General features: G+C 31.8%; 4 protein-coding genes across 5 annotated transcripts; 3 read left to right on the top strand and 1 right to left on the bottom strand.

The window, feature by feature from the left end:
* The first annotated feature begins 2553 nt into the window (after positions 1-2553).
* LOC143068306 (acetylcholine receptor subunit beta-like) lies at positions 2554-26221 on the top strand. 2 transcript variants are annotated; one of them, XM_076242246.1, is made up of 7 exons: positions 2566-2670; positions 13813-13854; positions 17377-17555; positions 21603-21647; positions 23103-23227; positions 23935-24470; positions 25575-26221. In XM_076242246.1, exons 1-7 carry the CDS (start codon positions 2631-2633, stop codon positions 25985-25987), a joined length of 1380 nt encoding a protein of 459 aa, XP_076098361.1. In that variant the 5' UTR covers positions 2566-2630; the 3' UTR covers positions 25988-26221. The 2 variants fall into 2 exon arrangements, with proteins under 2 accessions (XP_076098363.1, XP_076098361.1); XM_076242248.1 differs by lacking the exon at positions 13813-13854 and having other exon boundaries at positions 2554-2670.
* A 22236-nt stretch (positions 26222-48457) lies between these two features.
* Positions 48458-65726, top strand: LOC143068307 (neuronal acetylcholine receptor subunit beta-3-like). The gene is made up of 6 exons (XM_076242249.1): positions 48458-48541; positions 60115-60302; positions 61156-61200; positions 61729-61853; positions 62569-63104; positions 64290-65726. The coding sequence occupies exons 1-6, from the start codon at positions 48478-48480 to the stop codon at positions 64700-64702; spliced, it is 1371 nt and encodes a 456-aa protein (XP_076098364.1). The 5' UTR covers positions 48458-48477; the 3' UTR covers positions 64703-65726.
* Positions 65727-83402: 17676 nt separating this feature from the next.
* Positions 83403-103727, bottom strand: LOC143066737 (neuronal acetylcholine receptor subunit alpha-5-like). Its single transcript, XM_076239547.1, has 6 exons — positions 103667-103727; positions 94689-94852; positions 90233-90277; positions 89698-89822; positions 85555-86090; positions 83403-84570 (listed from the first exon to the last, which is right to left on the bottom strand). The coding sequence occupies exons 1-6, from the start codon at positions 103725-103727 to the stop codon at positions 84167-84169; spliced, it is 1335 nt and encodes a 444-aa protein (XP_076095662.1). The 3' UTR covers positions 83403-84166.
* A 15580-nt stretch (positions 103728-119307) lies between these two features.
* Positions 119308-134688, top strand: LOC143068303 (acetylcholine receptor subunit beta-like). Its single transcript, XM_076242243.1, has 6 exons — positions 119308-119395; positions 119669-119814; positions 120335-120379; positions 128891-129015; positions 130960-131501; positions 134236-134688. Exons 1-6 carry the CDS (start codon positions 119335-119337, stop codon positions 134634-134636), a joined length of 1320 nt encoding a protein of 439 aa, XP_076098358.1. The 5' UTR covers positions 119308-119334; the 3' UTR covers positions 134637-134688.
* The last annotated feature ends 9491 nt before the right edge of the window (positions 134689-144179 follow it).

Genomic DNA, 144179 nt, shown 5'->3' with positions numbered 1-144179 from the left:
AAACCATCTTTGAATGCTAAATTAGCACTCAGCTGTCTAAAAATGAATTTTATTACACAATAACTTTCCTATTTGAAAAATCCACAGGGGCCAAAATGCGAAACTTAACTCCTAACTGTGTATTGCTACCTTTACATGGAGTTCCGTATTTTTACTTGGAGTTCCGTATTTTAATTGGAGTTCCGTATTTTTACTTGGAGTTCCGTATTTTACTTGGAGTTCCGTATTTTACTTGGAGTTCCGTATTTTTGTTATACTTTTTTATAACGGAAGATTAAAAAACTTTACATGTTTAATTTCGTTACATGTTTATGATTGTGTTTAGGATCATGTTTAGCTTAGAAATTATTCTTAAATATATTCAAAAAGTATTTATATTTAAGACATGTACGTGTACATTTAATGTGTTTACATAGAAATGTGTTTATAATATAATATCATTATTCAAAATACAAGTTTTCAGGCATGTTAAATAGATGATAGCTGTAAAATGAAATTTAGTTGATGGAAAATAAAAACGATTCCTAGTTAACAACTACATTTGTATTGTTCTTAACCTATCAATGCGAATCTTGACCTTTAATCTCTATGCATAATTCGATAAAACTGTCATAACAATACATCAAATATAGATTTCCCTTGTATAATAGCTCCAAAAAAAAATGCTAGTATAGATATTTTTGTCTCACCTCTACGAAGTGCTGATGTATCTACATATCTAAGCTAAAACTTTTTTAAACAACTTTTAATCAAAGAATTTATATATACAAAAGTAAATAGCATATTTTTATTAACTGATTTATTTTGTTTATTATTTTTAATTGGTCAGTAAATATTATTATGGACACGCTCTTAAACCTACAAGTTTTTTAGTCAGTATTTTAAGATGAATATTGATGAAACAGTTCAATGCGATTTTAAAGGTTATAAGACTAAGTCTAGTATGTTAACAACTTTGTAATATATTTTTAACAGTGTCTCATAAGTCAATTTGTTTGGCTGGGTGTTGATTATTTTAAATATTGCATAGGTTTAATTGTATATTGTTCAAGGTCAATCAATACATGACACTTTGATAAAATAATTTATTATTATTTAAATATCATTAAATCGTCATTATAATACAAACTGACATGTGGAGAATGTACCAATCAGAATATATATTTTGTTCTTAAGTTTGTCAATAGTCGCTTTCGCTAATTACATCACTACGTGTCAAATTATCTATATTATTTGTTGTGCAAGGTTTAACATGAAGACGGATAAATAATTTATGTATATGAAAAGATTACAGTTAAGCGTAAAATACATGTAACTGATTTAATCAAGATCGATAAGGAATCGAAATGATATTCAGACAAATAATAAAATATGTATTTTATACTCGTAATAACTGTTCATAATGTTATGTGTTGCTTGTATAATTGTTTAATGCTATTAAGATATATTGAAACATGTTATGTACAAAATATATATGTATTTTTTATTAAGGTGTGTTTTACGGTCTCTCATAACTTGATTTGTTAATATTATATTGTGTCTTATATCAAATGTTTTATTGAGGTGAGACTTTAATAAAGTATTCATTGTTGCTGTGGTTGTATAAAAATATATAAAATCAACAGTAATAACTTTTGAACTAACAAGTTTCGGGACATGATATCATCGAACCTGTCATACTTGTCGATGTTTTTTCTTTATTTGGTCTGATCGTGTCAATCTGTCGTAACTTTTCATTAGGAAAAAATAACGCGTTAGATAAGATTTTTCATAATTAAGCATATCGCTTTCCTTTAGAAAAACGTCGCACTCATACAAGAAGATACAACATGTTTAACTTATTTCCAGTGATTATGGTGTAGAATGCAATGAAATAGATTCAATAGCTATCACACAGTCGTTAGTACATCATTCTAAAAGTGTCAATGTGGAAACCTTAAAACCATAAATCTGCAAATAGGTTACATTAAAAGTAGATGTATATTTACTCGTATAAATACAACATGTTTGGGATAGCATGTTCAAAATACATGACAAGTTGTAAAGACATTTGTCCTGTTAAAAATGTCTATGTTTGAAAAATAGATAAACATGTGTTTTTACGATGATTTTTTCTTTTTTCCAACATTCGTCTGAGATTTCACCACACTGCATCTCGTTGACAAAAGAAAATATCGCTACTCCACAGAAGAAGTGGATTTCTCGATTCGCACTCTCCATAGACTAAATTAACAAATATAAAGGAAATAAAATTGGAATTAATTCAACTTCGTGTTTTATTTATCCAAAGCAATCTAAATCATGATAACAAGTGCAACAATTCTCTACTGATAAAATGATTACAAAGGGTCTTAATGGATTTCTGCACCGGTAGTCATAGTGGACACGTACTGTGCTAAAGAATCATCATTATTTTTTTGTAGTGAATAGGTGAAGTGTTATTAATTATATAATTTACCTTGAAGATTAATAAGAATGTAAACATTGAACTATATCGATAATTAAACACCATTAATATTAAAAAATATTATAATCACGTGATTTAAGCCATATTTTAAAGGACATCGTTTCACACCTGAAACTATTTCTTTCCGCGTGGTTTATAATTGATATGTGATAGATTGCACACAATGACATGGAAAACATTGATATTATTAATAACCTTAATTGGTAAGTCCTGATGCACTTCATTTAAACATTTTCATATGGAAAAAAAATAATAACAATTTTATTTTTTTTCTCCTCGAATGATTTTGTTGATGACTATTACTTACTTGTTTTGAGACCGCTTTATTTGTTTCCTTTATACTTTTTTGGCTGTCATGTTTCTCTTTATGTATTGGAAAAAGTTACAGCAAAAGACTACTAACTCTTGCACACCCTAAAAAAAACCAAAAAAAAAACGTTAGAATATTTCGCAGGTTTTCCTTTTCTTCAAATCTCGTTCATAAGTTTGGAGTGTTTGAAGTGTTACCTTATCGGCGTTTTATGTTGTTCTTCTGAGAACTGTTTGATTATTTAACATCAAAACTTTTGACTCTTACAATTTAATTTTTCTTGAAATATGATTTACTGTCTCTTGGTCATATCACTTTTGGTGGATGTATCATTACATGTAGTCTGCTAATGTTTTTTACACTTCCACAACTTATTATTTTGAATCAGAATACTGTAATTTGTCTGACAGATATTAAATAAAGGCCAATTGGTGGCAACAATGATTTATCATAAATCGTGTAGTTTTGTGTTGTTGTTTTTTTAATTTGAAACATTACAGCGACAACACTTAATTTATTTTAGGAAATGTTATGTATTTTTTTATTTAGGATTTCTATAGAATATTTTGTAATCTTGAGGTTACATGGTGACTAAACCCTGTATACGGATACAATAAGGGGAGACATTTGATTGGTTAACTTCCAGTGATGGTTATTTTCTTATATGCAATGAAATGTTACGTGATTTTTTTTTTGTATAGTGCTGGACAGGATAAAACTTTACTCATGCCAAGTATTTCTTTATTTGAAACAAAGATAAATTCTACACATTTTTTGAAAAGTGCAAATTTAACAAAGACTAATAGGGGAAAATCAATGGTGGTATTACACCTATATTAGAGTTTAAGTTTCTTAATTTCCTATTTGTAAATGTTTACCTATAATATATAGCGGCGTAACAGTAATATAGCACTTTGATAGGAGCGAAGTTTTTTTTGTTTCGTATCATTTGACCGTTGTCTAGTACTATGTTAGATTTTTCTCTTGCTAAATAACAAAACTTAAAAACTGCATGGTCTTTTGCTGTTTTTACTTATATGTTTTACCAAATTAATCCTACAATGAAATTTGAAAATAAAGACCGTCTTTTCCGAATTTTAGGGAGATCATAGATTTAAGTTTCCCGAGATAGATTTTTCTTATACTTTGCCATAATGAAGACTTTACTATGTTCTCTTCAAAAATATAATAAAAAAGATAGGTCACCGTGCTATTTTTCAAGCTATGAGTTGTTGAAAATTGCCTATATTTGCTTTGAATGATCAAGAAAAATCACATTTTTGTGCATAAAAAGAAATCTATGCGATAGAATTTTGAAATAAAGTGTGAGAAGATATGTTTTATAATACGTTTTAATTTTCTTGCTACAAATAAAAATAAAAAAAATTCCTATCATTCGAGTATAGTTATTTCTCCTTAAACAGCTTAGTTAAAAATATTGATTTTAAAACACAACTATTTTATATTCGTTTAAATATTTTGATTTCTGCAATAACTCAGCAAGTTTTCTTATTATAAATAATCAGTTTAACCAATAAAGTTGCACATCTGTCCACAAATTTGCAGATTTGGGTAAATAACTAGACCAAGTGTGTACTGTGATAACCTTAAGTTTACTCTGGAATCACAACCACAATACAACAATGTAAAAACCGTCGAGAAGCAAGTTATAAAATGGAATAATAATAAACAAGATAAATTTGTCAAATATGTTAAAGAAAAAAAGTCTGAAGGAATACGGGACATAGAAACTATACTTGATAAATTAATCGATCGAAATGATACTGTACAACAAAACGATATTGATACGGCAATGAATAAAATTTGTGAAATATTTAACAGCTCTTCCATCTCAGTGTTTGGAACAAAATGTAAAAACCAGAAATATGCAAAGCACAATGAAAAACCATGGTATAAAAGAGGATGCAAGAGCAAAAGAAATTTATTTCATCAGGCTAGACAAAGATACGGGAACCTAAAGAGTAAAGAAAATAAAAAAAGCTTTAAAAGAAGCAAGTAAATCTTATAAAAAAGAACTAAATCGGAGTTATAATGATTTCCAAATGAATACCGCAAAAGATATTAGAAAACTGGCTAAATCTGACCCAAAACGGCTATGGCAAAAATTAAATAGTATAAATACCAACAAATCAAATAAAACTGATGCTGTTAAAATTGAAGACTTATATGAACATTTTAAACGTCTAAGCCAAGATGAAGTCATTGAAGACAACTCAGACATAGATTTAACAAAGGTACCACCAGAGAACATCAACAGAATTTTAAATTCTCCAATCACAGAAGAAGAAATTTTGAATGTCGTAAAAAAACTTAAAAACAATAAGACTTCCGGATCACAGGTACTTGTTTCTGTCAATGTGGGGTTTACTATCCATACCAGTACAAAAAAACACAAGGTAGCTAACGGAAATTTTCAATGTGTTCGCTTCAACCAATATTTTTTTAATTTCCCTTGATTTTTTCACAAATAAAAGTACACCAGTCTGTCGGTAATTGATTTATCTTTACAATGAAACAACTTTCACGTACCTTGAGAATACCCCTCAAACAGAATAACACACTTCAGATGAGAATTATTGACCTTTTTCCAGACCATTGAATTTGTAAGGACTTAACTTCCGGTTAACTTATGAAGTTAATATAACTGTGTAATCCCATTGGTCACATTTTTCTGGTTACTGGTAACTAGTATAAATAAACAGGTAACCAGATGAATTAAACCAATGGGATTGCACAGTTATATTAACTTCCTAAGTTTACCGGAAGTTAAGTCCTTACAAATTCAATGGTCTGGAAAAAGGTCAATAATTCTCATCTGAAGTGTGTTATTCTGTTTGAGGGGTATTCTCAAGGTACGTGAAAGTTGTTTCATTGTAAAGATAAATCAATTTCCGACAGACTGGTGTACTTTTATTTGTGAAAAAATCAAGGGAAATTAAAAAAATATTGGTTGAAGCGAACACATTGAAAATTTCCGTTAGCTACCTTGTGTTTTTTTTGTACTGGTATGGATAGTAAACCCCACATTGACAGAAACAAGTGCCTGTGTTCCGGATATGATCGTATTGTGAATGAACATATTAAACATACGGTTAAGGAAATGTTGACCATCTATCACAAGTTATTCAATATTGTTTTAAATACTGGGAAGGTACCAGATTCATGGACAATGGGAATTATTCAACCTATCTTCAAGAATAAAGGCAATATATATGATCCAAGCTTGTACAGACCAATAACATTAGTGTCATGTCTTGGGAAAACTTTCACATCTATCTTAAATGAAAGACTTGGGGAACTGTCAACTGAGGTCAATCTGATTTCCGAGGCTCAAACAGGTTTCAGAAAAGGTTATAGTACATTGGATAACATATTTGTATTACATTCATTAATATCAATTTATCAAGCACTTGGAAAAAAAACTCTTTTGCACTTTTGTTGATTTTTCGAGAGCCTTTGATACAATCTCTCATACATCTTTGTGGATTAAATTACAAAAGACGAATATTTCTGGGAAAATTTTTAAGGTAATATATAGTATGTATAGTGATGTTAAATCTTGCGTAAGAAATGGGAACGAAGTGTCAGTCGTTTTTAACTGTAACATTGGAGTGAGACAGGGAGAAAACTTATCCCCCTTTTTATTTGCTGTTTATCTAAACGATCTGGAGTCTTTCTTTGCTGAGAATGATGTTCAGAACTTGCAAGTTATCGAAAATATTTGCCACAATCATTTGCATATATATATTAAACTTTTCGTTCTTTTGTACGCCGACGACACTATAATTATATCTGAAACGGCCGAATCAATGCAACACGCCTTAAATGTTTTTGAAAGATACTGTGTCCGATGGAAGTTGAACGTTTGATTTATCGAAGACAAAGGTTGTTGTGTTTTGCAAACGGAAATCAAGAACATTACCAAAATTTCAAATATTTAACCAGTCTATTGAAATTCAGGATTCATATCCATATCTAGGACTAACCTTTAATTATAATGGTTCATTTGCAACAGCAAAGAAACGTCTTAGCGAACAAGCGCAGAAAGCTCTTTTTAGTCTCTATACAAAGATACGTAACCTCTCAATACCTGTCGACTTACAATTACAACTGTTTGATGCACTTGTACTTCCAATTCTGACATATGGATGTGAAATATGGGGATTCGGAAACAATTACATGTTGGAAAAAATCCATCTACAGTTTTGCCGGAATGTGTTGAAAATTAGAACGTCGACACCAAATTTTATGACATATGGAGAACTTGGTCGTACACCAATAGATATCGTAATAAAATGTAGAATGGTGTGTTTTTGGAACAAACTTCTCATCAATGAAAATAAACTTAGCAGTATACTTTATCAAATTATGTTCAACTTAAAAGATGATCACACTTTCAAATGGATGGATTATATTAAATCGATCCTAGACAATGCCGGACTAAGCTATGTTTGGACTCAGCAATCACCATTAGATATAAATCAACTAAAAATCATACTGACAGAAAAACTAAAAGATTTATTCATTCAACAATGGCATAGTCAAATTGACAACTTATCCAGAGGAGAATTTTATGGACTTTTTAAAACAATCTTTGGCTTAGAAAACTATCTTTTAAAATTAACACCATTCGAATGTAAATATATTTCAAAATTAAGATGCTGCAATGTAAAAATTCCAGTAGAGCTGGGAAGATGGTATAACATTCCAAAAGAAGAGAGGACATGTAATTTGTGTTTAACTGCAATTGGCAATGAATACCATTATTTATTTGAATGCAACTCTACATTAGTAAAAAATATCAGAAATCAGCATATTCCAGAGTACTATGTGAAATATCCGTGTGAAGCAAAAATGAAAGGACTACTGTCATTGACTAATATTAACGTACTTAAAAATGTGTCTTTATTCATTTCAAAGTTAACTAAAATATTATAATATTAAAATACTATAATGTAAAGTAAAGTAATAGTCTATATATTACATTTCTTTTAAGTTGTTTTATTTATTTCTTTAATTGTATGTGATTGTATTTTGTATTTTTTGTAATTTACCTCTTGTTTCACATGTCAATGTGACGGAGTGTTTTTGAAATAAAAGTATATTGTATATTGTATTGTATTGATAGTACAATCCAAGATGGCGGTATCGCATAAATTTACCAGGCTCGAGGGAATAAAAATTTCAGAAAAAAATTAAACATTTATTTTCATTACAAATTTTATTTATTACCCTAAGTGGTTTTTACTTTACCATATGGTACAAAAATCATTCAAAAAAATCAATTTTTGTTGTCCCAAGATAACTTTTAAAATGTTTATATCATTGAGAAAGCTCCAAATTATCTCCCTTTGGTGCAAAAATGTCATTTTTTGGCATTAAAATTGAAATATATTTGTTAACTCAACGGTGACCTATATTTTTTATTATAATTTTGAATAAGCTGTACTAAACTACTGTAAAATTTGACAATTTCTGTAATTAAGTTCTTTTTTTATTTCAATGTTACATCTATTTTACCTGTTAGTTCAACAGAAAAAAGTGCCTGTACGCAAATGTATGCTTCTTTCGAAGTCAGATTGTGAGCATAAATAAACGGTGATCCCATGTTTTTATTTTATTTTTCTATTAAGTATAAGATAAAGTTCTTTTATAGAAAAATATAGCAAAATCCTATACTAGAAAAAAAAAATTATTTAGACCCTCGAGCCCCCTTAAACAAAGTTTGAAAACATTTGAACAAATCACAGCAACGTTTTGTATCTTTTCCGATTGATATTCTTAATAAATATATCGCCTATGGGCTTTCAAAGCATAGAAAAATACTATTGAAATGAAACATTTGTTTTGAAACGGATGGGAGATATCTGATTAGCACATAATTTAACATAAGTATCACAGAAGTAACGAAACGTACAAGTTCTTCATTCCGAAAGCCATTATACAATCTCTTACTTTGCAATGTATATGATTGTATACTTTTGTCACCAGTATGAGGCATTGAAGTAGAGATGAATACTCAGGAGAAACTATTGTAAATATTTTTTCATCTATAGATTTGTTTCTTTTGAAACTTACAATCTGTTACATTAAGCACTAAATTTTGTGAATAGTATAATTAAAATCTAGATGATCAAATTCTAGTAATAAAGTAAAACGTTAATTGATCAATTTAATGAAAACCGTTAGATAGCTAAAACTGTAATCAGATTTGTCCGTCCGTCTATTCATCACTTAACTTACCGTATCTGTGGCCAATCATCCTTTTAATCATAGTCAATCAAGCTTCATCTTTCATTTATTTCATTTTACTTTTTTCAATTTTTTTTTATTCAATTAAATATTTGTGCAAATATTTCGATACATAATGAATAAATAAGGGCGTTTAATGTGTTAGGGATTTATATATATATATATATATATTTTAACTTTACGGAAGATAACAAGAATTACGAAAATTATTAGACAACACAAAAAACTTCTCCAACTACCAATACCTTACTAGCTCTGACAAAAAATAAGTAAGACCGAGACAATCAGGACAACATATGGTTAGACATCCTTATAAAAATAAGTAATACCGAGACAATCAGGACAACATATGGTTAGACATCCTTATAAAAATAAGTAAGACCGAGACAATCAGGACAACATATGGTTAGACATCCTTATAAAAATAAGTAGAAGTGGTATGATTGCCAATGAGACAACTATCCACCAGAGTTCCTATGAAGTGAATGTAACTAACTATAGGCAACCGTGCGGCCTTCAGCAATACGAAAAACAGCTACCTGACGGCACAATTTATAACAAAACAATTTACGCAAATCAAGTATGACAAACTTGAACTAACGACAACCACGGAAAAGCTAGAAACTCTCTGAGGGTTATTCATGTTAATGAGTGCTCAACCCTCCAGATAACCTGGAACAGTGGTGTAACTAACTACCCAACATATAAAGAACAAAGTCAGTAGTAATTGAATAAACATAGAAACTCGATACGAGGTACAACTTTAACTTAAAAACATTAGACATAAGACACCAACATAAGAGTTCTCTTAGTTACTGAAAGCAAGTCCAAGGGAAATTACTACAATTAAATACGTCATTTTATCCCAGACTAATTAATCAGTACACATTGAACGGATTTAATGTTAAATGTATAAAATCTGTTTCTTCTGAACGTTTTCAAACTTGCTTTTGAAGAATATTTGGTACCAATGCACTTAACGTGCCAAGACAGTTATAACACAAAGTCCTAGACGTTTACTGATTGACTGTGATGTAAAATTGAGAAAGGAAATGGGGAATGTGTCAAAGCGACAACAACCCGACCACAGAGCAGACAGCAGCCGAAGGCCACCAATGGGTCTTCAATGTAGCGAGAAACTCCCGCACCCGTAGGTGTCCTTCAGCTGGCCCCTTAAAAAATATGTATACTAGTACAGTGATAATGTACGTCATACTAAACTCCGAATTATACACAAGAAACTAAATTAAAAATCAAACAAGACTAACAAAGGCCAGGGGCTCCTGACTTGGGACAGGCGCAAAATTGCGGCGGAGTTAAACATGTTTATGAGATCTCAACCCTCCCCCTATACCTCTAGCCAATGTAGAAAAGTAAACGCATAACCATACGCACATTAAAATTCAGTTCAAGAGAAGTCCGAGTCAGAAGATGTAACAAAAGAAAATAAATAAAATGACAATAATACATAAATAGCAACAGACTACTAGCAGTTAACTGACATGCTAGCTCCAGACCTCAATTAAACTGATTGAAAGATTATGTCTTCATCATATGAATATCAGGTACAATCCCTCCCGTTAGGGGATTAGTATCATACTATCATAAAATATATGAGAAGAACATAACCCGTGTCATGCCAACAACTGTTTTTCAAATAAATGTGTTAAGTTCCGATGCAAAGACCCTATAAGTGAATCAATATCTATAAAGCCAAAATATGCAATCTTTAATGACCTGACAACAGTATCGTAGCTATATCCCTTCTTAATAAGTCTGTTTAAAGGTTTTGTAAGCTTTTAAGGTGAATACTGACATGTTTGTGCTTTGTAAAGAATATTACCATTAAAGATTGCATGTGAAATACCTGAACGTATAAGATGTCTGCATGTTGAGTTATATTTACGAATTATTTTCTTATACCGATGATAAAATTTAGTAAATGTTTTGACTAGTTTGTGATATCGAAAACCCTGGTGTAATAATTTTTCAGTAATACATAAATTTCTCTCGCTAAAATCTAATACGCTTTTACATACACGAGCGAATCGTACAAGTTGAGATATATAAACACCATAAGATGGTGACAAGGGAACGTCACCATCTAAAAATGGATAATTAACGATAGGAAATGAAAAATCATCTCTTTTATCATAAATTTTTGTATTAAGCTTCTCGTTAATGATATAGATACCAAGATCGAGGAAAGGGCAGTGGTCATTGTTAGTATTTACTTTATTTAAAGTAAGTTCAACAGGATAAATTTCTTTAGTATACATACTGAAGTCGTCATTATCAAGAGCCACTATGTCATCCAAATATCTAAAAGTATTGTTAAATTTGTGTATCAAATGTTATTTCGGTGGGTCTTTGCTAATTTTAGTCATAAATTGTAACTCATAACAATTCATAAACAGGTCCGCAATAAGTGGTGCACAGTAAGTCCCCATTGGAATTCCAATAACTTGACGATATACGGAATCTCCAAAGCGAACAAATATGTTATCAAGTAAAAATTCAAGCGCATATATAGTATCAAAGCATGTCCAATTGATATAGTTCTTTTGTTTATTGCTACTAAAAAATGACATAAAAGAGTTTGAACCTGTGTACTTGCATTCTGACTTTTTAAATGTCCATTTAATTAGGGATGTGAATTTTTTCTTAATAAGAATATGAGGCAAAGTGGTATATAGGGTAGAAAAATCAAAACTTTGAACAGATTCAAAATCACCAATATATGCATGCAATTTATCAAGTACTTCCAACGAGTTTTTGACGGTCCAAAAGTTATTAATTCCACTATTTTCGAAGGCCTTATTTGAACAATTTATTATCAGGTTTTTTATTGTACCAAGTGTACTAGTAAGTAGAATAGACAGTTTAGTAGTGGAACAATGGCTTGAAGATGAAATAAATCTATATTTGTAAGGTTTTTTGTGAAGCTTCGGAAGCCAGTACATGGTTGGGACTTTCATTGTGTTTGGTTCTATTTTGTTCCTTCATTGTTGATACCATTTTCGAATCTCGGTACGAAAACAACCAGTGGGCCTCATATGTTTGCTTATTTTTTCTATTTTGGTGCATTGACTCGTGTATATTAACAACAAACTTCTTTATTTCAATATTCAATAAAAAAAAAATTGTACCACCGGAAATATTTTGTGGTGCCTCTTTTAAATTATTCGTTTCATGGTTATTACCTTGTGTTTTGTATCGCGCTGATTGAACATAATTGTTATCATTAATTTAATTTGAAATGTATTTTGAAGGCGTAAATGGTATATCGAAAGAAATAATTATGAATTTAAAGGTTTCTGTTCGATTAAGTTATTAATTTCAATTAAAATGTATGATCGATACAGTATTTGTTTTTGAGAAGCAGTAAATAACTTTCTTTTCAATCTAAATGCTTAACATCATAATTATTATTGATAGGGTATTGTTTTTCTATTAATATATTGTATTTGTTCAATACAATAGTAGTTTTAATAATTATTCTTCTACTCATAATGGGTCAATAGTCTAATATCATTTGAACCTATTATGTATTTTGATCAATTAGACACGCGACGATTTCTTTACATGGTGTTTACATGATACTATCGAGTCCTGGAAATGTTGGAAATATACCAACAATGTCTTACAGAGAAACATTACATAATATTTGCAATTCAACTATTCATATATATATAAATCAAATTGAATGTTTATGTTCCCAATATATTTTATTTGGAAAATTCAGTACCGTTTAAACCTATTCATTTCCTTTTAAGAGGAAGAAAAGAAAAATAGATTAATTAAGAACTCAAGATTAAATTTTTCGATATAACAAGACATTTTTAGCATATGAGGTTATGACAAGACATTTTTAGTATATGTGGTTTAACAAGACATTTTTAGTATATAAGGTTAAAACAGGACATTTTTAGCATACGTGGTGATTCTGCATTCCAGCCAATAAATTCTACCAATCAAATTGAGAATGGGAACGGAGAATATAAAAAAAAAACACTTGCTGTACATGTGTCATATTTTGTCTTGCCTTTTAAACCACAATGTTGTTCATGCAGATTTCTTTTGTACATATACTGAAATTATTTGCCGTATTGTGCATCTGGTTAAGTACACATTCAGCATGTTGTCTTGATAAGATATCACACACAGAAATTACAATGGCGGATCCAAGGGTTGACGATCAATGCATTTGAATTGGGACATATAGTTGGAACCCCCTTTGTCCTGGGTTGGGACCCCCTTTTTAAAATGGCTGGATCCGCCTCTGGAAAGACTGATCCTCGAATAAGAAACTAAAATTATGCGCTAATACTCGTACTGGCTAACACTGAGGAAAATAGTTAGCCATTCACTTAGTACCGTTAAATGTGTTATTTCAGAACAAATCGAATTTTATATTTCTCTCAGAAATTACAGACTGAGGGGGAAATACGATGTACTGCTTTGTAAAAATAAATAATATATACAACACTAGTACAATTACATATTCATTTCAAATTTGTAATTGCATAAAACACATACTTGGTTTTATTTTACAAAATGTATAGTCTCTTGTTTACAGCTTGTCACATTTGCTATGGTATGCTTGTAATTGTTTTTTCGTAGCTGTGTAGCAATTTAGTAATATTTAGTTATTACATGTCTTTTTTGTGTGAACTTTTTTTTCTTTTATTTATCATTGAATGTGTATGTTTTGATTGCTTTTAGAATAGTTTTAGTATCATTTATTTTTCCATGTCAATAGATATATATTTGGCTGCTACTGAAGACAAAGACAAAGGCAATTGTAAGTAATATGGCATAGAGCTGTTACGGATCTATAATTCTTTGCATATGTATTTCCTAAAACCTCTGTTTGGTCACAACTAATAATATGACAGAGCTTATCTACCAATAACATACTAATATTAACACAAATGATTACGATAGAATGTCTCTCAAATTCAAATGAATATATGAAGATATGAAATTGAATTTCCAGTTTTAAAAGATATTTAACCGTTTTGTCAGCTTAAGGTAGCACAATACAAAGATTTTATAACTCCAACTCCCAAGTTTTAAAATGCTGTAACTTTCTTAATTATGCTTGAAAATTTATAAAAGTGGTAGTTTTGGATAGCTAACAGATTTCTCTTTCAAATTAATGCAATGTTAGTATTATGCAACAGTTATGTAACCAATTATAATGTTAACTGTGTCTAAAATATTTTTCACCAAATTTCCACTTTCAAATGAAATTAGCTTCGGCATAGGTATCCCTAGAGGATTGATTTTATTACATGTTGTTCCTATGGCCATTATCTACAAAAGGGTGTCTCAGATTTCAGATAGAATGTATAGATCAAATTTTACACCTAATTAAACATCATCTTCTTTTATGTGGTTAGGACGTTTACACTAAATAGTGATTTATGAGAAAATGGAATACCATAGGGATAATTTGAGACACCCTTTTGAAGCCCATGATTTGTTGATTAAGATTCCGTTAAATTTTTCTGTATAGTTAAAGAGATGATAGAGCTAAATTCATTCAAGTAAACTGACCAAGATTTTGCCACTAATTACATAATAATTGATTACATAATGATTGCATAATAAAAATATTACATTCATTTAAAAGATTAATCTTTTATCGATCTACATATACCTCTTTTATTATTTTTTATGCATTCATAAGAAAGTTACAGCATTTAAAAGGTTAGTGGTTGGAAGTAAAAAAAATCTTTGTATTGTGCTACCTTAATACGGCTTCAGACGAAAAAGATCGAATGCGTCAACAAAACAATTTCATAACATCTACTCTGTCGCATACGTTAAAAAACATCTGTGACTAAAGCTATGGTAAATTATGGTGATTAAGATTATAGCACAATGTTGACTGCTGACATTTTACTTCGAGGTTTCGCTAGCTATAAAACGAGGTTTATTATACCATTTTCTACATAAGATAATGTCTGTACCAAGTCAGGACTGCCATTCGTTTGATTTATTGAAGCTTTTGATAAGGGACTCGTTTTGAATTGTCCTATCAGTTCGGTATTTTTGTTATTTAACTTTTCCTCTTGACTACACAAGGAATGCGTATAGGCGTTTGGTTTAGGGTCACTAACCTTTATCCAATATCTATATGAGCAATTCGAAACTGATTGAATGAAAATCCAGTTATTTACATCTCCCTGTTCGTTCATCAATTTTTTTTGTAATGCAAGTGCACGTTTTACACATGTTTTGACTGCCAATATTGCTTGACCCCTTCGTGATTTCTTCGAATTTTTGAAAACTCATGACCTCATTTTAGAAATCATTGTTTTGGTTGGGAAAAGGTCAAAACACTCATTCTGGTAAAAATAGAATTTGGACCATTTTCAAGTACTCACCATGTACCATTATGATTGATTCAAATTTTCATGGTAAATGATTAACTTCCTTTGGAAAATACTAAAGCTTTGAGCACTTGCTACATCATTTAATTGAGAACTGACCAAACTATAGCAGTAAAAGGAGGTTAAATGTATGAGTTTATTAGCGGGATATCTTATGGATTATTATTTAATGAGTTCTCATACGGAACTTGTTTTTAATTCTATGTATTTTTATGTATTTATTTGAATCTTTCATCAACAATTTCTTCGTCTGTTGAAACCTTTAAGATTTTTTCTCAGTATGGTTTTGTTTTTCACAAACAGACGTAACACCACTACTAACAGTGAATTGAAATAAGCCCCGCCTACTAATATAGTATGGAATATACACTGTCTCCACGCGGTTGCTTTTAACCAATCATATTCCTAGAAATGTATAGGAGGTAAGATAATGTTATATGTCAGATCTTTTATATTTTCGTTGTTTAGAGAATTGGTTGTGAATCTTTAATTTTTTTTGTTAAATTTATCAATATTTATAGACTTTGGACGATTTAGAGCTTGATTTATTGCAAAGACACCTTTCTATTGTTACAGACTATGTTTCCGTCTAGATTGTTTTTGTCGAAAATGATGCATTCTCATAACTCCTTGCTATCATATTTCTACTTCAAAGTATTGTATGGTGTAATCTGATTCAGGTATTTAAACCTACACATTATGATCTATAATGTTTTCCCTTTTACTGTCATATAAACATTGATAGGACGTACTGAATTATATATATATTCATAGTTAATGCATGCAAGTTTCTGAAATCTCGAATGAAATAATGAATATTAATTCTGGAGATAAAATGTAGCATCGTAATTTGGCCAATTTTGTCTAAATAATTATTCATATAGTGCTTATACTCCCGTTCAGCATTTTTTGAATTACCAAATATAACCCGATTTATTACATATGTTATTATTAAGAAACTAAGGTTTCAACTCCCTCAGGCAAAGTTGGCTTTAGATGAATTTGGCTATTTATTTTAGGTATTTTTGACATATATAGCTCTTTAACAGTTTCGATACTTATACATCTTCGGATTTCAAATGTTTGACTTTGAGCGTTCCTGATGAAGGTAAATCAAGAAAGCGCCTCGGACACAAGAAATTTTTAAACGTGTTGTTTTCAATTTTTTACTCAACCGTAAATCTACTGCCTTTTAAAATCGGGTATATAACTCAATAGATAAGAATTCCATTATTGGCATGACACATTTTATGTTTATTTATTACTAAACATCGTTTAAATGTGAGACAACTTTACGCTCTCCATCGGATAACATGTGGTTATACAAGGCCAACAAACTCAAATTTAGCCCAACAACGTATAGTAGGGTCTTCCCTAAGCGGGATTCGAACACCTGCATCTGAGACATCGTGGCACCTCTTTCCAGCGTCCTGGACCACTTTACCAACTAGAATGTATACACATATAGCTTTTGTATAGTCGAGTAATGCCTTTCCTCGTCGGCGTTATCCAGGGTTGTATCCACAGTACATGATGTATAGTGGCAAGTAGATGGTATGGCTTGCAGATTAGCTGGTTTTTGTTTGTCATAAAGGATGATAATTTTACAAATCATGCCGTCACATCAAATTTGAATTTCAATTATATGTCTAAAAATGTGTCAAGTCAGGAATATGACAGTTGTTTTCCATTTTTTCGGTGTGTTTTATCGTTTGATTTTGCCATTTAATTAGGGACTTTCCGTTTTGAATTTTCCTCGGAGTTAAGTATTTTTGTGATTTTACTTTTTATGATACATTGTTCAGTGTGAATTTTATTAAAAAAAATATGAATGTCTATATATATTAGACACACACTTAAAATTCGATGCAATCAATATCATAATAATCAAAACATCGACATTAGTCTTAAAGTGTTTCTTACAGCAACTAACGCAGCCAAAGGAGCCAAAGGCGTAAAACCAGGACCAACTAAACCGGTATACAGTACATCACTAGAAACATCACTTAGGCGTGAATTGTTCACGGAGTATGAAGTGTTACAGAGACCTCGCGAGAACGTCAAAATATCCATCAGTTTAACCATTCTAACTGTCAACGATCTGGTAAATATATACATAAACTGTCAATTAATACAAAGCACTAAAAGAAACTAATACAATTTATGTTCCAATAAAAGAGCTACACATTTGTGAAAGCCTAAACTGAAGCTTTGAACTTTACCGAAATTTTTAACAATACAATTGGTTATGTCAACAATTATTGCTTATACATGTATATATGTATTTAATTTATTTTGTTTACATTATTATAAAAGCTTACATTTTAGTAACATTACTTCAGAACTTACTTGACATCGTCATTATTTAAAAGGCTTACGAGTAATAATGTTTGACTATAAATGAAATACCGTTAACTGTTGAAACTACGGAAGCCGATAAGGGCCATTCAAAAAAAAATAAATTATGTCGTAATTACGTAAATATTTATTTATATTGTAAAGTTTAATTTTTGCATCGTCGCAAAATCTCTGGTACTTTCTTTGGTTACCTTCTGTAAGAAACTTATATATTTTTATAGATCCAATTGAAGTTAAACAAAGTTCCGATCGTGAAAGGGCTATATAGCCTGTCAAGGTCAATTAAAACTTCTATTTGTTTCAGTCCTACCAAGGCAAGCCAAGCTGTCAACCTCCCTGTAAATAAGCGCAAACTACATGGCTTCTTGTAATAAGGGTGAACTGAAGTATTGATTGTTCTATATCTACTTTCAAACGGTGGGCACGATGTTCCTACAAGCCCTAGGATTTAAAACAGAATCTTCAAAATTTCATCCGCAAAACAAAATAAAAATGTTAGAAAACACGAACCAATATTAAAACAAAATCAATATATGTTTTAAATTATGTTTTTAAAGCTCTTCATCATTTAGTAAGTAATACCTAGTTTATTTGAGGATTAAAATAACAAAGCTATGTGAAAAAAACGGATGTCCAACGTTACATTTATGAAAAACTGTTTTAACTCTTATGTAAAGTGATCCTATTTCTTATTCTCTGATCTTTTTGATTCTTGGCAGGAACAGCGACATGTGTCGGTTCTTTGTGGCGTTAAAGCCGTTATTTTGCCAAATTTCATTTGACTCGGTGGCTGCATATTAAGCTGGAATAAGAAAAATGTCCAACGACGTATTTCGTTAACTCAACGACTGAAAGTGAATTTTATAAGTAGATATAGCAGAAAATGAATAAAAAGAGTAAGACACTAATAATATCTAATAAAAGTACAAATATTTGCCTCATTGTTCGTGAGTTCAAATATTGCTGATTCAATAAAATCTTCTCTTCACAGTCGTTTTTCTAACGGTAGCCATTTTGTCCAAGTTGATATTTCATTTTCAAAGCAGTTAACGCGTATTTTTTTATAATTGATCAAAACAAAAGTTAGATACACGACGAGTAAAAAATGCCAAGATTCTTTTCTTATTAACTACATATTTGGGTCTTCAAGGAATAAAATGATTCCACACATTACAAAACGGTAGCCAATTTGTCCAAACGTCTGAAAACGTCTAAAATCCGAAAGACGCTAATTTCCGACGTTACATGTGCTAAAGTTTCAATTAAATGTTCATGATAGTATGAAATTCAAAACAGTGTAGCTGTGGCCATTGATTGACACATTAAAATCATTCATTGACTGGGACAATTTAGGTGAACGTTTGTATGTAACGACCAATGCTCACTATGTACTTTTTAAAGACACTTAAACTATGGGGTCACCAAAGGTTCTCAACACCTAAATAAAGTAATTCGAAAAATTAATCAGAAATAACACGATATTTTGATTTATATCAATTATATAAATCAAAACACAAAGGTTATTCCTGATTAATTTTTCGAATTATTTTATAATTAAAGGCGTTAAGAAACCTTTGTTGACCCCACAGTTTAAATGTCTATCGTAGGTACGTCATGAACAGTGGTTGTTACAGACAAACGTTCACGTAAATTGTCCCAGTCAATGGATGATTTTGATGGGTCAATCAATGGCCACAGCTACACTGTTTTGAATTTCATACTAATTAACAACAAATCGTGTTATGAAATTTGGAAAAAGAGGTTGATGATTGCTGCAGAAAAAAAAAGAATAGTGCATGTTGCTATAGACTCCGCCCGGGGACATAGGTTCGACACAGGTTAAATTTTGCAATTTTTATTAATCGTTTATAAATTTTAACGATTTATTTAATAGAATGGGGAAATGGGGAAAAAATCACATGATCTTCGTCCACTTTTTTGCAAAGACAAATTGGAGACACCAAGACAGTCCTCTAAATGTAAAATGCGAATTGAAATTTATGTTGCGGAAGTACTCTGAAATAGACAATTTAAAGTCGTCACTTCAGTAATGTGCAATCACCAATAATAAAAGACTTAATGCCAGTTCACGGAATGTTTTAATTCGCGATTTGTCCTGTTCATGTTATAACTGTCGTGATGAAAGTAATTCCTGTACTATCGAAGCCGGAACTTTTCGTCAATATAAACTTGTGCATGAAATGGAGGTAATTGAAAGACGAATCCCAAACAGCGACGAAAACTGTTTCATCGAATTAATAAAAACCCGGGATTATATTAGCCGTTTTCGCGGACGATCCAGGAGTAGATTACTATATTTTAAAATGTATATCAGAAATTAAACACTATAGATGACTTGCGGAAATAATTCTCAAGCCAAGGTTCAAGTAATTGAAGGGGTGTATTTCGACAACTTATGTACCAGGGAAAATACAATTCTATTCAAATTTAACTAAGGGTAAAAATGTTCGATTTACTTGCAGAGTGTCAGATATATTTGTATTGGGGTTGAGTTAAGATATAGAAATTTTACAATGACAGATGATATTCACCTTGAAAGTTAAACATCATATGATAAAAGTTTCGTACATCTAAAAAAAAATATCTTTTTTATGGAAAACTGTACCACATCTTCCTATATCTACTTCCGTCCCATCTTTCTTTCCCACATTACTTGCGACAGTAATGCATTTTTAGTTGAAATAACTTAAAGGGTAAACATTATTAAATAGATTTCCACAACTTGAGGTAATTTATGATAAAATGACATCACAAAACGAACAGAACCAGAATCAGAAATTTTAAAAATTTTGTAATATAATGAATAAATCAACCAACATATAAAAAAAAACGAATAAAACTTGCAAAAATTAATCAAAAACCCTCTTCGACGCCGCTTTTTATGTGTAACGTCGTGTTTTAGGAACATCGTGCCCATCGTTTGACAGTAAATACAGAGCAATCGATACGTCCATTCACCCTCATCACAACAAACCATTGAGTTGTGCGCTTCTTTATAGAGAGGTGGTAAGCTTTGCTTGCCTTGATAGGACTTCAAAACAGTCCTCATAGTCCCCGATCGGTTTCTTATTACTAACAATCAGGATCTATAAAATATATAAATTTCTCACAGAAGGTAACCAAAGAAGATGACCAAAGATTTTGCGACGATACAAATATTAAACTTTACAATATAAATAAATATCTTTAATCAATGAATTCAAATAGCAAAAGCTATGCAATTAACAGATACATGTATATACTTATTCAGCTTCATGTAAATTATTTAACAATGAAATACATTAAATATGAAATTTTGAGTTTTACCAAGGGAGCTAATAATTAATTAATAACACTGTCTGCCACACAGCATTTCGGGGGCTCTCCCTCTGGTATCTTTCGTCCCTCTTTTATAGCTGATTATGCAGGGGCTTTTCTAGTTATTGGGGGCATTATGATATGACCTATAGTTGTTAATTTCTGTATCATTTAGTGTCTTGGCAATTATAATACATATTCTTTAATATATATAGTGATGTCGTTATTACGACATAGCTATGTCGTTATTACGACATGTTATGTCGAAATTATGACATAGCGATGTCGTTGTAACGACATATTATGTCGAAATTACGACATAGCGATGTCATTATAACGACTTGTTATGTCGAAATTACGACATGCTATGTCGTAATTACGACATAAATTTTTTTTTGAATGGCCCTTACCGGCTTCCGTATGAAACCGATATGCAAGCTTCTGCAATAACCGATATTGTTTTCTATATTTTTAGAATATTAAAGACCAATCACTATCAATATCAGGATACCTAAATGTTGTAAGTATTTATCAGCGCCTTTCATTTGTTCAAATATTTAACATGATATAGCAGTAATTGATTTGAATATTAAAACTTGGATATTCAAGAATGCAGTTTTCGGTACTTTGATTGAAATAAAAAATAAAAATATATTTCAGTGAATTGTATTTAGATTTAACAAAATTTTAATGTTCATACAAGATAAATTGAACAATCTGAATCCGTATTTTTAATGTTTATTATGTCCAACACTAACGGAACGCGCAAAGTGTGTCAAACTTACCAAACCCATTAAGGATGTACTTATGTGATCTAAGGTAAAATTAAATAAATCAAGAATTCAAAATTGATACTTTAGGTTGGAAGAGTATTATTTAAGGATCAAAATAAGCCAAAAAAATTGATAGGTCATGGAGCTCCTTTTCGAGATATTTGATTTATAAAAAATGGCGGGAAAAGGAAGACTCTGACTTTTACCTTATAGTTGCACTGGTATTATTTGGGTGTCAAAACAAAAGAAAGAAAATCAAGAATCTACTTAAATTTTGCCAAATGACATTTTATGAGCTAATAAGTCTTATGTTAAAAATTAATAGGTTTTATGGGGCAAAATATTTTACCTTGTATCCTATGAAAAAACACCAAGGAGTTCGAACATTTGACACTTATTTCAAAACCTCACCTAAGTACATCCTTAACGATTCATATATATTTCCAATGAATAGTACAATTCCTCAAGTACGACTGATTAACATTCAGACATGATCAGTTTTATTACAATTTCAAGCGTTATAAAAAAGAAGAAGTGGTATGATTTCCAACGAGACAACTCTCCACAAGACACCAAATGACACAGAAATTTACAACTATAGGTCACCGTATGGCCTTCAATAATGAGCATAGGCCCATACCGCATAGTCAGCTATAAAATGTCCCGAAATGACAAATGTAAAACAATTCAGACGAGAAAACTAAAGGCCTTATTTATGTAAGAAAATGAACGAAAAACAACCATGCAACACATCAACACTGAATTACAGTCTCCTGATTTGGGACAGGCTTACACTTATATAATGTGGCGGGGTTAAACATGTTAGCGGGATCGCAACCCTCCCTCTTACCTGTGACAGTTGTGTAACAGTACAACATAAGAACGAACTATAAAAATCAGTTGAAAAAGGCTTAACTCATCAGAAGGATACGAATAGAAATACATCTAACAAAAACACAGAGTGGACGTGGCCGGGTACTTGTATATCCCAACAACAGAAAGACACTTTTAGAGTACTTTTCTGAGAGTACTCGCAGTTACTGACAGCTAGTTCAAAGCCACTAACAACTAATATAAAAAATTATGCATCTAAGACTATTTTCAAAATAAATACTCTATGTTATATTTCCTTTAACTTGTAGTTTACAATTTTCGTGTATTTGTGAAGAAGATATAATATTGTTTTTTTATGCGATTTTAAGGTTTGGTATGATTCCAGATTAGACTGGTCAAACAGTTCCGCTACCTCACAAGACTTTACCAATGTAAAGTTCCTCTTCAGTACAGAAGAATATGTTTGGAGACCCGCACTTATCATAGAAAACTCGTAAGTATAATTAAAACACGCTGGTGTATTTGATACTGCAAGATTGAGGGAAAAGTTAAGACTTCCCATTTCAAGTGTCAAAATATATGATACAAGTACAAAACAAAAGGCGATACTAGTATATACTTTATCAATTATCAAACGTGTAACTTGTAGAAGAAACCGTGAAAATAAAGCAAAACTCGCACTAAGGAATTGATTTTATTTACTATCTATTTTAGAAGGGGACAGGGTCAAGATCAGTAGAGATCACAAGTACCTTAATCAATCAATATGAAACGTCAACTGTGACTAGTATTGTATATGTCATGAAAAGATGAATATGATAAATGTTGTTTAAAAGTCTTTGAGACACATGATAACAAACAAACAAACAAAAATTTTCTTAGAAAATGATATTTCCGTAGTGTACAAAAAATTTCTAAATTGCCATGATTTAAAACAACCTTTGAAAAAAGCAAAAACGGAAGTGTATGAAAAATCAGCATCATGCACATAATACATGTTAAAATACCGCACCAGATTAAAAGCAATCTTTCAAATAAAAAACAAAAAAATATGTCAACAGAAATGAAAGTTATAGATATTAAAAATCATAAATTTGCCAATTTGAAAATCACCGACAGCTCATTTCTGTGGACAATAAAAGACAAATGAAAATCAAATCCTAATGAAATGTTACGAATATGTGTAAATTAAAATTTCAGAGTGAAGGACATAGGCATTATCAATGATAAATTTATTCCAATGCGAATTATGAGTGATGGGAACATAGTCTGGAACCCATCAGGCATATACGAAGTGAGCTGTGAATCTGATATCACGTACTACCCTCTGGACACACAACAATGTACAGTAAAGATAAGTTCCTGGTCTTATACCGCCGCGGAAGTTTCATTAGAATTTGGAAATGAATCTGTAGACCTCAGTTTCTATTCAGCAAATGGAGAATGGGATCTTGTTTACGCCTCAAGTAGCAAATCGGGTTCCAAATCAAGAGGAGGAATTTCGTTTTCAAGTCTAACTTATACAATCAAGCTCCAACGCCGTCCAATGTTCCACATCATTAACACCTTATTCCCTGTTGCTTTGATGGCAGTTTTGATTGCTATGGTGTTCAAGCTGCCAGTGGATTCAGGAGAGAAAATAGGTTTCTCATTGACCGTTCTATTAGCCTATGCTGTATATCTGACCATGATTTCGGACAATATTCCAAGTACCTCTGTCAATATATGCTACCTCTGTAAGTAAAACTTATGCGGTTTACATATTAAATTACATCATATTAATAAAGTATCCTTTGTAACTCTTTCTTTTCGTAACGAAAGACGAATATATGATAAGGTTTGTAGATAGTCCTCTAAATTTGCAAAAGAAATCAAACGAGCACTATTCATCTAGAATCATTAAGGAAAATGGTAAAACATTTTGTACAGTAAAATCTTTGAAGACAGCGAGAGATGATAAATCTTTCGAAAAGCATCTTTGATATTTTACAACAAAACGCTTTGTCAATCATTTGATAGTAAATCTACGAAATAATTTTACCGGCTACCAGTATTCAATGATAACAGTAATCTAAAAATGCTTGCCGGTCAACCTAACACTACATCACATGGTTCAGATGTGTTAAAAATACTATTATCTGAGTCAAACAATTTTAGCAGCGGTATACTACTGTTGCCTTTATTTAGCCTTACCCCAGTAGATCGTTGGTCTCCTTGAGTGTATTAAAAGACGGATCGGACTGATAATTTTTGCAATTTTAGAGTGTAAATAATGTCGCAATGACATCGCGAAATATAGTTACGCCAATAGAATACTAGAAATGTTATTTATCAAAATAAATGATTTTGTTTCAAACATTACTTGTGTGCCGGATACAATTTTGATCCCGATATTCATGATAGATAAACTCATCATAGATACTAGGATTGAAATTTTATTGAAAGCCACTGATCTTAAATTCAAGAAATAGAATCAGTAGAATGTTGTCGCCAGGTTGTTTTATCTTTTCATTTTATGACAGTACTGTAAACTGATAAATATTGTTCCCCGAATTTTGTTGATATTCAATATACATGAAACTACATACCATATAGGTTTATAATAATGTAATACAAATAGTGATGAAATATAGATATAAATTAATTTTACCATTGAAATTCTTAATGTAAAGAGACATTAAGTAAACACAAAAATAGATACATTTTTCTTTCATTTAGCCTATCAGAAAGTTCAACGTATCCATGTTAATATTCAATGCCATAACTTTTCGCATTTAAGACAACTTAACCTATGTAATATGATTTCATTTTGTAAAACTGGTTAATTATTTTGATTTCAGCTATATACCTTGTATTTATTCTAACTCTTGGAGCTACATCAGTTATCCTTACAATCATCGTTCTCAGTCTTCATTTCAAATCAAAGGAAGATGAAATACCACAATGGGTTAAAACCATTACAAACAAATGTCTTCTCAAAATTGCTGGCGTGCAAAGTTGTTGTAAATGTTGCGAGAATGAAAAAGAAACCGAAGTTGAAGTTCTGTCACAGACAGCCCTAGCAAATTTGAAAACAGAAAAGAAAAGTCACTCTCAATTTGTTGAAGCAGTCAGTTCGATGGACAACGAGTTGACCTGGGAAAAACTATCCAAAATAATGGACAAAGTGTTTTTTAACATTTACATTGTCATGATTGTCATAGTCACTGTGATGTTGTTCCTTGCAATATTTGTGAATTACTACACGTCTTAAATACCAGTTTTAATTATTTTATTATTGAAAAAGCCCGAAAGAACTGACGTAAATATGGATTAAATTGACATTGAACTTTAAAAATAATGATAAAAAGCTATATTACTACATTTCCTGAAACCTAATATCTGATTTCAAACTCTGTTTACTGATACAATGCCATTTAATTTGTTCTAAAAAAATCATTACGACAGATATACCAATTGATAGACAGACTAAATAGTCTGTACTGTTTGTGGTGTAACTTAATACTTCAGAATGAACATAGTTCTTGACCTGATATTAAAAATGTTTTTACAAGATTCTATATGTTTAAAGATGGGTTTCTTTTCAGGATTCTGTATGAAATTTTAATAGCTCGATAATGCAATTGCAAAATGTAAAGCGTACTTTCAACATTATATATAACCCCAACTAGCCAATTGAGATACGTCAGCTCCTAACATCCACTAGGACAATTATTGTTTTTTATTGATATGCTTTCTTTGTAGTTTGACATCTGAAGATTTCATAGCGAAATGTTTTTGAAACTTCAGAGTGTTAAGTTACTAGAACAAATTCATTTAATTCCACAATTTACTAAAAGGGGTGTACTCTTGTAAAATGAAAGGGTGTGTTTTGTAATTGAATGATTCAGGCTCCAAGAGCTGATTCAGGCTCCAAGATCTTATTTCTATATACAAAAAATATGTCCTCTAATTTCGTCATTTTCTCATTTATGTTTTTTATTTACACATACCGTTATGATTTATTAATGCCGTAAAAAACTACTTAACTGATTGTTGTTTATATTATAATAGTGTTTTGTAATTACAGAATGGACTGGCCTTCATTTTGAAGAGATACTACCTTGTTAAATCATTAATTTAATGAGGATATTTCCCTGTTTTTTGTTGAAGTTTCACTCTAAGATTATATTTGTATATTTCAAAGTTAACAATATGTTTGTATTTGAATTTACAGTGGTTTTTTAAAAAAAATTTGTTTTTGTTTTTCAATGCAAACGTATAGTTTTATTTAAAGTTAGAGACTAAAGTTTTCACTTGAATTTGGAGTAAAATATTGATATCCCATAAATACCTGTCAAACATTCTGCTTCTTAAGTACCGACTTCATTTCCCTTCCCGTCTAATTTATTGGCTTTTATTTTCCCTTCAGATTGTTCAATCGCAGCAGGCCTTTAGTTACTTCATGGACTGATTTTACCAAGTTTGCTTCATATCTTGATCTTTTTTTACTTCGAATCTATAACAAACGTGAGGATTTCAAATTTCAAATTGTCAACTTTCCATTTCTTATCTTATATGATTTTACATGGATATACGTCTTACTCAAAATCTGGTCCAACACAATTACGAGGAAGAATGACTGAAAAAAGACATAGGTTTTACTGTCACTATTACGAATCTGTTGACCGATAAGAAACTTGACCGATACAAATCTATATATTACTGGAAAACTATTAACTATTATGTCAGGGATTTTTTTTTCAACAAATTACTCATAACTAGGGATATCAAAAGTTCTTAAATGTAATACACGAATACTCGGTCATGATACTCGCGTGTACTCGAGTACTCGGATAAATGTTAAAGGTCTATTGAAAAGTTTAGATTTAAATGGGATGCTTTTTTTTTGTTATTACCTTTCATAAACATATTAACGAAAGACAAACGTATTATTTGAGAACTAAAACTGTATGACTACAAAAATAACGTGATCTTCTGTTATATGTATCGGTCCTCCTTTTTTTTGTGTTCATTAAACAATGAATTACAGACCGCCGTTTCTACAGATAACCTATCATAATTATAGCAATAATAATGTGGACGCGTTTATAAACCAAAATAAGAAACATGCCAACAAAAACGTAAATATTTGCATATAAAAGTCCAACAAAGTAGACAATCTTATCTGTTCGGTGGAGTTACATGTAGTTTTTATTTTACGACATGTCCATTTATTTGTCAACAACTGTGAGTTTCAAGCAATTACATTATTTTATATGTACATCTCATACTAATCACGTTTAATCATGCTTTTTATGCTTTTTTGTAAATGCTTGTTTGTTTTGAGGTTGTAAATAAAGGCAACAGTAGTATACCGCTGTTGAGATTGTAACACAGGGATGACTGCTGTTACTATTTTTGACTATTTTACCGATTATGTCTGTTTTGTTTACCCATCATTGTAAATAGAACGGAATTTGATGCAACTGTTATTCAAGTGAGAGGTTAAGCGCGATAAAACCAGGTCAGGAATATGACAGTTATTGTCCATTTGTTTGATGTGTTTCATCATTTGATTTTGCCATTTGATTAGGGACTTTTCGTTTTGAATTTTTCTCGGAGTTCAGTATTTTTGTGATTTTACTTTTTTTACACAGAAGTCTTGATTAACAAACAAAGGTAAGTTCATGGCTTTTGATGATTTATTAATCCATGAAAGTGTTGATCCGTGTACAAACACCGTTAACAATGATTCTAATCAGTTGCGTAGGGTTCACCGGAGTCTTCCTCCTATTCCCACTTTTAAAAATCACTATTCCTTCTATTCCCAGATGCATATATCAATAAATGTTTTGATAAATAATTTGTCATTATAACAATCAAGGTTTATTTGAAATTAAGTACAATTTTAGTCAAGGGTATTCCTTTGCCTTTTATATGTCTCCTCATTTTTAGTTCCGTTGAAATATTCAACTCGTTATACTATTTAAAATCCCTTAACAACATAATAAAACCAGCTTACATCCCGCTCGTCAGATAAACGATGGAATATGGAGCCATAGTATGGGAACCCTACAAGGTAACAAACATAAATAAGCTTGAAAGGATATAAAGTTAAGCGGCAAGATTTAACACCAGAGATTACAAGTCAAGAGAGGACGGACGCGTCTCCAAAATGCTTACCGAACTAGAACTACAAGATCTCAAGACAAGACGAACAAACCAGCAATTAATATGATGTGCAAAGTGGTTGAGGGGCTGGTTCCTGCTATTAAGCTAGTTTTGACATTCCACCAAACAAAACACCACAATATTCAAACTCATTCTTTGTGAAAGACCGTGATCTCGGGAAATCAGCTAGACGACACTGTAGTTCGCGCATCAAGCGCTAACGCCCAGTAAATAAATCGGCAGCGCTCTCTCAAACCGTTGAATAAATAAAGGCAACAGTAGTATATCGCTGTTCAAAACTCATAAATCCATGGACAAAAAAACAAAATAGGGGTAACAAACTAAAACTGAGGGAAACGCATTAAATATAAAAGGAAAACAACGACACAACATTAAAATGTAACACACACACACACACAAAACCGACTAGGCATTAGACAAGCCAGGACTGGTATCGACAACGTATTTATACAGATACAGAAATACGTTTATCCTGAGACTACTATTTGTTTTAGTAATAGTACCAGCAACGTCTGTTCCTTTCGAGGGGATGGTTTTATGTGCACTACTGTGCACTACGTCTAACAAAAAATAGAAATTACAAAAAAACAGTGTAATAATTTTTATTTTTTAAAACTAATGTACTTAGACGCATGGAAGTGTTATTTTGATAATATAAAACTTCCATGACCAGTGCAAGAAATATGTTTATCTTTTTTCAAAAATACAGGTAAATCTTAGGTGAATTTTTAATTAACCTTGATTGATATAATGAATTATTTATCAAAACATTTATTGTTATATGCATGTGGGAATAGAAGGAATAGTGATTTTTTTTTAAAATATGGGAATAGGTCGAAGACACCGATGAACGATACGGAACTGATTAGAATGATTTTTAACGTTGTTTGTAAACGGATCAACACTTTCATGGATTAATAAATCACCAAAAGCCGTGAATTCACCTTTGTGTGTTAATCAAGACTTCTGTGTCAACGTGATGGTATGAGATGTACATATACGTCTCGGTTAGTGTATAGATAGGTATATACTATGAAACGTAGAGCGAGGGGCTTTGCCCGAGCTCTTAGTTTCATAGTATATACCTTTCTATACGCTATCCAATTTAGCACATATTTACAACTTGAGTAATCCTGTAATAAGTCTATTGATATGTTTTGGCTGACTAGGTGTAGCTCATTTACGCAGTTTTGTAAATCCACTCACTATTTATATCATTGTAAAATATGTGATTTCGACATTGACTCCAGAATGACATGATTGTACTGCTGGTGTAAGTATATTTATTGATATAAAGCTGTGTTTTACTATACATGTACTTATTTACATGGTAAGATAAGTACAAAATAAACTGACACAAACTTGGCAATTTTTAAATTGCAGTGGAAGCTCTACATTATTGCAAACATTTAAAATTTTATATTAAATCTAGAACTATGATAAATTTGGAAACATATAGTTTGCAGTGGTATATCAAAAAAGGGGTGGAAAACGCCCTTTTTGGGACGATCGATGCTTTAGAAAGAGGACATACAGTTGGACCCCCTCCCCTTTATCTTGGGTTGGAACCCCTTTTAAAAATGGACGAATCTGTCCTTGGTATTTACCAATAGGTAGTCTAGTGGATAGTTTAGCTGCATGAAATATCTGTCACTGGACATTAAGCAGCCAATAATCAATCAATTCATGAAAAAAAAAATCAAATTGCTTTAAATGTTTACATCGGCTCCAATAAAATGTGATTTGCAAATGTTTGCAACTGGTTTTGAGCGATAACATTATGGTAAAGTGGTTTAATAAACTTCAATGGTATCAAATCAAGAGCCTGAACAGCCAAAGAAAAAAAAAAAAAAAAAAAAAAAACGGATAAGAAGTAAAAACAAAGACGAGCCAATTCCGGGTGCGTTTGATTTGTCCGCCATTTTAAATTCACAACAAACATTTCCATTGAGCAATAATATGAATGGTCAACTTTACATGAACAATAACACAAATTTCTACAACATGTCCATGCCTATGATGTCATCACCTTTTGTAACGTCGCCTACGCAGCAATTCCAAATGGGGACTCCGTATATGCCCTGGCTCACACCAACGCAAGCGAGCCCACCTCAATGACCAACCGAACTGTTATCGAAATTCGAAGCTATGTCAGTTAAAATGAACAGTATTGATGAAATAAAAAATGCAGTTAGCAGTGTTGAATTTAAATTGAGTTAAATGAAAGGTGATATGAATAAACTATCCAAATGTGTACTTGATGTAGAAACAAGCCAAAACTTCATATCCAAATCATTCGATGAAAAATTAAAATGCATGAAAAAACAAACTAAAACATACAATCTGATATTAAAAAACTTGCAACAAAGTGTGAAGCCTTGCGCAATGATATGTCATTTATAAAGCGTGACTCTAAAATTCAAATGTCAACCTTCAGATTTGCAAAGCAAATGAAAAGCTCAACAATTAAGTGTGAATCCATGCGCGATAATTTGCTTTTTCATTGAATAGAGGAAAGTGAAGGGAAAGATTGTGCGCTTTTTATTAAAAGTATGTGTGAAAACAACCTAGAAATTGAGGATGAATTAAACATAAAATCTGCCTTTCGTCTTGGTAAAAAACATGAGGTAGCAGAATCGAGTCAAAATAAGGCCCAGGAACGTATACGGCCTATTTTGAAGAAATTCAGTGATAGGCAGAAACGTGACAGTGTTCGTAAAAGGAGTTACAAGTTAAAGAGTTCGTCAATTTCAATTACAGATCAATAACCGAAATCTGTTGTGGAAAAGAGGAAATCATTAATTCCATATCTTAAAAAAGCTCGTGATGAAGATGTGAAAGCAGTGCTTATTAAGAATAAATTGTTTATTGAAGGTGTTTTATATTCAGGTGGTCCATTTGATGTTGCTATTGCAAATGCAGAAAAGGAAAAAAGGAAATTTAGTAATATAGAAAATGTTAAAAGTCAAAATCATGATAGTGCCGATGTCATGAATGAAAATGGTATGCAAGTATCATAGATATCCTCGGAAGTTTTAATTAAAAATTTAAAGTGTTTATCTTGGAATATAAATGGTGGTTTTGAAGAAAAAATTAAAGATGAGAAATTTAAGAATTTTATTTGTACTTATAATATTGTGTTTTTATCAGAGTGTTGGATCAATAATACATGTAATATTGAAATTTATGATTTTGTGTGTAAATCTATCCCTTTATCTAGAAAAAAAAGTATAAATAAGGGTGTGGTATGTTGTAATGATAAGAAAAATATTATCACTCTGTGTTAAAATAATTGACATTTCATATGAGACATTGATTTGGATAAGGATAGCTAAAGAACTGACTGGATGTGAAAGTGACTATTTAATTGCAAATCTGTATATACCACCACAGAACTCATCGTTTTATAGGATTCATAATCGTGATTTATTTTATGAGCTTGAGTCTCAAATGATACATTACTCAGCTGAATGTCCAAATATTTTTGTTCTTGGTGATTTAAATGCTAGAACAGCTAATATGAATGATTTTGTACAAAATGATAAACTGCATGATAGTGATTTAGATAGGGTTGGTGATCTGTTTACATATGTTGCTGATGAGGCTTTGTCTTGCCGTAGTAACCCTGATGCAGGAACCAACGACTATGGAACAAAACTACTTTACTTGTGTAAGAGCAGTGGACTTAAAAAATGGGCACCACCCTGAGGGACTTTCGAATGATTTTACATACAGTGGTCCAAGAGGTATGAGTGTGATCGACTACTTATTAGCCAAGCCAAACAACATTGAAAAAGTTTTAAAATTTATTACAAGTAATTTTACTGCATACAGTGACCATGCTCCCATACATGTTCAATTAAAAACTGACTTTTCTATACATTGCAATGATGTAAATTCAAATTTAATGGATGGTAAAGAATCAAATTTTTTTCAAATGGAATACAGATTTTAAAGACTTATGTTATAATGCCCTACTGGTTAATGCTGATGAATTAAAGTGGTATCCAACACTTTAACTAAAATTAATTTGGCTCGTTTAATTTTCTTAAAATTTTGACAAAGTATTTACTTTGACCCTTTGACAAAAATATAAAAAAAATCATTAAATTTGAACCAACTGTTTTATCAGAAAAATTACACTGGTTATATAGCAGTTTGACAAACACTTATTTTGATAATTGAGAAGCTTAATATCCCCTTAACAACACAACATAATCAAAATGTTTAGCTGATTTTACAGAGTTATCTCCCTGTAGTGTTAGGTACCACCTTAAGTTCAACGATCGCTACAAATGTAATAAGGACATAATGTCTCAGGATGGCATGGACTTGTGCATAGATAACTTCACTCAGTGCTTTACAAATGTGACAGCTCCTTTTTTTAAACAAATGCAAAAAGCAAAATCGAAATTAAAGCGAAATTCTCAAAATCAGAAGTGTAAAGAGCTATATGCCGATTACTGTAAAAAAAAAAAATACATACTTTTAACGGTAAAAAATCATTTAATAGTAATACAGATTTGAACAGTGCCAAAAAAGCTTACAAGAATTATGAAGGCAAGCTCAAACGTAGTTACAAACGACAGGAAGGCTATATGTTGTGTAAACTAAAGAAAGACAATCCAAGAAAATTTTATTCGTTATTTAGGAGAAAAAAATCAGAGGAAATGTGATTTAAACATTACCGCCTTTTTTGAATATTTTAAAGAACTTGTATCAAATGTGCCGAATAGCAATAAGAGGCCCGAAGTGATTAATAATGACTGTGACGTTACGCACGGTATTCGGTCTATTTTTCATTTGACCATTTATTGATGCATAAGTAGGACAAAAACAAATCAGTTCTACGTTTTATTAAATAATTACTTAGCTTGATTCATCATTTGAATCGAAATTAGATAAAACCTGATTTAAAAAAAAATAATTTTATGTATTATTACATAAATAAGCAAAAATTCCGTGTCCATAATGCCATTTTTGCCGTGTAATACGTAACAACAATTACTAACCATCCAAATTTAAACGAAGAAAAAATACTAACTACTGAATCGAATTCGATGAAATTTGTACAGGTGGGATATAATATGATCATATTCATGATGTGAAACGGTCACGATAAATATGATGTCAGTTCGCAATTTAGCGGTCATTTTCGAAAATCCATAGAGCTGTAAGATTTGAAAATTCAAGTATACAAAAATGAAAGCAACCACTTCGATATTATAATATTTTCACATAAATTATAGAAAAGGTTCTCCACCTCTACATGAAAATGTGATTTTATTGAATTTTACGAAATCATTTTTATTTCTAACATAACTTCTCTCATTTTATTTTTTTCAGTATTTTCCGTGTCTCCCTTAAATGTTACCATTAAAAAAATTACTGCTGGTGATATTATAAAGGCAATTTATGAACTTAAGGGACAAAAGCCATGGTCCAGACTGTTTGCTGAATGATTTTTTTTATTGAATACAAGGATTTTATTATACCACATTTATGTACTATTTTTAACGCCGTATTTGTTATCTATAATTCATGTGTTTCTTTGCCTAATACGTTCTCCTATTTATTTGTATTGTAGTCCTGTAATATCATGTTGTCATTTTAATGTTATATTTAACATTGTCATTAAAGTACGAGGTTTGGCATGCCACAAAACCAGGTTCAACCCACCATTTTTTTTCTCTTAAAATGTCCTGTACCAAGTCAGTAAAATGGCCATTGTTATATTATAGTTCGTTTCTGTGTGTGTAACATTTTTACGTTGTGTCGTTTGTTTTCTCTTATATTTTAGTGTGAATTCAAATTACTATATGAGACGTTTCACGGTACTTTTCTATCCCAAATTCATGTATTTAGTTTTGATGTTATATTTGTTATTCTCATCGGATTTTGTCTAATGCTTAGTCCGTTTCTGTGTGTGTTACATTTTAATGTTGTGTCGTTGTTCTCCTCTTATATTGAATGCGTTTCCCTGGTTTTGGTTTGTTACCCCGATTTTGTTTTTTGTCCATAGATTTACGAGTTTTGAACAGCGGTATACTACTGTTGCCTTTATTTGAATAGTGGATATTTCCCATCATCATGGTCAGATGCTATCCTGGTACCAATTTTCAAATCTAGTGATGCTAATGATGCAGCAAATTATCGTGGCATAAGCCTTGTCAGCAATCTAGATAAACTTTTCACCACAATACTCAATAAAAGATTATTAAATTGGGCAACTGTTAATGACATCTTATCTGATGCACAGTTTGGTTTTCGAAACGGTTATAGTACAGTTGATGCTGTTTTTTGTTTATACTCCGTTATTCAAAATACACTCTGTAAAAATAAAAGATTATAGTGTTGCTTTGTAGACTACTTAAAAGCTTTTAATTCAATTGATCGCTGAGGTTTATGGTACAAACTTGCCAAATTAGGTATCCGGGGGAAGACCTAACTGTTTTAAAATCTATGTATAATAATGTTAGAACCTGTATTAGATTCAATGGGCTAAACTCTGATTACTTTTGTAACAACCTTGGTTTAATGCAAGGGGAAGTTCTTTCTCCAATTTTATTTTCTTTTCATGTAGATGATTTTGAAAATGAATTTATTGCTAATGGAAATAGTGCCTTAGAGTTTCAAGATATAACATTATTTTTGTTAATGTATGCTCATTCAGCATTGCTGATGACATGATTTTGATGTCTGAAACAATAGAAGGTTTACAGGAAATGTTGAATACTTTGTCAATTTACACAGAAAAATTGGGATTGTCTGTTAATACAAAGAAAACAAAAATTGTTGTATTCAGGAAGAATGGAGTTGTACGGCCTAATGAGACATGGGTCTATAATGGTCAAACAATGGATATTGTGGAACAATTTTGTTATTTATAGGTGCATTAATACCCTATAATTGTAAATTTCTTACTACACAGAAACATTTAAAAAAATCCGATAAACATGTTGAATGTAAATGAAATGAAACTCTGAAGCCTTACATTACAGGACTATCGTTTATTAGTTCTTTATCCTAACTAAATGTTTTTTTGTGGTGTATATTACAAAAAAAGGGGGGCTTTTAAAAACACCAAAATACCTTAACAGTCCTACAATATCTGTTTACAGAATGAGAGAGATATCTCGTATTCTAAAACTAATTTTTCTCACATGTTTGTTAAATATGTTGAAAATACAGACACATGTTTAGTACGTATATCCATCCCCTCTTTTTCAATTCATTTGTTCAAGATACAGCTCTGAAGAATATGCAATAACCTACATGTTTCTAACATGTGAAGACCAATGAAAACATTTGATATGATTTGAAAACATGGCCAATTAAGTAGAAAATTTGGGTTTCGTAGACATAAATTATAATTCAACATTTTCGATTTATATTTTTCTATATTTCATATTTTAGTATATTTAATAACATGTTTATATTTTGTGATGCATCTGATGTATAAATCCAGTGGCAGATTTGGGAAAGAGCTCTTAGTTCCGATCCGTTTGTACGGGGAACATGTGGTTGCAACCTCCGCTTTATTTGCCTATTCGAATTTTATGTTTGCAGTGTCGAAAAGGAGATAGACATCAGTTTTATCAAGAAGTTATGTGAAAGTTGTGCTGTACATCTGGCAGTCAGGAATTATTCTGAAGTACACATGTCGACCAGGGGCATAGAACAGAGAGGAGAGGTTTTAAAGTACCAGATGCTTATCTGAGATTTCAATTTGAACTAAAGAAAGCAATATATAAAGATATGTAGGAGAAATAATCTATATGAATAAAGTTGTGCCACAAAAGGAACTTGTTTTTTTTTTATATACCGAATTTGTCAAACGTATTCATAACAGAAGAGATGTGAATGCATCCTTCATAGCCTTGTAATACTGATGGTAATAATTTATATATTTCTGAGATGATATAGCAGTGCCATTGGTTTCCTCTTTCTCTTTCTTCAAAGAACTTAATCATCTGAACCCTTCTTTTTTTTAAATTGGAGCCCTGTTCAAGAACAGTTAAAAGAGCATATGCTTAATTTTTGTTATCTTTTAGAATCATCATTTTTTTTTTAAATAAAACAGGTTGTACAGTCTACACAAATTATGCGAGTCAACCGTAAATGTTAACACTCAAAAAAGGTCTTTAAATTAGTATATTCATTTTTCAACTTACAAAATATATCAAAGGTTTAAGCATCCCAAACATTACCATGTGACTTGAATTTTTGTCGGAAAAATATGTTTGATTAAACAAAGGGAATCACTGGAGCGAACTCCCCTTAGCTCAGTCAGCCCCCCTTTTAATGTAAAATTTTGGATCCGCCAATGAAACAGTGCGATGGAAGTCTTCAAATGTATAAAATAATGAAAGTCTTTGTGCTGGTTATTTAATACGGGAACGAAAATTTAACTTCAAATTGTGAAAAAGAGTGAGGGTTAAGATTCATTCAAAAAAAAATATCGTCTGATCCAAAATTCATTCGAAAAAATATTGTTGTCAGGCAAAATTTAAAACCAGAAAAATTATTATGAATTCTGATCTTCTCAAACCTTATAGTGTTAAGTTTTGAAAGAAAAAAAAATTGATTGGTGGAGGCGGACATTAAATGGTCGCGCTCAGACAAGAAAACCATACCCCTTTAAAGTTAAATGATCAACTTACTTCCTTGTTGATGAATCGTTTTCTGGCTTGCTTTGGTAGAGTATTGTGGCATGTTTCACATTCGAGTAATATATATATATACGCATGTGTAGAATATGAAATATGAAGACACCTGTGTACTACTATAGTACTTGATTTGTAATAGTGAGCATGTATGAGAAAAATAGAGTGAGCCAATTGTAAGATGCTATAAGATAGACTAAATAGAATGTGTCCATAGTACACGGATGCTCCACTCGCACTATCATTTTACATGTTAAGTGAACCGTGAAATTGGGGTCAATACTTTAATTTGGCGTTAGAAAGATCATATCATAGGGAACATGTGTACTAAGTTTCAAGTTAATTGAACTTCAACTTCATCAAAAACTACCTTGACCAAAAACTTTAACCTGAAGCGGGACGAACTGACGCATAGACGGACGAACGAACGAACGAACGGACGCACAAACCAGAAAACATAATGCCTCTCTACTATCGTGGGGCAATAAAAATGTATCGAAAATATAGCACAAAAGAAATCATGAAATAACTCAGTGCAAACCCAATCTAAGATGCAAACACATCAAAAGAAAAACAAAATCACCACTATCTTCACATGACACAAAACAAAAACCAACTGCAATCAACAAATAAGACGCAAAGAGTCACAAGAAATTAAAAAAAATCCATTCGCGGGCAACTACCGACTTATTATCAGTCTATGGAAGAAGCGATTCGATATAAACTTTTCTTATATCAACGAGCGATATTGTCTCATGTCAACGAGTTGCATTGTGGGAAATTTCAAACGAATGTTAGCGTTTGTACGAAGAAAGACCGATTTCTCGGTATAAAGTAATGACTCTTTTCTTAAAACAGGGTGACATTTAACACGACATGCGTCTGGTGTATAATTTCCATGAATTATTTTATGTAATAACAAGCAAGGTGTATTTAAACGAGAAAATTGAATTGTTGAATAAATGAAACATAAATGCACGATTTGTCCTTTGTAGATATACACATTATATAAATATTATGTAGCAAATTCAGTGGAATTAAATTGAGATGAATTCAATTGTTTGCTAAGCCAAAATCACCTTTAAGTCAAAGATAATGCTATATTTTATTATATCAATGCGACATTTGCTTTATATCATAGCGATGATTTTTTAATAACAAAAATTTATGAATGCAATACTTTTCTAATATAACTGCTATAGTTTTCTAATAATAAAATGAATACGATGACACGTCCCAATGCATGTCAAGAAAACTGCAAACATAATTCACAAACTTAGATCATGGCCGGTGTAATGTTTTGGGATCAATATCACTAAAATTTCGTAACTGTAACAAAATTAACGCTTACATGAACTTATCATTTCGAAAATGTTGCTTGACCCTATTGATAGTTGAAAGTGTTAGCAACCTGCTCAGTCTATTGTTTTCATCACATGCATGGTTTAACCGACTAATTCTATTTGAAGTGATGATGCAATGGCGGAATTTAAATGCGGTTGCAAATAATTTACCGACCTATTAGATTCTAATTTACTGGTCACACTGCTATAGCCTATCCACCTTGGTAATATCGAAATAGACAAAAATATCATTACTTATAAGAAACATTCATTCAAACAATCCAATCCAATACAGCTCCAAATTACAATGAATATTCAAATGGTAAAATAAATAATCCAAACAAATTAAAATGTACAAATGCTGTTGTCCCGAACTTTGAAGATACCAAATGAGTAGCCTCAGACCCATAAATTGGACAACTTCAGATACAACGAAAATCAAAAATCTTGTCAAACAGAAGATGTATTTATTATTAACATAGAAAAAAATATTGAGAAGGAAAACAGTTCTTTTTGGATATCAAAGACTTTTCTTGTTGGTAAATCGATATCTAGATATGAACATAATCAGCTCGCCGCGTGGTCGCTCTTTTACATCGCGATGACCGTGAGGGCATTCCGATGTATTGTTGTCACAGAGATTTGACTAGAAACCGATCGTATAAATACGCGAACATTTCTAAGTGCAAAATTACAAGTCTTATCGCTTATTTTAAATTCATTTCTTCAATGAGTACTAAAAAAATGTTTAAAACACAAATAAATAAGATGTAAATGTCTTTTGATGTTAGAAATGTGTATATATCTTAATTTATATCGTTCAGTTGGAGGACTGGAAAGCAGTTATTTATAAGGGGAAATTTTAAAGATTTATAGATATAAGAAGATGGTGCATGAGTTCGAATGAGACAACTTTCCATCAAAGTAATAATTTGTTTAAAGTAAACCATTATAGATCAAAGTAGGGCCTTAAACACGGAGCATTGGCTCACAGCGAACACCACGCTATATAGGAACAAAAACATTACTAGTGTTAAACCATTCAAACAGGAAAAACAACGGTCTAATTTGTATAAAAAAGGAGATTCAAAAGTACAGGTCAGATTTTTTCAGATCAATCTGAACGAGGACAGTATGATTCATCTTTGTCACAAGCTAGTTTCATTGTTATCAATCAATAAAGTCTTCCAAATATATAATTTTTCGGTGCCTTCATTATAAAATTGGCTAAATGTTATATATGTGAACAATCATTTTGATACTTAGCTATTTCATTACGACATTGTTGATTAAATCCTTATTTGATTAGTTTTGCTTCTAAAACCAATTGAGAAATTTGTAAGATGTTTCCAAAAACAATTTGAATTTAAGCAATGGTCTTAAAACTGCTTATTTACATCTACAATACTACTAAGTAGTAAAATCACAAAAATACTGAACTCCGAGGAAAATTAAAAACAGAAAGTCCCTTATCAAATGGTAAAATCAAATGATAAAACACACCAAACGAATGGATAACAACTGTCATATTTCTGACTCGGTACTGGCATTTTTAAATTTTGAAAATGGTGGATTGAACCTGGTTTTATAGCACTTAACCTCTCACGTGTATGACAGTCTCATCAAATTCTGTCATATTTACAACGATTCGTGAACAAAACAGACATTAGACCGTTGGTTTTCCCGATTGAATGGTTTTACACTAGTAATTTTGGAGCCCTTTATAGCTTATTGTTCGGTGTGAGCCAAGGCTCCGTGTTGAAGGCCGTACGTTGACCTATAATGGTTTACTTTTTTTAAATTGTTATTTTAATGGAGAGTTGTCTCATTGGCACTCACACCAAATCTTCTTATATCTATAATAGGCAAAATTGTCAAAATATGGGTACAGCAGTCTAATATTAATACTAATAAGTACTAATATTGATATAACAAAAACACCGCTATGATATTTTAAAAGTATCGCATTGATATAACTAATAGCATTTGTTTATTTATGTATATAAGAAAAACACAGCATTTCAAATTTTACACGGACACAAACTTTAGCTTCTAACTAACTTCTGAATGGACAGGTAGGCTGTTGTATTACCTAAAGAATAATAATAAAAAAAAAAAAAACACACACAAAAAAAACAACCGAATAGTGTCCCTTTGTACGTATGGATGATTTTAGTGTTTCTTTGTGTATAGTATGTATTGCTTTATAGTTATAACCCTATTGACAACTTAATCTGTTTACTTATGGATGATTTTATTGCTTTTCCGTCTAGTATGTTTTGCTTCATAGTCAAAACCCTGTTGACAACTTAATCTGGTCTACTTATTACTAGTACCATTCATAAATTATCTTGTTAAAAGTCGAGCTACAAAATTCATTTAAATATTACCGTTGCAGTACATTTCTCTTTGTGGGGTCATAAATTCTTTTTATAGCCATACTTCTTTCCACATCTATTGCATTCGTATTTTTGGTCTTGATTTCGAGATGATGTATGGTTGTCGAGGTCGATATAATTCTCAAAACTTTCATCGCAATATCGACATAGTATCGTACATTTTCGAGTGTGGTCTGAAAATTTGTCCTTCCTTGTGAAACTTTATAACATTTCATACAGGTCAAAGTATTGGAACTATAAACAGAATCTCTGAGTCTTTGAAGGCCGTTGTTATTGGTACATGTTTTACCGCATGTAATGCATCGATGTTCAATGTTGATTTTATGAAAATTTCTACAAAATGCAGATTACGCTTATAAAGAATGAAATAATCTAATAGAGGTGGTTGACTATTAAATTGTGTTCCGATCGAAGGTTAACGCTTCAATGTTGATTAACTAAATTTATAATGATTTTGGAAGGTTCTTAAAGAAGAACTAATTTTGATCAGGCTTTGTCTTCGAATGATCGAGGCTTATAATGGTCTACCTTTGAATGACCAAACACATTTCTTTCTATAATTAGGACCACGGTGAGGATAAGTTATATCAGGGTAACTTGTAACTACATCTCCAGTGTAATCCTCAACAACCACCAACATGGTATACACAGGGGTGAATTTACCTTGGTGATCGACGTCAAACCCAATGACGATGTCAAAAAGTTTATACAACTTACGACGATTTCCTTGTTGTTTGGCGTCGTCTGGGTTTTGCATGTTATTTCAATAGATTTCCATACCCAAAAAGGTGTTCTGAAAAAATGGACACCCCTTTTGTATACAAAAATGTCAGTTCATAATGTGCTGGATGACTTTCTTGGATAGATCCATACTGTTGGCCTATATGCGGTGAAATGATATTAAATCATATTCTAAAGAGATAATGTTAAATCCAGGATAGAACAGAAAAAATAAAGATGACACTTTATAAAACGATAATACAAAACTGAATTTGTTTCAAACCAGGATGCTTACTACGCTTTCTTTCGCGCTGAGGAAAGCAATGTTTTTCATTGGTTGAAAAGCGACGCAATGTGTTGCATCGTCAATGTCATCATAATCTGATTAATCATGTTTGTACATGAATGCAGTTCACTATGTTATCCGATTATATATATGTTTGCCATATTAAGTTACTCGGCATCATATTGTCCGTGCCCTACCTTTTTACCTTTTTAAAAAATTAGGGTATTTGTTTAACTTTATTTTTTTCTTTCTGTAGAGCATTGAGTGGGAAACAGTAGATAACAAGTGGGATACTAGTGACGTAAGTCCAATAAGCTTACGCGAAGAATTGGAAAAGCTCAGAGACAGAATATACCACCTGAAGGCTATGCTGATAGCACATGTATGCGAATGCAAGTGTTAATTGCATTTGTGTGTAAATATAACGCGGGACATTTGGTATATGGTTTATCAAATATATATAAAACATGTGATTCTAGTGATATTGTTTTTATTATTGATCGATTGGATTGTAATTATTTTTTCATTGTTAAACCAGGGTAGATGTAACTGAAAAAATAATCTCTTACTGAACCGTCCTTATACAGGGATTATCAGAAAAGTGTTGTCATGTTATATTGTTAAAAGATTATGACAAGATACTTCAGTGATCGATATGACGTACACAAGTGGATTGTTTAAACAGATTACGGTCTGAAAATGACAACTTAAGACAATTCAAATGACTTACATTTAATATTTTCATGGTAAATTACACAGAATACAATCTTTATTAATTTACCGTTATAGATACACAATATATTGTAACAGTTATATTTAAAGTAAATATAATAACCACAGTTGAACAAAAAGTTACAATTATCTGTCTTTCGTTTGTTTCATTCACCACTTTGTGAAATTTTTTGGATTACACTCTGGACAGGTTAGAAGTCCCAACTGATTTATATGGTCCGATCCATAAGGACACGGTACGACAGAAGACAGTTCGGGTACAAAGTCACCCATCACACTGGCAGTGTCCTTCAATTTGTTGTATTCGGAAGGTCTCAAACAAATTCCTTTTTTGATTGGTATGACATCGGTTTGATTTGGGGTAACCAACATTGTCTAAGGTCTACGCATATTGAGTTGTCTTGAATACTGGCGTAGACGTTTTTTCCCAGGTGAGATTTATATTCCCTCTTTTACGTTAGGGCCTGATCAATAATTCGAGACTGTCGACCAACATTTTCCATCGAGTAAAGGGAGACTAATTCCTTTTGTCGTGGGAATATTTTTTTCCGGTTCTGGGATTCCCACTCTCTGATGTCGATTCGTATTTCATCTTTCCACTCTTTGGCTTGGACGAATCTGTTATTTTCAATTCGATATTGCAACCTACTGCCATGTCGACGTCTTTCGTTGTAAATGAAAAGTTTCAGGGTGTGCCTAGCTTTTTATATATGCAGAACGATGGGTTTTTTTCATTGGTCAAAATAAAACGCAATGAACTGCAAACGTTTGCATCATAATTCGATGAAGTAATCTACATGTCCTTAAAAGGATTTTTAATGCAAGGGGTTAACCATCTTATTAGGAGACATAATTCTGTTCTTTCATTGGTTGAAATATGACGCAATGAACTGCAAACGCTGGCATCGTAATCCGATTAAGTAATTAACATGTCCTTAAAAGTGATTTACGGTACCATGACCTTATATGGGAGTACATATACGTCTATTGTTGGAGTTTTGGTCTATTTTGAAGTTCGGGGAATTCCCTTTTGGCCGCCATCTTGGAACCTTAGTAAAAACAATTAGTTTTAATCACATAAAAGTCATGTGATGTTACATGTATATAGGACGGGTGTGTTCGATGCGTAAATTAATTAACAAAACCCCGTCATATAACATCCAACTTTGAAATTGCGTCCAAATGTCAATTTTAGGTGTGCCACTTTGGGAATGGTCTTAATCGATTGACAATTCCTTTCTCAATTTTTGTTATTTTCCCCAGATTTTTCTATGTCAGGCAAAAAAAAGTAGCAGTTTTTAAGGAGACCCCCTAAATGAACGTTTTGAAAACGATTGTTTGCAAGTTGCATGGTTAACAATTGTACAATATGATAATTAAACAACGTGAATGCAAATATTTATAATGACTTTACGGAAAATAACTTTTGTGACATCTTGACAACCTGTATACAAAATTTATTTCACTTTTCTACCTTATAAACACAAGAGGTTGAATTCTTTTGTGCTATTTAAACCGCATATCGGACTGTCAGGGGAAAAAATAATTGAAAATTAATTTAAATCATAATTGACTATATATATTTTTTTTATTTTAATAATAATTATGACTATCAATCATTGACTTTGAAATCGCAATGCACAATGCATTTAGATCAGTGTTTCCAGATTCTAGAATAGAATGCTGCCGTTTTCATTTAGGCCAAAGTTGGTGGCGCAAAATTCAGAAACTAGGGCTAAGTGTTGATTATAAAAACAAAGAATGCGAAGTTGGATTGTGGTTGACAAAATTCTTTGGTTTGGCATTTCTTGATTCCCTATTTCACCCATTTTTTGGGCATCACTACCATAATCAGAATCTAAGCATTTTACAAATGGCCCAGAATCATTTCATGCTCACTATAATGAGCCATTCTACTCCGCACATCAATGTATTTTTGTGTTTCGCGACACTATTTTGAAATAACAGACCACATACATTAAACTAAGAGGGCTTGATTTAGCAGCAGTAGTGCGCAGAAGTGAAAAAGAGAAAACAGATTATTTGATGGAGCTATTCAGAAAAAACTAGGATGGAGAAGTTAACAGACTGTCGTTTCTAAAAGCAATCGGCTTCAAGCTTTCGGCACGTACCAACATGTAAAATCATTTATTATTAGTACTTTTACCTTTTAGATCAGCTATGTTTTAACATTTTAACAATTTTATATTTATATATTTCTAGAATTTAGTGCTTGTGCATAATACAACGGATAAAAGTATTAGTATATGTACTTCACCTGAGTTTACCTGAGTTTACCTGTCAAAAAATGCACGCAATTGTAATCAAAAGCTGCGCGCAAACGTAATAATTTTTGCGCGCAAATGTAATGGCAATGCGCGCAAACGTAATGCACCGTCTTTATAAGCGTAAAATTGGTTTATTATGTACGTACATCACTAGTCAGTGCGAAATTCAAGTGATATTTAGTCTGTACCATCTAACCTGTCATGAATAATTGTCGATGTTTCTACTTTATTTGCACGAATCGTACCATATTATCGTATTTCTTCATAAGAAAAAAGTATCGCATATCTATTAGAAAAATATCTCATTGGAAATGTTTTTCATAATGCCCGCGTCACACTGTCCCGATTTTTATATACGATGGACACCCGAATGCGAAAATTGTAAGTTCGTACGAAGTTGGTCCCGATCTCGTTAAAATACCAAAAAGTGACCGAAGCAAGTACGATGAATAACGAAGTCTATACGATGGTGCCGAAATTATATACGATAGCAATAGATGGACATACGAAGGTTAACCGAAGACGGGTATTTAAGCTTCATATCTCAGTCGAAGCCTACACGATGGATCACGAAGACTACACGATGGATTACGAAGGCTACACGCTGGATTACGATGATGGCGCGATGGTCATACGATGTCTAAAAGATGTCGTGTACAGTTTATTATCCCCTCACCTACTACATGTAAGTTGCGTGTAGATAAAATTGTTATTGACACTCTAGAACCAAAATGCTAAAAACTTGGTAAGGTGTTACTCGTTAAGAATATCTTAAGCGCTATTGACTTTAAAGTTCAAAGGTTAAGGTCACAGTGGCAGTTGTAATACAAGGCAATATCACCCTAGTGGACACTCTAAAACCAATATGCTTCAAAAGGTTTTAACCACATTTGGTATATTGTTCCTCCTTGTAATGATCTGACATTTTTTACGTTCAAGGCCAAAGGTCAAGGTCATGCAGATAGACTTGTTTTTTCTCCTTGAAATAGCATAATACACAGGAAATTGGTTGCTCATTTTTTACCTGCTGGTTCTAAAGACAATATTAAAGGTATTTCCAGTTACTGAATGTTTTGGTTGATTTCTAAAAAAATAGTTTATGTATCAAATATGCATATTCAATTTATCATTTTCTGCATGTGTCATATACAAATATAGTGTCCATATTTGTCCCCAAAATGTTACATACGAGGGGATGCCACGCTCGGCATTGCTTTTTTTTAACTGTAAAATGTGTGCACTAGTCTGAATAATCACCCATATTTATGCCCATGTTTACTGATCTATCTTAAAGGTAAGGTAATGGGTTCGTTGATCCCTTTTATTCAAAAAGAACTCTTTCCAGGAGAATATCATAATAATATAGACAAAAGGAAGGATGTGGGGGAAAGCAACAAATGCGCAAAATATGACATATAGAAAACAAAATGGCTATGGAGAAAACATTGGTGTGACAACAACTCAGACGATACATAAAAAATCAGAATAATGAAGAAAAAGTTGGTTTCCCTATATACGTGTACCTACAGTGTTGGTATACGAGGCACGTTTATGATTTTCATTATGTTACTTGATATGCAAAATTGACAAAAAATAATATTTTACTTATAAAAGTAAATCCTTAGCCGGTTATAGCTGCTTTTCTTGTTCCATTTGAATTAATAGAAACAACGCTGTCGCCTTTCTTGTTCTCATAGAATCATATGATATGAGCTCCATGTTTTGTGAACGTCTTTCTTAACTGTCATATTAGACTGACCAGTGCATATCGCGCATGGCACTTTAAATGTATTTTAGTGCGACAATTAACTTACATTTAGCTGGATTTATTGCCGTCGTAGTTCCATCTTGTCGCCTTCGTACTTTTATTCGATGGCAACACGACGGGATTACGAGGTCTTCACGAAGTCGTGTTGCCATCGTAAGACCTTCGGGTAGCTTCGTGATTCATTCGTGTAGACATCGTAATGTCAAAACTGCCTGATGGAAACGATGGAAACACGAATGCAATACGATGTTCAAAGATGCATTCCCGGTGACATTACGATGGTGAGGATGGTGATACGAACTCAATACGAACCCTCAACATCGGACGCACCTTCGGGGATTTTTTAACATGTTAAAAAATTTAGAACCCTTCCCGAAGTTGTCCCCGAAGGCTAGAAAAAGTGGCCGATGGTTCTACGATGGTTAAAGATGGCACTACGAATAGCCCGATCTGGATACGATCTGTGCCGATTTTAACAATTTTCATAATCGTGTTGCCATCGGCGTAAAAATCGGGACAGTGTGACGCGGGCATAATAAAAGCATATTGCTATTCTATTAGAAAAACGTCGCACTCATATAAGAAGAAATAACATTTTTAACCTTTTTCAAGTGATTATGACGTAGAATGCAATGGAATACGTTGAATAGCTTTTCCACAGTCGTTGGTACATCATTGTCAACTTATTTGGAAACCTTAAAATTATAGATCTTGCAAATAGGTAAGATTAAATGCAGATGCATATTTACTCGTATAAATACAAAATAATTGGGGTAACATGTTCAAAATACATGGCAAGTTGTAAATATGTTTGTCCTGTTAAAAATGTCTATGTTATAAAAAGAATAAACCAGTTTTTTTACGATGAATTTTCTTTTATTCCTACAATATCAACATTCGTCTGAGATTTCCCAACAATGCATTTCATTTACAAAAGAAAATATCGCTACTCTACATAAGAAACGGATATCTCGATTCGCACATTCCATAGATTGAATTTACAAATATTAACTGCGCTTAAGGTTAATTCAATTCCGTGTTTTATTTATCTAAAGCGATATAATCATGATAACAAGTGCAACAATTCTCTAATGATAAAATACAATACAAAAAGTCTTAATGGATTTCTGCACCGGTAGTCATAGTGGACACTGTGTAAAGAATCATCGTCATTTTTGTAGTGACTAGGTGAAGTGTTATTAATTATAAAATTTACCTGAAAGATTAATAAAAATGTAAACATTGAAGTATATCGATAATTAAACACCATTAATAAAAAAAACTCTTTGTAATCACGTGATTTAAACCATATTTTAAAGGGTTCGTTTCACATCTGAAACTATTTCTTTCCGCGTGGTTTAAAATACATGATATGTGATAGATTGCACACAATGACATGGATAACATTGATATTATTAATAACTCTGATAGGTAAGTCTATATGCACTTCATTTACACATTTTCATATGGAAAGAAAATAAAAAAAAAAATAACAAGTTCACGAATTTTTACTTTTTTGAGACAGCTAATTTTTTTTCATTCAATTTATTTTTGACGGTCATGTTTCTGTTTATGTATAAAAAGACAGTTTTCGAGACATCCCACCACCGAAAAAAAAAACCCAGAATATTCCGCAGGCTTTCGTTTGTCTTCAGATCTCGATCATATCGGAATTTCTCATGTTAAAGTACTGAAGTGTTACCTTATCGGTGGTTTTTGTTGTTCTTTCGGAGAACCTTTTGATTATATAACATTCAACGTATAAACATCTATTGTTTTCCAATTTTTGACTCGTGGAATTTTCTTGAAAAAATAAGGAAAATTTAATATGATTTAATGCCTCTTGGACATGCCACTTTTTGGTAGATGTATCATTGGTCTGCTATTGTTTTTTTTTACACTTTCACCATTTATCTTTTTTAAGACAGAATAATGTGTGTAAATTGTCACAGATCAAACAAAGGCCAATGGTGGCAATTTCCCTTGAAACGGTTGATCTTAAATCGTGTATTTTTGTGTTTATATATTTTCTGCCTTTTTTTGCACGAATCTTTGACTTTTACTTGAGTTACTTTTGAATATAAATCCGAAACTGTGCAATGAACGCATAAAAATACGATCCATTATCATTGATCTTTTTTTTTTATTAAATGATAATAATGAGTGCAAGTAAAATAGTTTGGGCCAAAGACACTGAAATAGCAATATTAATCAATAATATTTTAAAATTAACAACAAATGAATTTCATCTGTGTTAGACTAATAGGGTGCTGCATACTGCCTGGGATCAATTCTTTGTAGGAAAAAAATCGAAAAACTCTACATAGTATTTATAAGACCAATTTTTGAATATGCAACTGATGTTTGGGATATATACAAAATCTGAAAATCTGTATGAGGAAGTTGGTTTAAAACTTTCGCTCTCCCTAACCTGGGACAGTAGTGTAACAGTACAACATAAGAACGAACTATAAAAATCAGTTGAAAAGGCTTAACCCATCAGTTGGATAAAAATACAAATACTACAAATACAAATGGATATGTATACAATTTGTTTTCTTCTTAACGTTTTTAATCTGGCTTTTAAAAAAATATAATAAAACGAAGAATCACTTTTGAAATCTTGCATTCATTTTTCACTATATATAGAATTTAAGTTTCTTAATTTCCCATTTGCGAATATTCGCCTATAGATAGCGGCATTGCAGTATTATAGTACTTCCATCATAGGAGCGAGACTATTTTTTGTTTTGGATCAATTGACCGTTATCTCGTACAATTTCCGATTTTTCACTTGTTAAATGATACAAGTTCAGAAACTGTTTGGTCTTTTGCTGTGTTAAATTGATAAATTCGTGACAAAATTAATCCTTTAATGAAATTTGAAAATTCAAACCTTTTTTCCGAATTTAAACAATGTGCGAAAACATTTGGACGAATCACAGCCACATTTTTTACCTCTTCCCATTAAGATTCTTAATAAATATATCGATAATGGGATTCCAAAACGTAATACATAACTTTTTTTTTTTTCAAGAACAACAAAATCTCACAAACAGGCTTTAAAAATTTGGTTGAAATGCTCTCTTCCAAAATGTCGTATATGAACTTTAACATTTTTGTAAATGGCTGAGAATTAAAAAAATGGACATTTCAATTCTGGATAACACATTAACTAAACAAATTTTAACAGAAATAAAGAAATGTACACGTTCTTTATTCCAAAAGCCATTATACAACACTTTTTTGCAATGTATATAATATATTTTTGTCAAAACTTCTAAATTGAATAACAATATTTGGTATTGAAATAGAGATGAATAACCAGGGGAAACTATTGTAGATATGTTCATCATCAGTAGATTTGTTTCTTTTGAAAGTCAATCCGTTACATCCAGCACTTTTGTGAATAGTTAAATTAAAAACTAGATGATCAAATTCTAATTACAAAATAAAACGTGAATTGATCAATTTAATGAAAACCGTTAGATAGCTAAAACTGTAATCAAATTTGTCCGTCCGTCTATTCATCACTTAACTTACCATATCTGTGGCCAATCATTCTATTTATCATGATCAGTCATGCTTCATCTTTCATTAATTCCTCTTTTTTTTCTTCTTTCAAAATTTACAGTGCAAACATGAATCTTCTCTATGTATACACATGGAAAAAAGTATTGCAACACCTTGATTTTTTAAAATTTGAAAAATCAGCCTCTTTTTTTGGATGAAATATAATAAAATATGTGTATAATATTATTGAAACATAGTTTATGATAACATTGGCATTGAAACGAACAAAAAATGTTTGAAAAAAAAATAATTTATATAACCACAATTTTAATACCAAAATGGTGTGTTTTTTGTACAAAAAAATGCATTTTACAACTTTTACTGTAGTCGAACTTTACAATGTCAGACATTTCAAAATTAATCCTTAGATGACTGTTCATATCATGGTTGATCGTTATACGCCAAAGAATTAGTACTTTGTGCGCAGCCTCCATTCAAACGGATAACCGCATCTAAACGTCTTCTGATTCCTGCCATAAATCGACTAATTTGTTGCTAAGGTAGCAGCAACCATTTCTGATGAAGGGCATTGTTTATTTCATGATGTGTTTGAACTGGGGTGTCCTTTCGCGCACTTTCCGCCCAATAGTGTCCCAAATATGTTCGATATGGTTGAAATCCGGACTACGATCGTGCCAAGGAAGATGAACCGAATTCCATTTGAACATTGAATCTTCCTCCACGACGCTAATTTCCAACTTTGGCGAGCTCTGCACTACATTGGATACGGAAAACTGTGTGTCTGTTCGTTAGCAAAGGTCTCCGAAATGGTCTTATCGCACGATCACCAGTAGCGATGAGTCGATCTCGAACAGTTCTTGTTAAAAAGCTCCTGTATGGACACCACTCTCTTTTTAGGATTGTCTTGTATGCAATGGGTTTCCTTCTGACCAACCTTCATTATGCTTGATTTTCCTTAGCAAATGGTATAGGGGGTCTTCATTATCTCGGAATGTCTTTAACAGCGTTTATTGCCTGATTTATTCTTAAAACGACTTATAGTGAAATGATGATGACCAACAATACGTGCAGTTTTTACATCGACATCCCTGCTTCCCTTATGCTGATAATCTGCCATCTGGCTGCAGTTAAGAGTTGTCAAGGACCCATTATAAGGTGTCAATCACATAACTTTAAAAATTTGGTTATTTAAAGGGTTGAAAACAAAGAGGATAAAAACAACTGTTTTGCTGTTTACGGGTACAGTAGCTGCATGTGCAGATAAAAAATTATCGAGTCGATATTTATTGATTAAACTCAGGTGATACTTAAATAATGTTAAACTAGTTCTATTTTACCAAATTATATCCCAAAAAAATGAAAAGTGTTTTTTTAATTTCAATTTCAATTTGGTGTTGCAATACTTTTTTCCATGTGTATATTTTACACTTTATCACAAACATTTATCAAAGGGTATTTTTTTATTCAAATAAATGATATTTTTCGAAAATGTAGGTACATGTAGGTAAATGTGCAAAGAATTCTATACAAATCGCTCTATTGGTGCCTAAAATATGCAAATTGAACTCAAATGTTGAAATTCTCTCTTTTTTGATAGTGATATGTGTCATGATCTGTATGGATAAGGGCGGTTACTGAATTATATTTTATTTTGTTTTAACTATACGGAAAGATAACAAGAATTACGAAAAGTATCGTAAGACAAAGACAACCAGGACAACATCTGGATCAGACATCTATACTGCTAAATCTAAAGCCCGTTTTTTTTTTGTTCACCTAATAAACGTATAACCGAAGAAAGCTACAAGTCAAACTTATATAAGGTTATATATACTTGATAGGGTATACTGAAAATTTTACCCTTTTACATCAATTACTGTTTCACAGTCGGAAACCCGGTTGAAATAGAACAAAAGAATCGAAGCTTTTTGTTAGAGAAGGCGATAAATGTGCACTGCAATGTTTACTATTATTATATAGTGACAAAGAAATTAAAAGTTAATAGAAACAAACAAAATTACAATTTTATTCTCAATTACGAAGTGTTTTATTTTAAAAACACCATTTGCATAAGTTTTCAATTTATCTAGTATATAGCTAAGCAGAACAATCAGATATCAAGTCGACGACATGGGTATCTTTCAAGTTGGATGTAGAAAATGCATATCCTCCGATTTCTTTAAAAAAAAATACTATGGACGGAAAACGTATCAATCTATTAGTTCAGTAATTTTCGTGTCTGCCCTTCCATTATGTGACTCAAGAAAAAATTCCAAAAAATGGGTAACAATAGTATCGAAAAGAGAAAATCGAGTGCACCTTTTTATGTTAGGGCGTGTTTGAGTTGAATGTTTTGTCTTGATATCGTACAAAGCAAGAATACTTCATACATCGTCTCGCTTCAGATTCTATCATTTTTATATATCAAAGCTACAGGTTGACTTTATAACATAAAAAAATCACAGTACTAAAAGATGAAATATATGGGTCAAGTGAAATACCTATCTAATGAATCACAAAAACAGAGTAGGTTTGTTCGAATAGCTATTTTTTTTACTGAAAGTACTTGACGACAGTCTTTCAAGTTAGATGATGAAAATGCATATCTTCGAAAAATTATAATTTTTGTGTGTGATAACTAGGGTTTATAGTCTTCAACCACTAAGCAAATCTAGTCTGCCCTTCCACGAAATATTTAATTAGATTTGTTTTTAAATTTTTATGAATTTTCGAAAATTCCAACTGACAACCGATCAGACAATAGTTTTAAGTTGAATCAATGCAGACAAGATCATTAACTGATGCTCATTAGCGAGTTGATACATTTGTCTTTTAAAATACAACTGACATATAAGGATCGTACTGGTGTAATGTGGATACATTTATCGGTTTCCAAGAGCAAAATTGGTAGCGCGTCATCCCTACAATGGCTTCCATTTCTACGATTGTGAAAATGAATTGGCGTAATGGGGAGATAATTTTGACGAAGTAGAATCCTGACTGTTTTATGAAAATTTGTCTTTGATTTAAAAGTTTACAAATATCTCGAAGCTCCATACTATAATTCAAGTAAAGCACGTATATAAGATGCATAAAATCCTAAATTATGCACCTGTATCAAATTTTTAAAGCCCATAGAAACAGATGTAAACAATTCACATATACAAATTTGGCTTTTTACCTTCTCTAACAAAGAGTTTCATTTCTTTTGTTTAATTTCAACTTGATATCCGCCTGTTAAAATTCATATTTAATTTAAAATGTACTTTGAAGACGGAAATGATGAATTGAAAGAAATGATTACGAGTATACAGGTTTGAAAAACTTATGGTTTGGTATAACAAGAAAACTTCTCTAGTGTTAAAGCTCTGGATCCGCGCCTGGTTTCTGTTCGATTAAGTTTGACAGGAACGGACATACGGTGCTTTATTAATTCCAATTAAAATATATTTTCAATACAGTATTTACTTTGGAGAAAAAAGTAAATAACTGTCTTTTCAATCGAAATGATAGACATCATAATTATTGATAGGCTTTTGTTTTACTATGAATATATTGTATTTACTCAATACAATAGTAAATATTTTCTATTAACTTTAAACATTATTCCTCTACTCATTATGAGTCAATAATCTAACATCATTTTAGCCAACAAATGTATTTAGCTCAATTAGACACTCGACGATTTATCTTTTCTGGTGTTTACATGATACTATTGAGTCACGGAAAAGTTGGAAGTACAACGACAATTTCGTACAGAGAAACATTACATTAAAAATATTTGCATTTCAACTATTAAAATCAATGTTTATTGGTCCCAATATCTTTTATTTGGAAATTTCAGTGTCATTTAAACCTGTTTATTTCCTTTAAAGATCTTTAAAGAAGAAGAAAAGAAAAAATATTTATTTAAGAACTCAAGATCAAATATTCGATATAATCAAGCAAGATATTTTTAGCATATGAGGTTACACTGTTTTCCACGCAATAACTCATACAATATACAGTTAATATTCTAACAAAGACACTGCATGTTCATGATACAATGCAAAAAAAATTAAATCATGCGCTTTTGTTTATGACGTTTGAAAAAAAAGAATCAAGTAACATTTTACCTTTTTTTAACCTACAATGAAATGAGTTTTTGGTGATTTGACCTAGAATATAGGTAGTTACAGGTTTGTCTTACAATTGAATATTAAAACATTTGACCATGTCTTATAATTGTTAATTGCCCCGTTTAGTTGTTGAACGCTGTGAACACGCTATCATACTTTGCGAACTTCCATGCAAGCTAATTTTACAATAGTGTTTTAGAAATCAGTAGGAATGAAACGAAATAGGCGGTATTGGTAAAAGAGACAACAACCGAACAAGAAAAAACACACAAAATACATCTAAAAGTTAGCATGCATTCTTTGACAACGGATAATTGTATATAGCATATGTGAACATAAGAATAAGAAGATGTGGTTTGAATGCGATTGTAATATCTGGACGTGGCAGGGTACTTATACATCCCCACAACAAAATTCATTACAGATCTTAGAGTACTCGCAGTTATTAACAACTACATGAAAGCCATTTAAAGCTAATAAAAATAAATCATGCATCTAAGATTGAAATATCAATCAGTACACATCCAACATCAAGTGGATTAAATGTAAAGAACATCTTCGTAAAAATTAGGTTGTACTATCCCGTTAAAAATAAGTTTTCTACAGGTACAAACAAACTTCCAAACAAAATCTTTATATCTACGGAAGAATTAAGTTAAGGTTTTAAGTAATTTGTGGTAACGAAATCCCTGACTTAATAATTGACTAGTAATACATAGATTACGTTTATTGAAATCCAAAACGTCACAACAGACACGGCATAGAGAACGAGTTGTGATATATAAACACCGTAAGATGGTGCCAAAGCGACATTACCGTCCAAAAAGGAAAATTAACAATAGGGCATGAAAAATCGTCCCTTTTGTCGTAAATTTTAGTGTAGAGTTTCCTGTAAAAAAACTGAAATATCTAAATCTATTAAAGTTTAATATCATATTAATATGAGCGGACATGTTTTATCTGAAACATAGTCAAATTCAACTCTTGAGCTGACAAACTTAGAGCACTTTAACTATCAACCAAATAATGATAGCGAACAAAGAAATTGTGAAGTGAATACACCAACCGTTCATCCTCATAAGATTGATTCAGTTAAACCGCAATTATGAGAAATTGCTGTATCATATATAATCAACTCAGATACGTAAACGCCATATGATGTGTCAGATGGTACTACCATAGAATGCGAAGTTGACAATGAGAAAACTAAAATCATATTGGAGTTCGGTATTTGTGTTATTTTATTTTTTGTTATATAAATAGTAATCATTGAAATATTGACTGTTTGTTGGAACAGCAATCTCAAAACTAATCAATTATGTTGTTGATTAAAACGTTCAGCATATATTCATATACCTAGGCTATTTTTTCATTACACCCACAAAAAGGAGCTATCTTCAATTCTTCTATATTATATCGATACGAAGGTACCATGTTTTTGATGATTTGAATGATGATAATATTTTGCTAATTTTCATAGAAGCAATGGAAATGCTGGGTTGTTTTTTAAAAGAAGTATAAAAAATATATTTACTGTTGGAACCATCAACATTAGAACGAGGATTTTCCATGCGTTTAGAGAGTCTTTCACCTTTCGTCCGATTTATTCGAACTTGCCGTGTTTTTGTAGTAGGAACTTATCCGTCTATTATGTTCATGACTCGGTATCATTAACCCCACAGGCTGCACATGTGCCATATGATGTCTTACATTCTATCATTAACCCCACAGGCTGTACATGTGCCATATGATGTCTTACATTCTAAAGTACTTTGTTATTAAAGCAAAATGCCTTTGAACGTATTTTGAAATTATTTGCTGTAATGTACATCTGGTGCAATAAACTTACTACTGTTTAAAGTGTTATTTCAAAACAAGTCGAATTTCAAATAACTCACAGAAACTTCAGACTAAGAGGGAAATATGATGTATTGCCTTGAAAAAATCCCATATTCATCACTAGTACAATTACAAATTCATGATAAACTTGTGATTGCATTTAAATCATACTAGGCTTTATTTTACAATATGTATTGTCTCTTCTTTACAGCTTGTAACCTTTGTTATGGTATGCTTGTAATGGGATTTTTGTTGCTGTGTAGCAATTTAGCAATATTTTATTCTTACACGTCTTTTTTCGTGTGAACTTATTTTTCTTTGATTCATTATTGAATATTTATGTTTTGAGTTTCTTTATAGAATAGTTTTAGTATCAATTATTTTTCCATGTCAATAGATAAATGTTTTGCTCTTACTGAAGACAGTGGCCATGGAATTTGTAAGTAGTATGCCATAGAGCTTTTACAGATCTATCAATCGTTGCAATATGTGTAACAAGAACTATCTTTAAAAAAGATATCCGACGTATTTAAATTTGAGTATATGTTTAAAACTATCATTTCGATAACCTTCAGAAGCACAATGACTTAATGATGCAGGACCTCTTTAATTAAATCTCCATCTGAATGTAACTACAAGAAGGCTATTGCAGTGCACTGAAAACCTGCATAGTTTGACATAATACACCTTATAGCTAATCCAGCTATGGCGGACAAATAGCGATAAGGTGTATTTGTCCTTGGTGGGAACGCCCGTTCACTACCTTCTTCTTGTGAACAACAATGCTCTAACTATCTAAAAATCAATGAATTACCAACAAAAGAACGTTACAAATTGTTTTGTGAAAATTCCGATTATATTTAAATAAGACTAGTGATTTACCATTTAAATAACGTTTTCTCTGTTTGTGTTCAGTATTCTCGGTCCTCGTATCTTTCTGTTTACATTCACCAAAACCCCGCGGAAATCTCACATGCGTAGGTGCGTTCTAAAAGTCATGTACGTTCGTACAACAAAGTTTACATGAAAAATTATATAATTGTCCCGAACAAACAGCTGTCATGGATGCAAAGAGCTATTGGAGAAACAATTATTTTAATAAAAATATTAATCTTTTAAGATCTAGTTCAAATATTTATAGTTTTTCACTTGCTTTCCATCACGATATAATTAACGAGACGTTTTTTCAAACACAACCAAATCACCCACCATGACAGCATTTTGTCCAATCACAGAAAGGATTTTCGAGCATGCGTATTCTGTTGCCATAGTTAAGCGTCCTTAAGTTCAAAGGGCACAAACTGAAACTATACCGACTACGTCGGAAAAAACATCTGTTTGATAACAGCTAATAATATGACATGGCGTATCTTCCTATAAGATTTTTATTTTAACATATATGATAACGATAGAATGTCTCTCAAATTCAAATAAATATATGAGAATATGATGATGAATTCACAGTTTTAAAGATATTCAACCATACGGCTTATAAAGAAAAAGATAAAATTCGTCTATGACTAGTACTATGGTAAATTATATAACACAATGTTGACTGCTTTTCCCCTATTTTTTTACATTTTTACCCATACGTCTGTTTGCTTTGGTCACACACGATTGTCAATATAATGGAATTTCATCGTCTGTCATACAAGTGAATGGTTTAGCTAGCAATAAAACCAGGTTTAATCCATCATTTTCTCAATAAGGAAATGTCTGTACCAAGTCAGGAATAAAACAGTTGTTCTCCATTTGTTTGATGTGTTTGAGCTTTTTATTTTGCCATTTGATAAGGAACTTTCCATTTTGAATTTTCCTTCGAGTTTGGTATTTTTGTTATTTTATTTTTCCCCTTGACTACTCAACGGAACACTATTGGCGTTTGGTTCAGTGTCACTGGCCTTTATCCAATAGCAATATGAGCAATTCGACACTGCTTGAATGAAGATCCAGTAATTCACCTCTCCCTTTTCCTTAAACACATTTTATTGTAATGCAAGTGTAGATTTTACCCTCAATTTGAATGTCATTTCAATACTGCCAATATTGGTTGATCCCTTCGTGATTTCTTAGAATTTTTGAAAACTCATGAACCTCATTTTAGAATTCATCACTGTTTTGGTTGGAAAAAGGTCTATAAACTCATTCTGGTAAAAATATAATTTGTACCATTTTCTCACCATGTACATTTCCGATTGACGCAAAATTTCATGGTAAATAAACATTGCTTAACTACCTTTGAAAATACTACAGATTTCAGCACTTGATATATCATCCAACTGAGCAAACTATCGCAGTAAAAGGAGGGTAAATGTATGAATTTATTCGTGGGATATCTTATGAATTCTTATTAACTAAGTTCTTATACGGAACTGGGGCCTTTTAATACGCTAAAATATGTCAATTATTTTGTGTTTTGTTATGCATTATACCGTGTTTGTTTTGCTCAAATGCTTTTGCTTTACTGGTTTCTAATTCTTTAGGTTATTTTTGTCGTTGCGATGTTGTCTCATTGACGCATGCTCATAACTTTTAGCTATTCATATTTCTGCTTCAAAGTATTATATCATGTGATCAGATTTAGATAAATTAACCTATGTTCCATACCGTAATCTATAATAATATTTTCCGTTTAACTATCATGTAAACTTCGGATGGACGTACTGAACTATAATTATATATTCATGGTGACGGCATGTAAGTCTTTGAATCTCGAATGAAATATGAAAATCTTATTCTTGAGATTAAAATATAGCATCGTTATTTGACAAATTTTGTCTTTATAATTATTCACATAGTGTTTCTGCTTCCGGTTTAGAATTTTGCTAATTACCAAATGTGACCTGATTTATTATATATATCACTCTAAATAATTACCAACCGTAAATCTACTGCCATTTGAATTCGGGGAAATAGCTCAATGAATTAGGATTCTATAATTGGTTTGATACATTTTATGATTATTGTTACCAAACATCGTCCCAATATATACATATCGTCTAAATGTGAGACATCTTTACGACAGACATTATCAATCTGATAATATGTTGTTCTACAGGGCTAACATCATAATATATATATATTTCGTCTCAAATTGAGCCCAACAATTTTAGACCTGCAAATTTGCGTTGGCAACACCGCCATCACTGTGTCCAGCGCCCTAGACCACTCTATCATAAGAATATTGTTTTCGATAGTCGAGTAATGCCTTTCCTCGTCGGTGTTATCCAGGATTGTGTGAAGTGGCAAGTAGATGGTATACCTTGCAGACCAACTTTTTTTTGTCCCAAAGGATGATACTTTTACTTACCATGCCGTCAAAGCAAAACTTTAATTTCAATTATATACGTCTAAAATATGTTTTTGGTACATTGTTCAATAATAATTTTATTCAATAATTAAAAAAAATAATAATATTAAATTATTTGAATATCAGACACACACTTAAAATCCGATGCAATTAATATCATAATGATCAAAACCTCGATATTATTTTCAAAATGTTTCTTACAGCATTTCCAGCAACTAGAGGAGACACAGGACCAGGACCAGGAGGACCAGGTCCAGATAAACCAGTGTACAGTACATCATTAGAAACATCACTAAGACGTGAATTGTTCACGGGCTATGAAGTGTTACAGAGACCTCGTGAGAACGTCAGAATATTTATCAGTCTAACCATTCTAACTGTCAACGATCTGGTAAATATATACATAAACTGTCAATTAATACAAAGCACTGAAAGAAACTAGTTAAAGTAAAACACTTAGTACTTATATTTTGTATATGTTAAAAAAAAAGAGCTACACATTTGTAAAAACCTAAAAATAAAGTTTTGAACTTTATCGAAACTTTTAACAATATATTACGTAATGTCAACATTTAATGCTTATATATAAGTATTAAATTTATTTTGTTATCATTATTTTGAAAGCTTGCATTTTATTAACATTATTTTAGAACTTACATTATGTTGCCTTAATTATCGATGATTACAAGTAGTAATGTTTGACCATAAATACAATACCGTTAAGGAGTAATACTAATATTGTTTTCCCCTATTAGTCTTTGTTAAATTTGCTCTTTTCAAAAATTTGTGCAGAATTTATCTTTGTATCAAATGAAGAAATACTTGGCATGAGTAAAGTTTTATCCTGTCCAGTACTACAGACAAAATTTTACATTACATTTCATTGAGTATAATATAATAACCATCACTGGAAGTTAACCAATCAAATTTCACACTTTTTTCCTGTGTACAAGCTTTAGTAACCATGTAACCTCAAGTTTCCAAAATATTCTATAGAAAAACCAAATATAAAAAGGATGGTGGTTTGAAACATCTAAGATTTATGTTTATGACTCAGGAATTTTTTCTGCAATGAAATGTAGGAGTAATTTCCTACAGCTGTCAAATTCAAGGGGAAACTTTTTTCGACCCTTTTTCGTATGTAACCGGATGTGACGTACTATGATTTGGGGTTATTACACATTCATTGTTGAATCCAAAGGGCAAGCTTTTGTAATAGCCGACATTTTTTTCTTTATTTTTAGAATATTAAAGACCAATCACTATCAATATCGGGATACCTAACTGTTGTAAGTATTGATAAGCGTTTCGTTTTTTCATTCCTAATATTCAACAGAGACATTTATACTTGTTTCCATTCTCAATTTAATAATTGATTATTTCGTGTAACGTTTTAATATTGATTTGACTATGAACATACTGTAATTCAAGAAGACAGTTTTCGGTACTTTGATTGAAATAAAAACGAAAAATATATTTCAGTGATTTGTATTCAGTTTTAACAAATGATTATATAAGATTAATGGAACAATTTCAATCCGTATGTTTAATGTTTCAGTATCATCTCCAACACTAACGGAACACACAAAGTGTGTCAAACTTACCAACCAATTTTACGATTTATATATTTCCAATGAATAGTACGATTTCTCAAACACGACTGTTTAACATTTAGACATAATCAGTTTTTCTTTTTTTACGATTTTAAACGGTGTCTTTTGAAAATAAATACTATATCTTATATTTCCTTTAACTTGTTATTGACAAATTTCGTATATTTGTCCAGTAGATAATGTTCTTTTGCATGCGATATTAAGGTTTGGCAGGATTCCAGATTAGACTGGTCAAACAGTTCCACTACCTCACAAGACTTTACCAATGTACAATTCCTCTTCAGTACAGAAGAATATGTTTGGAGACCCGCGCTTATCATAGAAAACTCGTTAGTATATTAAAACATTCTGATGAATTGATACTGCAAGATTAAGGGAAACGTTAAGACTTCCCATTTCATGTGTCAAAATATATGATACTAATTCTAATAAAATGACGATGCTTTTATATGACACAATCACAATGAAGCAAAACTCGTACTAAGGAATTGTGGGTGTTTTTTTTTTTTTTGGGGGGGGGGGGGATGAGGGCAGGGTCAAGATTAACAAAGATCACAAGTACCTTTAACAATCAATACGAAACGTTATGTAAAACGACGTCAACTGTTAATAGTATTGTATTTGTCATGAAAAGATGAATAGAATAAAACGTTGTTTAAACGGCTTTGAGACACACGAGTACAACATATAAGCCCAGGATTTTTTGAATTTGTTTTTAGGTAACAATATTTACATAGACTACAAAAAAGTCAATCAATTTCTAAATCGCCATGATTCTAAACAACTTGTGAAAAAAGCGAAGATGGAAGAGGATGAGCATCATGCACTGTTCTTATAAGAAATGTATAAATACTGCACCAGATTAAAAGCGATCTTTTATATAAAAAAATCAAATTTGGCAACAGAAATGATATTTATAGATATTGAAGATCATACAATTACCTATTTGAAAATCACTGACAGCTTATTTCTTTGAACAAAGAAAGCCAAATGAAAATGAAATCCCGATGTAATGTTACGAATATGTATAACTTTAAATTTCAGAGTGAAGGACATAGGCATTATCAATGATAAATTTATTCCAATGCGAATTGTGAGTAATGGAAATATAGTCTGGAATCCATCAGGCATATACGAAGTGAGCTGTGAATCTGACATCACGTACTACCCTCTGGACACACAACAATGTACAGTAAAGATAAGTTCCTGGGCTTATACTTCCGGAGAAGTTTCACTAGACTTTGGAAATGAATCTGTAGACCTCAATTTCTATTCGGCAAATGGTGAATGGGATCTAATTTCTGCATCAAGTAGCAAATCGGGTTCCAAATCAAGGGGAGGAATTTCGTTTTCAAGTCTCACTTATTCAATCAAGCTCCAGCGCCGTCCGATGTTCCACATCATTAACACCTTGTTCCCTGTTGCATTGATGGCAGTTTTGATTGCTATGGTGTTCAAGCTGCCGGTGGATTCAGGGGAGAAAATAGGTTTCTCATTGACCGTTCTATTAGCCTATGCTGTATATTTGACCATGATTTCGGACAATATTCCCAGTACCTCTGTCCATATATGTTACCTCTGTAAGTAAAACTTATGCGGTTAACATATTAAGTTATAACATATTTCTAAAGTATCCTTTGTTACTTTTTCTAGATTTTTTTCTCAACAAAAGAATTATATATGACAAGGGTTGTAAATGGTCCTCTTAATTTGCAAAAGAAAATCACACGTGTACTTTTCCATCTTAAATCACAAAGGAAATGAGACATCAAACAAACGGCATCAAAAAGACATTAAATATATATACTTGTGGCCTCAAGGGTTCTTTTAAAGTTAAAATGAAGGCATTGCAACCCTTTATTATCTTTCTTTTAGATCTATTTCCCAATAATTAAATTAGAGCAGGAACCCTGTTTTGAATTAATATTTTACAACAAAAAGCTTCGTCAATCATTTGATAGTAATTCTACTAAATAATTGTTGTACGAGCTACCAGCATCTAGCTCATAAAAAGGATAACAGTAATCAACAAAAATGCTTGGCAGAACAAGCTACCACTTCAACCACAAACAGTGGAATCCTCTAAAGAAATTACATAATTTTGGCGTTACCCCAGTAGATTGTTGCTCACGTTTGATTGTACCAAAAGACGGATCGAAATGATAATTTTGCAATTTTAGCGTGTTAATGATGTCACAGTGACATTGAAAAAATATATTTCTGCAATTAAAATGCCAGATATGTTATTTTTTTATCAAAATAATTGATTTTGTTTCAAACATTACTTGTCTGGCGTACACAATTATGATCCAGGTATCTATGATAGTTTATTGAAAGCCGCTGATTTCAAATTCTAGAAATAGAATAGGCACACTGTTGTGGTTAGCTTGTTTTATATATTTATTTTTTGACAGTATTGTTAAATAAATACGAAAGAAATTGATAAATAAAAAATAAAATAAAAATTCCTAAATTTTGTTGATAATCAATATGAATGCAACTTTTTACCATGTGTCCATATAGGTTTATAATATTTTTATACAATTAATGATGGAATATAGATATAGATTCATATTACCGTTGAAATTACAAATGAAAAGAGACATTGAGTAAAAACAAAAAAGATACCATTGTCTTTCATTTAACCTATTACAGAGTTTAACGTATTAATGATACTATATAGGCCATAACTAACGCATTGAAGACATTTAAACTTATATAATGTGATATCGTTTTGTAAAACTGGTTATTATTTTATATTTCAGCAATATACCTTGTATTTATTCTAACACTTGGAGCTACATCAGTTGTCCTTACAATCATTGTTCTCAGTCTACATTTCAAATCAAAGGAAGATGAAATACCACAATGGGTTAAAACCATGACAAAGAAATGTCTTCTCCAACTTGCTGGCATGCAAAGCTGTTGTAAATGTTGCGAGAATCAAAACAAAAACGAGGTTGAAGTTCTGACACGGACGGCCATAGCAAATATGAAAAAAGAAAAGAAAGGTCATCCTCAATTTGTTGAAGCAGTCAGTTCGATGGACAACGAGTTGACCTGGGAAAAACTATCCAAAATAATGGACAAAGTGTTTTTTAACATTTACATTGCCATGATTGTCATAGTCACTGTGATGTTGTTCCTTGCAATATTCGTCAATTACTATACGTCTTAAATGACAGTTTTGATTATATTATTGAAAAAGACTGAAGTAATTGACATAAAGAATGAATTAAATGAACATTGATCTGAAATTTTTGATAAAAAGCAAATATTTATATTTACTATCTTCACTGAAACCTAACATCTGATGTCAAACTCAATTTACAAAGAGGATGCCATTTAATTTGTTCTAATAAATCATTAGAATAGATATATACCAATAAATATTTTTTACTGTTTGTTGTGTAACTAAATGAACACAGTTTTTAACCTAATATTTTCAACGTTTTTACAATATTCAATATGTTTAAAGCTGCTTTTTTGTCAAGCAATCGCAACGAATGTATTTCAGTTAAATAGTATGTATGCATTTTTAACTGGTCGCATCCAGCTCAATAGTACAAGTGCAAAATGTAAAGCGTGCTTTTATCTTTTTCTGTAACTCTAATTAGCCCATTGGACTAAGTGAGCTATTATCTTCAACTGTCGTCCGTCAACCTTAAAAACAACTACCATGGCAATTATTGATTTTTATTCCCCTGTTGTTTTTTTTTTATATTTTGTCATCTAAAGACTACCTTGCGAAATGTTTTTGAAACTTCAGAGTGTTAACGAGAACAAATTCATCCCACGCTACATTTTTCAAAAGGTGTGTACTTGTAAAATGTAGGGATATGTTTGGCAGTTGAATAATTAAGGGTCCAAGAGTCTCTTGTTTCTATATACCAAAAATATTCTCGCTAATTACCTAATAGATGTATAATTTAGAATTTGCTTTTTTCGGAATGCAAAACATTTTTAGTATTATTTTCGAAAGCATACACCTGACGTTATGATTGGTGAATGCTGTAAAAAACTTATGAATATTCAACTGATGGCATGACTAATTGTTATATGTATTATAATGTTGTTTTGTAATTAGAGTATGAACTTGCCCTTATTCTGTAGAATTGCTTCCTTATTGAATCATTTATTTATGTTATTATGTTTGTATATTTCGAATTGAACAATATGTTTGCATTTGAATCTTAAAGGTATTTTTCTTGAAAGAGTTATTTTTTTTTGTTTTTCGATGCAGAGATATATTTTATTTAACGATAGGCAGGAGTCGTACAGTTACAACAGGTCTTTATGTACTAATTTTGCTTCATATCTTGATCTTTTCCTCGACTTCAAAATAGAATCTATGAAAAACGTGATGATTTCAGATTTTTCTAATTGTCAACTTCCTATTTCTCATCGTATAGCATTTACACATATCCGTACGTTCGTGCATGTTAAAATTATATGTAACTTTATTTCTGACTTCATTTTTATTTCCGTCTCATTTCTTGGCCTTTCTTTTTCTTTTAATTCGTTCAGTTGCAACAGGTCTTCATGTACTTCTTGAACTGATTTTACTAAATAAAGGCAACAGCAGTAGGCAACACAGTATACTGCTGTTCAAAATTCATAAATCGATTGCGAGAAAACAAATCCTGGTTACAAACTAAAACTGAGGGAAACTATAAGAGGGAAACAACGGAACAACAGAAACACTGAAGTGTAACAAAAACAAGCAACATACAAATAAACGAACTATTTGATAACAACTGTCATATTCTGGACTTGGTACAGAACATTTTAAGAAAAATGGTGGGTTAAACTGGTTTTGTGGCTAGCCAAACCTCCCACTTATATGGCAATGTTAAAGAATAGCGCTAAATATTTACCTTTGCTTCTTATCTTGATCTTTTCCTCGACTTCAAACTAGAACCTATGACAAACGTGATGATTTCAAATTTCTAATTGTCAACTTCCCATTTCTCATCGTATAGCATTTACATACATCCGTACTTTCGTGCATGTTAATATTATATGTGACTTTATTCCTGAATTCATTTCCCTTTCCGTCTCATTTCTTGGCCTTTCGTTTTCTTTTAATTTGTGCAGTTTCAACAGGTCTTTAGGTACTACTTGAACTGATTTTTCTAAGTTTGCCTCATGTTTTGATCTTTTCCTCACTCCAAACTAGAATCCCATTTCTCTTCGTATGGCATTTACATTTATCCGTACGTTCCTGCATGTTACTATTATATGAACTTCATTACCACAGGTATAATCCTTACACAAAAACTGAATTACGAGGAAAAACGACTGAAATAGAAACTACATGTACATAGGTTTTACTGTAAGCTGGTTCTCAGCTGACTACTGCACATAGACAGCCGATGAGATCCGATCTATTGTAGAATCTGATTAGTCATCCAATCAAATTACGTGTATTAAACCGCACTTCCCTTTGTAAACTTAAATTTACTGTCAAATCCAGAGTAACTGTTGATATATCTGAATAGCCACCAGTCGAAAGTTTTGATTTTTGTATGACGTCACTTTTGACATGACGTTGATGTACCAAAATCATTCATGAAATTTAGCGGAATTTCATTTGATTACAAATTGATACTTTTTTCAATGTCTATTTTCTGTTTGAAATGCATTGGTTTATATAAATTAGAATAGGAATATATTTTACGCATTAATTTTATGCTTCAAGCAAAAAGATGCTATGTAACAAAGTACCATAAAAATTCGTTAAAATCTCCAGGGCAAATTTTTGCCCTACAAGATTGGGCCGTACCGGTTGTTTGAGTGAAGCATAATACAAGCGGATTTCAGTTTAGTTTTACTGTCACTATTAAGAATTGGTTGACCAATACGAAGTGTCCTTGTCCCAACTCACTAGCGACATGTTTTCGTGATCTTAGATCTCTGGATACAAGTAAAGTCGTCTGAATTTGTTTCTGTGCTTTTCCTGATTCAATTCTTTATTTACACTCAGACACAAAATATGTGTTGCATGAGGACAAATTACAAATCAAATACAATAAATGACAGAATAGACAGGAAACTAAATGTACTTTCTAAAGATCACAGAACTTGTAAGATACTTGCATCTTACTGAATTAAGGTAGATATTTTCTTGATAAATATAGCTAAATTATGCAATAACTGACAAGGACACAATGACAGCACCTTTTGCATTTTCAGTTGAGATGGGTATGTTGTATACTATTTCGGTATATATTTCTTCCGAGGTTCAGTGATAGTCCTATTATTACATACATATAAATAATGATATTCATCACCAACACATTCATTACATAAGGTACATACGCGATCGGTTCTGGCGATATTGTACCATCTGCCAGTTTCCATAGGAATTTTAAGATTGCATGTTCTCAGTTTTGAAATCCAGATTATTTTATCCTTATCCTCTGGAAGACGTAGTAAATAGTTTTCAAGACCAAACTGAGTTTTAAATGAGATATGGCGGCGTGTGATATTTATATAGGACAGGCATGCCCTGGCGATGCATCCAATCTTGCTCCTTTGGTGTTTATGAGATTCCCTCAGTTTCTGCTGAGTGTTACCTTGATTTGTCTCTTCCTTATCGATTTGTGAGATTTGAACATCGTTTAACTACCGTTGTTTTAATTTACCCTAGTATCTGTAATTTGCATATGACCCAATATTAACTTAAATTTGATCTCCATATAAATTAATGCAAATCAAATTATATTCACTGTGGATTTTTTTTTTTTTATGGTTTAACTCAAGTCATAAAAGCCTACAGAAAATGTGAACGTCGTTGAACATTTGAAGTCGAAGTCGTTTTACCTTGTGCATGATTTTTTGAAAATAAGTACTGAGCATATAATAATGTACATAAACAGGTTTTTATGATGAAAATTTTCCAGGCTTGAATGCATATTATTGTTCTCAAGTGTCATTTTAAAAGGCATATTACTATTCATTACATCACAGTTTTGTTTTAAGATCATGTAGTTATTGTTTGATGAAAGCTAAATAGTACTCAGTGTTACTAATTTTATTCAACTTAAAGCCATATGAAACGAGTAACTACAATGTAGTGACAAATAATGGTAATCCAGTTCTTGAACCAATGCATGCATTTCCTTTCTCAATTTTATATATCATAAACTTAGTCTTCTGTGCACGATTTTATCATTTTTTACGCATCCATTTCGTATAATCGTCAAAAAATATTTTACTCGGTCAGTGTTGTGTGAAAATATGGCAGCTAATTTTAAGAAAATGATTGTGTTTTGAAGCCGAAGTTAACCGATTGTCACCTTTGTAAACAATCAACAAAGAAGCATGGATAATCAGTTTGGTTTTCCCCTTCGCACTTGGGTATTGCGATCACCGGATTTTTAAGAGAAAAGTTACGCTAAGGTAACTGCATACGGAAAACATGACGGCGAAATGTTGGCTGGAAACTAACAATTAATTATTTGGACAAATTATAGACTTTTCTTCATAAATAAGTATATGTACATAAGTTTTATAATAAAAACTAGCCATTTAGTTATAAAAACATAGGCATCATTTTTTTTAATTTGAAGTTTCATATGACTTTAACACTTGGAATTTCCATATGTTTTTTTTTAATTTGAGCGCCATTGATGACTCTTATGAAGGCGACACCCGCGTTGGACGTACTAAATTATAAATCAGGTATCTGACGAATTTGATCATTGAAAAAAAAATATTTATAGTGTTAAATAGAAAATATTTATACAGTCGTCGTGTTGTCACATATGTAAATGTATATAACAGAAACATATTGATGTGGCTGCACGGTAAGTACATGTATTAATCATTCTTAACGACTGACACAATAGCTGATTATGCAAGATTTTCCATCTACATGCAGTGGCAAGTCATGTCCTGCTTTATAAACCCGATTAAAGCTGACGAGGAAAAGCATCAAATGAAAGCTATAAAGCCTAGTTGGTCTAGTACTAGTGTTTAAGGAGATTAAACGTGCATGCGGAATGGCCACGATGTCACATACACAGGGGTTCAAAACCATTGCAGGAAGAACACAAAGTTGCTTACTCGAATTTGTATATCTGACATTATTGTGGTAGATTTACGAAGATTATGCAATTTTTGGATTTAGCTTTGCACCACTGTCGTTATCCGATGGAGAAAGTCAGAAGGTTAGAGGATTTCGGGTCATGAATTTACAAATCATATACCGTCTTATTCATTTCATCTCTTTTATCTCCCACATGCTGTTTGGTGACCATAGAAAGTGTCACCGTAGTGAAAGGTGTTTTTATTCAATGGAGTATCTTTTCTTGAAATAACTCCTCTTATGTGCAATTCTTGACTGATTTCTTTCGTTTTTTTTTATCTTTATCAAATTTGTTTTGCAGCTATTCTGAATTATTTTCCATTCATTTTCATACATCATCATTCGTCTCAAGTAATGACATAAAATATCTGGCAACACAGCAAAACAAATAAATCAAACTCGTAATCTAGAAATCACCATCAGATACTTTTGGGCCGTAAATGTAAAAGCAATCCTTTTGTACCAAGAAAGAAAAATAATAAAAGTAAAGTTATTATTTTTCCTTCTTGGTTGTATGTGCTTATGCATAGAAAAAAATAAGGTCGTCACTGTCTGCAATTAGATATAGGAAGATGTGGTGTGAGTGCCAATGAGACAACTCTCCATCCAAATAACTAAGTATGATAATTAAAAATACACAATAAGTTACCATTTAAGGAGGTAGACCTAGGTTAAGGGAAAAAACTCTTAAAATCATCAGTACGTTTGTGTCAACCATTTTCAAAAATATATTCTAAGCTTCTAGGTTACATAGATTATTTCCAATCTGTTTCAGGTAAATACTTAAAATTCATTGATAAAACTTGACTTTAACAAACACATAACTGATTTAAAGAGTTATCTCCCTGAACCAAGGTCTACCCCCTTAAGAGTTTGTTTTGGTCAGAATATATTGTGTTTAGTTTTTCAATGCCTATAATCTACAACCGTTGCAGAATAATTGGACAACAAAACTATGTTTAATATTGAAATTATGGCCAGGATGTTAAACCTTTTGAACATTTCTAAAGAAGAGAAATATATCAAACAGTTTTTACATTATATGAATGTCCTCAAATGTATATGACGGTTCTTTATATAACACTACTAAATAAAGCAGAGCCCAGCATTATGTTACCAGCTTTAGTTGGTAAGTAAAAGTATTTCAGTTTGGTTTTGAGAGATATATATGCATTGTAAAAAAAATTAAAAGCAACCTTTTTTCCGTCAAGGATAAAGAAATAAAGTTAATTATGTACATCTTTGGATCTATGCATAACAACTGTTCATTTACCAGTGTAACGTTCATTTCAGAATTTATTTTGCAAATTTAAATTGTAAATTTTCAAAAAATGGCAGTCGCCAAAAAACATACACATTTAAAGTAGAATAGTAATATGATGAAATTATCAAAAGGAAACATTTTATATTTGAAGACAAAGACATAAAGTTATGTATTGCCTATGGTAAAGATTAAATCATTTTTTTGAAAGGATACGAACACTATAATATTGTTGACTGTTATGGAATTTTTGTGTCATACATGACTACGGCATGTACCCGAAATTATGTCCTCTCTTGTTTGTTTGTGACATCACCGAGTGAAAATTAATATCATAATTATGTTTATTTATCAAGGCACTAAAAAGCACCAGTCGATCTGTAACTGCTTACCAAACCGGGTTTTTATAGAAAGTCTTGTTATCTGTGAAGAGTTTTGTGAACTAGTGTTTGTCTGTTTTTCGTTTGTTTTAATTACACAATGTGTTATTTTTATTTTTTTGGTGAATTTATGATTTGTAATAATCCCTCATGTAACTTCTTCCTTTTTTTATTGTAATTAAATGTAAATATCTGTGTTAGATCGTGACCTACCCTTTGTCCTGGTTACCTTTACTTCTAATTATATTATAAACTACATATATAGTAATTGGATAAATAGTACAATGAATCATAGTTAACACATTGACTGGGTAGGTTTATCTAACAACCTGACTAGAAACATATTTTCTAGTTATTCTGAAATGTCATGGTAAATCTCAGATGATGCAATTAATTTTTCAAACACTTATAGCAAAACAATCTATGATGATTTCTGCGAAAAATGCTCCAGCAGTTATCCTGTATATACCTTTTGATTTTAATATCATACAATGCACTGTATGGTAAATTTCACAAAATATAAACAGTTATCTTAGTGATAAAATATATGAAAGAATGTTTTGAACACCGTTCTAAATATTTTGAACAAACGCTTCCACAGTCTCCTTTTGAATTATGTTTTGTTTCATAAAAGTGTTGCTCAGTCTTGAGTTTTCTATGTTGTGTTAACTATTGTTTGTTTCTTTTTCTTTTTTAGCCATGGCGTTGTCAGTTTGTTAGCGACTTAGTAGTTTGAATGTTCCCTTGGTGTTTTTCGCCTCTCTTTTAGTAAGTATTTAGGAAAAATAATAACCACAATCTTATCATATTACTGACTGTAATTGAATATTCATGGCGTTGTCAGTTTATTTTCGACTTATGAGTATAAATGTCCCTTTGGTATCCTTCGCCTCGCTTTTTGTGTTAAGCATTGCTACAGCTTTTAACACAAATTGTGTCCTCTCTATTTGTTTGTGACATCAGCGAGTGCAAACTGCAAATTAGATTGACATGTTTACAAAAAAGCTAGTGGAGCTTTAACATCTTACCAAACCGGATGTTTATGGAAATTCCTGTTATCTGTGACTAGTGTTTGTCTGTTCTTCATGTTTTTGATTACACAAGGTGTTATTTGTCTTTTTGTGAATTTATGATTTGTAACTATCCCTCATGTAACTTATTCCTTTTAATTGTAATGAAATGTAAATATCTGTGTTAGATCGTTACCTATCCTTTCCCCTGGTTACCTTTACTTTTAATTATATTATAAATTACATTTATAGTGATGGGACATAAGTCTCTAAAATAAAAATTAAAAGGTTAATTGCTCCAGAGATTAAATTGAATTGTAAATTGGAAACATGTTATCATGAATCTTCCAATAATAGATATTAAAATATTGTTTTCTAATTGTTTTGTATCCTTTATATTTTGTTTATATTTTCTGGATTCTTGTTTCTGTTTATAAATACAAAATGTATAAAAATGATTAAAACATTTCATTTGGGAAAATATCTGGATGAACATGAGTATGGATTGTTTGTATTATTATCTGTTGTCTTGAATAATGGCATTATGGTAACAAATAAAATTAATGGTATCTATCAATGGTACCAATTTTTCTCCACCTGTTGCTCATTTTGACACAAAATGTCTCTTCAGTGATGAGCGAGGCCAAAATATTTAGAAATATAAAACTTATTTAAAAAATGAAGACATTATAAACCAAAAAGTACACTAAGTTTAGCTAAAGCTGGGCAAAGAAATCAGAGCTTTGCACGAGGAAGATATATTCCTTAATTTAAAATAATTTTCAAATTTTCGTAACAGTAAATTTTAATCAATCAATATCCGTATTTTCATCCCTGTACCGAAGTACTGGCTGCTGAAGACTAGCAATCCACAAGCAAAGAAATCTACCCAGTGTAAATAATAACTATAACGGTATCAAGTTTTCTGCACCAGAGGCTCATTTCGACAATAAATGGCTCTTCATTGATCTTCCAGGCCAAAATATTGATCAAAAACTTAACAACAAAAAAGATTATAAATAAAAAAAGGGCATCTATAATATTTTGTTTATATATTGTATTCAGATTTAGGATCCATAGAAAATAAACATTGATATGTTTAATATGTATAGTATAACTTGATAACTCATGCCATAATGTTTATCTATTTATTTTTTATTTATGTCTTATTAGGTGACCTTTTATCTGATTATGTTTTATCGATGGTTCATAGCAGATATTAAGTTGTTTGTAATATTTCTCGATTGTTCAAAGTAGTTATTTTAAAAGTTGTTTGTGACCTATGTCTTAATATAAATGTTTAACAACAATTATAATTCATAATACTTGTTACTGTTAAAGTTAAATTTTTCGGGCGAGGGTACCATTTGCTTATTTTGCGATCAAACTATGAGAAATATAACGAGCGCGAAAGTGTGCACAATTCAACAAAACAGAATAGAAGGGTGTACGAAATTTAATCGGAGAAAGAAATACTTACGCATTGAAATCGTAAATATGCCAACGTTAATATTGATTCTTCATGAAGAACAAGTAGTTTTAACATACAGAAACAATTCTTGAATTTTCAGAAAAATAAGTTGATGCTTATATATGTCGTGTACATTTTATCATTTTGTACAGGTTATTACTTGTACAAAAACTTTATACAAGTAATTACCTGTATGATGCCATCATACAGGTTATTACTTGTACAAATATAATTGTACAAGTAATTACCTGTACAACTTTTTTGAAGAAGCAAATTTTACATAAATAGCTTGATGCCACATAAATACGGCCTTCTAGTGCAAAGTGACATAGTCGTTAAAAGCAAAAATAAATTGTTACCCTTCAACCATTTATTTTCAAACATACATCATTACAAAAAGTAGCATACATAATATCATATATTGGAAACAAAATTCAAGCCTAATAGATTAAATAACCTATTTGTTTGCACAAGACAAGTAAAGGAAGCATGGCATCTCGAATTACACATTAAGTTCAATTATGGTCTAGCAACATTGAATTAATAAGCAATGATGCTGTCCATCAGATTCCGTTTGGTAAGCAACTTCAGCTGCTCTTTTTGACTGTAAAGGGCGCAATACACTGAATTTGGTTAAGTGTCCTTGTAGTGCATGATCCACTTATATTCAAATTTTCAAATTTCACTGTTCACACATCTGAATAAAAAGTCTGATAATTTCTCTGCTGATATTTGCAAATTGTTTTTTTAACTCCTTATATGTTTTGTGGATGCCTCCATGACCAACTCCAGAATGTGCAGTTTTAATCAACGGGTAAAGTTCATATACTGTACAAAAATATTTTTTTTAATTCCTGCTACACTCAAAACACCATACTGCATTAAGCAATATCTTTGAAGAACAGTCTTATTGGATATAAGTTTGCTTCCTTTACATTACCAATAGTATCTTTGTATCTTTCATGTGTAAATATTGAATAATTGGAAGATTTATTGTCATCACACAATTTAATTATTTTATCTTGAAATTTCTTTTCATACTGTTTCCCATCTCTACACTTTAGTTTCCACTAAACTGAACAGTTTTGCTCATATATTTGATAATAAAATGTTCTCACATATTGAGAGTTTATACCTTTAGGCTAAGTAATGAATTATTTGTTAAAATGGAAACGATTTGTTGTGAACTTCAAATAGGCCAAGGTAAAATAATGATTTGTACAAGTTATTATCTTTTTCACAATAAAAATTGTACTAGTAATTACTTGTACAATTGTATTTGTACAAGTAATAACTTGTATGATTGCATCATATAAGTATCATACTTAAATCCAATAAGTAAACTTGTATAAAATTTTTGTACAGGTAATAATAACCTGTACAAAATAATAACATGTACAGGACATATACATTTGACTCAACATTTATGTAAAAAACATTAACATTCTTTTTTATAGTTTTTCTAACAGTATTACACGCATCGGGAGGGTTGAAACCTCGTCCAGATAAACCAGTTTACAGAAACAAAGCTAAGGCATGAATTATTCATGGGTTATGAGGTGTTACAGAGACCTCGTGAGAACGTCAAAATATTTATCAGGCTAACCATTTTAACTGTCAACAACCTGGTAATTATATATGTATTTAAATAAAATTACATATTCTACAGCTATTTCCATGCCATTTAAAATTTCTTTGCCTCTTTATTCTTTGATTGTGTTTTCAGATTATTGTACCATATCTTTAAGATATTATGGAATATGTTACTGCTTCTGTCCAATATATTGAAGTAGAAATGTTTTTGATTATTTTCCTGAACAATACCCTATAATCAGATCAATAACAATATAATCACAATAGAAATTGGTCTGAATTTGATCAAAGCATACCTTTTCTTTTTAAATCAAGTTCTATTCAAAGTTTAGAATTGCAGAAACACTTTATGCTTATGTCCGCCTCAGTTACAATTTTTCACATGAAACATCAAAACTACACTAGTTTTTATTCAAAATGAAGAAGAAAGTGGACGTTTTAAAACTGTTGACCATGTATATAAATGAACAAGGTTATATAAGAGCCGATGTTATTTCTCGTTACTTTTGTTTTAGAATGTTAAAGACCAAGAACTATCAGTATCGGGATATATGTCTGTTGTAAAAGTAAGTTAAAAGATTTCCTTTTAAAATCTTATTTTCAAATATACATGTATTGGATATTTGATGAACTGTAATTGTTTTTTTTTTATTTTACGACAACGGCTTATTAGTGGAGGAACCCGAGGTGCCCGGAGAGAACAACCTACCAACGGTAGGAAAACTAACTAACCTAGTCAATTAAGATTGGAGTCAAGCGCACCTGCAACGTGTGGGGTTCAACAATACTACCTCAGTGTTGAAATACTAGTGATAAAGAAGATATACTACTTTGATATACTTTGATATATATTGCAGTCTTATGCCGTAAGGATTAAATAGTTCTTTATACATGTCACCTGATACGTATTTTAACTTAGTAGAAATATTCAATCAAAAGGAAAATCGAAAATATATTTGCCACTCGGAGGAACAGTACGTACTTTTTTTATTTTGCTACTTTTTTTTAATGAAAATATGAACAAAATAAGGCAAAAAAAGGGTTACCGATGTTCAAATCTCGTACATTGACTAGAACGTTATACGAGCTAGATACACTTTCTATTTTAGTTTTAGAAAGTTAGCTCAAATGACGACAAGACAATAATCAATCTGAGTTTGCCTAACAGTATTCGTAGACACCAACGTTTTATATGTTTATGAAAAATCAATAGCTTTTAGAAAAATTCTCAAAAAAAATATATTTCCATTTGCTTAAAGGGACATTAAAATGCATGAGTCGATATGAAGTGACATATGGAAACAGGTCTAGTGAATGTATTTGCACGGAATATTTTAGTCTATTAATCCGCTAAATATGAACTCTTTGTTGCCAAATTTAATTTTACATACATTGTTATCTTATTTAAATCCGATAGTCTTTGAATATATTATACATGATACATAAGGGTACTGTGTGTTCCTATTTTATATACAGCAAAGTGTATATAAATTATAAATTTATATTCCAAAATATTGATTTGAACTTTTATGTTTATATAAGTTGATCCTTTAAATTACATTACGTTTATCACCGTATGGAAGAGACACTGTATATTGGTACTAGCTGAAGCAGAGAAAGGTTGTAAAATGCAAGGTGTCGTACATATCAGTAATAATTTGCCGTACACTATCGAAACTTTGTGCGCATTGTGATTTACATAAATTTTAAAGACACTCTATGCAAATTTTAGTTCTGATTATTTATAGTGGGTCATAATTGAATAATGGGAAGAAATATCCAATTTTAAGAAGCATTAAACCGGATACTTTTCTTGATGTGAAGTAATCGATGCATTGTTTTTCCGGTATTAGATGGTTGGTTTTTTATCTCCAGATTTAATTAACGATGATGTCTAACATTCCTTAATTATTTGGAGAACAGGTCAATTCTCAACATATAATTATACAAATGTTATTGTTACCTGTGATAACAAACTTTTACTATCTCTCTCCACTTCAGCTAGTACCAATATCCGGTGCCACTCCCAAATGTTGTTAATCATGCAGAAGGTAAACCAATATCTACTCTTAAGGAAAGAATGACATATTACGGCTACAACAAATGAAACAAAAACATAAAGTATCAAGATAAACAAATAGCGGTTTATGTAAATGTACTTTTATTGCGTCATATGATTTTTCACAATTATGATAAAAACTTTCGACTTGAATAATTTTACTATATGATGTACTCACTGTTCCAAAATAATGGTCAGCTTAAACGTAGGCATTCAAATCAAAACAAAACTATATATGAATTGATGTTCCATTTCAGAGTTAAGGATATTGGAATTACTAATGCAAGTTGTAAGTGATGGAACTATAGCTTGGAATCAATCGGGCATATACGAAGTAAGCTGTGAAACTGACATTACGTACTATCCATTAGACCCTCAAAAATTGATGGTAGAATATGTTCCTGTGCATACACAGCATCAGAGGTTTCATTAGACTTTGCTCCTCATCCGGTAGACCTCAGTTTCTATTCAGCAAATGATGAATGGGATCTTGTTTTTGCACTAAGTAGCAGATCAAGGTCTAAATCAAGAAGAGGAATTTCGTTTTCAAGTTTGACTTATTCATTCAAGCACCAGCGCCGTCCGATGTTCCAACTCATTTACACATTGTTCCCTGATGCAATAATCGCAATTTTAATTGCTATGGTTTATAAGCTACCGGCTAAATCAGGAGAGAAAATATGTTTCTCATTGACGGTTCTATTAGCCTATGCTGTATATTTAACCATGATTTCGGACAATATTCCGATTACCTCTGTCAATATTTGCTACCTTTGTAAGTAAAATGTCCAACTTGAATTGAATTTTGAGAATTTAGTACCATATGGAAGATTTACATGTGTACCATTTCGTTCTAATGGAAAACATATTTGTATTTCAAATTCTTACCTTATAGAGGACCTATATTTATGTCATTTCGTACCATATTGAGATTTATATGTAGGCTCTTTCGTACCTTATAGAAGATGGAGTCGAAAAAAATAATTTAGGATTAACGTGCACACAAACAAAGCGTGACTTTTTTAAGTTTCCATTTACTACTGAATTAAACCAATAGTAAATCTTAAGACAATTTCCAGTGATGGAAGCATTTTACGGCTTATGTTATAATATATCCATATATATTTAAATTAAAATCATCTCAAAATATTTCAAAATATTTTACCTTGTTATCTCAAAATTATCAATAATATGTTTTACTTTATATGAGGCAAAACAAAGGATCTTTCTTTTTCCTTTTTTTATGAATTTTAAATCTGTGTTTTACAGAACTACCTCTAGTTCACTTGTTTTCTATTTGATAGAAATTTCTTTGATATGCTTTTAAAACCACGATTTCTAAACTTTTTGATTTGATAGGTTAACAAAATCATCCCACCTGTTCGCTAGTTGAACCTACGTAAAGTCTTGATACTGACTATACAGCACGTTGATTTCCAATGGAGTTTAATAAGTAACTACTTTTTTAACGATAATTATCAAGGTTACATCAAGGGGGCCCTTTAATGAAAATCAATAAGTAACAATATTTTCATTTGTAACTTTTTTTTGTATCTAAGTCACGTTTATATTTATTATTTCTATTTAGATAATCAAAATATCAAATCTATAGTTGTGTCATGGTAAAGAGAATTGTTTTGTCATCATGTAATTATTATTTCATGAAGAGTTTAAAAAGGTCTTTGCCTTAAAGAAAATGCGTTGAAAAGGAGAGATTTTATTTCCCCTTGTTTTCTTATGATTGATTAATCAATTATAGATTGCTGAACGTCCAGTAGCAATTATTTCAAGCCTGTTACGGACAAGAACAAATCAACAAGAACATTCAAAAGGTTGGTCCTGCAATAGGGGTCCAGGTTGTAGGTCGGTGAAATTTGGACTGGAAAGTCAGGATATATTGAAGAAGGACAAACAAAAATTTCATTGCTAGCTGAATCACGAAGTCATTATAAGTTAGGTAAACTACCCTCCTTTTAGAGTAGACTATACCGACAGATAACAAATCTATATGTCTGTAAGACTAGGCTACTTCGATAGCAGGATAGTATACCTTACATAATAATGACTTCGCGGTTCGGCTAGCAAGCAAGCTAACCAAAGATGTTACCTTTGCCTACACCCTGAATGCTATTGGCTGTAAGTATTTAGCATCATATTTCATTATTTCAGGATTATTAATTTCTATTATATACAAGATTATGGAAAGAGCTTCTATATGCATCCTTTTCTGGACAAAAGGTCAATAATATTACATTGTAAACCCATATAAAAAGGTTTTAGAGGTTATTAACTAGGGCAACATGAATAGAAGGCAGCATAATCGTACACCTGATGTATTTCATGTCTGTTTATTTAAAAAAAAAATAATAAATGGAAATATTACCACTCCACAACAGTTTTGAATAAAATAAGAAGATTTTAAAGAAAGTGTTAAAAATGAATACCTAATGAAATTCTTTAGATCTATCTAAAATAAATTTTATCCAGTTAATTAGCTAATTAGTATTAGGCTAATGTTATATGTTTTACACATACAATCATTATCTATCTAAAATAAATTTTATCCAGTTAATTAGCTAATTAGTATTAGGCTAATGTTATATGTTTTACACCTACAATCATTAGTAACCGTAAAGCAAGATTTTATCAAGTACTAGAATAGTAATAAAAGAGAATCTCAAGTTTTGATGCTTCTCATTAGGTAAGTTCTACGATGTTAGCTTATATTTCCAAGTCAACTAATCTATGAATTCTTTGATATATTTCATACAGTATTTCTAGATGTAGAAAGTGAATTGAAAATAAAACAATATAACTGAAATTGCTAATAATAAATTATATGCATGTATAATGGCCATTAGCTGCAACAATGTATAAGCAATATAAATATCAATTAACAAAATATTCCAACGAATAAATAAAGGAGATCTATTGAATGAGCTTTGGCTTGTTATGGCGATCAGTAGGTATTCTGTTTTTATAACATCTGTTTTTTTTTTTTTTTTTTTTTTTTTTCATATTTTCTGGGACTTCATTTTGTTGCAACCATTCAGGTTTGACATCTTTTTGGTACTTAATTTTTAGCAGAGTTTCTTGTTAACCCATGTAGAAGACAAACTCTTTGCAACACTGACAGATGGCCTGATTACACAGTTATCATCCTTTGGTATTTTCTGAGACTTCATTTTGGTATAACCATTTAGTTTTCCTCCCTCATTTGATGTGTAACATCATCTGCTTTAAATGTCAGATAATGGTACTATTGTTGTTTTTTTTTACCTTAGTCTCATATAACTTTTTGTATTTTGTTAAAAGTTGTCTTAACCACTTCAACTCTTGGTTAAATAACATCCTTGTTAGCAGTATCAAATTTGGATTATCGTACTACCTGGGAGATATATACTTCATATTAAGGCTCTGCCGGCTAGTTTGATTTTTAATGAAATAGAAATTTCCCAATCGGGAAGCTGAAACTATCTGTAATTATGGTTAAATTGAGTTGTAACTGGCAATAATGGCCAATTCCAACAGATAGGTCAATTATATGAGACAGACTACACTATAAATATGGTACCTTTTGTTTCAAGTCCGATATGATAGATTCGTTTAACATAGTAACTAAACTTAAGAATATTTAGTGAGAAGACATCATCTTTATATCGAAAGGGGATGGAAAAAGGTTAAAGATAGCGTCTTTTTATATGTACTTTGTTTCATATAGATAAAGGAACAAGTCGGCAAAAAGTAAAATAACAAAAATACTGAACTACGAGGAAAATTCTAAAAGGAAAGTTCATAAACAAATGGCAAAATCAAAAGATCAAACATATCAAACGAATGGATAACAAAAGTTATATTCCTGACCTTGTACAGGATTTTGTTATGTCGAAAATAAAAGATTGAACATAGTTTTAAAGCTAGCTAAATCTCTAACTTGTATGACAATCGCATCTTATTATATTATATTGACAACGACGTTCGAACATACATAATAGGTAAAAATGTATAAAAAAAACCAATAGGGTACAGCAGTCTATATTGTGTTATAATCTTAATCCCTGTAAAACAAGCAAATTTTCCAACAAAGATAAAGAAAAGACTTAAACACTGGTGACGTTATACAAAATCTGAGTAGCAGCTGATAGCTCTTGAATACTGAATGTGGTAGGACATTTGAAAGTTGGTACATTGCCACTTATATTTCACAGCTTGTTCGCTATGCCCGTGTCTGTTGTGACGTTTTCGGTTTTAACGAACACAATCTATGTATTAATGGTAAATTATTAAACCAGGGATATCGTTACCATAAATTACTTAAAACCTTTACTAAATTTTTCCATAGATATAAAGATTTGGTTTTGAAGTTTGGTTGTTTCTATAGAAAACTCGTTTCAAACGGGATAACACATCCTCATTTTAACCGAAATGTTGTTAACCGTGCCCGGAAATTTAGAAATGATCCTTGTAAACTTATCTCTCTTTTAAATAAACTTATTCTAAAAGGTTACCAATTCAACACTGTAATAAGATCATTGAATATTGTTTTTATTGGTATAAATGTCGTGTACATTTTATTATTTTGTACAGGTTATTACTTGTACAAAAACTTTGTAAGAGTAATTACTTGTATGATACCATCATACAAGTTATTACTTGTACAAATATAATTGTAGGAGTAATTACCTGTACAGTTTTTGTACAATGTAGGCATGTTATACACCATTGTAAAGATAAATCAATTTAGATTTACGATATAACAAGTTTTAGTGGGGTTTACAGCCTAGAAAGCGGCATATAACGGAATTTCGTCACCGCCTGACATTTTTCGAAAATGCAAGTTAAGTACCTTGTGTTATATTAAGGTATATAGGATTTTTTTTTCTGAGACAAGTGCCTGTGGTCAGTTGTTCTCATGTGTTCATGAAATCATTATACTCTTTATGTCAGCATTCTATATTTTTACGGACATGTGACTTTGAGGTGGATGTTGTCTATCATACATAAATTAAAGTTCTAGCCAAACAAAAAAATCCCTTCAATTAAAACCATGCATGATATGTGGAGCTTCAAAAAGTAAAAACAATGGCAGTGAGTTGGTAAGCCACTTCTATCTTTTACGGGCGCAGTCCACTGAATTTGGTACAGTGATCCTGATAGTACATGATTGATAATCAACATGGTCTACCTGACAGTAACATCTTTGACTTTGACTTGACATGCATTAAAGACTGTAGTAATGATAGCTGAGGAGCGACCTTTTCAAAATATTCACACATATAAGTGAAAATCCGGATAATGTCTCTGCTTATATTGCCAAATTGTGGTTTTTTTTAACTCCTTATAATTACTATTTGTATGCCTCCATGAACAATTTTAACTCCAGAGTGTGCTGTTCTAATCAGAGGTTAAAGTTGATCAACTTTACAATAATTATAATTGTGTCTCCTTTGCAAATGAGTTTATTAATTTAATTCCTGCTACATTCAAAACAGCATGCCATCTTAAGAATTATTTTTGAGGTGCTGTCTTTTTATCTTTCACAAGTGAATACTGAATTATTAGAAGATTTTATTTATTTTTTTTCCATTTTAATCGTTTAATACCCTACTAAACTGTACAAATTGGCTACCATATTTATTAAATAACAATTTCTAAAATGTTTCAAGTTTATACTGATGCACTTATAATAAATTTGTGTTTAAAGGAAATGTTTTGTTGTAGTCAGGAAATAGGCCAAGGTAGAATAATGATTTGTACAAGTTATTATCTTTTTCTCAATAAAAATTAGACAAGTAATTACTTGTACAATTGTATTTGTACAAGTAATAACTTGTATGATGGTATCATATAAGTAATTACTTGTACACAATGTTTGTACAAGTAATAACATGTACACGACACAAATATTGATTTTGTTATCAGTAAATTAAAAACAAACTAAATAATATTAGTATGTTATATACATATATACATTAATGCATACAATATGTCGATACCTGTAACTTGGCATTGCACAAGTTCATGTTTTCTCTGACTGTTTATGACATCTTTACACTAAATCAATTGGATGTTGAATGTGTACGGGTTGATAATTTAGTCTTAGATGCATGATTTTTAGTTGTAAGTGGCTTTGAACTAGCTGTCAGATAACTGCGAGTACTCTCAGATCTGTTCCTAGTGTCTTTTTGTTGTCGGGATGTACAAGTTCCCGGTCACGTCCATTTGTATTTTTGTCCATCTGATTTTTATAGTTTGTTTTTATGTTGTACTGTTATACCACTGTCCCAGGTTAGGGGGGAGGGTGTGGATCCCACAAACATGTTTAACCCCGCCACATCATTAATGTATTTGCCTGTCCCAAGTCAGGAGCCTGTAATTCAGTGGTTGTCTTTGTTTATGTGTTAAATATTTGTTTTTCGTTCATTTTTTTTTTATATAAATAAGGCCGTTAGTTTTCTCGTTTGAATTGTTTTACATTGTTGTATCGGGGCCTTTTATAGCTCACTATGCGGTATGGGCTTTGCTCATAGTTGAAGGCCGTACGGTGACCTATAGTTGTTAATGTCTGTGTCATTTTGGTCTCTTGTGGACAGTTGTCTCATTGGCAATCATACCACATCTTCTTTTTTATATACATCATAGATTTACAACATAACTTATTTAAAAATCCAAACAATCATTGTTTTTTTTAAAGCTAACAAAGACTGACACTATTCTGCGAATCATATTTACGAAAACTAATTGCACTGAACATGTTGAATGCTACCGTTTTCATATTATGAATTGTCTGCAGTAGTATACCCAAATATGATAATAAAGAATAAAGTGGACGTAGACATAATGATGAGGATCATATAAACATTGTAAAATACGTTGTCCATTATTTCTGCTAATTCCTTCCATGTAATATTTCGACATTCATAACTTTGATCCCTTGTATCATGAGAATTTGTTTTCTCTGTACCGGATACATCATTTGATTTTTGTATATATATATCCGATCCGTCTTTTCTACAGCAACTGTTTTTCAAACAAGCAAATTTTATTAAGTATTTCGTTGTAAACTTCTTTAACCAATCTGCCATAATGTCATCGTCTCTACGCATGTGCAGATTTATCACAAATGTTGTCAAACAGACAGCGATGGCAGCGAGAAACAAAATAAAAGCAAGGTATAACGCTGAAAATGGAATAAGAATTAATGAAAGACAAGTAAAATGTCTCAAAATGTTTTGTGTTTTTTAAGTACATTAATGCATAGATTTAAGGAGCACATTTCCAAGCCTACAAGGATGTAACATATACAAATGGAAAGTAGACCAAACGTAGGTTTGCGTTAAAGCAAGAAATATATAGATGTAATCCTTTTTTAAAGATACTATGTTTGTGCAAATTATACATCAGATACATTTGTTGGATTCAAATAAAATTAAATTTGGTATAATTATCGTACAAATAGCGTCTGACACCAACATCTTTCGATGTTTATGAAAAACCGTGTGAATTTAATCAGGATAGGGTCGGTGCCAAGAAACCCCGGGACGTGACTTGACATCTAGGAATACAAATTTTGATGAACAAATACACAAATGAAATAGACCTTAATAATCTTTTTTTTTTTTTTTTTTTTTTTTTTTTTATCTTTGTACAACATTCAAATAAAATAAAGTCAAGCGAATTGAAAAAGAATAGTATATCACAAGTTAAGTAAAACAAAATAAATAGTAACTCACAAGTAAAGTAATATATACAACATTAAATGAAATCAATTAACGGAAAAAAATCAAGATAAACAAGTGTTTGCTAACAAAATCTGCCGCCTTTCATGGAAAGCCGTTCGTATTGTAAAAAATAAGAGGTCGGTATCAAAACCTCTCGTTCTAATTCGATGATCGGGGTATCTGATATCTGATTTTGACAGAACTGACAAATAACTATAGTTCTGAAGAAATGTTGAATAAATGAGTATTCATCAAGTATAAAGTAACAGGAAATCTAATTCTTTGATTGTTAATTTAATAAAGCTACTTTGAATTTCATCATGTTTAGATCAAATTGAAAATAAAGTAAACATTTAATTGGTTTGAAACTATTGAAGGGAAATTATCCAATTCACATTTTTTCAGAATTAACATATTTGTTCAATAATAATGTATTTACTTACATAAAAAGCAGACAGTGACCGATGTACTAGGAATGTGATCCGAAATCAATGTCAGATAAACAGCATATGATAAGAGAACTGTTAACGAAAATCCAACCTTTTCACCGGAATCCACCGGCAGCTTGAAAACGAAAGCTATGAGAACGGCCATCAGAGTTACTGGAAACAAGGTGTTAACAACATGAAACATGCAACGTCGCTGAAGTTTAATCAAGAATGAAACAGAAGAGAAAGAATGATCATCTCGTGTTTGGGCTTCCGATTTAAAACTTTCTGCAGACAATAAATTCCATTCTCCATTTTTGGTGTAAAAGTTTTTATCCACAGACTTTCTTTTGAAATTCAGTTCTATTTCAGCTTGGGTATATACCCAAGCACTGACCTTCAAATAACATTCTTGTGTGTCCATAGGATAAAACGTCGTATCAGACTCGCAGCTGACTGTGTATACTCCAGCTGGGTTCCATATAACTCTACCATCTGATGCTATTCTCATAGGCACATACTTATCCCCGATAACAGATATCTTGTCAACCCTATATAAAAAGGTAGTACTAGTATATGTATAAGTATCCGTCCACGTCAACTCTGTTTTTCTTATATGTATTTATATTTGTATCAATCTGATGAGTAAAACCCCTTTCAACTGATTTTTATAGTTTTTTTTATATACTGTTACACCACTGTCCCATGTTAGATCAAGGGTTGACCACCGCTTAGAAACATGTTGAACCCTGCCACATTCTTAATGTGCCAGTCCAAAGTCAAGAGACTGTATTCAGTGGATGTCGTTGGTTCATGACTGTTATATTTGTTTTTCGGAAATCATTTTGTTATAAATAATTAAGGCCGTTAAATTTCTCAATTGAAAATTTTGATATTTTTGGATGTCGGCGCCTTTTATAGAAGACGGGCGGATGATACCAGAGGGACATTGAAACTCAAAGATAAAAAAAAAACTGACAACGCCATGACTAAAAAGAAAAAAGACAACCAGAAAAATAATAGCACAAAAGACACAACATAAAAAACTGACGACAAAGCTGCACATATCCCACCAAAACGGGAGGGGTGGTCTCTGGTGCTCCGGCATGGTTAGCAACTGCACCATTTGGTACTCTTAGTTTAATAGCTTCATTGTGAGCAGCAACCCTCTTTCAATGAGTCATGATAGGAAATACAAGGCCAGAATATCATATCAATTACGATATGTATGAATAAAAAAGTAGGATTTATCTCTCCCTAAGACAAGATACCTGTATCTACGTTGGCAATTCTTTTTTTTGATGATACAAGGCAATGCAAACTCTTACAATTTATCTTTAAGTTTTGAATGGGGAATATTTGTGTAATGTTTAGAAATGTCAAATGTTTTAATTCTATTGCAAGATGAAAGAGTATTATATTATATTGTATGTTCTCTAAAAGATCTTTGGAATTTTTAGTATCCACATCTGATTCACGTCTCCTCTAGAATAGACAGTTTCACAATAACTTTGAAGCCCGGCTTTGACTTTCGAACAATTATATCTGGCGTCACTGGTAAGTCTTGTGTGGACGAGGCGCGGGTTTGACGTATTGAATTTTAAACCTGATGCCTATTATTCATGTTTTTCTTTGCCTAATACGTTCTCCTATTTATTTGTATTGAAGTCCTGTATTTTAATGTTATATTTAACAATGCCATCAAAGTGCGAGGTTTGGCATGCCACAAAACCAGGTTCAACCCACTATTTTTTTTTCTTTAAAAATGTCCTGTACCCAGTCAGGAAAATGGCCATTGTTATATCATAGTTTGTTTCTGTGTGTGTAACATTTTTACGTTGTGTTTCCGTTGTGTCGTTTGTTTTCTCCTATATTTGAGTGTGAATTCACATTACTATAAGACGTGTCATGGTACTTTTCTATCCCAAATTCATGTATTTGGTTTTGATGTTATTTTGGTTATTCTCATCGCATTTTGTCTAATGCTTAGTCCGTTGCTATGTGTGTTACATTTGAATGTTGTGTCGTTGTTCTCCTCTTATATTTAATGTGTTTCCCTCAGTTTCAGTTTGTTTCCCCGATTTTGTTTTTTGTCTATAGATTTACGATTTTTGAACAGCGGTATACTACTGTTGCCTTTATTTGATTGCTGTTAATATTTTAGAAAGAGGTTTCGTGCAGCACTTGGAAGACCCAGTAATATAACATTGCTTGTAAGGATACTGTTTTATATTTGTCCAAAGAAATATAGAACCGACCCAAGATTATTCAGGAATTCCTCTTTGGTAAGTGTCGTGGGGATATATGTTGAGTTCCAAGTGAATAGTCAATAACTTATTCATTTATCAAGCAGTTAATGTAATGAGATTTACACACAAAAACGATGTTGTTTTGGGCTTTATCTGCGGAGACAATAACATATTTGTCATGGAGGTAGGACAAGTGTTTTGCAACATTTGGGTCTTTGAAGATTGACGTACCAGACCCATTAATTTCTTAATTCTGATTTGTTTCAACGACTTCATAGCCTTAATCCATTCAGAAAGAGTATATACGTCTTCTTTCTTGCGGTTAGCCCAATGCCTGGCTTAATTCTCGAATGAATCGATCGGTATTTTGAAGTTGTGTTGCCAATTGATAGATCTAGGCTCACTCACAATATTTCGGACGTTTGGATAACATATTTCGCAAGGAAGTGTTAATGACAATATTGAGGTCACCGATGATAACGTGGCTAGCAGGATTATATGTGAAATGGAAACTAGCCCAGGTGCAATCAGGAGGTTCGGACTCGAAGTCGTCAGTTTTGATATCTTGAATAACGTGTTTGTAATTGAAAATTTCAGTTGGAATTGGTTTGGTATAACATCATAAAATTAAGTGAAATCTTGTTATATACTAATTCCTCATTTTAAAGATATAGTACTAACTTGACTATGTAAATTAAAATCCATAGGATGCAAACTGGTTCATATTTTAAACAGGATAACTTTATGTATTTACGTGTTATAATTAAATATTGACTTGATTTGAATATTTTGGAGTTCTATTTGGTTTTGTCTTTTTGTTGTTGTGCTTCGTACCGATCATATAAGTAAAGTCTTATTCAACTGATTTATACTTTTTGTATGTACGTGTTAATGCTACTCTGCCGTCCTAGATTCAAGGGAAGGGGTTAACGCTCATAAATCTGTTTTCAAGGTGTTAATACAGTTACTACATTCTGTCATAGACATACATTAACAATTCCAAATACGCAGGTTCGCAACTTCAAATTGAAACTAATTAAAACATATGGAGCATCAAAAGCGCTTTTGTTCTCCGATGGTATCACCAGCCTAGCAATAAGCATATGTGTATAGTCTGTAAATTTACTGTTTATATAATTCCTCAAGATATCTTCAATCCCACATATCTAAAATAATTTTTCAGAATTTTACGCGTTTAATTCTTTGCAACTATTTTTTATACGAGCGCCACTAACGTGTCTTGTGTAGACAAAACAGGAGTTTTACCTTTCCCTACAATCATTGAATCCACGAGGAGGTTTATGATTTTGCAATGTATGTATTTGGTGCTAACATGGGATGGTCTTAGGTTCAAACAATGACCTTGGATAGTCCTTAGTCGCAAGTATGACTTGTGTTATTATGTATTGCACATACTATTTTAAGTACAAAACAACCAGTAAGAAACAACTGACTAACGACCATACGACATTAATTAAACTTAACAAGAGTTCATTTACGTGGGAAGTGTCATGATCACTCATTATAGTAAATAAGAAAATGTTAAGAGATAACCAAATCGAAAAATGTATTTTACCTTAGAGTTAAACGCAAACGATGGTGATCATTGCACTAATTCTTCATTAAGACACCGATTAGAATATCAGGATGTTTAGGTAACAAATCAAAAATCTTAAAAACATTTTATTTCCGTACTTTAGAAGAGATGTAAAATATAGCCATCAGAATTAATGTAATGCTTCTTAGGTTTTGTTGTTTGATCAAGCAAGGCGAGTTTTTATTAAGGTCTCTCTTTACGTTATATCAAGAAGTTGAGGTATGTTACCTCATTCCTTGTATATCGAAAAACTCAATTAAAAAGTACTAATATGCTTGCTACATATGATTGATTGCATATAAAATGACTTACGCATTCTCTATAATAATTGCTGGTCTCCAAATGTACTCCTCTGACGAAAAAAGAAAAATTATGTTTGTATAATCTTGTGATGTCTTGTTTGTGTCCTGCCATGATAATCTTGTATCCAGCCAATCCTAAATAAACAAAAAAAAGAGAATCTATATTGTGTAATTTTAAAAATTATCCAATTCGAAATAGGAAATAATTCTACAAAAATAAGATTCCGATAATAAAATGATAAAATTGTAATTCGTTCCTACATATAACACAGTTATGCCATTGCTTGAATTGTCAAGTAATTATTATTTAAGCCCCTCCTAATGTACATGTTTCCCTCGTTAACACAACAAAACCGCTCCAATAGATGCCTGTGTCATAGTTTGATTTATTTTACCATTTGAAAATTTTGACATTGTTAGGAAATCCATATTCAATCTATTCCTACCTTTAGTTGGCAATTTAGAGTTGGACAAAAAGGGTTTAACTTTGAAGATCGTATGTTAAACTCTAATATAGCCTTGTAGTTTTTGGTGTATAGACTTACCAAAGTCAAGTATCCAGATAATGACAAAGTCTGGTCTTTTATGTTCTGAAATTAAAACAAAAACAACATACATTCCTGTTGCGTAACGTTCAGTTAAATAACTTTCAAAATCGAAATTCTAAGGAATACATTTTTATGCATATAAAAATTAGAAGGCATTTTGATGTTTGTGAGAGTAAATGTTAATTATTCTGCTTATTATCTACAAAAATTTATTATAGCAAATTTGAAAACAATTGCACATACGATAGAAAATAAACATTTAGGTACAACCTTTTATTTTTATTTCTAATTTTTACCATCTCTCTGAAAGAAGCTATTTCTTTTTAGTACATGCTATCTTAATCAATCATTCAGAAAAAAAAATATTATTTTCTTTCATGCATCCAGTATCTGTTGGGCACTTTTAATTTTCACTTTCTAAATATCCTTTCAGCTGACCTTACAACAGTCAAAAATGCAATTGCGGTTCATAAATAATGGCTCTGTTTTGAAAGCGGCATACATCTCTTTGATTACGATTTTGAAAATCCATCAGTCATATTCCTTGTTTTAAGAATAGCACAGAATATTGCTTAAACTACAGTGTTAACGTTTTTTAGAATCTTGGGAACTAATTTCTTTTTACCCATCATTCCTTCACAGTCAGGATTCTACTTCGTCAAAATTATCTCCCCATTACGCCAGTTCATTTTCACAATCGTAAAAATGGAAGCCATTGTAGAGATGACGCGCTGCCAATTTTGCTCTTGGAAAATCGATAAATTTATCCACATAGCACCATTACGATCCTTAAATGTCAGTTGTATTTTAAAAGACAAATATATCTACTAGCTAATGAGCATCAGTTAATGATATTGTCTGCATTGGGTCAACTTAAAACTATTGTCTGATCGGTTGTCAGGTGGAATTTTCGAAAATTCATAAACATTTGAAAAAAATTCCAATAAATTATTTCATGGAAGGGCAGACTAGATTTTTTTAGTGGTTGAAGACTATAAACCCTAGTTATCACACTCAAAAAATTATTATTTTTCGAAGATATGCATTTTCATCATCCAACTTGAAAGACTGTCGTCAAGAACTTTTAGTAAAAAAATAGCTATTCGAACACACCTACTCTGTTTTTGTGATTCATTAGATAGGTGTTTCACTTGACAAAGAGCTTCGATTCTTTTGTTCTATTTCAACCGGGTTGACACCTGTTCAGTGAACAGTGATATAAATTCAGTATTCCTATCATGGTTTGTTGTCATTGTTTTTCTAATGCTAGTTTGTTTGAATAAAAGAAACTTAGATATCATATAAACCTAGTAAATATTGTAACTTTATATATTATAGTTATTGTAGCGATTATAATCTCCTCTGTGATGGGACTCGGAATTAAGGTTTTGTAATTATTTATGGTTCGATTAAAAACATCTTTGTTGTTTAATGAAATATGAATTAAATGAATTTTTCATGGTTATTTTTTTACTGGGATCTTTGTCATGTTAATAACAAATGACAATTTCTATTAATTCCTAAATTAGTTTGCCCTTCTTTTATCTTATCAAATAAAGCAAATAGTTGTAGACAAAAACTCTAAGAAACTTATTATTAAAATTAAAGAAGAAATTTTAGAAAAGCCAACCCAGTGGCACTTACTATCATCTCTCGGGATAAATGCTACATGATTCGGAGTAAGAAGTAAGAATGATTAATTTAATATTAATGTCGTTGTTCCCCTCTTATATCTTATGTGTTTCCCTTAGTTTTAAGGTTAATACCTAACACTACAGTGAGATAACTCTGTAAAATCAACTAAACGTTTTAATCACGTTGTATTGTTAAGGGAATATTAAGCTTCTCAATCATCAAAATAAGTGTTTGTCAAACTGCTCTATAACCAGTGTATTTTTTTTTTGATAAAATGGTTAATTCAAATTTTTGAAATTTTTATATTTTTGTCAAAGGGTCAAAGTAAATACTTTGTCAAAATTTTATGAAAATTAAACGAGCCAAATAAATTTTAGTGAAGGTGTCGGGTACCACCTCAAGTTTGTAACCCGGATTTGTCTTTTATTCAATCGATTTATGAATTTCGAATAGCGGTATACTAATGAAGCCTTTATTTATTATATCAGTTATTACGTAGGTGCGAATCAAATCGAAATTAAGTATGTTGAGTTTTAAGAGGAGTACATTAAAGTTTGCAGGAACATTATTGTATGGAGTAGATGTTTTATAATGAAATATAAAAAAGGTTGCTATCTATGATTATCTATAAAGTTGTTGGCATGATACCGGTAATGTTCTTCCCATACATTTTATTATAATATGATAATAAACCCCTAACGGGAGGGATTTTTCCTTATTTTTATATGATTAAGACATAATCTTTCAATCGTTTTGATTGAGGTCTGGAGATGGCATGTCAGTAACTGCTAGTAGTCCTTTGTTATTTTATGTATCATTGTCATTTTGTTTAGTTTATTTCTTTGCTTGTTCTGATATCGGGCTCGGGATTCTTTTAAACTAAGTTTTACTGTGCGTATTGCTGTTTGTTTCTTTATTCTACATTGGCTAGAGGTATAGGAGGATAGTTAAGATCTCATAAAACATGTTTAACCCTACCCAATGTGTTACTCTTGTATGTTTTTTTAATTTTAGTTCATTTATATGTTTTGAAGTTATGTATGACGTCCTTTTTCACTGAACTAGTACACATTTCATTTAGGGGCAAGTCTTCGAATGCGTGATTTTCTCGTTTGCGTTGAATACCGAGTTTTTGTCTTCGGCCGTATTTTGCTCTGTGGTCGGGTTGTTGTCTCTTTGAAATATTCCCATGTTCCATTCTCAGTTTTATAACTATTGTAGTCATAACTAATGTACAACTTCTTTTTTTTTTGCTTATAAGACTTATATTCAGTTTTCTGCTTATTATCATTTATGTTCGTATTGGAGTCAACATAAGGTATATCAACAAATAAGAACTTTTTGTGTGTATTTATTGTGATGAATCATATAATAACAAAATTTCATAGTATAAAAGGACATCATTTGAAATATATTCAACATTCAACAGGTGCTACACATTTTCTCTCTTAGATTTTTTTTCAAATTAAAACTTTGTCATTTCAAACTTTGTCTTTACAGATTTTCTCAATGTGACCTTTAAGTCAAAGATTTCAACTCTTTAATGTTGATGGTCCCTGTGATCTTTCTTCTAGTTTGTACATTTCTCCGTTGTTGAGATACGTAATCGTTTCATTAACAGTTTCTCAAATCTATCTCTTTGAGCAATAGCATATCTGATTTGTCTTTATAATGCCAAATAGACTATTATAATTATTCAGTTGTTTTTGCGTCTGTCATTTTATGATTTAGATTTATTCGTCGAAAACAAATGGAATGGGATGTTTATTTATTGCCAACAATTATGTCTGCCAGCACATTTCGTAATGTTGCAGTATGAAACAATAATAAAAGAGATTACGCTGGCCCGAATAGGAAATTTCAGTTCTATGAGGTTTTAAAACATTCCAAAAATGAATGCATGTAAAACAAAAATACCCAATTCCCAGGCAAATTCAAAAAGTGAAAAAGACAATGCTATTAATCAACGGATCAAGTGAAAAGCAACTGCAAACATTCTATGAACTTATACAGATTTCATCGGGGTACAATAGTAGATATTTTGAAAACTGTTGTAATTTTTTTTTATGAAAGATACCAGGCTTATAATTTATTGCACCAGTCACGCTTTTTGGACTACAAAATTAAAGATTCACCGCTCGAATCAAAAAATTTAAAAGTTGACGACCATTGAGAGCATAAAACTTCGAAAAGTTAGACAACAAATAGCCATGGTCATGAATTCCTGAGGTTGAAAATCCTAAGTATTTCGAACAAATCAAAGTTTTGTAAAAGTCCGGTTAACCGATTAGCGTTTTTGCTATTCGATATTCGGTCCTTCTGCATAACCGTTGACAACACTAATAATTATGACACTTAGGTCATGGCAATACAGTAGTGTTGACGACTTGATTGGTGATATCCTCGAGGACGTACCATCCACCATGAAATGTCATTAAAAGATAAAATAACAAAAATACCGAACTCCGAGGGAAATTCTAAACGGAAAATCCCTAAGCAAATTCAAAAACTGAAACACATCAAACGAATGGATAACCATATTCCTGACTTGGTACAGGTATTTTCTTATGTAGATTAAATCTGATTTTAAAGCTAGCTAAACTTCTATCTTGTATGACGGTAGCATAAAAAGTACATTATATTGAAAACGATGTGTGAGCAAAAAACAAATAATAATATGTAAAAACGACAAAAATAGGGGTACACCAGTCAACATTGTATCATTATCTTAATCACTACCAAATCAAACAAATATTTAACAAAAAAAAAAAAAAAAAAATGCATGTTATATAATATGAAATAATTTAAAATCGCATACCAAGTCGTTTACTGTTAAAAGACTAAACCTAACACCAACTTTGACTTGTTGGCTTGGTCTTTGTTGTACTGTATAGTTAGTAAACAACTCGGTCCTCAGGGTTTCTTCAAGTTCTATACTATAATTGTGAGGTAGAGAAATTGTACTATGTACAACACCTGCAACTAAAGAAAATAATGAAAATATCAATTTATGTACATAATATAGTATAACATCTGTTATCTGTGATTCATATTTTATACATAAATCTAAATTAAGAAAAAAGTGAGATGCAAAAGAAATACGACAATTTCAGACACACATCATGCTTTATTTGAAGTAGAAATTGAACTACATCGGCAGACAAATAATCTAAATTAAACTTTTATTTTTGCACCAAATGCCCTATATTTCGTAGTCAATGTATTTGCAAGTCCAAAACCTAAAACAAAGGTTGACTATCAAATCAAAAAAAAAATGGCAAAAAGTAAATCCTTATTATGCTTGAAGTTTTTTTGTTGTTTATCTCAGTACTCTTTTTTCCACAATTTTTTTCATTACCTGATTCAAATTTTATTTGAAAACAATCATGTTATTTTTAAATGTTATTCTATTATAATTCTTTTTTGTAGGAAAAATTATACTGCTGGCTGTAATGACTTTAGATCTGTTAAAAAAAGAGGGACGAAAGATACCAAAGGGACAGTCAAACTCATAAATCTAAAACAAACTGACAACGCCATGGCTAAAAATGAAAAAGACAAACAGAAAAACAATAGTACACACGACACAACATAGAAAACTAAAGAATAAACAACACGAACCCCACCAAAAACTAGGGGGGATCTCAGGTGCTCCGGAAGGGTAAGCAGATCCTGCTCCACATGTGTCACCCGTCGTGTTGCTTATGTGATTACAAATCCGGTAAATAGTCTAATTCGGTAAGTTACATTCATGAAAGGGAAGGGGATTGTAGTTACGACGTAAGGAACATATCCGATATCATTTCTGAAACAGTTATTCCATAACGGTCAACCAACTCGTGATGGCGACGGTAAAATTTACGAAGGGATGATTTCAACTTCACCATTTGGAACTCTTGGTTTAATAGCTTCCTTGTGAGCAGCAAACCTCTATCAAGGAAATCATGATAGGAAATGCAAGCACGGGAATATCGTATCAATTGGGAGATATATACCCCGTATGCAGGTTGCTGGAATGTTGCTACTTAGAAATGGAAAGTTCACAATTGGAAAGCTGAAATCATCTCTTTTGTCGTAAAGTTTTGTTTTCAACCGACCCTCATTGTCAATTTCTAGATGTAAGTCAAGATATGAAGCCGACTTAACTGTATCTGTAGTATCCTTTATCTCTAGTTCGATTGGATAGATGCGTTCCACATAGTCACCAAATTTTGAATTGTTTAGTGGAAGAACATCATCTATATAGCGGAAAGTAGAGTTAAAGGATATTGCTAACTTCTTATCTTTCTTCCTAAGAAGTTCCTGCATGAAGTCAGCCTCATAATAATAAAGAAACAAGTCGGCGAGTAGAGGGGCACAGTTTGTTCCCATTGGAATGCCGACAGTCTGTTGAAAAACACGTCCGAACGTAACAAATATGTTGTCAATCAAGAAATCAAACATCTTGAAAATATCAGTTTCAGGGAATTTTTTGTTTGAATCAGAGTGATTCTTTACAAAGTAGGATTTATCCCTCCCTAAGACAAGATACTTGTATCTACGTTGGCCATTCTTTTTTATAAAGCAAAGTAATACCAAGTCTTTCAATTTGTCTTTTAGTTTGGAATGTGGAATACTTGTGTACAGAGTAGAAAAGTCACATGTTTTAATACTGTTACAAGATGAAAGAGAGTTAGATTGTATGTACTCTAAAAGATCTTTTGAATTTTTAAGTATCCACATCTGATTCACGCCACCTCTAGAATAGGCAGTTTCACAATAACTTTGAAGCCCGTCTTTGATTGCTGATAAAATAGATGTTAATAATTTAGAAAGAGGTTTCGTGGAGCACTTGGAAGACACAGCAATATACCGTTGTTTGTAGGGACACTTATGTAGTTTAGGTATCCAATACAGTGATGGAAGATCCAGTTCTTCATCTTCGGTTGAAATTCCAAAAGAACATAGAACAGACCTATGATTATCCAGGATTTCCTCTTTGGTAAGTGTCGTGAGGGTATATGTTGAGTTTCCAAGTGAATTGTCAATACCTTATTCGTTTATCAAACAGTTGATGTAGTGACTTTTACACACAAAAACGATGTTATTTAGGGCTTTATCTGCGGGGACAACAACATATTTGTCATGGAGGTCGGATAGGTGTTTTGCAACATTTGGGTCTTTAAAGATTGACGTAGCATGGGCATTGATGGACCCATTCAGTTTCTTAATTCTGATTTGTATCAACGACCTCACTGCCTTAATCCATTCGGAAAGAGTGTCTTCGTCTTCCCTCTCGCGCTTAGCCTATTGCCTGGCATAATCCTCGACTGAATCCATCAAAATTTTAAAGTTGTATTTCCAATTGATGGATTTAGGCTCACGATATTTGGGACCTTTCGATAACTTTTCGTAGAGAAGTGTTATTAACAATGTTAAGGTCACCGGTAATAACGTGGCCAGCAGGATTATATGTGAATTTGGAACTAGAACAAGTGCAATCAGGAGGTTTAGACTTGAAGTCGTCAATATCGAGATCCTGCAAAACGCGTTTGTAATTGAAAATTGTAGTTGCAATAGGTTTGGTATAGGTATAAGAAATTATTGGTACAGACTGGTCTTTGAAATAAGGAGGTATTTTCGATTGCACTAATTTGTGATGAAGGATATTGCCTAGGTTGACGCCATCGAGACCTTTGTTGGCAAAGGAAAGATTAAGAAAAGATCTTTTCTCTTTTTCATTTTTTCCAATGCGAACTGGCTTGAAAAGTCTGTGACTTGCAATATCCGAAATTATAGCTTCAAGTTTGTATTGGTTTGAATGAGGGTTTGTAACAGTGGATTCCAAACATAAATTGAACAGAGAATGAAGTTTTGAAAGGGTTAATGAATAAAGTTTCGTGCGAATGTGATGAATACCTAACGGCTTTTGTATGAATGGCAGCAAGTCATTAATAGAGACATCATGCAGAGAAGGTGATGTATAATGACGATGACCATGACTGCGTCTACGTCGAGGAGTCGAGTTGAAAATATTCATCACATTCACTGAGTTACACGAAGGACTAGATAAATACCTATACCATCAATTTTGTCATTGCAGCCATAAGGTGTTGCAGTTCCCAATTGTCTAATCCAGGAGTCTTCTTTTTGTCTTTTTTTGTATAATGGTCAGAAAATTGAGACATTGTATTAATTCAAAAGTTGGCAATTGAATGATAACAGATGTTGAGCATACTGATTTGGATTATTGGTCTAGACCAAGCACGTCACTCACGTAAATAGTTAAACAGATTGAAATCCAAAATAAAACTTACACCTGAATAATAAGTACTTGTTCCTTTCTACAAAAAGCATATGTATAATATTCTGTCCCATATTTAATCGGAATTGTAGACATCTGTGGTGAATCAAACATTTAAAGGCGATATATTAAATACTGGTAGCTATACATGTCTTATTAGTTGAATGTTGTACCACTATGTCAACGTGTGATTTTCAAAGATATCTCTGAATGGTTCTCCAACTTTCATTGCTTACTTCTGTGGTCGATACAATTAGTTCATTCAGAATCTAATGCATTCTGGGTGCTTTTGTCAAAAACGTTCACCAATATGTGTGATTTGTTTAAAACGTTCTAAACAATGGAAATTCAACCAATGACGTTACTTTATTTTCATTTTTGTGTACACACAGTGAGATAACCCATAGTCTTTTAGATTCGAAAAAAGGCGAATTGGTCGCTGGAATAGATCATCTGCTTCACTATGGTTTTGAGTTTTTGATTTTACCATTTGAAAAGCAAATTTCCTATTTGAATTTTCATTGGAGTTTGGTATTTCTGTTATTTTACAGTTTTTAAATATCAATATGTATTACTAGGCAAAAAGGCATTATAACAAGTTGAAAGATATTTATATCACTTATTCGAGCAAACGTTTAAAAATATGAAAAATTTGTTATTACAATTTTAAAAGGAGTATGTTTTATCAATATTTTAAATAGCAAAACATTACAATTATTCTTTATTGCAAAATTAGACCCATAAGGGTCAAGCAATACAATCAAACAATTTTATACAATACAATGTAATACAATACAATATATAGAATACTATAACATATGAGTGTCAGTAAGATGCATAGGAAATCGCTATAATGAAGAAAAATCAATTTGGTTCCTTAGCATCACTAAATAGACATTTATTGTTGAATCCTGACCGTAAAGAGGACACAAACAACTGAATTTTGAGCAATTTGTTGATACCGCAATTCGTTTATGTTCCTCTAACACAATTGTATCATGAACGGCATCTAGCAAATGCGTATTCTCAAACTAGTGAAAGAAACGGTCTTAAGCAATTGTGATATGTGTTGAAAACACCAGTGTGACTAGAACACGACAGACATCAATCCAAATGCTGTGGATTTTGAGCCAAGGAGTAAATAATGATATTTACCATCTTAATAGAAAACAATCCAAGTTTACTTACCAAGAAGTATGAATGTTATGAAAGTGTGTATTTCCATTATCAATCGTATTCGGTATATGAGGTCAATTGGAAAAAAATAGTATTTTAGAATAAGCTATTGATTGTAAAATTGTTGTCATAAATTATATACGTTTCACTGATGTTTTTTTTTTGTGAAAAACATAGTCTTTCTAGTTCACTTGTTCGTTCTTTACCAGACACATTTCAATAAAAGTTTTGCGTTTAAATATGTAAAGGTTTGCCAGGAAAACACAAACTAATCCCCTGATACACATCTGTTCGTAATAAGTTAATGAATTATTGATTCAACGACTAATGTGACGGAAATTTCGATTAAGTTAGATTGGGTTTTGAATAAATAGTAAAGAACATACTATTTACTTTTATTGTAATTGACAAATAAAGGGCAAGTTACAAATTTCATCACTAGCACGATTTATAAATTATAAATGGCTAGTTACATCATCAATATGACTTTTTTTATTGATAAGATTATTGCTACATGTTGAAGTGTGCTTTTCGATAAACAATCGGCATTCTCAAATATTGTGCGTATGGAACTCATTGGGCGGGTTATTTCGAACAATTGATTAAATACGTCGCTTAAACCAAATATTTCAAGACTTTAAAAATCACAATTTTTGTCCTTACATTTTTTGACTTGTCATGACGAAAAATGATGGAAATATTGGATTTAAATTTATCACTAGATTTTTCAGATTCCTGCCTTTATTTCACTGACATTGAATAACGTATTAACACACGAAGCCCATACCCATCATACGTACGATTCAAATTATCTTTCGTGGTTTTGAATATGAAAACTATATTTCAATATACTGTGCAGATGAACGTCCTATTACTTTTTTCTGTCTTTTTTATTTTTATAGTTTCTTTTATTTAATTTTTTTTTTGCGGGAAAACATTCAGAAGGATATGTTGCTAACAATTTCAGAAATCTCGAAAGAAGAATTTGTCAGAATCTGTCTCTTTATAAAGGTTCAAAAGTCAAATAAAACTATCGCTTCCATTTAATTTATAGACAAAAGTATTTTTGATTTATTATAAAATGTATTGATAAAAAGGCTCTATTTAAGTTTTTTTTTAAATAAATTTGTATGATTAGGGATTTTTTGTATCAATTTCTTTAACGGGAATGCTATCGGAGTCCTAATACAAAAGATATGTCCAGGGAATTTTTGTGATATCCAATAAAGTGAATTAACTTTTATATTTAAATAATAAAGGGGGCTACCGAATTCATTTTAATGAATGAATCATTAACGGAAATGTGTAAAGTAAGGATCATTGAACAACATACTAAAATAAGATTTCGTTGTCAGATGCGGATCCAGGATGCATTCTTAAATATACAAGGTAAATACAAATGTCTTTTATAAGTAACAGACACAGTATAATTCGCAAAAAAAACTGATCCAAAAAGAGGTCATAACTGTACAACTGATATGATGATTGTGTTGTTTTTACAACGAACTTGTAACTTAAGTGGACAAAAATTTTGAACAGACACTAAGCATTCCTGCATTTTATGAAGTACGCTTCTTTATGAAGTATGTATCTTGTCATACCTTGAATGGCAAAATTATTTTATTTATTAATATTACTTTTACTGTTAACCCACTGTTTTTGTGATATACATTTGACGTGCCTCTGTACTTATGTATCCCGTCATACTTTGAACCGCACTATTATTTTATTTATTATTATTACTTTAACTGTTAAGCCAGTTTTTGTTATATCTATTTTGCGTGACTGTATTTATGCATCCCGTCATACTTTGAACGACAAAATTATTTCATGTCTACCTGTGCGAATTTCAAACGCGCAATTTTCACCAGTACTCAAAACCCTCCTTCCTTGATGGGTGCATTTTACATAGACAAATAAAATCGTATAATATAATCAAAATGAGGATGTTAATTTGATGTATGCCTTTTTGTGCTTCTTCGTTACATTTGTTGTTTTTATAGTGATTAAGATGATAACACAATGTTGACTGCTGTACCCCTATTTTTGACATTTTTACCTATTGTGTCTGTTTGTTTTGTTCACGCATCGGTTACAATATAATGGAATTTGATGCGACTGTCATACAAGTGAGAGGTTTAGCTAGCTATAAAACCACCGTTCAATCCACCATTTTCTACATTTGAAAATGCCTGTACCAAGTCAGGAATATGACAGTTATTGTCCATTAATTTTTGATGCGTTTTGTTATTTGATTTTGCCATGTGATTATGGACTTTCCGAATTGATTTTCCTCTGAGTTCAGTATTTTTGTGATTTTACTTTTTTCTATCTTGTTTAAAAAGGAAGACTTAATAATTCTCCCATTTATTAGCATCCACACATGTTGACGAAAGCTAAACGCATAAAGTTAATAGACATAATTGATCTAAAACCATCCAATCTGTACAAACACATTTAGAGGAGGTCATACACATATATCTTATTTGTTTTAATATCATGACCTATCTGAATTATAATACATATCTGCATAATGATAATTAAGCCTTTACCCAGAAGTTTCATTGAAATAGATTGATTAAATTCCACAACTCTGGATTTTTCAAAGACAGTATCTTTTTGCCATTGTGTTACCATCAAATGTATGATCATCTACACCTATTTTGCGATTCATATTTTTAGTTAACCGTCCACTCCATACTGTCATTTGCGTCTTTAGACAAGGTAAGCCTTTAAGTGCCAAGTTTCAAATCATTTGCCTCAATCACCAGAAATAAAATTCAAGTAACGCTCTGTCGATTGATTGACAGTTGGTTTCACAACGTCTAATGGCAAATATCTTATGCATAATAAATGAGCAGATAGCGTTACATTATATCTAAAAGAGTCATAGGGTTTAACGTTCCCACTCTGACCGGACGGGAATGCGTACATTCCGCACATTTAAACGGACTCTCCACTTTGGCATTGGTTTTACTGCCGATAGGAACAAGACCAATAGTGACCATATTTCTATACCCTTGGTCACCTTCGTTAGGTTACTTTCGAGACGAGCGTGCGACCAAAGCGACAATTATGAATCTATATACATGAACGTTTATTAATAAGAACATTTGGAACAAGAAAGTATGGCCTTAAGACATCGTTCCCCTTTATATGATGATATTTCCATGATCAGTGCACTACTTCATCTGGGTCAAATTCTAGTTGGTATATACTTTTAAAGGTTCTATATTTTTAACAGAACGGTGGAACGACATAATGCACAGATCATTGAATATAATATTCCAATACTATCATAAGTTAGTCATAAAACTAAAACGTTCATCTTACTAAACAAAAATTAAATTAAAGAGTCCGTACATGTCTGCTTTTCATACGTATTTGTATAATTAAACGCCAAATATTTAAAAAAAAAATAATAATTTAAGAACATCGACGTTAAATTCGCCTACGTTTGTATGGGTTCTTCCTAGAATCCATGGATCTTGATACATGGACAAGAATTACTGATTCAGTAAAGTGTAATCATATTTATTCCTGCGAATGTGTCCTAATGAATTCCATTTAGTAAAATTTACGAAACGATGCATCAGTGATCTGAAATTTAACCTTCGACAGAAGAATCTTGAAATAAATAATAGAAGAAATCGTGTACATCTTTTATATTCCGGCGTGCTTGAAATTATAAAATGTAAAAATGAGAATATGATCACGCTTCAGATATCATTATTTTTATTTGTTCAAACTCAATTTTGATGTATGAGGTTTAACAATTAATTATTTAAGGGATACATATATAGGTCCGGTGAAATGACGAAGTAATGCTCAGTTAATTTGATTACCGGTATCTGAATTAAGTATTCTCTGTGAGGTTGTTGTCAATGAAATCAGCAAAAATGAAATCAGCCCAAATTTGAAATAACAAAATATGTGAAAAATAAAAAAAAAATTAGTTTGTGCTAATTTTCAAATAACATCTATTTCAATAAAATTTGTGTATTTAACAAGCCAAACATTCTATGATCTCCTCCGTCGTCTTCAGGGGTCGAATTTAAGCTTATTTGTGAACTTGCCAGCCGGACCAGTGGACTGAAAAATCTACTTGTCCGACCTCAAATCTACTGGTCCTGATAAATTGATGCAATCATAGAACTGGCATATCAGGCTGAATATTCAAATGATCAAAACAAACTTTCAATTTACCCCCATTAAGGGGGCTAGTGTGATAAAACAATACAGTTCTCCCAACGAAGCTTTCATCCTAGATATGTATAGTATATTCTTAACAACATCTTTGTGGGCTAACTCTTAACGATGAACAAAAAAGTGTATACCTTGTACTGAAGATTGTAACTTCTTTACTTTAGCAATTACTCCATTATTTGTTTCCGTCATTTCATTCGCTTCATTATTCCCAAATCCTATACATTTAATTCTCATCTGAATATTCCTGCAGAAATCATAAAATCACTTATGACTTTCAATTCACCATCGGAATCTGCTCGACTTGGGTTACCCACTGCTAGAAAAGAACTTTTGATATGACTTTGTTATAAGTCCGAACATATATAATTTCTTCCTCAAGAATTCAACTATCAGTAGAACCATCACAAATAATTGAAATAAATTTATTTTCATTTATATAATTTACAACTTTTTGAGATTCCACTTTTTTGCAATGTAATTAACAAAAGTTACAACTTGCTTGTCATTTCGGTATATCTGTCTAATATCTACACCTTTCATATCGTCAAGTTCACACATCCAAAAAATTATCTGTGAATAAGCGTCTTCTTTTAGCAACAGCATATACATTTCTGAATATGTTCACCAACCTTTTGAAAATGTTTTGATTTAAAGTTTGGATGATTTCTTCTGCCTTTGATTCCTAGTGTGTTGTCCTCTTTATTCCTTATTCCTGTAGATTATTTTGTGCTGTTCTGATTGTTGAGCAAGTACATAATCTAACTTAAAGTTTGAAGATCCCGTTACAAAAATACATTTCTTATCTGAGTCTGTCACTGCAAGTTTTTCTACATGTTATACAATTTATAACATTGCGATCGACTATATAATTTAACCATTCGCGATTATTCCCCAGGATTTTTTATATCTACGTCTCCTTATGACAATTTCATAATCTTTATTCCGATTTTCCTTTTGATATTATACTTAGTACCCCCAGTATCGTGAAATTTATTTCGCAGGTATATTTTTTTGTAAACAAACCGAGACTTAATGTTGAAAGTTAAAAATACCAAGTACACAAGTAATGTTAAGATAAAATACAAAATAGTTCATAGTTTCATAGTTTATTAAAGAAAACTCAGCCGCAAAAGACTGTGTAACAGGAGCATATTATACACAATATAAATAACAACATAGTTTATAATACAAACAGTATACATTTTTAAATTATACATCTTCAGAAATAAGTCTGTGTTTATTACAGTTTTAAATTAGACAAGCATCTTTTCTACCTTTTGAATAAAAATTGATAGCTTAGACAGCACATTACTATTACAATATTTAAGCATGTCAAGTACATTTTTTTACATTTAGATATTTTGAATAATATGGAGGTATGAACTTCTCCCTTAAATCTTTAACTTCACAATTGGTACATTTACATATATAGTATTCCCAAGACCAGCTTTACAAAGTGGACAAATTCTCTCATTTCGTGGTACATTTCTCTATTTTTCTGTTTCGATGGGAAAACTTTGTATTACATACCCTTAATTTACATATACTTACTCTATGACCCCGCCTCAATTTTAACAGATATGGTTTTAAGCAAAACTCCTCTTTAAAGTGTAAGTAAAATCTTCCCTTGATGAGTTGTTTATATCAGAGAAACATTTTTTTAATAAACTGGTCCTGGAGACGCTGCCTTACATTAATTTTTATATAATTATAATCAACTTGGCGCGGAATATTATATAATTCACAAAAGCCACAATCATTTAACTCAGATTTTTCATAGTTAAACCATTTGAAATTATAACCTTCCTGTTCGTGCATGTACCAAAGTAACTTATACAGTTTACCCGATAGTTTTTTACTATTTGTTGCTAGCTTGTGCCAAACATATCATTTTTTACTTGATCTCCAAGTTCCCCATACACCATGGTGTAGATGATCGCACCCCAAACTGCGCTTACAAAACTGTAGATGTTATTTTTCAGTATTATTTGTATTTTAAAACCTCCATATTTCCGAGGAATAGGTCAAAATAGGAACCACCAATGCATCAAATAATCTTAACTGTAAATCAATCGGAGGGAGATAGTTTGTAAATAATTTTACATGTAAATCAATCGGAAGTGAGATAGTTTGTATCTTCTTGTAAAGAGCATAAAGTGCTTTTTTGAGATTGGTCTACCAATTTTTTTCGAACTTGAAAGAAATTCCGTTGTAATTAAACCGCAGACCAAGATAAACATATGAATCTTTAATTTCAATAGTTTCATTACATAGTTTAAAAGTAACATTCTTATTAAACTTTCTCTTTGAAAAAATTGCAATATTTGTTTTTTGATACATTAACAATGAGTTTCATTTATTGCTCAAAAACATCCATATACACATTAAGATTCTCTGTAAATTTTTCATTCATAAATTTTAGACCATCCACAGAGTTTTCATCCAGATATTCCTCCAAGTCATTCAGGTATAAGGCAAAAAGAAAGAGTGACATTTTTTTCTCCCTGTCTTACACCTACCTCACACGGAAAAAAATCTGTTTTTAGTTCTTCATTTTTAACACAAGACTAAATATCTGTATACATGCTCAATATAACTTTGAACATTTTCCCACCAATGTTATATTTTAATAGTTTTGCCATAGTCCCTGCCTCCAAACTGTGTCAAAAGCTTTTATAAAATCTACAAAAGCGCAAAATGATTTCTTTCCCAAACTCAAATATGATAAAATTAAAGCATGCATGATAAACATACTATTTTGGACAGAATACCCCTTACGATAACCACCCTGGGCATCAGTTATAATCCCGATCTCGTCTAACAGAGCATTAAGTCTTGAATTAAGTATAGAGGTGAACACTTTTCCTAAATTCGATGTAAGACAAATAGCTCGGTAATTATCTAAATTATGTTGATCCCCTTGTTTTTAAATAACGGTTTAATGATACCAATTAGCCATGAATTCGGAACGATTCCAGAATCAAACACTAAATTGAATAACTCAGGGTAAATAGGCAAAAATTGATTCACCGTGCTTTTTATATATTCGTTGACAATCTCATCTTCCCCTGGGGCTTTACAGATATCAATATCTGTTGTAAACAGATTTTGGTGATCGAAATATTACGTTCATAATAACCGGAACCCGCCCTGCAAATACATGGATATCGAGCAATTTAAAAAAAGATAGAATGAGTCAACTAAAAATCTATGTGAATGAAAGGAAAACGAAATTAAAAAGGAAAGACAAAGTGGTTTTGTTTATTATACATTTTTGTATATGGAGCCATGTGAAAAAAGTAAAATCACAAAAATACTGAACTCAGAAAAACTTGGAAAGTCCATAATCACATGGCAAAATCAGACGACAAAATACATCAAAAACAAATGGACAAGAATTGTTATATTCCTGACTTGGTACAGACATTTTCAAATGTAGAAAATGGTGGATTAAAACTGGTTTTAAAGCGCTAAACCTCTCACTTTGATGATTCCGTTATATTTAAAACGCTTGAGTCTAAAATAGACATGGTATTAGTTAATAGTAACGTTGGAGTCAGTACGACTGGATTCAGGTGGACACATTAGTTTGTTTTTTTTTTTTCAATTTTCTAATAATAATATCCTAATTTGTTCACAGATATCGTTTCGTCTAATGATCTTTATGTATTCTTAAGAAAATATATCAAATCTATTTCGAAAGGTTTTTGTTAATGTAAGCCAGATAGTGTGATTAAAAGTAATAATTGCAAAGCAATTATCTGTCAAAACCATGATAAACTATAAAACCAAATTGCGCAAACCATTTCATTACATTTAAATTTTTGTGTACGTTGAAATGTTTTATATTGAGGTGAGAATTGAATCGACCACACAAGATGAAATTACATCCACATTATAGAAAAAACATTAAATAGAAAGTAAACACATTCTGCTTCATGCTGTCATTTGAAAGTGTAGTTTACAGAGTAACGATACCAGAACAATCAAATGTTCTCTACCAAAACATTTTTTTAATCTTAGAGGCATTAATATTTCATTTTTCATATAAAGTTGACGATTTTGTTTCTGGTTTTACAGACAAAGAAACAGTTCTACAGTCGTTGCTTATTACACTTTATTAACATTAGAATCAGTTAAATCTTGATACATATATATTTGGACCATCTATAATCAAACAAAGAAAAACTTAGTGATGGTATGATATCATTATAATACTAAAACCACAAGTTAGCATTTGCTATCTGAAAAGGGAAAGACCTTGTACGTTAAAAGTTATAATTGTAATGTGTACATAGATGTTTGTCTTATCAAGGAATTGTCCTAATAAGTAATAATTACAATTCCTTGATTCTATAGTGTTTATATGTTTTATACGATAACAAAAAGACAAAAATCCGTTTATTGATATTTATTGACAGATATACGCTATAAAGGTGTTATTTAAATATATTTCTATATCAGCACTCGTGGTCTAGTTGTAGCATGCATAGGCTACAGACTAAACTGACGAAAAAACGCGCGAGTTCGAACCTTTCGTTTGTCACTCGGTTTTGAGAGGATGAAATATCGCAAGTTAAAAGTTAAAAGTTATGTTATAAGTTATCTTAAGTTAACGTAGAGATCAGTGGATTCTTGAAAAATAATCCACTGTTAGAACAATAGACTGACGTCAGAGAAATGGGTTAATGAGTAACGATACCAGAACAATCAAAATGAAAGTAGTTTGTCCTTAACTTCTAAAGAGAGTACTTTAATCAACAAATATAATACTGCTTTTATCATAAGCTTTGTCACAGATGATAAATATCTTTTAAGTCTACAATATTGAAAGTATCTTGACATCAAAGGGGCAAACAATAGTTATGATTGGAAGTTATAAAAAAGCACAGACTACACACGGGGCAAAATAAAAACATCGACCAGAAGACTAAAAATTGAGAAAGAAAATCATCCTAAAACCTGGTTCCAAAAGTATATGCAGTTCATGCACCACAAGTGGCACCCGTGGCGTTGCTTATATAAGTATCTTGACCTATAATGGTTTACTTTTATAAATTGTTATTTGGATGGAGAATTGTCTCATTGACACTCCTACCACATTTTTCTATACTTACTTAAATTGTCGCACTTCAAAGAAATAGGGGTGTTGCTTTTTTTTTAGATCATCATCGTGTGTGCTATATTATTGTTTATACTACAAGTAGTTGAGTTTATTTCCTAAATATAGTAACATAGCTATATTTTGTATAATGTCAATTCCATCATAGAAGACTTTCTCCACCATCAGGGGTCCATTAAGGGATACAAAAGAGTTTGACAATTGTGTTACGATTTAAAAAGCTATCAATGTATTTATTTAAGTTGCGGTATAAAAACAATATTAGGTCAATGTCATAAAAATATAAACTTTTTTTTACTCGGCGCAAAACTGGGGAAGGGTTCGGTAGAACCTTGCCTTACCCCAGTTTCTTAGCCTCATATAAACTGGGTCACCTGTAACTTATCTCTTGAATAAGGACTACAAGGGATATAAGAGCTTGCTTACTACAGGCACTTCAAAATCATTATTTTAAATAATTCTACAAAGACGGGAAACAAATCACATATTACTTTGAATATTGTAGATTTTCCAGGGAGTCTTCAGCTATTTCTTTGTACAGCAGAAAAATTAGTAGTTATCTTCACTTCACACATATATATATATATCTGGACAAACAAATAAAAAAGCTATAGATATTGAATACAATTCATATCTATTCTACTGTCAGTCCCCCTACCTACCATGAACTAAAGCGTCTCCTAAGATTCAGTAGGTAAATTGTGTGAAAATCAAGACTTGCATCAAAAATATCCCAAAATGAGAGACAATTGCGTTTTTTTTTTCCTTAGAGCTTTCAGCTCTTTGATTATTCCCAGCCCTTGCTAAACAAAGCAGGCAAATTGCTTACAACAACGACAAGACATCTGCTCTCGATTACCCTTTTTAGTATCATTTAATTATAGATTTTACCACTTCCCAATGTTTTCTTTTACTGTAGGGGTCCCAGCCCATATAGAGCTATATTAAACTATCCTTATCCCTAAACTTTACCCTAATCCATAACTAAAACCAACACTATCTCAACCGGAAAATCTCAACCTAACCAAGAACATCTCCTCACCTAACCATAACTGCAAATTAACCCCAACCTTTAAGTATAGGTACCCCTATACTTAAAGGTTGGGGTCGACGTAGACGCAGTCATGGTCATCGTCATTATACATCACCTTCTCTGCATGATGTATCTATTAATGACTTGCTGCCATTTATACAAAACCCGTTAGGTATTCATCACATTCGCATGAAACTTTATTCATTACCCCTTTCAAAACTTCATTCTCTGTTCAATTTATGTTTGGAATCCACTGTTATAAACCCTCATTCAAACCAATGCAAACTTGAAGCTATACTTTTGGATATTGGAAGTCACAGATATTTCAAGCCAGTCTGCATTGGAAAAGAGAAAAGATCTTTCCTTAATCTTTCCTTTGCCAACAAAGGTCTCGATTGCGTCAACTTAGGCAATATCCTTCATCATAAATTAGTTCAATCGAAAATACCTCCTTATTTCAAAGACCAGTCTGTACCAATCATTTCTTATACCTATATCAAACCTATTGCAACTAAAATTTTCAATTACAAACACGTTTTGAAGGATCTTGATATTGACGACTTCAAGTCTAAACCTCCTGATTGCACTTGTGCTAGTTCTCAATTCACATATAATCCTGCTGTCCACGTTATTACCGGTGACCTCAACATTGTTTAAATAACACTTCTCTACGAAATGTGTTGTCAGAAGGTCCGAAATATCGTGAGCCTAAATCCATCAATTGGAAATACAACTATAGAATTTTGATAGATTCAGTTAAGGATTATGTCAGGCAATGGGCTAAGCGCGAGAAGGAAGACGTAGACACTCTTTCCGAATGGATCAAGGTAGTGAGGTCGTTGATACAAATCAGAATTAAGACACTGAATAGGTCTATCAATGCCCATGCTACGTCAATCTTTAAAGACCCAAATGTTGCAAAACATCTATCCTACCTCCATGACAAATATGTTGTTGTCCCCGCAGATAAAGCCCCAAACAACATCGTTTTTGTGTGTAAAACTCATTACATTAACTGCTTGATAAACGAATTAGGTATTGACAATTCACTTGGAAACTTAACATATACCCTCACGACACTTACCAAAGAGGAAATCCTGGATAAGCATAGGTCTGATCTGTGTTCCTTTGGAATTTCAACCAAAGATGAAGAACTGGATCTTCCATCACTGTATTGGATACCTAAACTACATAAGTGTCCTTACACACAACGGTATATTGCTGGGTCTTCCAAGTGCTCCACGAAACCTCTTTCTAAATTATTAACATGTATTTTATCAGCAATCAAAGACGGGCTTCAAAGTTATTGTGAATCTGCCTATTCTAGAGGTGGCGTGAGTCAGATGTGGATACTTAAAAATTCCAATGATCTTTTAGAGTACATACAATCTAACTCTCTTTCATCTTGTAACTGTATTAAAACATTTGAATTTCCTACTCTTTACAAAAGTATTCCACATTCCAAACTAAAAGACAAATTAAAAGAGTTGGTATTGCTTTGCTTCATAAAAAAGAATGGCAAACGTAGATACAAGTATCTTGTCTTAGGGAGGGATAAATCCTACTTTATCAAGGATCACTCTGATTCAAACAAAAAATTCTCTGAAACTGATATTATCAAGATGCTTGATTTCTAGATTGACAACATATTTGTTACGTTCGGAGGAAGTGTTTTCCATCAGACTGTCGGCATTCCAATGGGAACAAACTGTGCCCATCTACTTGTCGACTTGTTTCTTTACTATTATGAGGCTGACTTCATGCAGGAACTTCTTAGGAAGAAAGATAAGAAGTTAGCAATATCCTATATCTCTACTTTCCGCTATATAGATGATGTTCTTTCACTAACTAATTCCAAATTTGGTGACTATTTGGAACGCATTTATCCCATCGAGCTAGAGATAAAGGATACTACAGATACAGTTAAGTCAGCCTCATAACTTGACTTACATCTAGAAATTTACAACGAAAGTCGGTTGAAAACAAAACTTTACGACAAAAGAGATGATTTCAGCTTTCCATTTCTAAGTAGCTACATTCCAGCAGCACCTGCATACGGGGTATATATATCTCCCAATTGATACGATATTTCCGTGCTTGCATTTCCTATCATGATTTTCTTGATAGAGGGTTGCTGCTCACAAGGAAGCTATTAAACCAAGAGTTCCAAATGGTGAAGTTGAAATCATCCCTTCGTAAATTTTACGGACGCCATCACGAGTTGGTTGACCGTTATGGAATAACCGTTTCACAAATGATATCGGATATATTCCTTACGTCGTAACTACAATCCCCTTCCGTTTCATGAATGTAACCTACCGAATTAGACTATTTACCGGATTTGTTATCACATAAGCAACACGACGGGTGCCACATGTGGAGCAGGATCTGCTTACCCTTCCGGAGCACCTGAGATAACCCCTGGTTTTGTGGTGGGGTTCATGTTGTCTATTCTTTAGTTTTCTATGTTGTGTCATGTGTGCTGTTGTTTGTTTGTCTTTTTCATTGTTAGACATGGCGTTGTCAGTTTGTTTTAGATTTATGATTTTGACTGTCCCTTTGGTATCTTTCGTCCCTCTTTTAAAGAAGACCAACTTTACAGAGAAGTGCAAGATAATAACATGGATCGTCGTCAGAACTCATAAGACGGACAGCTAAGTTTTTAAACGTTATAAACAATGAATAAAACATCGAATATAATTGATACCGGGAATTAATTCACTTATCTTTAGTTAAATCAGTAGGATTCAAGGTCGACGAACACAATGCAGTCTTTTCTTTTTTATTTTCCTAATTGAACGTTAATTGGAGTCAGATTCAGGTTAATGTTTGGGTGCATTGACTTTTTCAATTGTCTAACCACTATTGATAAACTTAAAGAGGATTGATGAAATAATTACAAAATGACATAGCACTACATCAATAAGCAGTAATTGTTTATCTTAGACTATTTGTACAATTCAATTTATATTGGTAATTCAAAAATCCATTATCTGAGTGCATTAATAATGACTTTTTGTAATTAACTTTATTCGATGGAATATTTTGAATTTTTTATCGAGCTATTAAACTGATTTAAAACATTTATTATTATTGAAATAAGAATGTGTGGTATGATTGCCAATCAGATAACTTTCCACCAGAGATCCAATGACGTAAATGTTTCTTTTTTTTTTTTTTTTTTTTTTTTTTTTTTTATTGTTAGTTTGACATTTGTTAGTGGATACATCAAATACCGGTACTTCATCCCGGCTTCGTTAACTGTTAGTAGCATATAATCAATTTGGTTAGTCTTTGTTAGTTTATTCAACTGTAATATATACATTTATAAATCATTGTTAATTTTAATATATCCAACTAAAACATTATCAATATAGAATGATCAATAAATCTGAATAGATAAAAAATAAAAGAATAAATGTAAATAAAAAATCACAGAAATTTGGAATTTTGGAAAAAGCAAAAAAGCAAAAATATATATATATATATATATTTTACTTACAGCATTCATAATATAGCTTGCAGGATTTATTTATTTAAATATTTGCAACTTAGAGGAACATACACAAAACATCAAGCATATATATAAACCAACATATATAACAGTATCAAATCATAACATAGGTGGTGATGTGGATAAGGAAAGAAATGTACATAAAATAATTCCGGTACATAATGTACTATTTTTTATTTTTTTTTTGTTTGATAATCAACCTAGTCTTCTAAAATTGGAATCCAGGGGTCCCAGCAGATATTGGCCATATGAAAAGGCTTTCTTTTAAAAAATAAATTCTTTTCTAGTGCCAGAGATTCTTTGAGGTAGTTTTTAAGTCCTGTAAAATTTACCTTATTTTCACAAAGTTTTGTTCTGTAAATATAGAATTTTGTCAGAAGTATTATTAAGTTTTTTATCATTTTATTTCCGTTGTTACCTAAATTTCCAAATAAAATAATATCTATATTAAATGGAATCAATATTTGTGTTTGGTTATAAATCCAATCACCAAAATCAATCAATAAATCTGAAATTTTATGACATGTCCAAAATATGTGCTCAATATCTTCAATAGCTTCATTACAGAAAGTACATTTATCTGATTGTTTTATCTTAATTTTAAATAAAAATTCATTTGTGCCTATGATTCTGTGAACTTTTCTGTACTGGTACCAATGAAGTTTAGAGCTTTTTGTGGTGTAGAACGACATATTATGCACTTTTTTCCAATCACATGTTTTGTTTAATCTTTTAGGCCACTTTTTATCTTCACAACAAGGCCTTGTACTACTTTTTTTTCTGAGAAAACATTATACATATCTTTTGACCCTTTATTTGACCAAAAAAATGTTCTAATATTATTTGGTAGAATTGGTCCATGAACTTTATAAAGATTTTCTATAGAGATATAATGTTTAAGAGAATTTTGATATGATTTTATTGCTGATATAACTCCATTATAAACTAGAAAGTTAGATTTAATTTCATAAATATTTTTACATTGCTCAAACGACATAAATTTACCCTCATTATCTACCAGATCATTAATCAACAAAATACCGTTATCAGCCCAGTCTTTATAGAACACAGATCTGCTACCTATTTTAATATTTCCATTATTCCAAAGTGAATCTGTCAAAAATTCTTCTTCATTTTTTGTTTTAAGTTTACTTTGCATTTCTGTTCATGCTTTAAAAACCTCTTTCCAAAAGGGGTTTTTACACTTGTTGGGTGGGCCTAGAAATACTAGATTTTTCCAATATCAATATTTTCTGTGCCTTCTATAAGCTTTTTGAGTTTTGTATTGGTTTTTTAGCAACCGTCAGACCCACGTTAATTTTAACCCTTTTATATATTCTTCAATATCTAACATTTTCATCCCCCCAAATTTATGTTCCAGACATAATATTTCTCTTTTAATCCTGTGAGGTTTTGTTTTCCCAAATAAATGAATATATTGTACGAATAAGTCGTTTAAGAGTACAATTGCATGGTGTTGGTAATGTTAAAAACAGATGATTTAATTTTGAAATAATTGGCGTCTTGATAATTGTTATCTTTCCCACTGGAGTAAGTGTTTGTCTAGACCAAATATTCATTATATTTTTAATTTCTTTTATTTTAGGATAATAGTTCAAAGCTTCCATTTCTTGCAAATTGACAGAAAAGTTTATTCCTAATAGTGTTAATCTACTGGAACCCCATTCCAATCCCCAATTTACACATATGGTACCTTGACTATATTTTTTCTTTCCTATCCACACCACCTTTGTCTTGTCTAAGTTCATACGGAGACCAGACATTTCAGCATATTTATGTAATAAGCGGAGAGATGCGTCAAGGGACTATGGTTTACCGTCAAGAATAATTGACGTGTCATCAGCTTATTGAGAGATCAAATATTCAGTATCATCTATTTTAATTCCCTTTATTTCTTTATTTTTTCTAATTAAAATTCCAAGTATTTCTGCACATAAAAGAAATATATAAGGTGATAAAGGATCCCCTTGTCGACAACCTCTTTGAATTTCAAAGAATTCAGATAAAAAACAATTTTGAGAAACTGCAGAACTTATATTTTTGTAAAAGGTTCTTACCCATTGTTTTATAGAGGGGCCGAAATTGAAAAAGTCTAAAACGTCTTCAATGAAATTCCATGATACAGAATCAAAAGCTTTTTCAAAGTCTATGAGAAGGAGCAGTCCTGGTAAATCATTTAGTTCTGTATGAAATAATATATCGTAAATAAGACGAGTATTCTCCCCTATAAATCTACCCGGAATAAAACCGGTCTGATCACTGTTAATAATTTGAGGTAAAACTAATTTTATACGCTCAGCTATGCAGCTAATTCATACGTGGTATTTAGTAAACTTATAGGTCGCCAATTTTTCATGAACTGTCTAGGTTTATTTCCCTTTGGTATACAGGTTATAACACCTTGTCTTTGAGTAATTGATAATTCCCCCTTTTCGTAACCATTAATTATAGACCGAAATACAAATTTTCCTACATCTATCCAAAAAAAACTTGAAAAATTCATTTGTGAAACCATCTGACCCAGGGCTTTTTTCATTTTTCATTTTTCGCAAAGCTGTTGTTAATTCACCACAAGTAATTTCACCCTCCAAAGATTCTCTAATAGTATTATTTAGTTTTTTAATATCAGTATAAGGGATTTCATTATTTAGGTTAACATTATTCAAACTTTCTGTTTTAGTATATAGCCTTTTGTAATAATTGTTTGCTTCTTTTAATATTTTATCTTGCTCACTGATAGTGTCCTCTTTTTCATTGACTAATTTTGGAATAGTTTTATCTATAAAATGTTTAGTTTCTAAATTTAGAAAAAAATTTGAAGGTTTTTCTCCTTCTTCTATCCATTGCATTTTAGATCTGATGTAGGACCCCCTCATCTTTTCTTGTCTTAATACTTTTAGATCAGTTTTCTTTTTTTCAGTTTCAATAAATATTTCTTCTGACAATGTTTGTTCTTCTAGTTTTTTAATATCTTCTAATAGTATTCTTTCTTTTTTATCTTTTTGTCTCTTCCTAAAAGAAGCATATGAAATTGATTTTTCTCTAATTTCTGTTAATATAGTTTCTAGAAAGAGTTGATCGTTTATAGTAAATTGAATTTCTAAGTCATTTATCTTTTCTAATGTTTCTCTGTTGTATACTAGTGATGCACATTGTTCTTTTACTTTATTTATAGTCTCTTTAACAGCAACTGAATATTCAATGTCATGTAAAAGTGAATTGTTAAATTTCCATAAACCTTTACCAATTATAAAGTTATTCATCTTTAAATGTAACATTATTGGAGAGTGATCGGATCTGTAACTGTTAAGAATGTGTATATCTTGTACATGTTGATTAAGGCCTTGCGATATCAAAAAAGAAATCCAGTCTTGCTTGTTTAATGGGATTATTTTTTCTCCATGTAAATTTTTTTTAGTTCAGTGACGTAAATGTTATCAATTATTGGTAATCTTATGGCTTTCAACAATGAGCATAATCGTGAACAAGTAAATTTTTCTCAAAATGGTCTGAATCTATATTACTTTCGCCAAAAGTTTCATATTTGCAAATGTTTTTGTTAGTTTTAGTAAACACTAATATCAACAGCACTATTGTTGTCAGGAAAGGGCTATACATTTATGTTCTAAACTAATTGGGAGTAGATGCAATTGTATCAGGCTGTTTTTCTACTATTAGATCGGGCTGTTGTCTCTTTGACACATTACCCATTTTCATTCTCAACTTTATTTTGAGATAGATCAATATTATTTCCTTTATAATAATAAAATGTTGCATGGTTGCTTTCAACTAGAGGTCATATGACGAAGATTATTAAAATTATGTCTATTTTTCTCTATTATATTTCTCTTTTTATCTCTGTGACATTATTGTTTGTATCTATTTTACATTTACGAATCCTTCTAAAAATCATAATATATGTATCTAAAACAAAAACAAAAAATAACATTTACATTTGAGTCTACGCATTGGCAATCATTTTGTATAAATAACAGTACCTTATGTCAATAAATCATAATACCAGAATCAGAATTGTGTACGCCAGACGCGCGTTTCATCAGCGTCATTATAACCATATATCATTGATAATTCATGTTAACACAGAGCAGCACAGTAGAAATGTTATTATCTCATTGTAACAACACATGATAGAGAAAATGGTAATCAATTAAATGTCATTTTTTTTTTCAAGAGTAATTATACTATGATTAATATTAGAACAAAAAGACATCAAAAGATTTTTTGAATTGCAAAATTCTGACACTACTGGTACAGTTGTTATCTTAGTGAAACTTGATAATATTTTTTATATCATTAAAAACGAAAAGAAATATAATGCAATTCATTAACAAAGGGTTGTTCAGAAGAGGATTTCTCATCATAAAGGTTAGGGCACTTTTTCTTTTGCATATACACTCTCCAAGTGATGACTTCGATAATACATGAGGGAGCAATCATTTAACTTTAAGAAGGGGATAGGGGTATGGGTGGGTTATTCTCTGAGTCAAAAATATTGTTTCGCGCAAAGGCAAACACGTTTATTTAGTTTTTCGACATGTATCAATCAAATTAATTTTTTTTTCAAAATTTAACACTATAAGGTATGATAAGAATCTACATTCAGAATATATTTTTGTCTTCTGCTTGAACAGAATATTTGTTTTCATCAAATTGGTCGTTTCCTAAATAACGATTGATTTTATAACTACCATTCATTCATAGCTCCATAGGGGAACCAGATGAGCCGAAGAGATGTGTCAGGTTAAGAGTCTAGTCTTGTGTGGGTTGGAAACAACAATTATTTTATTTGCAGCGATCGATATAACTTTAAACTATATATTCACTTGCTATAAGATTATTGTTTTTTTACCATATCATTGAGCCATCGCCTCTATTGGTCCTTTGACGTGTGGACGGCTAAAAAAGAAAAAAGACAAACAAACAAGTATTCAAGGCACAACATAGAAAACTAAAGACTTGAACAACACAAACCCCACTAAAAACTGATCTCATGTGCTCTGGAAAGGTCAGTAAATCCAGATGTGGCACGTCGCGTTGCTCATGCTAGTACAAACCCCGTTACAAGTCTAATTCGGTAGGTCACATTCGAGAAAAAGGGACAAGATTGTAATTATGACATTAGGAACATATATGCTATCATCTGTGAAACGGATATTCCATAACGATCACTATGATCCAACTCGTGATGGCGTCCGTATTAACGCAGGAATAATTTCAACTTTACCATTTGGAACTCTTTGTTTAACAGCTTCCTTAATATTGAGCATCAACTCTCTATCAAGAACATCATAATAAGATACACATGCTCGGGAATATCGTATGAATTGTGGAGATATATACTCCGTATGCAGGCATCGCTGGAATGTTGCTAAATAGACGAACCTAGAATCGCATTGTTTGCACATGAAGCTGAAATACTGAGAGGAAAAGTAAACATTCAAGGACGTTTTGAATAATATTTTACCGGTTTAAATAGATAAAACAATAATTCATGTATCTGTTTCACTTACACGGTCAAAATCGACAAAAAGTGTCATAATAGAGTCTACATTATAATTAGAAGCGTGTTAAGAAACTTCACATTTTCCCCTTACTTACAAACAATTTATTATCACTAAATGTTGCTTTTGCGGACATTGTTGCCTCTACTCCTTTTTCATATTTATAGGATTGAGTGATAAATTCATATTTTCAAAGTTTGAGTAATATCTTAGAGAAAATTATCATCATTTTCGTTCATTGTTGAGGGATTCTTATTGTATCTGGGATAACTTATAGACTGTCGCCATTTATTCATATCGTACATTATAATTAATACTAAATGCATATTGTGTTCATCTATCTATCAAACATACACATGAGATTTAAATACTATTTAACAATAGTCTCCGATACTGTATTATTTATATTCAATGACATATACTGGCAGTAGTTATATTGACGTATAATGAACCATGCCGTTTAATTATTCATTTGATCAGATGACCATTAGTGGTCATCTATTTCAATAAGAATTGCAATCCCCCTAAGACATGTGAATATATTGGTCATTAAAGTGTTGATTATAATTATACGTTGTTATAAGATGGTCTTCAAATGTTTCCGTAACATCATAATGATACTCCTATTATTACTAACCAAATTTGGTAAGTGTCGGTCTGATTTTATTATCTTTTTATAGTATTCATGAATATTTTTTTTCACTTATTTTAGTACGATTACTTATTGTTAGATATTCATGCTCCTAATTTGACTTAAATATTAATACATGTACTTTCAAATTTGTGTTTGTTAAATATTGTAACTCATTTGGATTTTTTTTTAAGCTTTTAAGTATCAACTAAATTTTTGCAATTTAAATTTTCTAACATTCTCTATTTTTTCTACAAACAAATAAATAGTCTTTTTCTTATCTACAGGACTAATTCCAGCGTCAGATGATTACAGTACGAGTCTTGAAACAAGTTTAAGAGATGAAATATTTGACGATTATGTGGTTCAGCAGAGACCAAACGAAACAATTTTTATTATGATCACTTTAAACCTTCTAACAGTAAACAATCTGGTAAGGTAGCTCTCAGGTTCAATTTTTGCTTAATTTGTTTTGTCATTTGGGTAATTAGAAGTTCAAGGCAATTCTCACTTGATGGTCTTTGATAAATTTTAACATGCCTTTAGGATATTGAGATTAACACATGGTATTTACAACTGTCTGTTGGTGAAGACCATATTTACTATATAACCCCTAGAATGATTTTGTGTTATTTTGTAGGTTTTTTTTTTGTGTACTTGAGTTGCTATCCTATTGGCGTAAACCCACATTTCCCTTAAATCATAACATGGACTACATTTGATGTTACAAAAATGGTAATAAAAAAACTGTTATCAAATGACGAGTTGAAATAACAAAAAAAAAGTTAATAGTGAACAATCATATAAAATTTTATGGGATTATGCACACGCACATATCTGCCCATAATTGTTTTTATTGGAGTAACAAGATTGAGAACATAAAAGTTTCATAGTTAATCCAAAATATAGTGACAATATAAAAATATATAGAAAGATGTAGTTTTGTCTTTTAGGATATAAAAAAGCAGGAACTTACAGTTTCGGGACATTTATCTATGGTAAGTATACTAATTTGATAAGTATTCTCCTTTACTTTTACACACACTCTTTTCCCCTTTATCCCACTACGAACACTTCTTGGTAGCCTGCACTAAAATAAATTGGTTAGTGCCTCCCAAAAAAGAAATGCAACATGTGAAAAAATATCATGATTTTTCAACATAGAATCATTTGTTTAGCAGCGTGGACAACCGCAATACTTATGTTGGTAATAATACTGAGTGTAGCGGATCACATCATTCAGGCATCAAATTATATATAAGGCGATAACTCGAGTATGCGGTCTATAAGTATCTTTTATTTCTTCAAAATTACATTTAATTTTGGCTTCTTATACTTTATATCATATCAACCGATTCTCTACAATAGAATACAAATACACATAAACATACATCGTAAGTAAAAATATAACTTAAAACACTAAAATCATAATACTAAACAAACAATAAGAAACACTTTCTTTCACGCTTAATGAATAACTTGTTAAATTAAAGGTTAATTGAATAAATATTACTTTATAAATACTTTTACAATTCTTCATATTTCTTTCTTAAATAAATATTGTTCTTAAAAATGTACATAAATTATCTCTTACCGATTATGATCTCTCTATAAAAATAACGATGTGTCTCCGAATATCAAATAATTTGTAATGAATAAAAACTAGACAACGTAACTAACGTACGTAAAAGGCTAAACGTCATAAAACTTTAAAAACGGGAAATATAACAATTCATAAGAGCGCAACGTTACATGTATGCGCAAATACCCAAAAATCGTATCTACAAGTATTACAAATAAAATAAATAACTTCAGTAATAATAAATGAAGTAACCCAACAATTTGGAATTACATTTCAAATCTAACACTCCCCACCATGACATTTCTTAAAATTGTCATCACACAAAAAACTAATAAAATATCAATTAATTATTGTAAATTCTATTGAGAACATTCAAGTATGCATAATTTAGTTACTGGTCTTAAAAATTTTGACTCTTTTGTTTTGATCACACAACTACGTATAAGACTATCGCGGCTCCTAATGACCTCAATTACTCGGCCCAATGGCCACTGTCCTCTCGACGTATGGTCATCTGCAACGATTACAATGTCGTCAATCTTTACATCTCGTTGTTCTCTTTGCCATTTATTTCTCTGTTGTAAAGTTGGCAAATATTCACGTAACCAACGTCTCCAGAATACATTGGCTAAGTATTGTATCTGCTTCCACCACCTTTTAGCATACACATCTTTCTCGTCAAACACCCCTTGCGGTATTGAAGTGTTGTTTTTCATTAGTAATAACATATTCGGTGTGAGAACTGGCAAATCTCGAGAATCATTACTGACTGCTGTTATCGGTCTATCATTGACGATTCTTTCGGCTTCAGCCATAAAGGTTAGTAACTGTTCATCGGTAAGCAGTTGTTCATTTGCAAGAGCTCTGAGAATTTTGCGTGTCGTACGAATCATTCTTTCCCATACACCACCACGATGACTAGCGTTTGGCGGATTGAAAGTCCAATTAATATCCTTGTGTGACATGTAACTGGATATTTTTGTTTTGTTCCATTGATCAATATATTTCCGAAGTTCCGATTCTCCACTGACAAGATTTGTCCCGTTATCACTATACACCTTTTCAGGTATGCCTCGCCTGCTCGTAAAACGTTGGAAAGCAGAAATAAAGGAATCTGTAGTCAAACTATGAGCTACTTCTATGTGAACAGCTCTTGTTGTCAGACATGTAAAAAGGCAACCGTATCTTTTAACGACTGAACGTCCAACTTTAACATTTAATGGACCAAAGTAGTCTATTCCAACAAAGGTAAATGGTGGTTTATCAGGAGTTTTCTGATCGTCTATAACAGAAGCCATCTTCTGAAAACAAAGCGGTGCTTGATATCGTCTACATCTTACACACCTGTTCAAAACTGTTCGGACAGTACTAGGTCCTTTTAAAATCCAATACTTTTCCCGTAATGATGCTAGCACTTGTGCCATTCCTGTATGACCATTTTGTTCATGAAACGACCTGATTATCAAAGTGGTCACGTGATGAGAATTTGGTATAATGACCGGACATTTGGTTAGTGACAAGTTAAGACGTCCCTTGACGCGCAATAACCCATCATGCATAACAGGATTTAAAGATGCTAAACGACTATCTTTCTTAACAGGATTTTGCTTTTCAATCATTTTGATTTCATTTAAGAATGATTCTTGTTGTACATGTATCAATATATACCTTGTTGCTTCCTGTAATTCATCAGCATTTAAGCTGTCTGTCTTTATTTCGTCGTCTCGTTTTAAGAAACGACGTATACAATATTTCTTGAAACGGATTAGCCATGCTACAGTCCGTTGTAATACTTGCCAGTTTGAAAAGTATGTAATTATATCGCGTATCGAATCAGTTGTAGTTGAGTTAATCATAACGACCCTTTTGATCTCAATGTCTTGCTCGTCTACCGTTGATACAGCTTTTGGTTTCGGCCATTCATACGAGTCTTTCAACAAGAATTCTGGTCCATGGAGCCAAAATTTGATCTGTTTATTTTCTGTTGCAAGAATGCCTCTAGATGCTATGTCGGCAGGATTTGATCTTGTATCTACATATCGCCACTGACCTGGTGATGTCAACTCGTGAATGCTGCTTAATCTGTTTGCAACAAATGTTTTAAAACGACGAGATTCATTCTTAATGTATCCAAGTACTATCATAGAGTCGGTCCAAAATACTACGCTGTCAATCTTAATCTCTAATTCGTCTCTAATTAGTTCGTAAAGTTTGCAAGCAACAACGGCACCTGATAACTCTAGTCTGGGAATCGTTGTCTGTTTTAATGGCGCTAAACGAGATTTTCCCAGAATAAGTGAACAGTTCACTTTTCCATTAGTGTCTACTAGACGTAAGTAAGCGCATGCTCCATAACCAATTTCAGAACCATCGCTAAATATATGAAGTTGAGCATCAGATATTTCTTTCATGTCTTTTGTCTTGAAGCATCTAGGTATTGATATATTTTCAATTTCTGGCAGTGTCGATTTCCATTTTATCCATTCTTCTTCTTTTTCTTTTGGTATAGGATCGTCCCATCCAAGCTTAATTGGCTGTTTACTTAGATCTTGTAATATAATCTTCCCTTTTAAAATGATTGGCGCTATGAGTCCCAGTGGATCAAATATCGAACTTACCGTAGAAGTTATTCCGCGTCTTGTCAGCGGCTTCTCCTCGAGTTTGACTTTATATTTGATGGCATCATCATTTACGTCCCATATTACGCCTAGTGCGCGATCGGTCGGCAAAGCTGTGTTTGACTTCAAAATTTCAACTGAAGGTGCTCGTTCCGAATTCGGTATTTCGTTTATAACGACTTTACTGTTACTTAACCACTTCGTTAATCGGAATCCACCACGTTTCATAATTTCTCGTAAATCCGTTGCAAGCTGAACGGCCCTTTCTTCCGTGTCCACTGACTTCAAGAGGTCGTCTACATAAAAGTTTCTCTCTACGGTTGATGCTATCTCTGTTTCAAATAACTCACCGTTGTCAATAGCTGTCTTTTTCAATGCGTATGCAGCACAACTGGGCGATGATGTTGCACCAAACAGATGAACCTGCATCTGGTAACATTTTGGCTGTACTTTTAAGTTTCCATTAGGCCACCATAAAAATCGTAAAGCATCACAGTCATCGTCTTTCACGCGGACTTGATGAAACATAGCCTCTATATCAGCAGCTAATGCAATGTGGTCTTGTCTAAATCTCATTAGAACTCCTACCAAGCTGTTCATAAAGTCTGGACCTTGTAATAATCGGCTATTTAGCGAAACATCTTTAAATTTGGCTGCACAGTCGAAGACTACTCTCACCTTTCCGGGTTTATGTTCATTTGTGACAGGGTGGTGTGGAAGGTACCATATGTGACTTGACTCATTACTTACATCAGTAACTTCCTTTGCATATCCTTTTTGTATATAATCACTTACCGTTGCTGTGTACATCTCATGCAGCTTCGGATCATGTGACAATTTGCGGTGTAATTGATTTAATCGAGCATGTGCTAAAGGCAAATTATTCGGCAATTTTACATTTTCATCCCGCCACGGTAATCCGAGTTTATAGTGTCCATCTTCATAGGCTATTGTTGACTCCATTGTTTTCAAGGCGCGTTTATCCTCCAGAGACATGCATACTTTCTCCGTGCTAGGCTGATCGAGAAAATCAGTGGTCCAAAGTCGCTCTAACTGCTGCTGCAAAAGTACATTATCTGCATGCTCAAAATTGATGTTAACTACATCACTGGTGCTTGTGTTGTTGATTGGTCCTCTAACGATCCATCCTAAGCGTGTTCGTACGGCATATGGCTCATGACTACTTCCTGAACGCACTTCTATGGGAATATGTGCTTCTGGTGTATCGGTGCCTATTAGAAGCAGAACTTTATTGCTGCTTATTTCTGGTATATAAATATCTGACAAGTGTTTAATACTCTTAATATCTTTATTATTTGCGGCTGAGTGTGTCGATATCGGTAGATTTTTAACTGACCATACCTTACTAAGTGTTATCGGACAGTTGCTGTCAACTGATTGTACATGTAAGTCAACCTCTTGACCTTCATGTCGGACTCGCTGTGCTGTTGCTGTTGTCATTTTAAATGTAACCGGTCTACTTTCGGTTTCTAGCATTTTTATCAAACGCTCGTCACATAACGTTTTATCCGCTCCATCATCAATCAAGGCATAAGTTTGACAAGTTTTTCCATTTGACCCTTTAACCTCGACGGGTATAATTCCTAGACAATTCTTAATAACTGTCCCGGCGGATGAACAATGGATGCCTACCTTTGTAGCCGTGTGATCAGTGTTGTTATTTTTACCCCAACTATGCATTAAAATGTGATGTTTAGAGCTACAATTTTCTACAGTACACATTTTAGCTTTTCTACAGTCCCTTGAAAAATGTTTACCCTTTAAACAATTAAAACATAGCTTAGCAGTTCTTACAAAATTGACTCTATCGATTAAACTCATAGACTTGAATTTTACACACAATTCTAAATTATTACATGTACCATTACAACAAATACATTTATGATCTTGTGTCGTAGCCTTGCTGTCATACATATTATTAGAAGCAAATGTAGATACCTTTTCTCTTGTATTCATATCAGTACGTTTGTCTATATCTTTTCTATATGTATTTGAGTTTTCTCTTACGAGATCTAGACCAAACATTGACGAAGCTAGACGAGACTTTTTATCAATAAAATTTGCTAAATCAGAAAATCTAGGTTCTCTACCATTTTCAGTTATGGAATGAGCAATATCAACCCATTTTACCCTTAAATGCATAGGTAAGCGCTTTACAATCTTTCTAAGATTATCAGTATTATCTATATCAGAAACATATCCTAATTGTGATAAAGTGATCTCACACTTTTGCATTTCAAGAGCTAATTTTGAAAGTGACTCAAAATCTGACGCCTTTATCGGGGCACCATATACAAGATTTTCTATATAAGACCTAACTATCATGTGTGACCTGCCATAACGTGAGTGTAAAATAGACCTAGCACGTTCATAACCCTTTTTCTCTAACAATACACAATCTTCAATCGAAGATTTAGCCTCACCTTTACAATACTGTATTAAATAACTTAACTTTAACTGATCATCTGTAACTCTACATTCAACATTCGTTTCAAAGTTCTTTATAAATTTGCAGTAATCTGTGGGTTTTCCATCAAAAGTCAAAAGTTCAGGTTTAGGTAGATTGAATCCTTCTTGTAGTGTTGATGCTAATCTTTGGAATGCAGTATCGATGCTGCTGCTTGACTGTAAACTTCCGGGAGTGGTGCACTCTATCCTTGAAACGGCATTTTCTGTACTCTTTGTTATAACATGTTCCTTATTATTAATTGTCTTATTTTCTGTGTTAAATGGCACGTTTATGTTTTGCTGGTTCTTAAATGTTACCTCAGTATCTTCTTCTTCTTCTTCTTGCCACACAGATTCTTCTAACTTTGCTTCTTCTAGCTGACTTTTTCTTTCTAACATCTGTTCTTTCATTTCTATTTCTCGACGAGCGCGTTCTAGCTCTTGCTTTTCTTCCATTTTCTTCACTTGAACCTCGGCCTTTAAGCGGTTGGCCCTCGCTAGCTTCAGCCTATACTGTGTTGACGATGAAGTCCGAGACACCGACGTGACACGGCTATTCTTGTCTTCTTCATCTTTTGTAATTTCTGGTTCGCGCATCCACTCATTGAATCTTTCACGAAATTCTGTAAAGTTTTTCTGTGAACTATCAAAGTTCGTTTCTAGTGTTTCAAAAATATCCGAGTTTGTACACAAATCCAAACATTCCAGATGTGCAGTTTTAAATTGTTCATATCGGTCGCACAATTTTGTGAATAATGTTTTTACAGTTTTCATATTATCCCGTGAAATCATCTTTGTTTCTAATTCATTGTATAACTTAGTTAGCTGAGACAAATTAACTGTTCTTCTCTTCCGAGATTCTTCATACGCTTCTTCGCTATCCATCTTATTGGAGGAATCGAGAATTGTAGCGGATCACATCATTCAGGCATCAAATTATATATAAGGCGATAACTCGAGTATGCGGTCTATAAGTATCTTTTATTTCTTCAAAATTACATTTAATTTTGGCTTCTTATACTTTATATCATATCAACCGATTCTCTACAATAGAATACAAATACACATAAACATACATCGTAAGTAAAAATATAACTTAAAACACTAAAATCATAATACTAAACAAACAATAAGAAACACTTTCTTTCACGCTTAATGAATAACTTGTTAAATTAAAGGTTAATTGAATAAATATTACTTTATAAATACTTTTACAATTCTTCATATTTCTTTCTTAAATAAATATTGTTCTTAAAAATGTACATAAATTATCTCTTACCGATTATGATCTCTCTATAAAAATAACGATGTGTCTCCGAATATCAAATAATTTGTAATGAATAAAAACTAGACAACGTAACTAACGTACGTAAAAGGCTAAACGTCATAAAACTTTAAAAACGGGAAATATAACAATTCATAAGAGCGCAACGTTACATGTATGCGCAAATACCCAAAAATCGTATCTACAAGTATTACAAATAAAATAAATAACTTCAGTAATAATAAATGAAGTAACCCAACAATTTGGAATTACATTTCAAATCTAACACTGAGAGTGCATTTCTTTCTAACACAAACGATACAAACGGCTAAGCGCGCACATGTTTTGATCATTTGTTTCTAATATACGTTTGAAAAGTTTACATAAACTTTAACAAACTATCCACTCGCTAAAAATGCGTCTACAGTTTGTCGTTCGTCGTTTGTTATTACAAACGCTACATTTGTTTCAACTTCGAATTTGAATCTGTTATCTGCACGTGTTTTATTCCGCTTAAAAAACATTGGAACATTCTGCAAAAAGACATACAATGCAGTGAAATCTTCAACCAAGTGCCTATCATAGCATATGAACGTAACAAAAATATAAAAAAAAATACCTTGCTAAATCAAGGCAATAGTTCGGAGACTTTTGAAAGGAACCCCGCGAAAATTGTCGACCTCAAGAACGCACTTCCTTGTGGATCTTATTCCGGCGCCCGTAGACACATGTACGGTCATATCTTATCTGCAACACGTCTCTTGAATGTTTCTAGTCTTGGCATATCGAAGCAGGTTCGAGAAACAATTTAACGACTGATTTAGGTGTCTTTTTTGTTCGCTTAAAGATAAGACATGATTCGCACGTGTAACTGCCCTATTTATTCCATTAAGCCTTCCAGCCTTTTAGCCTTACGCATGTTGACTCGCATAAAAAGTCAAGTGTGACCAAAAGCCACTTTTATTGGGTTTAAATCAAAATATACGTCTTTTAAATATTAACATGGTCCTGTTTTCACGTCTCAATCAATCAACGTATTAGAAAACTCATATTTTGAAGAAAAAAATATGTTTGTTGCGTTTCTTTTTTGGGAGAGTATGTTGTTTGATGTTAAAGATATAGAGCCCTTACCAAACATACTACTTCGACGTTGTGTGTTGTTCTAGTATTAAACAGGATATATATTTCTATCACATTAGAATGTTATTGTCTTGACTATGCATACCTAAAAGTCAATCTAATTTAGGAAAAACTTAATCAACACAATGTTTTAAACACAATAGTTTTTAAAGTTTTCTTTTTATTATGAAACGTTTTTTTTTAAGATTTTCTCGTCAAATTTTCGTCGTCTGTAACCTTGCTGTGGTATTTCGACAAGACCAAAGCGAGAAACCAAACTTATCAATACAAATGTTAATGCCCAACAGTTAACAACCACCTACCCATATTAAGATATTCATGTTTGAACCAAATGGATAAAGGGCTTTAAAATTTTAAATCCTTATATCAAATATGATTCGCACAACTTTTCCGTATTAATTTTATATCTAACAACTTACATTTATTTTAATTTAAGACATGGGATGACAATCGGCTAAATTGGACTGATCCATTGAAATTTTCTGCAAATTTTACAAGTATACAGTACTTGTTCAGTTCTGAGACTTATGTTTGGAAACCTACACTCGTCATCAAAAACTCGTAAGTATGAGTCACGTAATAAAGTGGAGTTCAGAGCCAAAATAACCAAAAACGTGTATTTGTGTTTCTTGTCCTAACAATTGACGGAACAAATCAAAGACCATGGCGTTTTTAAATTTATATCGGTAAAAAATTGCAGTCTGAAAATCTAAATATCACCAAAAAGAAAACAATAGGTTACATTCGTGCCATTTTAGTTATAACACCTAAAAGAAAACAATAATTTAAATTCGTGCCATTATCTTGTCGTTAACAATTGTTATGTTTGCAGTAAAAATACTTGAATGGAAATTAACCGAAACGCTTTTATGAAAAAATACACAGCTCCTAATTTAATACCTTTCCGCATTTTTTGTCTACCAGCTCATGTTTGATGCACAATGTTGGAAGATCTCTGTAGTGAATTTCTCTTTTGAACATCTGTCCAATACTTTTCTGCAACATATAATAAATAAAAAAAATTAATGATTAGCTCTCCTGTACTATAATACAATTCAGTGTTATTGAAATAGATATCATATATACCTTGGTCATCATGACGTTCGACATCACATTTGTTTAGGTTCGTGCAACCATTTTTCTACCACCAAAGATGTTCTACATAATTTGAAATATATAAATATACTTTTCGGCTTTGAGAAGCTGTTGGACTGGAATTATAAGATTTGTTTTTTTTAAACCTAAAATTGAACCTGAAGTAGACAATGCATGATCTACAGAAAAAAGTGGTCAGGTGTCAAGTTTAATCAAGAATGGTAGCACAAAAATAATGGTTATTCTAAGAATCCCTGTTTAAAAATGAACACCAAAATATTCTCAGCTATTTGATTCAATTGTGCTTAAAAGGACATCATAAACTAATTTGAATACGTCGTCGACAAACATTTGATATCATCAACACCATGTTTCCGGAATCACTGGTGACCATCCTTATTTCGATTGTATCTAAACTAACTTTCGGTAAATTGTGATGGAAATGGTGGGTGTTCGTTGACTGTTATTGTAGCATACTAATAAGTGGATTATACTTAAGCATGAGATGGAATTTAGTGCTTTATATATGGTAGTAGATACGTATGGGGATGTAACCAGAAATTGCAAATGAATGTATCAATATTTGTATGGATGGAAAAATATGCAAAAATTAAAAATGTTTGGTGCACTCTTTTTATTCGAATTATACAATAAGCTTTCCTTGCCAGAACTTGATATAAAGGATTCAAAAGATACATACAAACCTTTACAACAAAAGAGATGATTTCAGTTTCCTTATTGTGAACTTTCCATTTCTTAGTAGCAATATTGCAGCAGCGCCTGCATATGGAGTATGTATCTCCCAGTTGATACAACATTCCAGGACTTGTATTTCCTATCATGATTTCCTTGATAGAGGGTTTCTGCTCATAGGGAAGCTATTAATCCAAGAATTCCAATTGGTGAAGTTGAAATCATTCTTTGGTAAAATTTACGGACGCCATCACAAAATGATTGACCGTTTTGAAATATCTGTTCAACAAATGACGTTCCAATTGCCACGTCCTACCGAATAAGAGTTATAATCTGGTTTGTACTTGCATGAGTAACACGATGGGTGCCATATATGGAGCAGGATCTGCTTACCCTTCCGCAGCCCCTGAGATTACCCCATTTTTTTGATGGAGTTTTGTGTTGCTCAATCTTAGTTGTTCTATGTTGTGTTTTGTGTACTGTTGTTTGCCTTTTTGGGGGGGGGGGGGGGGGGGTCATGGCGTTGTCAGTTTATTTCCGACTTCTGAGTTTGAATGTTCCTTTAGAATCTTTCGCGTCTCTGGCTGTTATTCTATTTCTCTCTATCATTTAGCCACAATTACTATTTACTTTTTGAAGATTATATCTTCATATTATAAATGCATAAGTATCCTTTAACTGTTACAGAAATAGTCAAACGGAAAATTTTATTTTCAGGATACGGGACATCGGTGTCATAACTGATCATTCCATTCCAATGCGAATTTCGCAAACCGGAAGGATATTTTGGAACCCTCCAGGTATCTATAAAGTGTCTTGTAAATCCGACATCACATATTATCCTTTTGATACTCAGGACTGTATAATCAAACTCATTTCATGGGCTTATACAACCGGAGAAGTAATTCTAAGAATCAATCAAAATAAAGCTGTTGACATTAGTGATTACACTGAAAACGGTGAGTGGGAGCTGATTTCGACATCAGCAAGTACAGATGGTGAACAAGTCACAGATGGAATAACGGGTTTTTCAAGCCTATTTTTTTCGATAAAGCTACGTCGTCGACCAATATTTCATATCATCAACAGCATTTTACCGATGTCACTTATGGCAGTCCTTATTGCAGTTGTATTCAAACTCCCAGTAGATTCTGGTGAAAAGACTGGCTTTTCATTGACTGTTCTATTAGCATATGGAGTATACCTTACTATGATATCTGACGAAATCCCTAGTACCTCTGTATCAACTTCTTACCTGTGTAAGTAGATTTGTCATTTGTTTAAACATGAAATACTTTTGACTTTTATATTAATATGATGCAGGCGTAACCAGTGAAAGAGGATGAAGTACGTATATATTATAAATAAGAATCTTATTTTTGCAAAACGTGAACTACAGCTAAATGTATTAAAGGACTTTCAAGACAGCCTTCTAAAGACACGAATATTTCCCCAACCCAAAACGTTTGTCAATTATTTTATTCCTTATAACAAAAATACGTGCATACAATTTCTATTTATATCATTATTGTTCAAAATAAATATTGCATTAGTAGTTGTTTAGGTCGAGCTTCAAGTGGTGAAAGTTGGTTTTAACTTCAGGGAACTTTATTTGGATATATATAAAAATGAGGAGATTTGGTATGGTTGCCAATATGAGACAACTATCCGACAGATTTAAAATGAAGTGGTAGTAAGTAGTTACTAGTATAGGCCGAAATACAGCTCTCAACAATGAGAGAAAAAAAAACTTACCGTATAGGCGGCTATAAAAGACCCCGACATTGAGTGAAACAATTCAAAGGAGAAACCAAAAGAAAAACAAAATATAACCTGAACGAACGACAACCACTGTACTACATACTCATGACTTGACACAGGGACATTAACAATGTGGCGGTGTTATAATAATCATTTTTGCGTACCCTTAGCCATCCCCTAACCTGTGATAGCGGTTTTACAGCACATCATAAGAACACACAGTAAATATCAATTGCATTTTGCTTAACTCAAGTTATTAGTACGAGGCACAAAAGCGACTAACCTAAAAACAATACAAACAAAGCACTGAAAAAAAAAGTTGTTGCTCAAAGCCAAGTTGAACAGGCACTATTTTAATTTAAAATTATACAGAATTTATTTTTATTGTTGGTGATCGGAAACAATTTATTTGCGGGAAATCATTTGAATCTACTTCCTATATTTTACGCAGTCTTGTGAGAAACGATGCCAGTAGGCAGAAACAATGCAAGAAAAATATCTGCGTAAATGCGGGAAACAGAAAAATAACTATGCATGTTGTAAACCACAAAATTGTGGATACCATTACTTTTTTTTAAAATGTCAGTTTTAAAACAGTTTTATACATATTTTACTGGAAATCAAAAACATTTTCAATGATTGATAGCTCTCAGGAGAAATACTGTTGACCAATGCAATTACGAAAATATGGTCTTCATAACGTATGGGTTCATAAGTGTTTCTTGTTTCTTGTTTTTTTATATAGATTAAACCGTTGGTTTTCCCGTTTGAATGGTTTTACACTAGTTATTTTTGAGGCCCTTTTATATGTTGCTGTTCGGTGTGAGCGAAGGCTCCGTGTTAAAGATTGTACCCTGACCTATAAAGGTTAACTTTTATAAATTATGACTTGGATGGAGAGTTGTCTCATTGGCACTCATATCACATCTTCTTATATCTAAATTCAAATAATCATAAATGGAGCTCAAGCAAAAACGTAATATTGTACAAACGTATACATTTTTACTGATGTTTTATGAGTCATGTTCATGAAATGGCAACATCATACTGCACTATACATTGATTTCTATGAAAAAATACTATAAATTTATTTTTATTATACAAATCTTATCCCGCGACTGATTTGAATGTATCAAATATCCAAAATCACTAAAGAAAAGTACTTCCATAATATTTATTTTGACTACATTGGAATCAAACATCAAAACGTATTGTGGTTGGTGCTAGAAACATACTGCAGTACACACTATATTTTCTAACTGTCTTCTCTTCAGTCTAAACCAATATTGAGTTCGATCAATGTTATTCATTATGTTGGGTCAAGGGTGAACTTACTTTCAAGAAGTGTCTAGATGGGATTTACAGAGTAGGAAATGATGGTGAACGTCAACAAAATAATGACAAAACTCCTTTGTCATATTTTCCCGCTGAGATTACCGCTATTGTCAAATTCGAGTTAAATATCTAGAAACAAAACGAAGGAAGCTGTATTCGTGATCTCTTCAATCGCTAGTTCAGGAGAACAAAAGTACCAAATCAGAAAAAGCTTGGATTGTTAAAGGAAAGAACATCATCAATATACCGGGATGTAAAATTAAATGATCTATCTTATCTGATCTTTTTGTATTTTACAAAGTCTGAAGGAACTCTAACTCATATGAAAGTTTAAAAAAAAAAAGGTCGACCAGGAGAGGCGCATAGTTGTTTCTATAGAAATGCCAACAATTCTACCTCCAATTTAAAAAAAAAACCTGCATATCAATTTTAATTTCTTTCGTTTGCAAGATTAAAACTGTTTATTACAGATTGTAGCTCAACTTTTCTGTACCATATACTGCATTTTATGCCTGATATGGTCATGTATTTTGTCATTTCTGTACGCTACAGTACACATGTGTACCAGAAACCAAAACCCCTAATCATAATTTGATTGAAACTTCACGGAATCAATACCATATACTTGTGATGACAGTTTGGTTTTCGTTCGAATTATTTTGTTGGGTATCCCTAACAAACAACGGACTTTGCTTTTGGTAAATGTTGTGTATATTTTAAAATTGGTATTACAATAAATGGAACGTTTATTATACCAATCCAAGCTAAAGGATTTTAAACACTAATGCCAAAAATTAGCATTTGAATAATTTCAGTACTTAATGTCTATCATGAGTTTATTAACAATGTATTACAGAAAGTTGTAAGTATACTATGGTATTTTTCTTTATTTAATAGCTTTGTACCTGGTGTTCATTCTAACCTTAGGTGTACTAGCTATACTGTTAACAATAGTTATCCAGAGAATTCACTTCAAAACCGAAGATGAAGAAATACCAGAATGGATCCAAAGAATTACCAAACAATGTTATACCAAAATGTTAGGAAAGAATACAAAAAGAGTTCACAGCGATTTAAAATCTCAACCAATTAATTTTAAAAGACACAGCATTGCTCCGATTCAACTTAACGAGACTACTGAAAAAAATAACAGCGGGGAAGTCAGTGATATTAAGGTTACATGGCAAATCGTCGCTAGGATTCTGGACAAAGCCTTCTTTTATGTATACATAATTTTGATTTCAATTATAACTTTCATTTTCATTCTAACGCTTGTAATTCACTACTACACTGCTTAATAACGTCAACAAAGGATTTTATTTCTTCAAAATATGTAAAGATAAGAATCAACTGATGTAGAGAGAGAGAAAGAGAGATTTTTCTGACAATGATTTTTATATAGTATAATCTATATACATGTATGTAAACCGTCTTGTTTACGTGCTATAGTTTTGTTTGCAAAGTTTACATATTCTAGTTAAAATCAAGTGCGATTTCCCGACAACAGACATCGGTTACAAAAAAAAAAATATCGCTACTAAACTGAAGAAACAGTTTTGCTATTCGTGTACTTTCCGTAGATAACTACTAATCTTATAATGTTCTAAGATAGCAAAATCCGTCATCACTAGGTTGATACATTTGCTGGTTCTCCTAGAGTATCTCGGACATAGCATATATTGTTTTATAGAAAATTGTTGTTATGTTCCGGACCATATGAGTATTTGGACCATACGCGTATGGTAATGACCATATGCGTATACTCATATGGTCCGACCATACGCGTATGGTCGGACCATATCAGTATATATACTGGTTTGGTTATTAACGGGCCGGACCAAATGAGTATTTGGACCATATAGGTATTTTTTTTTTCAAATATTAATACACTTTATCCAAAAAAAACAATGATGTTTACATGAAAATGTATAAATTTTATAATGCAAAGGCTATATAAAAATCAAATATTGATGCCACAGTTAGTTTTCATCGCGAATTGTATTCTTAAAATTACGCTTAGGATGGCATTTACTTCCAGACGGTACCATAACTTTTTCTGCATTTGCACGTCTTGATTGTGCACGATCCTTTGCAGTTATGTACCATTTGCATTCGAGCGAAAAGCTAGCCTTCTTATCAGCTGCGTGCAGTGATACCGAGGTCTCGGGAAATCCCATAACAGTCATTAAGAAATTATGGAAATATCTACCTAAGTCGACATATTGCCATGTACTTGTAACAGCAAGTCAGTAATGACTATATGTATAAAATGTGTTTACTATAGTGACTATAGTGAGTAAAATTAAATGCATGAAACTGCTTATTTCTTATTATAATATAATGAAATGACCTTTGATATCGTCTTTTTAATGACGTGACAACTACAAGGGTTATACCTTATGAAGAGTTAGGTTTTACCTGTAAACTTGTTAATTACCCCGACCATATGAGGTAGCACTCAACAGTTAGAAAATAAAATTAAAAATGAGCCACAAAATGTTTTATCATCTCCTATTCCTGGATTTCTAATACATTAACCTAACTGTTTGTGTTGTATATGTGCATATGTATGTAATCAGTATATTCCATAGATTTGATTTTCAAAAGTTAAAAGAGTGAAAATTAATTCCTTTTATGTGTATCCATGGCAACATTCTGCATTTATTTACCATAAAATAGTGCAAAAAGGGGGGTTGACATGTCACATATCCCCCAAAATTTGGATCAAACTAGAATTTCAATGCCTTTGAGTGATACCTTTTTAGAAACTGTTTTCATAACTCTTCCTAATGATCAAATAAAAAATGGGTGTCTTTCGGCTCATTTTTTCGTAAAATCCAATCACAAAGTTCGTGCGATAAAAAGTTGGAAAAAAACATTACAATAATTGCCGGACCAATGTATGGTAGGGACATGCAAATACGGACTGTCATTCAGAAAATAGCCTATATTACATGTATACATTACATAATCTTGATGTTCATATAAACCCAATACAAAGGCTATTTTAATACTCCGCTATCCAAAATTGAATTTTATTGCACACTAGCTCTCATATTTGAAAAATCCACAGGGGCCAAAATGCGAAACTACACATCTAACTGTGGAGTGCTACCTTAAGGTAAAATTTTCCCCCTCCTGCCTCAATTTTTATTATATTTTCTGTGTTCTACTAGCTGTTACCATGAAAATGGTACCTTAGTTTTTAAAATTGGTTCAGTAATAAAGATTTTATGGAGGTTAGCAGTTGATGTTGAAACGCGACAAAAAGTGATTTAAAAATATATGCTGGATCATAGTGAAAAACTTCAAGTCTGTCTCATTTTTGGGGTAAATTTCTAAAACTTTTCCCAATATCTTATTTAAAATCATAAAATTACCTTCAAAGAGGACAAATTGTACAATTTTTAGGTATTTGAAAGCACTTATAGGTCAATTTTGCTGTAAATAGCATACCTAACCTTGGTTTAGAAGCTCTCAAGCAGGGTATAAATTTCTAGCAGTACTGGCATCATTAAATTTAATTAATGCCAAATTATAATATAAAATCCTGCTAAAAATGTTTATTCGACTTATTCGCATTCAAAAATATAAAGCGATACATTCTGAGGGTATCATATAAAGCGAAATCTTTGGCTACAATGGCGAATCTAATGGAGTACAAATTTGAGACCGCAACATGTCTAAGTGTCAAAATGTGTATATTTGGTTGCTAAGGACAGTAAACAATAAAATAAACATAAATTGCATTCCTAGCAGTTTTTTTACCTTCAGAACTAAAACAAGAACATAAAAGACTAAAGATTTGTGGTAAATTTTATCTTAAAAAGTGCTTTTCTGTGCTTTCTGATGTGCCATAAGGTAGCGCTCCACAGTTAGAAAATAAAATTAAAAATGAGCCACAAAATGTTTTATGTATGTAATCAGTATATTCCATAGATTTGATTTTCAAAAGTTAAAAGAGTGAAAATTAATTCCTTTTATGTGTATCCATGGCAACATTCTGTATTTATTTACCATAAAATAGTGCAAAAAGGGGGGTTGACATGTCACATATCCCCCCCCAAAATTTGGATCAAACTAGAATTTCAATGCCTTTGAGTGATACCTTTTTAGAAATTGTTTTCATAAATCTTCCTAATGATCAAATAAAAAATGGGTGTCTTTCGGCTCATTTTTTCGTAAAATCCAATCACAAAGTTCGTGCGATAAAAAGTTGGAAAAAAAACATTACAATAATTTCCGGACCAATGTATGGTAGGGACATGCAAATACGGACTGTCATACAGAAAACAGCCTATATTACATGTATACATTACATAATCTTGATGTTCATATAAACCCAATACAAAGGCTATTTTAATACTCAGCTATCCAAAAATGAATTGTATTGCACACTAGCTCTCATATTTGAAAAATCCACAGGGGCCAAAATGCGAAACTACACATCTAACTGTGGAGTGCTACCTGAGTATATACCCATATGGTCATGACCATACGCGTATGGTCCAAATACTCACATGGTCCGGAACAGTTATACAACAATAACAAATCTTTTAAAGTTAGGGAACAATCACTTTCGTGCATAGCTCTTATTCCTTGTCAATGATTAAACCTAACTTTAACCCTTTTTTATTTTTATTTTTGTCCGTTTTTTCTTTATCAGCTCGTCAGCTTTTCAATAAATTGTGGATTTTTCAAAAAATGGTCTCAAGCATGACTAAAGAGACATAAATTTTCAAAATGCACATCTATTGCTTTAAATTTGTATCGTCAACGTTATTACTACGAGTAGGTCATGCGATCGTTCCGACTGTTTAGTTTTGTCAGGTTATATGGACTTTCCACTTTTTCACTATACCTTGAAGTTCTATATTTTTTAGACGCATTTTTTTAAAATCTGCTGTTGGGCTGTTAGTGCCCGAGAGTGTCACATGCCAAGTAGCCAGTACTTCAGTTCTGTCAAGATAAAACGGATATTGTGCTATTGACAGTTGCCATTTAAAAAAATTACAAATCAATTGAAACTAAGAAATTATCTCTCTCGTGTATTGCTCTGATTACTTTTACGGATTTGGCTTTACTTTTTGACCTTTTTTGCTTTTTCCTGCGCTTAAACATTTGTAATAGGTATCTAGCGCACTTCACTTTGAATAGTTATGTTATTCAAATATTTTGAAACAAGATTGTGTCCATAGTTTACGGGTGCCTCACTCCCACTATCATATTTTATGTTCTTTGGACTGTTACATTTGAGGTCAAAACTCTAATTTTACATTACAATTAGAAATACTATATCATAGGGAACTTGTGTACTAAGTTTCAAGTTGATGGGATTTCAACTCCATCAAAAACTACCTTGAAAAAGACTTGTATTGTGTAAGTATTGATGGGTTTTAGTCTGATTATTTTTCTAGAAAATGATGCATAATGCAAGGTAAAGTATTTCAACGATTGTGAAATGGCTTTTATAAATAGTTACTCCATTCTTTATGAGATAAAGGAAGTAAATTTAAGCTGACGATATGGTTATTTTTCAAAAAATTGAGTAATTTAGTTAAATGTTCAATTTATAGATATATGATTTAAATATGTTTTTTACAATATTACTTATGTAAACCAACATCAGATGTTTATAAGAGATGTATTACCAAAATAAGACTTAGAAGTCTTGATTAAGCTATAGATTTTGACGTTTTTTTGCATTCTAAGTGATAAAATTATTGGAGAAAACCTTCTATGTATAAATATATACAATCAATGAGTTCTAATACTCTTAGAGATCTAACATGTTGTAATATGTTTCACACTACCTTCTGCTATCTATGTATACTGTGTTTAGTTTATATGTTGTATGACTATAGTAGTTTTGACTTTGGTAAATAAAGATTATTATTATTATTATTGAGAATGTTAAATGTCAAATTGTCTAATGGTGTTTGACGTCGTTTGATTGCAGTCTCATTGACGTAAAACCAATATTTCGTTTTATCCATATTGTTTCATTATATCAATTTCACTGCAGTCTTGACATTGCAAAACATACTTCTGTATTACCTATTTCATATTACAAATGCTTCTGAAGAACTAAACTACATGCAATATATAATAAACTGGAATCTTTTATTAGAATTTTCAAAAAAAAACTTGCAATACTCATTCCTGAAAAAAGGTTATATTTATAGTAGCATACCAGTTTTCGTTCGAATAGCTACCTCAATTGATCTAAATGTAAAAAATAAATAATCACTTAAAAAATCCCCGTCGGAAATCTTGATGGAAATCAACATTGGATTAACAGATGAACCATCAATTTATCCAGCAATTAGAGTAATTAAGGTGGGTCTTTTGTTTACATTTTATACTGAAATCAAAATCAGTTTCATTTAATTATTGAAATATGCTAAAATACTTAATACAAATAAATTTCATTTATTATTCGAGCAAATTTGATACACGTATTTATATTAAAAAAAAATATGACAATATCGTCTTAAATATTGTTCATTCGTCAAGTTGGCATCATAGTGTTGACATAGCTGAAAATGAAAATACATAATTTTGTATCATTCTTACTTATTGGTGAGTACAGTTAGAATTTTATTTATACTCTAATAGATGATTTTAAAATACACATTATAATTTGACAGTCGTTGTCAATTCGTTTGATGTGTTTAAACTTTTTATTTTTGTCATTTGATGAGGGACTTTCCGTTTTGATTTCAGTATTTTTGGGATTTTATATTTCCAGGTTCATGTAAAATATCGTCGTTATAATAATTATCATTTTATACAATATTACAAATGCTACTTTTTTTTTTATGACGTTCCTTTTTGTTCGTCTTAATCGATTAATGAGGATTGAACATCGGTAAACTGCTGTCTCCTTAAAATATCTAAACTATTGGTGAGTTTGTTTGTGTATGGAAACCTTTAAAAAATATTGAATTAATGTTGTCAAACATTCTAAAACAGTTTACATCCAGAATTTAGCACATTTGATGCGTCCGAACCTCTTTTTTGAAAGAAGGACGAAAGATAGCTGAGGGACAGTCAAGCTCGTAAATCAAAACAAACTGACAACGCAATGGCTAAAACAGAAAAAGACAAACAGATACACAATAGAACACAATAGAACACAATATAGAAAACAAAAGAATAAGCGACACAACCCCACAAAAAACTTGGGGTGATATCAGGTGCTGCGAAAAGGATAAGCAGATCCTGCTTCATATGTGGCCCCGTTGTGTTGCTCATGTTATTTCAAACCCGGTAAAAAGTCTAATTCGGTACGTTATATTCGTGAAAAAGAAGGGGGATTGTAGTTACGACACAAAGAACATATCCGATATCATCTGTGAAACGGTTATTCCAGAACGGCCAACCAACTTGTGATGGCGTCCGTAATATATGACGATATGGTTATTTTTCAAAAAATTGAGTAATTTAGTAAAATGTTCAATTTATAGATATATGATTTAAATATGTTTTTTTACAATATTACTTATGTAAACCAACATCAGATGTTTATAAGAGATGTATTACCAAAATAAGACTTAGAAGTCTTGATTAAGCTATAGATTTTGACGTTTTTTTGCATTCTAAGTGATAAAATTATTGGAGAAAACCTTCTATGTATAAATATATACAATCAATGAGTTCTAATACTCTTAGAGATCTAACATGTTGTAATATGTTTCACACTACCTTCTGCTATCTATGTATACTGTGTTTAGTTTATATGTTGTATGACTATAGTAGTTTTGTCTTTGGTAAATAAAGATTATTATTATTATTATTGAGAATGTTAAATGTCAAATTGTCTAATGGTGTTTGACGTCGTTTGATTGCAGTCTCATTGACGTAAAACCAATATTTCGTTTTATCCATATTGTTTCATTATATCAATTTCACTGCAGTCTTGACATTGCAAAACATACTTCTGTATTACCTATTTCATATTACAAATGCTTCTGAAGAACTAAACTACATGCAATATATAATAAACTGGAATCTTTTATTAGAATTTTCAAAAAAAAACTTGCAATACTCATTCCTGAAAAAAGGTTATATTTATATTAGCATACCAGTTTTCGTCCGAATAGCTACCTTAATTGATCTAAATGTAAAAAATAAATAATCACTTAAAAAATCCCCGTCGGAAATCTTGATGGAAATCAACATTGCATTATAAGATGAACCATCAATTTATCCAGCAATGGGAGTAATTAAGGTGGGTCTTTTGTTTACATTTTATACTAAAATCAAAATCAGTTTCATTTAATTATTGAAATATGCTAAAATACTTAATACAAATGAATTGCATTTATTATTCGAGCAAATTTGATACACGTATTTATATTAAAAAAAAATATGACAATATCGTCTTAGATAATGTTCATTCGTCAAGTTGGCATCATAGTGTTGACATAGCTGAAAATGAAAATACATAATTTTGTATCATTCTTTCTTATTGGTGAGTACAGTTAGAATTTTATTTATACGCTAATAGATGATTAATACACATTATAATTTGACAGTCGTTGTCAATTCGTTTGATGTGTTTAAACTTTTTATTTTTGTCATTTGATGAGGGACTTTCCGTTTTGAATTTTCCTCTGATTTCAGTATTTTTGGGATTTTATATTCCCAGGTTCATGTAAAATATCGTCGTTATAATAATTATCATTTTATACAATATTACAAATGCTATTTTTTTTTATGACGTTCCTTTTTGTTCGTCTTAATCGATTAATGAGGATTGAACATCGGTAAACTGCTGTCTCCTTAAAATATCTAAACTATAAGTGAGTTTGTTTGTGTATGGAAACCTTTAAAAAATATTGAATTAATGTTGTCAAACATTCTAAAACAGTTTACATCCAGAATTTAGCACATTTGATGCGTCCGAACCTCTTTTTTGAAAGAAGGACGAAAGATAGCTGAGAGACGGTCAAGCTCGTAAATCAAAACAAACTGACAACGCAATGGCTAAAACAGAAAAAGACAAACAGATACACAATAGAACACAATAGAACACAATATAGAAAACAAAAGAATAAGCGACACAACCCCACAAAAAACTTGGGGTGATATCAGGTGCTGCGAAAAGGATAAGCAGATCCTGCTTCATATGTGGCCCCGTTGTGTTGCTCATGTTATTTCAAACCCGATAAAAAGTCTAATTCGGTACGTTATATTCGTGAAAAAGAAGGGGGATTGTAGTTACGACACAAAGAACATATCCGATATCATTTGTGAAACGGTTATTCCAGAACGGCCAACCAACTTGTGATGGCGTCCGTAATATATACGAAGGGATGATTTCAACTTCACCATTTGGAACTCTTGGTTTGATAGCTTCCTTGTGAGCAGCAACCCTCTATCAAGGAAATCATGATAGGATATACAAGCCCGGGAATATCGTGTCAAATGGGAGATATATACTCCGAATGCAGGCGCTGCTGGACTGTTGCTACAAAGAAATGGGAAGTTCACAATTGCGAACATTCACCAGGACGGCTAAAAGCTGAAAATTTAATAACCAAGAATGTATATAAGAAAAACCAAAACAGTTGAAGAGTATTCAGAATGAGCTAGGGGTTGAAATATACATTTGTACGTTTAAATCAAAATGTGCTTTAACGTTGTCTATGAATAAAAGCCAACTGAAATGTATCGATGTTCAAATTTTGTTGATCCATTAAGGAGATAAAAATCAAAGTAACAAACATAAACGGACGTAAGAACTTTAGAAATAACTTAAGTCAAACATCATCAGGATCCGGCTAAAGGTCGTTTCTTATAAGGATTTTTTTAACTTAAGATATTAAGTTTAAAGATTGGAGTTGTTAAATTAGTAACTTGATGTACTTTAAATTGATGACCTGCGAATTTCTATATTTCGGGCCATTGGTACATTTAACTAACAATCCTCTTAGTTGTTCATTGTGTACGATATCATATCACCCAAGTGACTTTCGAGTGAAATTGATAATCTTTCAAATATTAAACATTTTAAATTAATAATTCAGAGACCATGATATGTGTTCGGTTGGAAAAGTTGTTGACTTATTTAACATAGGTAAATGCATCAGTTCAAGTAGTTATCAAAGGTACCAGGATTATGATTTAGTACTCCAGACGCGCGTTTCATCTACATAAAACTCATCAGTGACGCTCATATCATAGAAACGAATGTTGCGTACTATTCAGGGACATAAAATAAAACATTAACTCAACTTCAATAAATCAGCACACCTGTGGGACCTTAAAAAATGTCAGAAAAAAATCCCAATTACAGTTTTAAAAAACGAAATAACAACTTGTAAAATGAAAACAAAAGCCCACTGCAGAAACTGATAATAGTGCATTGGATGCAGTCAGCAGTATTTAATTATATATCTGATTTTTTTGTCATCATATGAATTTGGTGTTAATGACATAGGTATAGCTATCCTTATCTTTGTTTAAGTATTCACATTTTTTTCAGTGATATTTAGAACTTGTATTATTGTTTTTTAAAATCTATTGCAAGATAATCGTAAATATTGACATATTGTCAACTTCGTTAATTGTACCATCGTACAGCGTTTTTGTCTATTAAATGATGATTTATGTCCTTATATGTTTACACTGTCCAGACTTCATTTACAGTTATGTCACATGTACCCCTAACACATTATTGTCTCTATGAGTTACTGTAAATTCATTCTTATTCGTTGGATACTAATTTTCGAGGATTTCGTGGATACAGATAAACCACGAAATTAAGTATTCAGCGAATTTCTATAAGGTAATATGCAGATATTTGCAAAACCATGAAATCAAATATCCACGAA

The sequence above is a fragment of the Mytilus galloprovincialis genome, chromosome 3 (genome assembly GCF_965363235.1).
Source record: "Mytilus galloprovincialis chromosome 3, xbMytGall1.hap1.1, whole genome shotgun sequence".
NCBI lineage: Eukaryota > Metazoa > Mollusca > Bivalvia > Mytilida > Mytilidae > Mytilus > Mytilus galloprovincialis.
Note: the sequence above shows the minus strand (reverse complement) of the source record. Positions and strands in the feature narration are given on the sequence as shown.

Excerpts from the sequence above, each read along its gene's own strand:
- LOC143068306 (XM_076242246.1), top strand. The coding sequence starts at position 2,631 with ATGACATGGAAAACATTGATATTATTAATAACCTTAATTG. Across the intron at positions 17,556-21,602 it reads TTCTAACTGTCAACGATCTG|AATATTAAAGACCAATCACT; the intron begins GTAAATATATAC and ends CTATATTTTTAG. Across the intron at positions 24,471-25,574 it reads TGTCAATATATGCTACCTCT|CTATATACCTTGTATTTATT; the intron begins GTAAGTAAAACT and ends TTTTGATTTCAG.
- LOC143068307 (XM_076242249.1), top strand. The coding sequence starts at position 48,478 with ATGATATGTGATAGATTGCACACAATGACATGGATAACATTGATATTA. Across the intron at positions 61,201-61,728 it reads TATCGGGATACCTAACTGTT|GTTTGGCAGGATTCCAGATT; the intron begins GTAAGTATTGAT and ends TGCGATATTAAG. Across the intron at positions 61,854-62,568 it reads GCGCTTATCATAGAAAACTC|AGTGAAGGACATAGGCATTA; the intron begins GTTAGTATATTA and ends TTTAAATTTCAG.
- LOC143066737 (XM_076239547.1), bottom strand. The coding sequence starts at position 103,727 with ATGACGGAAACAAATAATGGAGTAATTGCTAAAGTAAAGAAGTTACAA. Across the intron at positions 89,823-90,232 it reads TATCTGGATACTTGACTTTG|GATTGGCTGGATACAAGATT; the intron begins GTAAGTCTATAC and ends TTGTTTATTTAG. Across the intron at positions 84,571-85,554 it reads GGTCACTGTCTGCTTTTTAT|CGTTATACCTTGCTTTTATT; the intron begins GTAAGTAAATAC and ends TTCCATTTTCAG.
- LOC143068303 (XM_076242243.1), top strand. The coding sequence starts at position 119,335 with ATGGTCTTCAAATGTTTCCGTAACATCATAATGATACTCCTATTATTA. Across the intron at positions 129,016-130,959 it reads ACACTCGTCATCAAAAACTC|GATACGGGACATCGGTGTCA; the intron begins GTAAGTATGAGT and ends TTTTATTTTCAG. Across the intron at positions 131,502-134,235 it reads TGTATCAACTTCTTACCTGT|CTTTGTACCTGGTGTTCATT; the intron begins GTAAGTAGATTT and ends TTTATTTAATAG.